Here is a 131,751-nt window from a genome sequence, read left to right on the forward strand (position 1 = left end):
CCCAGAGGTCTCTTAAACCATTTTCATTGCTTTTTATTCTTTTTTCTTTTTGTTGTTCCATTTGAATGATCTCTGCTAACTTGTCTTCTAAGTTGCTGATTCAAATCTCTGCCTTATCTAACCTGCTGGTGATTCCTTTAAGTAAGTTCTTTATTTCAGTTATTGTGTTCTTTAGTTCTAACTGGTCATTCATTATGATTTTCTATCCTTCTTTATGTTGTCACTAAGCTCCTTAAACATTCTTATCATCTGTGTTCTGAACTCAGTCTCTGATAGGTTGGTTACCTCTATTTCATTCTGTTCCAATTTTGGAAGTTTCTTCTGTGCTTTTATTTGGGACATCTTTCTTTGTTTCCCCATTCTGGCTGACTGTCTGTGTTTGCTTTGGTGTATTAGGTAGATCCCCTAGGGCTCCTGGTCTTTGCTGGGTGGTCTTATGTAGTATGCGTCCTTTATATTTCACTTGCACCATTTCCCTATTCTCTTATGTGTGTGCTCCAAACGTGACCCTTGTGTTGTGTATGTTGTCCTGTTAAAAGTTGAAGCTCTAGTTGCTTTTGGCTTGTCATTAGGTGGGATTGACTCCTACGCTGACTAGTTGTGAGACTTGGCTCTGCCCACAGTGGATGATCTGCGGGCATTTGAGTGAGGGTTGACCACTCAATTGAGGCTTCGCCCCTGTGGGCTCTTGTGTCTGTAGAGAATTCCCTCTGGGTGTGTCACTTGTAGGTCATACCCAGTAATACTCTGGTTTGGTCTGGAGTTGGCCTCTGGGTGTGTTGAATCTTGTGCCTCGTGGGCTGGGCCCTGGTGTAGGGCAATTTCAGAACAAAGCAAATCACCAAGCACAACAACGACAACAACAAAGAAAAAAACCAAACACACTCACATATGAAAACAATCAATAACCTACACTCAACACAGGCAAAAATATCCAAAATACAAAAACAAAACAAAACATAAAAAGCAATGCCAGTCTTGGCTTAAGCCCACCAAGTAATCTCCAGGTTGTCCTCTGCTGTACCAAAGAGTCCTCTGCATCTTGGGCAGGCAGAGCCGGCCACCTGATGCCCAGAGTGACCCTGGGACTGCAGTTCTAGATGAGTGGGGCTATGAGGTCTGGATGGTAGTTTTTACAAAGTCAGTTTCTGCTCTTACCTGTACATATGCACACTGAGAGTAACACAGCCAGCCCTGTGTTCAGGTCTCCTGAGTCTTAGGGCACTTCTTCCGTGTTTGTGTGTGTGTGTGTGTATTGTGTGTGTGTGTAGGGTGTGAGACTTCTGAGCTGCTGAAAGCCCAGAGCTGCCTCTGCCACCAGCTGCTGACCCCTGGTGTGTCTCCGCAGTTGTAATTGCCCTGCCCTAGGTGGGCCAGAAAAGGTGGGGGCTGGGGATGGAGGAATCTTCTCTCTCCCAGCCCAGCAGTGTCACACTCTTCCCAGTGTCTTCCCTGGGTCACAGCAGCTGCAAACGCGGTCCTCCCAAATCCTGAGCCCTACCACCCCTCTGTAATCTGACACTACTCCTCAGATCATGGGCCAGCTTGAGTCTCTGGAAGAGCGGGTTCCTTTGTCCAACCTAGGGCCTAGCTGGAGGTCTGAGCTAAGGTTACTGTCTCAAATACTGGATATGCTGCTCTCTCCTCAGGAGAGATCCGCTGTGGGACGTAGGGAAAGAGCCTACCTCCTGGCTCTTGTGGTCTCTGTTCTGTCCTGGATCTCCCTGCATCTCCACAGCCACGGTTGCGGGCTGAGTCTCCACTCCGCTCCCTTCCCTCTTCCCCTGCTTGCCCAGTTTGCCCACCTTCAAGTAATCCTCATACAAGTCTCTCGGCTGTTGTGTGTGGTGAGCAGAGAGTCCTTTCATGGGTTATAGATGTTCAATTTGTGGTAAATTCCAGAGAAGAACTCAAGAAGACCACCTCACTCCTGCTATTCCTATGACGTAACTCCTGTATTAGTAACTTAAACATGGAATCATAATAATCTGAAACATGGACTGAAAATAGTAAATGTGAGGAATACAGTTGAAATTTATGCATAAACATTCAATAAGCAGTTTGTACCTCCTACTATACCCAGGTTTTATTCAGGAGAGCTGTAACGCATGATGAATACTCATCTTGCACAAACTTTTATATTTACAGATGACCTTTTGGGGAAGAGAACAATTTTTCCCACCTTGTATCACTTACATGAGATGACTTTGTGAAGGACTATGGTTCATTGTGTGGTATGTGTGCACGTATGTGTGTTTTTATGTGTGAAAAGTGGGAATAGAAGAGTATATATGATATAGAATGGGAGATTATCGAGAGAGCCAAGAAATATCTTAATCAATATGTTTAATAAATATTGATTCATTATCTCTTATAATAGTATCTCTCGATGTAAGTTTGATTGTAGTTACAACTTGACTGGTGGATAAAAGGATCTTGAATGAAATTTTAGACATCAATACACATTTATGATAAAAACAGAAATCAAGAGCTCTCCTGGGAACACTATGTACCTTGGAAACTTCCTAAAGAGATTTTGCTCATATGCCTACAACCCAAGTAAAAGATGGTCTCTCTTCTCAGTCCCTATGGATTGCTAAGTACATTATTACCATATTTACCTTTTACTATCTTTTCCTTCTCGGTACTGTTTCCTTCCAAAATTCCTAACACTTGATAGTCCTTTAAAGACTTGGAATGTGTAATATAATTTTCTTCATTACTTAAAAAAATCAACCAACATGTTGGTAAAGAAGTAACCCAATATTTGGGTCTCTCATTTCCATACTCTCCTTTATGCTGTTTATCCTTAATCTACTTTTTTGCTTTTGCTTAAATCGAGACGTTATGTTATCCAAATGACTTGTATTTTTAAATAATTATTTTATTTATTTATTTATTTTATTAAAGTTTATTGGGGTACAACGGTTAGTAAAATTACATAGGTTTCAAGTGCACAATTCTGTAATACATTATCCATGTATCATATTGTGTGTTCACCACCCAGACAGTTCTCATTCTATCACCATATATTTTATCCTGTTTACCTTCATCTACCACCTCCCTCCCCCCTTACCCTCTGGTAACCACTAAACTATTATCTATGTCTATCAGTTTTTGTTTCTTTGTTTGTTTGTCTTGTTCTTTGTTGCTTTCAGTTTTACATTCCACATACCAGTGAAATCATATGGTTCTCAACTTTTTCTGTCTTATTTTGCTTGCATAACAATCTCAAGATCTATCCATATTGTTGCAAATGACACTATTTCATCTTTTCTTATGGCAGAATAGTATTCCAGTGTGTGCAATTACTGTTGACATACAATATTATATTAGTTTAAGGTATACAGCATAGTGATTAGAAATTTGTATAACTTACGAAGTGATAACCCCAATAATTCTAGTACCCATCTGACACCGTATGCAGTTATAATATTATTGACTATATTTCAAATGACTTCTAAAAACCTCGACCTAAATATTGCTTTGGCTCCTTGAAGTGAATAAATCCAAAAGAGAATGCAACATATGTGCATTTATCTTTAAAAAGTTGTCCCTCCAATTATTTCCTTTTTCTGTAAAAGCCATCAATATCCAAATAAACACACTAGATAGAAATCCAGAAGTCCACCTTAACTCCTTCTCTTCCCTGAACACTTAACCCCTTTCATTTAACAAACCTTTTAATTGACCTCAAAGTGTCTTGTGCAGTATCTTCTAATTAAATTATAATAAGAAGGAAGGAAGGAAGGAAGGAAGGAAGGAAGGAAGGAAGGAAGGAAGGAAGGAACAAAGGAATGAAGGAAGGTAGGAAAGAATGAAGAAAATAAGAAAAGAAGGGAGGAAAGAGAGGGAGAGAGAAAGAGAAAGGAAAAGGGAGAGAAAGGAAGATGGAATAAGGTAGAGAGGAGAATAGGTAGAGAAAGAATAGTTATATGTTAGTATACTTTCACTACAAGAAAGTCAACAAACAATTTAAGCACATCTCCAAACTACTGATGAATTTAAAGCTCACCCCCCCCCAATTAAATTGAAAATAATAAATTACTCCAACCATATTTGCAATGGATCGCTATTAGTAAATTTCCACTCTAGTCAGGAATGTATCCTGGTTCTCATCTTTTTACAGTCTCTGGTTGATTCCTGTGCTTGAAGGATTTTGAATATTACTCCATCTTATCCTCCTAAGTCTAACTGCATCAGGTCTCCTGGAGGACCACTATTTTCATAGCAAGAATTCTAGTATTTGACACCCAGGACGACCATCCCTTTGGAATGTGAGGGACATGTGTACATGCAACAACTGTTGCATGCTTACTTTACTGCTGCCTTTAATTGATGTTGTTTGAAGTGGAATAGATACTAAGCATTAATTTTAGGATTAAGTCTTTCCAAATAACCATGCTTTTCAACTGAACTAAAGAGAAAAACTCAGAATCCTTTTCTCTTTAGGATTTTAATCAATATTGGTGGTGAAATACACCCCAGGCAAAAAGTGTCCTTTTAGAGTCATCATATTTTAGGGTTCAGAGTTATGTCTGAAGTCATATAGTTCAACGCTTTTAATTTTATAACAAATAAATTTTTCCAGAGGATACTCAGCATGAAATTTCAGTGATTAATGAGAACCCCACTCACAGAGGATATAAAATGTGTTTATATCCTTCATATGCCTTGTTTTATGTGCCTCACATTCCGCCTTCACTACCAAACCCATGGGTGATTTTGAGTTTCAAGACATGTAGGCCACATTTTAATAATGACTGAGAACATATTTTTTACCAAAAATTGTGTATTTAGGAGTGACTCACAATAATAAATTTAGATCATATCGAATAAAAGAGAATGAAAATTTAAAAAATAAGTATTACGTAAGGTGTATTTTAAATGTTACATGTGAGGTATTGTGGATCAAAAGAGTGAATTATAAGTGACTAACAACCATTGCCTTTAGTTACATTATTCACATACAATTGAGTTCTAATTAATACAATGTATTAATCTATAAAACTATTTAATAATCTGTAGTTTATTCATTGAAAGTTACCATGTGTATATTTTTTATATAATGATTATATTTTCTAAGCTCACATAGTAATTCTAATGAGATTGTTTTAATTTCAAAGAATTCTGGAATTAGCCTTGGCACATAGCAAATGCCTTACTATAGGTGAAGCAAAAGGGGAAGGTGCTTCAATGGTTAGCAATTTTCAATATTTCAGATATGAGTTATATTAGGGAGATTGATATCTAGAGACAGCTTTTACTAGGCTGTTTAGGTATGGCCATGTTACTGAGTTCTTGTGTACAATATCTTGATTACATGATCATAACAATAAAATATGTCAATTATCCTCGCAAATGTAACTGGATAAAATTCCCCAGTAAAAAATGTAAAACATATTAGATTATAAATATTCAGTTATGTGTTGGTTAAAAGAGGACATGCCTAAATATTAGTACAGTGTGTAACTTCCAAATAAGTAGATGAAAAAATTGGAAAAGCACAAAACAAAAAACACTCCATCAGTTATAAGGAACAAAAGAAAAATGAGGAAATATAATCAGAAAAACAAAATTCATGAAAAGATACTGAAAATGAAATGCAGTGATTTCCAAATAAACAAAAATAGGTGAAAATTTTGTGATTAGAAATATACAGTTAATTTATAAAAGTCTAATTATAGTCTGACTAAAAAGAATACATAAAACATTGAAACACAACAACATTTAAAGTAAATATATGAAAAATGTCATATATACACTTGACAAAAGAATGTAGATGTTGTTATATTGATATTAGATAATTGATTTTACTTCAAAATACGTTACCAAAAATGAAAGTCAATGAAAAATGATAACAAAATGTTTCATTCATTGGGAAGTTATATAATTTTATATAAATGAAGCCATTACCATCTTATAAAACAAGCATTAAATTATAAAGAGAATGGCCTGCTTTACAGATCTACAGACTCATGAGAAGTGACTAATGGATTAATCGGTTGGTCTAAAACTTGTGAAGATTTAGAGGGAGGACTAAAGGGAAGAAGATCTGGAGTAGAATTATGTGGATAAACTTTTTTGGGATTTGCATAGATTATGAAGGCCTTCATATTCCACTGGAATTTCCTCTAGCAATCAAGTGTTGTAGACAAATGTCTCAATAATAAGGTGTTCTGGATGAGCAGTTCTGTGTATACCACTGTCTTTTTCCAGACCTTCCAGAATTTTATCATAAAACTCATGTACAGAGAAGCAATGGAGAATGGGATGGAAACTATACATGAACGCACAGCATTGAATTCACCTCACCAAGGCTCATCTAGCTACTGCAGCCAGTTATATGCTCAATCTGTTAATAGAAGATATTTCTCCACCTCCTTCTCCATATGACACCACTCCCTAGGGTTCAAGCCATCCAGAAGGTAGAAGATTGCATAGGTCACTTTCCATCTTAGAGGATGCCTCCATTTTCTCCTTAGAAGTAGTTATAATTTCTAAATACAAAATACCCTCTCAACCCCCGATCTCTATAGTATTTTTGCCAATACCACAAAGCATGGGCATGAAGGCTTAGTAAAAACCATGGTATTAATATCATCATTGTGTATATCTAGGAAACATTTGTAGCTAAGGAAATGCGACAAAGTCTAATATCAAAGCAATTTGCTGGTTTTACCAACTTACCTATTCGCTAATGAAAGCTTTTCAGGGGTTTAGCTGAGACAATACCCTATGTATTTTAGGTGCTATCTTAAAAGATGCAGTCTATGCTTGAAATCATGGCCTGCTATGTGATGCTTTATGTATTTAATTTGCATACATACTTTCAGAGTTCAAGGGATTGAAAGTGAGAATGCATCCCCTAACAAGTAGCCTAGCCATTTCCCTTAGACAAGTTTGTTTTTCATTATTACAACTTAGAGTCAGGCAATTTGGAGGTTTACCATGATCAGAACTACAGATGCTACTTGGTTATTCTGAGTTCCTCTGCGTTAGAATTCAGTGAGAGAAAGTGTTACTCTCTTGGCTGTGGTGATCATTCAAAATACCAGATAAACTACCGTGTTTCCCCAAATATAAGACCTAGTCAGACAATGAGCTCTAATATGTCTTTTGGAGCAAAATTTAATATAAGACCTGTTCATATTTTACTGTAATATAAAACTGGGTCTTAATATAATATAATATAATATAATATAATATAATGTAATGTAATGTAATGTAATGTAATGTAATATAATATAATATAATATAATATAATATAATATAATATAATATAATAAATATAATGTAATATAAAATGCTGGGTCTTATATTAATTTTTGCTCCAAAAGACGCATTAGAACTAATTGTCCATCTAGGTCTCATTTTCGGGGAAACAGAGTATGTTGCCGACATGTGATAAGTGTAGGCAAAATTATGTCTAATATCAAGCAGGTTACCGAACCCATCTTAATAGTCTGATGTCCAATAGTAAAGTTCAGTTGAAAGCTGTGAGAAATCATTCAGATAGGATATATTACCGCACTGATTTTGAGTGCATGAAGATTTGGATCATCTTGCCAAGTAAATAACCCTGACAGAGGAAATGCTGACATAGCATAAGGGGCACATGGAAAATATATGAACAAAATAAAGTATAAGGTTTTACCTCCTGAACATCTCTAAGTTCTGAGAATGTAAGACTTGTGCAAAGTATTCTGGTTGATGGAACTTGATTTCTGCTGTGTTAGGGATGAGAATTTCCTGATCTGAACAGTTTTATGAATGACTGGTAGGGAAAGTCCATTATCATACTTTGTTTTTAAATCCAAGTATATGCTGCAGTTATACTAACTAATGCAGTTGGTGTCACCCAGGAATTTTTGCCAGCTATCTTCTGATGATATTCAGGTAAAGGAAGAAATATGCAGATAATCAGAGAGCAGGAGGGGAAAATCAGGTGAGCAGTGGATATTGAGCAGAAGCCTCTCCTGTGCAATGGTGACCAGTATCAGAAATCAAATGGATGCCTGAAATTGGGTAGTGTGCAGTGCTACAGAGGGCCAGCTCACTTCTCATTGGATCATAGCCATTCACTGAATTCTAATTGCAGAAAATAAACTGGGCAGAGCAAATGTAAACAGTTTTTCTCCGAACACAATAACATTGTAAAAGTAAAAAGTACATCAATATGAATCACCCTTTAAAAACAATGTAACAAATACATTTTCAGCCTTCACAAAAAAATTGTAGAATTTATTTGCATTTTCAATAATGGACACAGTCAAGAAGAAATACTTAATATGTTCCATTATACAGCTATTTTTAAACTGGAAGTAATTTTTAATATACAATATTGAAATGAATAAGAATTTCAAAAAATCAGTAAGCCAGTGGATGTCAGTTATTACCTCAGTCAAATATCAAATACTGAAATTAAATCTTTAGACATGTCGTTAAGTTTATACAGGATAAAGAAAATTCAGTCTTTATTAGTTAAATTAATACAAAACTGATTGAAATATGAACATTTGTCTTTAGTTTTATTTATTTATTTGTGTTGATAAATATTTACTATATGTTTTGGTCAAGAAGGTCTACTATTATCTTCTTATATTTTCTTTGCATAAGAATTAATTGATGAATTTAAATTTGTAGAAGATAGAGCCTGAAAAATAATATAATGATCTTACAGCCCAAGTAAATATTTGTTGTTTTGACCAAAAACTAGACCTTTGATTATAAATGGTGATTATAGATTATGATCATTAGTGATTTTTAATATAGTGAATTTACATTTAACTGTAAGGTTATTGATTGTATTGTTAATTAAAATATTCACAAAATTACTAAAAGTTTTTTGTATTGTTATTTCCCCAAAAAATGATCTGTTCACCTTTAATATATTGCTACATTCTCTGTCCTTGATAAAAAATAATGACTCAATTTATCTCTTTTGTTTGAAGGTAGTACCCAGAGCCTTGCATTAAAGGGCACCCAAGAATACTTGTTGATTAAAGGTGGAACTTAACTCATGATTATCTATGTGTTTAATGGAAATTTGTAGACAGTTCCTAGTGTGATGTGCCATCACAATCACTATCAATGCATGCTCTGACCCCAGTAACACTGGGCAAACAGAAGGGCTTATTTTTTTATTAAGAAAGAAATCAATATTCTTCTTAAAACACACTAATCTTCTATGACGTTTCCCTGATCTGTATGTTCTAGGGGAACTTGGAAATTGTATTTTTCCATGTTCCCTACATCCACCAAATTCAGCTCACATTTTGTGTGCTCCACAGGATTTAGCATATTGTCAGTCAGCATATCACTTCAGGTTAAAAATAAAGAAAAAATTGATATTATGCATAGAATATACATAAAACCATTCATGTCCCTGTGTCAGAAAAGTGAGAGGAAGAGGGTAAAGCCACCTGGGAAAAGACAAAGGAAGAATGGAACACGCTCACTAATTAGTTAATGGTGTTGTTGAATTCTAGGCTTTATTTGTAGGCTAAGGTAGAAGAATAGGAATTTTGAAAACAGGATGGAGATGATATGTTTTCATTAAGGTCATTGTGGCTTAACTACACAGGATTGTCTTTACCACACTTAGAAAAAGTTATTCCCTCTTTTTTTTCTTTCCTGTTTTACCAAATTTTCGACAAGAAAATAAACAACATTTTGTGACCAAAAATATAGCAGATGCCACACAGGCCAGCAGGAATCCAATCACATCCAAAGAGTGGTACTGGAACCAGGTGAGGTGGTGAGCAGCTGGCCGCAGGTGTTTGGCTCCTTTGTGGCGCATGACAAACTCGATCCAGAAGACTGCTCTATCCAGGGGCTTTACAGGTTGATCATGGTGAATCCTTGATAACCTCATAGCATTCTCTTTATAACTGGTAGACAAAAGCATAGACAGAAATTAGAGTTTTTGTTTTTATTAAAGGTTAAGTATGTCATACCTTTGTGTAACATATTAGGTTGGTGCAAAAGTAATTGTGTTTTTTTGCAATTTTTAACCTTTTAAACTGCAATGACTTTTGCTCCAACCTAATATTATATGTTATGCTAGCAAAAAGGGCATAGGTGTGTTGAGGAAACATTTCATTCTTGCTGTGATATAAACTTTGCTGGTTGCATAGCTTTTTAAGAGTTGTAAAGGGCATGGTATGTGAAAAATATTTTTTTAATAGAATGTGGTCAAATGTAAACATATAAAAAAGGAATAAGCCTACTTTTTTCAAGAAGGAATTTTAATATTGTATGAAGTATGATCTCAAGTATTGTTCTAAGACCAAGATTGTGGCTAATCCATATTGTGGGAAAATAGCCATTAAAAAGTCTATAAGCATGGACCCTCATGTCTGACTAGTTAATAATGACAGACAGAGGAAATTGGTGGTCAACTTTGATGAGTCATTTTTGCAGTGTCTGAGATTCCTCCATTGCGCACACTGTGTGTTTGTTATACAAAGGACATTGTCTGTATTAGCAATGTCAAAATTAGATGAGGGTACTAGGGTAATTTTAGAAATGATGAGGAGATGGAATTTGAGTTTTGAAGATAAATAGAAATATCTCACTAGAATTTGAGCCCTAACCATTGTGGCATCACAATAGTCAATGCTATAGAGTCAATATCTCAAAGGGCCTCTCAAACAACAATGGGTATAAATTATATATTTGAAAGGCAAGCTATGTCTTCACTTGACACTTCTTGATGGCTGAGACAGAATTAGTATGTTTCTCTGTGTATTTTTTTTAACAGAAATAAAATTTCCAACCTGGAGACATGAAGATGATGGAAAGGAAGTGGTTTTTGATGGTATGTTCTAGTGTGAGCAGGACATTGTTGGGATTGGGAAGGAGAAATATGATATGATTTCATTCACCAGTGAACGTGGTACAGATCCAGCAGTAAGGGGTACTGTGTTCTTTTTTGTGCACAATGAGAAAGAATAATCATATACTCTTTTAATTGGATAAAAATATAGATAGGGTCAAAACAGTAATTTCACATGCTTCTTTCTAATACATTTTAGGCAATGTGATAAAAGTTTATCTCTCCAAATCAAGTCTTTCACCGTTTATAGAGATTTAATATTTGAAAAACACATATACTTGATAGATAAACTTGTATATGTGAATCTAAATAAAAATATTCTTTCTTATAAATGAGATAGGATAAGAAATAACTATGCTCATATTTAAAATGATTTCATAATTTATTCCACACTAATGCTCTATGACTGTTTTCTTAAAATATTATAATTGAAATTACTGTGGTTTATGTATTTAAATATAATATTTTGTGTTCATTAATTCCTTTAAGTAATAAGAAAATAAGATACAAATACATGCATATTTAAATCTATACTAGATTCTTTTGTTCCCAGATAATTTCAGATAATTAGATTTAGAGTTAATGTTAAGATATTTCAAAATAAATAATTTTAGGTATTTTCTTCAAAAATTCTAAGAGTTATTTGTGATTCTATTGTTTACATCAATAGTTTTCAAATCACCAATAAAATTTAATGAGCATTCTATATAATTAAGCAAAGTTTTAAAAAAATTACAGAATTTACTTACTTTGATATTTAGTAAAATGAACCAAATTACCATTAATTAACAACCTGGTCATAGCCTAATGGATTAGACATCATGACCATCATTTACGAGGAAAAAAAGATATACCATATATGTATGGTATCAGTTGGGTAGTAGACTTGCTGGGGTTATCACCTTGTGAGGTTTATAAATGTCTAATCATTATGTTATTCTGTACACCTGACACTTAATAAAAAAAATAAATTAAAAAAAGATTATAGTAAGCTTTACTGAGCCTCATAACACCATACCCAGCTCCTGAACTGATATTTATAATATTCTGAAAATTATGACTTAAACTTGCATATTAATAAAAGTCATTTGATTTGAATGTGAGTGAGAGGGAATAGTGGACAACCAGGGCTTATGTTTTGCAAGGACTTAAGGCAAATATTGAGTACCTCTCTCTTGGAAATTAATACACTGACTCTTTTGTCTAGAAAACCCCGATTCTAGGGATTTGAACAGATAGTTTTATTCAAAATAGTTCCACTAAAAAAAGCTGCTTAAAATTCCATCTGAGTTTACCTTCTCAGCTACTGCATGAATTTCAGTTATGAATAATGGGAATGGAATGTTATAACTAGCCTTCAACTTTTGCCTCTGAATAAAAATAATTGCATCTAAGATAACCTGGAACAAGTTTAAATATAAGGCACCTATACAAATTCAGAACAGATACTGAGAGAGCAAGATGAAAAACATGTCTTGATAAAAACTTACACAATATTGGGCAAAAAACAAAAAAATGGCAGACTTAGAATTCAAAAAAGAAGAGATTTGAATATAAGAAAAATAAGAGATTTTATATCTATATATAAAACAATGATCCAGAAAAAAATCTGAGAAAGTTTATGTAATCATTATATTATTTATGTTGGAAAAACATTGATAGTTATTTGAAGTCTGAGGGTTGTCTTTTTCTGTTTTTTGTTTTTTGTTTTTTTTTTTTTTTTTTTGCAGTTTTAGCAAATCACTTCAGCAATTTGGGAAATGGAATAATACAGTAGTTTTTGTATTGGTCATGGTATGGTTATTTGAAAGCATACCAATTACAAATGCATGAAACATTGGACATTCTCAAATATGATGGGTAACATAGTCAATGGTAAACCTTTCAAAGCAGTAGTACTTACGAAGGATCATCAATGACTGTTCTCAAGGCGCTGAGCAAATCTGCACTCGTCATTGTGTTTATGTTCACCTCCACTGCTGCTCCTTTGGCCTTCATGTGAGCAATGTTATCAGGCTGGTCAGCAAACATGGGAACTCCCACCATAGGGACTCCATGATAAATTGCTTCATAGATGCCATTGGTTCCACCATGAGTAATAAAAGCTTTTGCTTTGGGATGACCTAGTTTGGGGGGGTGGAGTGAGAAGCTGGTAAAGATTTCATTATAATATTTTAACAATTTCAGAAAGAGTTGGAGAAAAGCTAAGGGATAACTCAATGAAGAAGTCTGAATTTTCTACAGAAGCTGATCACAGGGGTTATTGCTATCTCTAGAAAACTGTGATCCCAGGAAAAGGTGAAATTAACTCCTCTGCATTGTCTGGAAAGATTTTACTGAGGAAGTGATGTCTGAACTGAGATTGAATCTTGAAAAGTGATCAAAGTTTTAACTGAAAATGTTCTATTGTGAACTAGAGGAAGCAGAAATCTATTATATAAGCAATGGACAATTTTTAAATTATGTCTACTTTAAAATAGGCAGTAAAATTTTTATATTATTAAATATTTATTAAATTTATTTGCTGTTAAACACTCAACTTGTCCATGATCCAACTATACAACTTTTTTCCTGTAGTCTTACCAAGAAGATCGTTCTGGGGTATCCAGTCATAGAGCCGAGTATTGGTTCCTAATGTGGCTGGTTTCTTTCCTTTGTATCTCCATAAAACCTGTGGAAAAAATGCTTTAATTTTGCATGTAAACACACACCATTAAGGATTTTTTTTCTTTTTCTTTTTTTCACTGAGGCAGGAAACTTTATTCAGTGCAAACAGCTCAATTATGGAATTTCATGGCTGCTGGCTGTGAGGCAGCCCTGGGGTGAGGCCCCTCTCTGGCTACACAGCTGGGCTCCAGCTGGGCTCCAAAGCTGTTTTTGATGTTTCAGCTCTAGCCAGGGGAAATGCAGTCCTCAACCTTCAGTGTAGGAGGGAAGTACACTCGCTGAATCAGAGGGGAGCTGTCATAAATAGAGAAAAGTCCCTGTCTCTGGTCCCTGGTTGCCCTTTCCATCTACAAATGAGGACTCTAAATCCTTGCAGTTTGATTGGTTTAAACAGCACTTTCCTGATTGCTTGTAGAGCTGCTCTGATTGGTCGGAGAAGATGCTAATGAGAATATAGCTGTGCAGCTCCAATTGGACAGGGACAGTCTCGGTCCTATTGGTTGAAATATGATTCCAGGAATTCCTTTAAAAGGGTTGGCTCAAATGGTAGGAACAGTGCAGGCTGGCAGTTCAGTGTGTCAACTCATGGTTGTTGGCACCAATTCAAAGCCAATAGGAATCCCCAATTTGGGGTGAGGTGAAGAAGGAAACTATTCAGTGCAAATAGCTCAACTGTGACATAGCAAGGCTGTGAGAACACCACAGCTATGGAACAGCTCAACAGTGTTACAGCTCAATGATGAAGCTGCAGGGCTGTGAAACAATATGGCTGTGAGGTGGCTCAGGTGTGAATCCTACTCTGGCTAGACAGTCCTGTTCTGCTCTGCTCTGTTGTACCTGTCTGCTCTACTCCGCTCTGCCTTGCTCTGCTCTGCTTTTCTCTGCTCTGGTTCTGCACGATGTCTTCGATGTTTCATCTTTGGTGTTTCAGCTCTAGCTTGGGAAATGCAGTCTTCAGTTTGAAGGGAAAGTGCACTCCATAAAGAATTTTAAGGCTGTAGAGTTATGTAAAAATCACATAGCCCACTCTATGTGATAATTGAGAGAAATGTACAAACGGTGTAGCTCACAAACATTGAGAGATACAGCAGTTTACTGACATCTACCTGTTTTGAAAGAGCTTATACTAATAGTCTATTAAGTATATAGTATTATCACTTAGAAGTGATGTTTATCACTTAAAACTACGTTATGAAAGGTCAACATCCTAACAAGGTACTTCATAAAATAATGGATTGTAAGCAAACTGTCAAAACTAAAAGAAAGAAAGAAGAAAGAAAGAAAGAAAAAGAAAGAAAGGAAGACAGAAAGAAAGAAACAGGAGGCAGGGAGGGAGGGAGGAAGAAAAGACAATCAATCATCCCAAAACCAGGCAATAAAAATCTAAAGCTAATTACATTTTTGGAAAAACGTTACATTTGAAACCTGACAGCTAGGATGGCCTCCTGACAAATAAATTTACACAGTGTTGTTTGTTTTAATGCTTTTTAATTCCTAACTCTAGTTGACTAAACTGTCCTGTTTATTATATTCCAAACAACTGTGTGCAGAGTTAACAGGAAGCAGACATCCTGACTACCCGACTGAGAATTACAGACATCTTTAGAATTAGCACCACCATGTATAGCTCAAGAATAACTTAGCCTGTTTGCACCTGTAGAAATTCCTTTCTTGGCTTATTGATGCCAACAGAAATTTCCTTTTACCTATGTAATTATTCCCCTTTCCTTTCTGATAAATACTTGCTTTCACTACCTAATCAGAACACTATTTGGATTTCTGCCTGAATCAGTTTTTCCTAGAATTGCAATTCTTTTTTGACCTCAAGCAATTGTTGCCTCTCACTTTGGTCTTTTATTTTTTTAGGTTAACAGAGTATGTAAAGAGTAGAAATCTAGAACTATAATACTTTAAAAAAAAAAATTGAAGTTAACTGAGTATCATAAATTAGAAATATATATTGTTTGACAATAATATGAGGATTTTTAATTGTTTTTTAACTGTAGAAAATACAATTTAGAAAGATTAGGCTTTTAGCTCTTAAGCAAATATACTTCGATAGAGTTCTAATAAAACCTAGAGATATGAAGTATATGCTTGAGCCTGATTCCTCTCAATGTATCACCTCTCTCTTTTCCTGGATCTTGGTGCTAACACACTGGAGAACTTTGGGGAGTAGTCAGTGCAGGCCATAAGATTTTAAATAGTAAGAAGTTATTAGGACCGTAACATTTTTATCTCCATTTCCTTGAAAATGAATGACTTCATTAAAAGTTGTATTTTCATAGTAAAGCAAAGGCTCAATAGGCAAATGATCAAATGTGCCCAAATACAACATTTTAATGTTTTAATTAAAGGTGGTGCCAGTTGTGCTCCATGTATAATGCGTTTCAGCTTTCATCTGGAAAGAGCACTACACTATTAGCCACATTCTGTCTCCAGTTGGCAGAGTAGCTGCTTACTAACATTGGAGGTTGTACTGACCTTCTGTGGAATCTGGGCGAGGGCTGAGGCAATGAGATTGGCTTTTTCTTCTGTGAGGTTTTTGACCATTGACCCCAGAGAAAACACCACAATGCCATATTCACCTGAACTTTGGACAAATTCTTCCATTTCCTGCAGTGATAAAATTACTTCTATTACGAAAGTATAGGGTCACAGTGGAAAAAAGTTCAATACACTTTTAAATAGGCAGAGTCAAGAAAAGTATCAGACATATTGTTAGACTGGTTCTGTCTTCTGCCACATAGAATAATTTAGTCTCTTTAAGAGAAAATATGTTTCTGAAAACTGTGGCTTAAATATATAATGAGTGATTACAAATAAAGGCATGGAGTCAAACCGTTGTACCTAAGGAATAGTTGATAAGAGGCAGACTTTCTCCTGGTATATGGAAGTATTATTCCCAAAGCTTAATATATAAACCAAAAGACTTGTTTGCAAACTCATAAAAACGCTCCTTGGAGGGAAACCCAAAAAAGAATTTTGAAATAGGCTTTAAATATTTTTAGCATACCAGTTTACAGCCAATAAATTGATTTAACTTTCTTAGGTATTTAGAATATTTTTTAAAATTTATTAATTCCCTGATTCATAGGGCTAAAAAGGGCTTTTTTATGGGATAGATAGTAATATGTTTAAAAGGTGACAGCACAGTTAAACTCTTGCTACAATCATAACATTTATGAGACAGTGATTCTCTGTCTTCCACAAGAGTGGGACAATAACTACATACCCTTAATTTGAGACTTAGCACAGAAGTAAAATATAAATTTCTCTGCAAAATAAAATTCTCTTGTTCATTGCTTACAGTTATGCAAGTTGAGTACTGTTAAGTCTGGGATTGGAGTCTGACATCATAATCTATGTGAATATAACCCTCTAGAGATGTGACATGCATTCCCTTTGTAACTATTTGTGGTTGCCCTGCAATCACTGATGTTTTTCAATTTAAGGCTAATAAAATTACTAGGGGAAAGATGATGCCATAAATGAAAGTAGACTACTATTTTTAGCTCAGTTCGTGTTAAGAAAATGTCTCTGAAGTCCCAAGAATTGGCTTTATTATTTTGATCTCCCTAAACAGATAAAGATTGAATAAAAAATCATATGCAGTATACACAGACACACATACACACACACACACACACACACACACACACACACGCTAAAATTTACATATCTAGGTGTTTGATTCAGATTCTTGATTTGACTGCCTCTCATTGCTCTTTTATTCTGTGTATTCAGTGACTGGCATAATTCTTTCATCTGAGGTAGAAGCCATGATTGGAATTCATGTTGCCCAAATATCTATATTGGTTATTGGGTTTGAAATGGAATAATTCCCCCTCTTGTAAAACATGTCTGAGTTGTTTTTGTGAAATTGTATATGTATGAAAGTATGGATGGGAGGATAAACATAATAGCGTGGCAAGGTATTATCTAGTGAGCCGTGGAATATGTCATATCGCTTACTGCATGTTATTTAGATATTGGTTCATTATCTCCTGTAATAATATTCTAGAGCTTGCCTGCAGCTATAACTTGGCTGATAAGAAAAGTGTATTCAGATTCCTGAAATGAAATTTTAAACAAATATGCACCTTGCACTAAACAGAAATCAACTCTTCTGGGAACACCATTTAACTTCCAATCTTCTACAGACATTATTTTTGTTTACCTACAACCCAGGCAAATGAATGTCTGTCTCCTCACTCTCTATTGACAAAGATAGTTAAATATAATATTATTACTATTTTTACCTATTATTGTTTTGCTTCTTAATATTGTTTTCTTCCAATACTTCTGGAAGTCTACATTTATACTTTGATAACTTTGGAATGTGTTATACATTTTTCCTTTTTCCTCCAAAAAAACTTGATGTCATGTTTATAAAGAATCAATTCAACATTTGAGTCTCCCAGTTCTATAATTTCTGCTTTATATAAATGACTCCCAATCTATTTCTAGTGCTCTCTTCTGGGATAGAGACCTTGTATTACCCAGATTATTTCTAGAATTCTCCACCTGAAAATCCCTTTGGTTCCTTACAGTAAATTTAAAATTGAACTGGTAATTGTCATCTCAAAAAAGTGTGTCCACTAATTGTTTCTTATTTCAGTAAAGGTAACTGCTATCCAAGAAGCCATATGTGATTCCATGTCTTCTGACATTACTTACTTTTTCTTAATTACCAAGTACTGTGGCATCTACCCAAGAGTTCTCATGAAAGCCTCTTTGTCACTCAATTGTAACAAGTGTTCCTATTCATAACTCCATCATGATAGTTAGGATAACTACAGCAGTCTCCTTAGTGACTTCCAAGCTCTAGTTTCCTGTCTCTTCAATTTAGTTCCCACACTGTAGACACACTAATATTTTCAATATGTTCCTTAAATCACTTCATTCTTCAGTTTAAATATCAAAGTAAAGTCCAGAAAAAAAAAGTAATATCACTCATAAGAGACTCATATGACTTGGAAAATTGATTTGGTGTAGCAAACTGAAAAGATCCAGCAGCATATGTCTGCTATTTAGGCTATAAACTTTAAAGGAAAAATCAGAATTCTTATCACAAGGTACAAAAATCCTTCATTATAAAAACTTACCTTAGGTAATGGTTTGGCAGGTTTACAATGCAATCCTCCTACAAACTCAAAATTAGGTAAGTATGGACGAGGAAATTCAAAATCCCAATATGTCCGCATTAGCCAAATTTCTGCTTTGCCCATAGTCTCACATAACGTAGTGGGTCTTCCTGGAGAACATAAAGAAAGTTGGGTGGAAGTTACTACCATATAAGGAAGGAAGAAGGGAGGGAGGGAAGGAAAAAGGGAAGGGAGGAAAAGAGGAAGGGAGGAATATGAGAAAGAGAGAGGGAGAGGATATTTGGGTAGTGAAAGAACAGTAATGTGTAAAATAAAACTACATTCAATAAAAAAATTGTACAAAATCAAATAAGAATAAATTCACAAAAACAAATTCAATTAAAAAATTTAACCAGAACTCCAAGTACTGATGAATTTAATACTGATTGTTTCCCTCCAATTAGATGGCAGGTGATAGATTAACCCCCTCATATCAGTACCAAATCACCTCTCAATAGTTTTCTAATTTCCAATCAGAAATGTATATCTACCTTCCAGCTTGTTATAGTTTCTGGGTCGCTCACAATGGTGAAGAATCCCACCACTATCAGTTTATCTTATTTTCCTGAGTCAAATCCAATCACTTCAATTAATTTGCCATCCTTTTCTCAGTAGGAATTTCCTGATTAATTTATACCCAGTACAACCCTCTTTGTAAGGTGAAGTACACATTCCACATTACCAATATCATACACTTATTGTTACCTTTAAATGATGTTTTATTGAAAAGGACAGATTCTAACTATTAATTTTAGGAGATTTGTGGAGAAAAACAAATATTTGCAAATGACCAGGTCAACCATTTTCACACCCAGAAATAATGTTTTGCATCTAGGCAAAGAAACGTTTAGATGACAATCTTCCTTTCTTAAGGATTCTAATCAAAATTGGTGATGATATATACGTCGGGTTAGATAGCCTCATTTTAGTCATTATTTTGTACTGTTTGAATATATGTCTGAGATTATACAGCCAAATGCCTTAATTTGGTAATGAAGAAGCATTTCACAAAGACAGTTTGAAATTGCCAGAGATTGGATGAGAACACCACTTCACAGCTTCCACGCCAATGTTTATGTCCTTTAGATGTCTTGTTGCATGTGTGTGATAGCCTACCTTCATTACCAACTCCCTAGGTGAAATCATTGTGCATAAACTGTAGACTACATTTTAAGAAAGACCTAGCTGAAAGTACTCACAAAAATTTTATATTTGAAGTGGTGATGCACAGTATAAAATATAAAACCAATCAAAAGTGAAGAGGACAGTGACGTCATAAAAATGGTGGAGTGAGGTGAGCCTCTGGAAATCTCCTCTGGAATTTACAACAAATTGAACATCTATAACTCCACAAAGGACTCCCTGCACAGCAGACAGGCAAGATGAAGAGTTTCACTACTGAATTCACCTAAAGGTGAGCAAATCAGGCAAGCAGGGGAGGAGGGAAAAGAGACGTGCAGGGACGGAAATGCGTGGGCTCAGGACGCAGACCTAGCTCAGTGCTCCAAGCTCGCTGCATCCCGGAACTACCGCAGCTGTGGGAGAGGGAAGAACTCGGACTGCTAGGGCTCCGCTTATGGCCCACAGGGCTGAGGGGGCAGCATACAACACGGCTGAACCCAATGCTCACGGTAGAGACCTCGGAGCAAAGACTGAGGGAAGAAGGCTGAAAACGGTGGGTTAAGCCCTCACTGCTACAGAGAACGGAAGCCTTACGCACTGAGACTTGTCACCCCCTTCTTATCCTCCCTGAGCTCGCCCCAATAAACTTTAATTAAAAAAAAAAGTGAAGAGAATGAAATTGAGCAAAGGTATGCAAAAATTGGTAAATAATTTTATAAGACATTGTAAATGTCATACTGAGAAATTATGAAACAAAAAATATGCAAGTAAAATTTACCAGCAATCTTTCCCCCATAATTATGTTATTATACAAAGTGAGTTATGAACACAGTGAAGAATGATGTAAATAATATATAATTAATAAATTGGCTATTAAATTTGAGTTACCATGTCAATATAGTTATTGCTTGAATTTATTATATTAATCCTACATAATAAGTCTACTGAGGGCTTTTAATTTTGAAGAATTCTTAGAGGTAGCCTGAATTTATGGCAATATGCCTTAAAATATATGTGAGATGGGAAATTCAGTGGGAGACCGTTACCAGTTCCTCGAAGGTAAGTCGTGTTAGCTGTGTCAATCTAGAGACAACATTTCTCGGCTCCCAAAATTATTCTTTCCAAAGGCCTGAGAGAAAAATTAATACTGGGGATGCCAAGAAAATGAATACAAGTGGATACTTTGGTCAACATTGCTCAAGCAGTAGTTTGCCATAATCAGAAGTGTCTGGACGCTGATGGTAACCACTTGGTGCACCTCTGGAAATTGCAGAAGTCAAACGTGACTTGTATTCATCTTTTGTTACCAGTATATATTGAGTATTACAATTTTAATATAGTTTTCCTTTCTTAAAATGTATACATTGTTTTGGCACCCTCTGTATGTACAATTTCTGAATCACCATTTAAAAATTAATATTTTATATTAGAACAAGGGTGGCAAACTGACCTACGACAAGAATGGTATGTCCCAAAAAACAGTTGCAGGGACCCTGGATGTTTCTTGTAAGAGGTTTTATTCCTTTATCAGAGCCTACCCTAGTTCCACCAATCTGCAATGAACAGCAGTTACCGAGAGTAACTGATTATGTGTCTCTCTTTGAAAATTGACTAATTCTGAGTTCAAGATTCAACTTCAGAGTCCTGTCTACTGACAAATAGAGAATGTAAAAATTGTATTTTCAATTTTTTGGATGGATTAAGCACTTTAGCTTTGTTTACTGAGCGTATGATAAAATACATATATAATACAAAGATATAAAGAATATTATACATATTGTGTCTTTAAACATCATGCTGAATAGTTTTTGAAACAATTCTCACTTTGTGGTATTTGACAATTTAGATGTAGCCCATCAGTAATATGCAGTCAGTTTGTATTTCCTAGTGACTCATAAATATAGTTCTTGGAGGCAGCTGAGTGGTGCTTTGGCTCAGTCCCAACTGAAGCAGGCCACCAGGGGTGCCATTCCCAAGGCCTCCTAGGAGGAACCCCACCACAGGTTAAGTTCAGCCACAGCCTGTGTCCTGCCTGGGGCCACCTGACATGAGCCACAAAGCAAACCACAGATGGCAGCCACCTTTGCTGGGCTTGGAGTTGCCTTGAGAGGCTAAGCTGTGAACTGGGGCTGGCTGCCAGTAGTGCTGGGCTTGTGGCTGCTCAGCAAGAGCTATGCGGGAATGCTGAGGCCAGATGGTGATTGTTTGGGGTTTGTGAACCTTCGAGAGATTTTTGGAAAAGCCATAGCATGGGCTAGGACAGGCCATTTATACATCAAAGCCACTGGAAGCAGGTTGGGTGGGTCCAAAAGTTGTGTTGGGTGGGGTCTCAGGGAATCACCAGGGCAGGGCCAGTGGTGTTATCCAGGTTGATGGAGACTCAAGTATGGCACCCACTTGCTTCTGCACACCAGGAGTGGGAGAGCACAATAAAGGAACAATGGAGTCTGCCAGCATTTCTGTCTGGGAGACAGCTTCCCCTCCTGCCCTCATTCTGCAGCCAGACAACTCAGTTCCTCTGTTTGTCCCTGGCAACTCTTAAGTTGCTGCCTCAGTGCTGGAGCTTAGAGCAGGTGAGTCCATCGGTGATTAAGTCCATGCATGGTCCCTTTAACAAGAATGTCTGGGACTCCAACCATCCTCTGTCTCACTCAACCACGATTTTTGCTGGTTTCCATATCCAGTAGTTATGGGGACTTTTTTCCCTGGGGAATCCCAGACTGGGGAGCCTGGTATGGGGCTGGGACCCCTCACTCCTCCAGCAGGATCTCTGCAGCCGACATAGCTCTCCGAATTTTTGACTGCCACACTAGGGTGTGGGACCAGCTCGTTCTGTGTTTCCACCCCTCCTACCAGTCTCAAGGTGGCTTCTTCTATATGTCGTTCGTTGTAGGACTACTGTTCAGCTCGACTTCAAGCAATTATCAATGATGGTTGTTCTGTAGTTTAGTTATAATTCTGATGTGGTCATGAGAAGAGGCAAGCACAGCATTTACCTGCTTTGCCGTCTCCTAAACCTATTTTTTAATCACAGCAAAACTGAGGGAAGGTTGAGATATTTCCCATATACTCTTGTTTTGGCAATTATGCATAAAGTTGCTCTAACCATCCACATACACATTTTTGTGTGGGCATGTTTTCAACTCCTTTGGGTAAATACCAAGGAGCACAATATATGGTAAGAGTATGTTTACTTTTGTAAGAAACTGTTAAAGTGTCTTCTAAAGTGGCTGTACCATTTTGTATTTCCATTTTCAATAAATGAGAGTTCCTGTTCCACAACTCACCAGCATTTGGTGTTGTCTGTGTTCCACATTTTGGTCATTCTAATAGATGTGTAGTGGTATCTTGTTGTTTAAATTTGCATTTCCCGCATGGCAAATGATATGCAGAATTGTGTTTTATGCTTATATATTTGCCAACTGTATGTCTTCTTTGGTGAGGTGTCTGTTAATGTCTTTGACCTATTTTTAAAATCAGGTTTCATGTTTTCTTATTCTTGAGCTTTAAGAATTTTTTTAAAAAACATTTTTGGTAATGGTTCTTTATCAAACATGGCTTTTGCAAATATTGTTTCCCAGTGTTTGTCTTATCTTTTCATTCTCATGACCTTGTCTTTAACAAAATAGAATTTTTAAATTTTAATAAAGTCCATCTTATCCATTATGTCTTTCATGGATTGTGTCTTGGTTTGGTGTTATATCTAAAAAGTCCTTGGTATTCCTAAGGTCACCTAGGTTTTCTCCTATGTTATTTTTTTAAGGAGTTTTGTAGTTTTCAATTTTACAGTTAGATCAATAATTCATGTTGAGTTAAATTTTGTGAAACTTCAAAAGTCTGTGTCTAAATTTTTTGTTTTTTTTGCATGTGGAAATTCAGTTATTGCAGCATTACTTTTGGAAAGACTATATCTACTGTATTGTCTTTGTTCCTTTGCCAAAGATCAATTTACTATGTGGTGTGGGTCTATTCATGGGTTCTATTCCATAGATCTCTGTTCCATTGATCTATTTACCTGTTCTTTTTCTAATATGACACTATCTTGATTACTGTAGCTTTATAGTATGTCTTAAAGTTGGATAGTGTTCATCCTCCAACTTTGTCCCTCTTAAATATTGTTGATGATCTGGAATATTTTGCCTCTCCATGTAAACTTCAGAATCAATTTGTCAATATCCATGTAATAACTTGCTGGGGTTTTGAATGGGATTTCATTGAATCTTGGATCAAGTTGGAAAGAACTGACATCTTGACAATATTGAATTGTTCTATCCATGCACATGGCATATCTATCTATTTATTTAGTTCTTTGATTTTGTTCATCAGTGTTTTGTAGTTTTCCTCATATAAATCTTGTGTATATTTTGTTAGATTTATATGTAAGTATTAATTTTTGGAGGTGCTAATATAAATGACATTGTGCTTTAATTTCAAATTCCACTCATTCATTACTAGTATATACGAAAGTGATTGAGTTTTCTATATGAATTGTGTATACTGTAACCTTGCTATATTTGCTTATTAGTTCCAGGAAGGTTTTTTGTTGTTGTTGTTGTTGTTGGTGGTGGTTTTTTTATCCTTTCAGATTTTCTACATATTTTGCTTAATGATGGATAAATAATCTTAGAAATGTTTTGTTAGGTGATTTCGTTGTGCAAACATCATAGAGTATACTTACACAAACCTAGATGGTGTAGCCTACTACACACCTAGGCTATACGGTATAGCTTATTGCTTCTAAGCTACAAACCTATTCATCATGTTACTGTAATGAATAGGTAGTTGCAACAATGGTATTTGTGTATCTAAATAAATCTAAGCATAGAAAAGGCACTGTAATAACACAGTATAAAAGGTTTTTTTTATGGTATACCTGTATAGGGTTCTTGCTGTGACTGAAACTTGCAGGACTGGAAGTTGCTCTGGGTGAGTCAGTGAGTGAGTGGTGAGTGAATGTGAAGGCCTGGAACATGACTGTCCACTGCTGTCGACTTTATAAGCACTGTACACTTAGGCTATGTTAAATGTATAAAAATGTTTTTTTTTTTAATAATAAATTGACCTTAGCTTACTGTAACTTTTCTTACTTTATATGTTTTTAAAATATTTTCAGTATTTTCAATTCTTTTCTAATAGCACTTAGCTTAAAACAAGCACATTGTACAGCTGTACAAACATATTTTCTTTATATACTTATTTTATGTTATTTTTTTAATATTTTAAAAATTTTAAACATGTTTTTAAACAGTGAGTGAGCCACCTGGCTGCAAACCTGCCTTCAAAGAGGTCTTTCCTCAGTCTTGGACTGCCCTGAGCTTTCAGTCTTCTACCTAGATCTCAAAGCTCACACAAAGGCACAATTGGTTCTTGATATCTGAAAGGATAATACCCTCTCCCCTTGTAACTCTTCTTCTTGAGTACATTGATTATTCTTAGCTCTTTGCTCTTCTATATTGATTTTGAAATCACATGTAAAATTCTACAAAAAGTGTCAAGTTTTATGACACACATTTATACACAGGTTGTGTTTACTGGCTGTTTAATTATTTGCTGTTAAATCAATGCAGAATAAATTCAATTTACATATACAGCTAAGGGTTTTTTAAGTGGGTTTCTTTGAATGTTAATTCAGAGAAACTTATATCTAATGGGAAATCAGTGTTATGGACTGAACTGTGTTCCTCTACCATTCATATGTTGACATCTGACTGTATTTAGAGATAGGTCTTTTAAAGAAGTAAATAAGGTTAAATGAAGTCAGAAGAGTGGGCCCTAATTCAAGATGACTGGTTTCCTATAAGAAGAGGAAGAGACTCTAGGTATGTGTATATACACAGGAAAGAATATGAGAGGATAAAGCAAGAAGGTCATTGTCTACAAGCCAGGGAGACAGGCTGCAAGAGAAACCAGCCAGACTACACTGTAGTCTTGGACTTCTAGTTTCCAGAACTGCGAGAAAATGAATTTCTGTTTTTGATGCCACCTAATTTATGGTATTTAGTTATGGCAGCCCTAGAACACTAATATAAACAGGGAGTTAAATCAGTTAATATTTCTAATACTCAATATGATCTTTCATTTCTTAGTTCATGTTCCTTAACAATGCTCAAAAATAGTTGGAGTGGAAGCCAGCCTCAGTTGATGGAATCAGATGAGAGTAATATATGTGAAAATTGCAAAGCAAAACCATTCTTTGTTAGGAAGGACAAGCAATGAAAAGTAGACAGAATATATGTAATTCATGAAGTAAAAAAATATGCTATCTTTCGAAATCTCAAGCTATAAACTCTTTTAGAGTTTTCTATTTAATTGTTCAGGCTTCTGTACAATACTCCCTGAAGCAGTATAAGCATTCTAGGAAACTTTTCAGTATAGCCAGCCATCATGATACAGTTCACATAAGACTTACTGAAGTTTCATCGTAAAATTATGAGAGACTAGAATGATAGGTACTCTAGGCCAACAGGAACATGGTATACATTTCGAATAATGCAGTAATCCTTAATTCTCAACATTTGTGGAACAAATCCAGGCAAAGTCAATTGTATTTCAAATTTAACCTCATTGTTAATATAGGTCAGGTTTCAGTTTATTCCTGGAATCAGTCAGGGAGAAGGTCTTACTCTTACAAGGAACATTACACTCTTTGTACCAGTAAGAAGTCAAACCTCCTCCAGTATGAAAACTCAGTGTATATTCTTATTTGTGGTATCCTGCATCTGACAAAAAAATACAACTTCCATTGGCTTGACATTTATTAGTGTTTTTATATTTTGTTTTGTTTTGATAACAATCTACTGAGTATCAAGGTATCTCACAAAATAGGTGACTGAAAAGAAAGAATAATCATGGCAAGGTATTTCTTGCTTCCCCTTCCCAATTAATATTGATAACAGTTTATTGCTATCATTGGTAGAGTTTTATGTGAAAATGAAAGTTTTGAAGTACATTTCTTTAATTTTCCTAGACGTTTCTTAAATCTCCTAGTTTTCTTTTAGTAACTACTTTGGAATGAAAAGCAGAGTCTCTTACCTAATGCTTCACTGTAAAACTGGTCCCAAAGCTGAATGTCGTATTGTTGGAGCCAGAAGTCAAAGAAAATGGAAAGCATTAAGTTTTTTACCCTTTCCAAGAAGGTCATTCTGTCTGTTAGTCCCCCCATGGCAACAGGCACATAGGAAGGCAGAAATGGAAGTTGCCCACAGTATTTCTCCATAGTGCCACCCAAAAAGAACCTTAGTGTGTACACAAAAGGGACTTCCAGCAACTCAGCCACCAGCTCTCCACAGGGCATCACAGGGTCTATAACCATGACATTGTAGTTGGTTTCCTGGAGCTTCTTCATGATTGTCTGGTTGTAGACTACACTCTCACACAGAAGTTTGAGATTTCCAGTTTCTTGAAGAAGAAAATCTTGTAGTTTTCTGGCTGCCTGCCAGCGTGACAATGTTGGCATGACGTTAGTAGCTAGGTCTAAAAAGCCATTTAGTGTATTTGCAGCAGCCTCTCTGTCTTGAGGCTGAGGGATGACTTCAAAGTTCAGTGAGGAAGGTGTGCTGTAGTCAATGACAAAAGAGTTTGGAGAAACCAGCACAGTCACCTCATGACCCCTTTCTGTGAGTTCCTCCAGGATAATCTTTAGATTGAGCCAGTGGCTCATGTCACAGGGCCATACCAGGACCTTCCCACAGAACCCACAGCCAGTGTAGCAGAGCTGCAGCAGCAGAATTGCTGAAATCCATTTCTCAGATACCATGACAGAGTTCTTTCACACGGTGCTCTGCAGTGGTTAAATATTTGCTGAACACAGAAGTGAAGTGGCAGTTTATACACAGATTAGTTAAACATTAATTTCTAGAGTTAGTAAGTGATACTTACATGCAGAGAACTTTGTCATTGTTGTAGATTGGGCACAATACTTGTGCAGGAGGAAATATGAAATATTTAAAGATTTTACAGGAAATGTTTGCAGCATTCTAGGAGTTTGTTTTAAATATGTTCAAATAGAAAATAGTATTTTTAATGGAAAATTTTTAAATATCGTGGAAGAACCCATTTAAGTGGGTCTAGTAAATAATATGGTATAGCTTATGGAACAAGATGATTGATAATTCGGGGAAACATAAAAATGTAGGTCTTCTCATAAGGTTGGTTACATGCTAGTATATGGATAAGACACATACATCACATAATAACAAGAGGAATATCCTAAATATTATACACAGGGATAGTGTTTTAGGACCCCATAAGATGCTGTCACTACAATGTGAGGAAAATTAGACACAGCTTCAGGTTGGTGGGGGCATTTCAGATGAGCCCAGAAGCAAAAGTGACAGAGGGCTCTGGAGGGTTCTGACAATGAATGGAAGAAATAGAGAACAAGAACAATTATATGGAAATCATGGTCATTTAAGTACACTGTTATCAGTGCAGTATGCATAGAGCAGAGGCTAACACATAACAGTGCAGAACAGGAAAATATTAGTTAAAATAAGACATTACAGAGAAACTTCAGTGCTATAGTCTGGGTTCAGTTTTAATCTCCATGAGAAGATGTTTACTCAGATTTTCAAATCAAGTTCAGAATATGATCATATGTATCCTTTAATAAAAAACAATTCTGGCATCTAAATAGGATATGAGTTATAGAGAGAAAAAAAAATGTCCAAGGCATGAGAAAATTGATATAAACAGAGCCATCTCAAAATGGAAATGGAGAGTCATCCCAGAGGAAACGCCTTGCATGTCTTGCTCCTCGAATCCTTTGAAACGTTTGAACTGAGCAAAATAGCCTTTGGATTGAGCCAAACCAACATTGTCTTGTAAACAACTGTTTGTAAAGCTAACAGAAAAGCAGACTTCCTGACCACAAGGACTGATGAATTATGCACATTTTTAATCAGTAACCAGCATGTATATAGCTAAAGAGCAATTTGGCTTATTAACATCAATAGATATTCCTTTCTTTTATTTATGTAATTATTTCTCTCTCCTTTCTCATAAAAACCCCTTTTCTTCATCCCATAATTGGGATGTAGTTTGGGTTTGTGCCTGAATCTATGCCACTGGATTGCATTTTTTTAAATCTCCAATAAATGGCTGTTGCTTCTTACTTTGGCCTTTTATTTTTAGGTTAATGGGTTAAAAATAAATATTAGGAAAGCAAGATTTGATGAGAGTGTCAGAGAGAATATAATATTGGTTTGTGAATGGAAAGTACAGAATGAGAATCTATGACTGATGAGAAGTGAGAGGGGACCAGTAGTTAAAAAACAAAGAAGTGCTCAGTTTATGTAGTTTGAGCAATGAAAATATGATGACTCTAGCAGAATCATGACACACTAAAGAAGAGGTACATCTTTTGACCTGCAGTGTATGAGTTAATGATTAAACAAGTCTGTGGAAATATTGGTTTGGCCGTGAACACTTGAATCTCAAGGCAGGGGTAAAATTTAGAACTACAGAGTTTGTGTCCGATTATCTGTCTATTCAATCCAATCATCCATCTCTAAATCCTTTACTATTTCATACCTTCAATAAGCAATTTTTAGCAGTTAGTATGTGCCAGATTCTATACTATGCACAGGGCATAAAGAGACAAGATAACAATTCCAATTTAAAATGAGTTCACAGATTATTGCAGAAAAGTCAGTTAAACCAATGCTTATTGCACGGTAGGGATCTTAAATGGTAAGGATGAATTGAGGAGGGGCTAAGTCCATGAAGGAGATTGCTTGGTGGAGGAAGGAAATGAAGAAATAATACTTTAACTAAGTCTTTATATTTAGCTGGTTGAAACGTATCGTTTGAAAGTAAAAGAAAATTAATGTATCTGTGTTCTACGTGTGATGTAGTTATATCCAGCATTATATTATTATAAAATTATATTCATTTCAATAATTTGAAACAGACACATTATTGAAATTTTAAATGCTTTGAGAGTGTTTCTGTTTTGCTAAAAAGAAAACTCAGAGTAGATTTGTTTAGAAGATACAAAGATAAATCCAGGGTCAAGGATTGGAGAGTTATACTGTGCTGAGTAATTAGACTTTGCATAAGTTCTGGTGGTAACTGGTAGAAAGCAGGGCCAAACAAGAGTCAGAAACAGGAAGATAGGACAGGGCCATAAATCCACTAGAAGAAAATTGAGGTATATATAATCTTAGAGGATGAAAGTCCTTTTATACAGAATAAATAACCCAGAAGTGATAAGAAAAAAAGACTGATAAATTTATCTCCTCACTATGACAAGGTTCATGATACACTATAAACAATTTAAACAAAGCTAAAGAAAGAACAATGATATATAATGTAGCTCAGATATTGACCTCAAAGTATTTGTTATTAGAGAAATAGCTCCAAGTTATTTTATTATATGAGAAAACTGAAGTAGAACTCAGGTTATGTAGAAGGATTCTTTTGCATAGTACATTTGGAAGTATTGCATAATTTTATTTATGTCAAATTGAAATATTTAAATTCTGGATGAAATATAAAGTTGCCCCCTCCCTTTTTGATTTGTCAAGGTAAATAAAAAGTCAGCAGACTCCTTAAACTAAGTAAAACCAGGAATTTTGATGTACAATTTCCACCAAAACTTGAGATGTTTCCTTGAAGAATACACAGTATGTGGCAGAAGTGGGGGAGTAGGAAAGTCTGAAGTTTTGTCCAAGATGCCCCACCCAACAATACTTTCATGTAATGCCAGACTCCCAAGATCTGTCCTCACTTGTTCAAATGAATTCCTTTATACAGAAGTTTTACAGCAAGAAAAATTGCTGGTTTTCACTTGGCAATATTTCCTTGGAATTCTTAACACAGCCAGCCTTCATATGGATTTTCAGTTCAAACTATAAAAGCTTCTTCATAGAAACTTTGATCCTAGCTTCAAAGGCTTCCCACAGATAAAATACCAAGGTAAATAAGCAGCTCCCTTTTACAAGGAAACAAGGCTTCATCACTGAAAACCCACAAAAGCAAGAGACCAAAAATAATAAGAAAATGACTTGAAACATTATTACGTAATGTAAAATATAAACTTATTTTATACAACATGTTTAAGGGTATGAAAGAGAAACCTGAAAATATGAGGATGAAACAAGAGATTAAAATAATTGTGAAAATTTGCTAAAGATCCAAAGAGAATGTCTAGAAATTAAAAATTCAGTGAACTAATATAAAACTCAATGGATAGATTAATGAGTAGATTAGACACAGCTGTAGTGATAAACAGTGACTGAAACGGAAATCTGAAGATATTGTTTAGAATTAAGTTTTGAATAAAAAAAATATGCAGGAGGAAATACAATAGAATGGTTAAGAGACCTGGATAATAGACTAAGTTGTCTGAACCTAGTTCATTTTGCCTATTTGTTGCCTCTTCTCTCAACTCTTTTTCCACTCTTTAAAGCTTGCTCCTTTTTCACACAACCAGACTGCACAACTAAACCCTACATTTATGTTCTTTTAACCCAATCTTCCAATTACTTTTAATTTTTTTAATGATCATTTTTGACATAAAAATGTTGCAAATGAAGTATAGAGATTTCTGCATATCCTGCAGACATTATTACTGTGGTGATTGCATAAAGTTTTTATTTCATTATTCCTTTTGCAGTTGTTTATTGGAATTTTACTGCAAAGCATTGCAAAAATATGTGCAAAAATATGATTAGTATGATTTTCATAGTCTCATGATACCTCTCTTTAAGATACGTATTAATTACAAAGATACAATAGGGAGATTCCTGGCAGACACCATCTTAACTAAATGATCAAAATAATTGTTATTAGTAATAACCTATCTAATTATGTACCTCCTGATGAGCCACACTGTGAAGGACACAAGATCGCTTCTCTAGTATTCTTACCAAAAATGCATAATCTCATTCTAATCATGAGAAAATACCAGTAAAACCCAAATTGAAGAATGTTCCAAACAATAACTAGTATTCTTCATAAATGAAAGACAAAGGAATATTAGGAACTGTCACAAATTGGAGGAGAGTAATGAGACTGGGCAAATAAATGCAAGGGGAGAAACTGGATTGTATATTGGAAAGAATAGAAGGACATCAGCAGGATATTTGACAATGTTTTAATAAGAATTCCTCGTTTTGATAATTTTGTTATGATTATGTAAAATGTTGATATTAAAAACTAGGTCAATTTAAAAATGTTCATTTTTCTTTTGTATTTATTAATTGGAATTTAAGGAATTGCCTGTTTATTCAATGATTTATTTCCTTATATCAGTATAACTCATATAAATTTATTTTATACATTCTATTAAATTATAATTATTTTATTGTTCAAACGGTCTCAGATTTTGGGAACTTTTTTATGTATTGGTTTCTATGCCTTTTTGATATGGTCGCCTCATTTTTAAGTACTTTTTACTTTTTTGGTTCTACAAGATATTCAAGATCTATTATTTTATTATCTATTATCTATTATTTTCACTGCCCCAACCTTTAAATTAAATATCTCTCCAAAGAATACTGGTTGTTAATGGATGTTAGAGAATGGCATTTAAAAATCAAGATGAGTATGCTAAGTGTGTTCGTTGCCAGGGGGTTTAGTCTTATTCAGTGAAAAAGAAAAAGGTAAATATACTTGCACATACTAATATTTCACATAAATGCATATTTACAGTACTTCTATCTAGCCTTCTCTATTTCTTCTAAGTCCTTTCTTCAACATTGAGAAACACGTCTCCTTATAACACCATACATTTACTTATTTGATGACTCTTAGTAAACACATGAGATAGAATTGCTAGCCCATAGACCTGTAAAAATAAAATTTGCAAACTAGACTACAGTATTTGTCTTATAAATATGTGTCAATAGAATTGAGACAACAGTTAAATACCTTTTAACAACAACAAAAACAACAAATATTGCATGCATATGACTTTATAGGTGTATTTTAGCAAAATTCCAAGTAATCTTTCTTCCTCCCATAGGCTATGAAAAAAAGAATGGAAGAGCGGGAGAGAGATAGGAAGGGAGGGAGGGAGAGAAGGAGAGAGAGAGAGAGACTCACATCATTCACTCCAAAAAGGCACTACAAGCTTATGAGAAAAGGACTGAAGGAGAAACATATTTAAGATCCGTAATCACTCATGAATACAAAGGCAAGTATCTCTTTCAAAATATGAGCAAAATGGATTCAATGATGAACATAAAATACGAGTATTGCATTGAGATTAGTTCAAGGGTAGAAGGAGGGCTTTGTAGAAAACATTTAATGTCATACAATATTAGATTAAAATAAAAGGAGAAAAATTGTTAATATCATTAATGGATTAAAAAGCATTTGACATAATCTTCCATTTGTAACAAAATAATTTTTTACAAATTTGAGAAGAAAACTTCTTAGAACTAATATGAATGGTTATATAATATCATTTTAAATGAAAGAAAAAATTAAAAACATTCCCTTTAAACTCAAACAGAGAAGGATCTAGACTACCCACTTCTATTTAAATTTAAATGGAAAGTCTCAGTAAACACTATATATATGTATATATATACACACACACACACACATATGTGTGTGTGTGTGCGTGCGTGTGTGTGTGTGTGTGTATTAAACACCTAGGAATTAAAAAGAAGAATATAAGATGGCCATAACTTTCAAATAATAAAATTGTCTATATTGAAATGGAAAGAAACCTATAGCCAAATTATAGCTTTATACCGAGGGAGACGACTTTCAATTTTTATATATACACACATATATAAAAAATAAATTATATAATATTATTATATAGAGATATGTTCAATGTATATAATGTATTTCAAATTTGAACATATCTACACATAAATATTGTATATGCATATACATATTGACATATATAATATACATGTCTTATAATACATATACATATTATACATATGTAATGTTTTATAAGTTGAATATAATATATAGTACATATAGTATTATATACCACTTTATATATATAGATGTTCAACTTTAAAAAACATCATCAATGTCAGCATAGACACACACATATATAATATTGATGATTTTGGAATCAGAAGACCTTAAGAATAATAAGTAAACCATAGATAGTGTAGCAAAACAAAGTTCGATTCATAATTGCAATGTAAAATATTTTCCCCATATCCTTAATCTTGAATATGCAAGTATAGTAGATATTCCAAATACAGCATGGAAACTTTCATTTTAATGTCTTTCCCAGATTTAAATGAGACGTCTCATAGATATTGAGGATTATATAAAAATAAATTCATAGCTCAAATCCAGTCTAAAGAGTTGCAACTTTCAGAGGCTATTTTTGGAGACATTTGTCCTTCTTTTTGTTTTAAAGAGGATTTACCAATAGTAATAGCTCCATCTATACTTGGTCATTTTTCCAATATTTTTTCTTCTATATATCTGAGGCAACTTGAGTGGGATCACATGTTTCAAGACTCTTACACAGTTTCCTTCTTCCCAGATGTGCTTTGGATCGTCTTTAGTCCCCATAATTCTCCATCCTCACTCCCTCTGTGTTACAGTTTTATCATGACTATGCCAAAGCTACATTTTCCATTTTCCAAGCATCACAAGCCATGGTTTATTTGCATCCTTACTATATCATCTTCTACTTTTTGAAAACTTCAATAGAGTTCTGCAGGTTTTACGATATTTACAGTTTCTATTCTAGTTCTCTACAAGCCAGTATTGATCCCCCTCACTCCAAGTAAAAAAATGTTATAAACTGGAAATTATGAAATAAGTATCTGAAAAAAGAAAAAGAGAAACGCAAATAAAACAAGATGCGTTTTCAGTAGTTAAACTGGTTAAAATTAAAACCATTGATTATAGCCAAATTGTCAAGGACATATGAAAATTGTAAATCTCAAATATTTTATTATGTTAGTACAAGAGTATTACTGAGGTACTGAGGAAAAAGCCATGGATGCAAAACTATAGCTGGAGAAATCACTGGTGAATTGATTCTGCAGCACATACATACTAATAATTACATTACATATCAGCTGTACATATATATTTATATCTATCTATCTATCTATATATATATATACAAATGTACATGCAAAAATTATTACATTGTTGTGTTTACTAAAGAATGCATGATAGAGTTAACAATATTACCTAAATTCTATTAATAACTGGTATCTGCTCTCTGTATGGGATGCCTCTACATTTTAGATATAGATTAACATTGACATAGTTTCTACTGTTTCCTTTTGAAAGAATATAATGGTACTTTTTATTTTGAAAAATGAAATTGGTGTTACCAGACTCAGTATTAAGTGATATCTTTTGTCTTTTCATTGATTTATTTTTCTAAAAGCAGGGAGCTAAAACTTGAGTTAATCCTAGAACTACAGGGGTCTCTATAAGGTATTTAGTGAAATCAGATGGGTGGTCTTTGGAGATAAATATACTTATGTTCTTATATTGTTCACAAAATGATGTTTGTGATTGGGAGAGTTACTTAATTTTTCTCAGCTTTTATTTCATCATCCATGAAAATAGAGTTAATGATAACATTTTATTAGCATATTGTGAAAAATCATAATAATAATCCTAATATTTAGAAAAATGCTTCAGTGGAGGGTTAAGTCATCATAGATTTTAATACAATACTGAAGATTGTACCATAAGAAGGTAGGTCATCCACAGATTAATTGCTTAGATATCAATATTGAGAAATTGTGTGGTGACATTTCCATATCCCCAAATATAACAGAATCCATAATATTATTTTGAACAATATTATTCATATTATCATAAGATCAACAAAAATTGACAGGCAAGAAAAATATAATGCTTAGTGTGGGATTTTAAATTAAGAATGAAGATTAAAAGTTGACTTTTATTTAGTTGGCTGAGTTTAGAAAGATATGGGGTATCTAGAAGAATACATAAAGAAGTAGATTTTAAAAGGTACAATAAATTTGATTTTTTGAAATGAAAATTCTTCTCCCTATGCCATGAGAGTCAGAATTTGTACTGAGTTAAATGAAACTAGAGAGTCTCTGTGGCACTGTAGAAAGAGAAATGTTTCTTGAATCAGAAAGATATATTTTCAAAGAATATACAGGAAATAAGGAGAAACTTAGTTTTCTATGAATAAGAACCGTGTTTCTTACAGAGTAGTTTAAAAGAAATAAGGTGATTATAACAATATATGTTGAATATATATAATGGCACCAGGCAGTTAGAAGGCATTCAAGATGTGGTGCAAGGAGGATGAGAGAGATTTAGAAAATAACATGTCCATTAGAAAACCATGAATGTGGTAAAAGGCATGACTAAAAGCTTCCTAAGAAATGCAGAGGATTTTATGAAGTAAAGAGCTTTAAACCCAAATGACTCACATTGACGTGTCTTCCAACCCATCAAGCAAGAGGAGGAAAATTGTGAATATAGGCATTGATGGATGCCCACTAATTCTCCCAGCTGGCCATATTGAAGGTATTACATATTGAGGACTTGTACATGAGGATAAGTGTAGCCACTGCCTCAGGAAGTTTCCAGGGGTTTGAAGAGTGTTGACATACTAGTAGGCTCATACTGATGCTGGGATTAAAGTATTGGATGAAATAATAATTGAACTCAAAACAAAGATTGGTGGAATTCAATTCCTAATCCAAGGTAAGGATACCATTTTCATTTTTTTAAGACTATTTTTAAAGCAATTTGAAGTTCATAGCACAATTGAGAAGAAGGTAAAGAGATTTCTCAAACTACCCCTGCCTCCATATGTGCATAGTCTGCCCAATTATCAACAACCTGCACCAGAGTGGTACATTTGTTACAACTGATGAACTTATATCGACACATCATAATCACCCAAAGTCCATGGTTTATCTTAGAGCTCATTTTCAGTGTATACATTCTCTGAGTTTGGACAAATGTATAATGGTATGAATCCTTCATTATATTATCAGACAGAGTATTTTCTCTGGACAAATAATCTTCTATACTCCATCTATGCATGTATCCTCCCACTTGCAACCCTTGGCAACCACTGATCTTTTTACAGTTTCCATAGTTTTGCTTATTCCAGACTGTCATATAATTGAATAATACTGAATGTAACTTTTTCAGATTGGATTTTTTCACTTAGTAATATGCATTTAAAGTTTCTTCATATGTGTTCAGGGTTTGATAGCTCATATTTTTATAGCACTAAATAATATTCCATTATCTGAATCTACCACACTATATGCATCTTGGTTACTTCCAAGTTTTGGCAATTATGCATAAAGCTACCATAAACATACATGTGAAGATTTACTCGTATGTGTAGACATAGTTTTAAATTTCCTTTGCTAAATAGTAAGGAGCCTAATTGTTGGGTCCTATGGTAACAGCATGTTTAGTTTTGTAAGGAACTGCCAGGGGTCTTCCAAAGTGGCTGTACCATTTTGCATTCCTCCTACTAGCCGCGTACGAGAGTTCCCATTGCTCCACATCCTCATCAGGATTTGGTGGTGTCAGTGTTCCAGACTTTGGCCATTCTAGTAGGTATGTAATAGCATCTCATTGTTGTTTTAATTTGCACTTCCCCCATGACAAATGATGTGGAACATCGTTTTACATGCTATTTGTCATTTGTATGTCTTCTATTGTAAGGTGTCTGTTATATTTTTGGCCCATATTTTAATCAGGTTCTATGTTTTCTTACTGTTGAGATTTAATAGTTCTTTTTGTATTTTGGATAACAGTCCTTTATTAGACATGTCTTTTGCAAGTATTATCTCCATTCTGTGGCTTGTCTTCTCATTTTCTTGACATTGTCTTTCACAGGAGTTTTTAAATTTAATGAAGTACAGCTTAAAAATTTCTTTCATGGATTGTATCCAAGAGGGAAAGACAACACAATTTTACAAAGTTAAAAAGAACTGAATTTGTCAGGATAATAAAGCACCTGCATTTAAAAGTGTAGTAATTTTTCTTCCAGAATTGGAGGAAATTCCATTATAATCTACATCATTCTAGTGTTGTGCCATTAAATTAACAATGTCAGTCAAAGTATTTTCAAACTTCTGTTTGGAATATTACCTTCATGAAATATAGAGCATGGTCAGGTATCTAATTCCTATTATCTTTACTCAGGGCTAGAAAAATGTGACACATCAGGGATCTAGTATTTCCTTGGTTTCCTTATGGTCAAATGTTAATAAAAAGCATGCTGGCCTTCATGTTTTCCATTTTTGATGGTGTCCAGATGGTCTGTACTTTCAGGTTTAATGAACATTTACATTGTCAGTGAAATATATAAGCAGTAAAATTCCTGTGACATTCTGGAGAGTTGGCCTGATTCAAAAATCCTAAATTCTAAAAGGAATTACTAATATTTAAATAAAAGAAATTAATACTATTATGTAAGATAAACAATCAGTTGTCATTTTTCTTTTTTTTCTCTTTTATTTCTCTAAGTATCCAGAACATTGGAAATATTTTATTAAAATGTCAAGTCTGTTGCAGTGTTCAATATTAGTCAATTGTTAAAGCAATAGTTCTTTACTGGAGGATTGTTAGATGACGTATTTTTTTCCCCTAGTAAAACATCTTTCCTAGAAGGCACTCTTTTAAAAAGTACTTGGGAAGATGTTGGGAAAATAGAAATATTCTATCCATTTGACTTTTCAGAAATATTTTAAAAAGTAATAGTTTTCCTGAAGAGTGTAAAATGATATATGCTGAAAATGCATATATTGATGATATACGCAGTGGAGATGCCGTATGCTGTAGCTATAAAAGTGAACCACAGAGGAAGATACTTATTCCCCCAAAAGAGAGAAGCTTCTGCTTTGCTAAGCAAATAATTTCTATATGCTTATATTCATTATTTGAAAAAATATCTGGGCCTAATATTTATAGGCCCAGTTAGTCTGCAAAATGTGTTGGAGAGAATAACATTTTTCTGTATAATAAAACTGGTGTTCATGAACTTTGACATGTGAATGAATCAAGGCTGATGTCATAAATGGATCTTCCAGAAGTTATCTGGATCTGGCTATCATAGCTCATGAGAGTTAATTGTTAATATTTAGGAGTTTTTTTTCATGCTAACTGTTATACCACCAATAGCATAAAGTTAGTAAAAGTGGGAAAATTTACACGACAGATATCAGTAAATGCTACAAAAGTACTTGGTTTTTCTTTTTGTTCTTTTATCACAGAAAGCCAGTTGTTAAACCTTTATGGCATGTCACTGGATACTGAAATGTAGGAAAGAGTATGCATATGTAGAATGCAAGATAGAATTCTAGGAAGTAACAAATGGAGTAAGTCAAAGCTACGTCTTTTTATTTTCCATTATTGAGTGACAAACTACCCAAAGTCTTAGTGTCTCAAAACAATAACTTCCTATTTAGCTCATGATTTTGCTCACCATTCTGATCTAGGCTAAGCAGAGCTGTCTGGGCTGATCTAGTTCATGCTCATGTGAATATGGGTCAGCAGGAGAGGAGCTGATCCAAGAGGCCATCACTCGTATATGTTTTGCAATTGTCTGGCTAATACTTTGTGGGTGAATATCTTGGAACTGTGAGTCCCTCACCGTTCAGCCTGCTAGATAAGTTAGATCACAAAACAAACATTCACAAAGCAGTGAGAATATGCTTCAATTTTTAAGAGACCCCTTGTATTACAAGTTACATTGGCCAAAGCAAGATAAATAGCCAAGACTAGAGTCAGTGTGGGAGATGACTGTATATATGAGTAGATATAAGAAAGCAGAAAAATTCATAATAAAAATAACTTTAAAAAATGTAAAAAGAGTAGATACGATGACACTTAAAAAGCTAGTTCACAGAACTCTAAGAAAATACACTTGACAACTTAGATAATGATGGGTAACATAATATCTATCTATCTATCTATCTATCTATCTATCTATCTATCTATCTATCTATCTATCTATGTATCATCTATTCTATCTAACATTAACCAAATTGACATGAGTAGAGAGAGAATGCTTCTACATTTCAGGAAGTATAGAAATTGCCAAAGACTCTCCTGCAATAAATTTCTCAGCCCTAGATATTTTAAGAGAAAGAATACCAAAAAGCCCACAGCTAATATACTCAATGGTGAAAGGTTGAAAGTATTTCCTCTAAGATCAAAATAACACTCTCACCACTCCTATTCCACATAGTACTGGAATTCCTAGCTAGGGAAATCAGGCAATAAAAGGGAGTAAAAAGTAACCTGACTTAGAAAGGAAGAAGTAAAATTATCTGTTTTCAGATGACATGATCTTATCTGTGGAAAATCATAAAGACTCCACCAAAATACTGTTAGAACTAATAAATGAATTTAATAAAGTTGCAGGATACAAAAACAAGCTGTATTTCTACTTGTATACACTAAAAATCAAACAGCTGAAAAATAACTTTTTCCCATTTACAGTTGTACCAAAAACAATAAAACATTTAGGAATAAATTTACCCAAGGGAGTGAAAAATCTGTACATAGGAATCTGTAAAACATTGATGAATGAAATTAAAGAAGACACAAATAAATGGAAAGATATTCTGTGTTCGTGGATTGTAAGAATTAATATTGTTAAAATGTTCATCGTACTCAGAGCAATTTATATGTACAATGAAATCTTTCTAAGATTTGATTGGCATTTTTACAAAAATAGAAAGACCAATTCTAAAATGTGTATGAAACCACAAAAGACCTTGAATAGCCAAAGCAATCCTGAGAAAAAAAGATCAAAGCTCAAGGCATTACACTTTCTAATTTCAAACTATATCACAAAACTATAGTAATCAAAACAGTATGATACTGGCATAAAAACAGACACATAGACCAATGGAATAGAATTGAGAGCCCAGAAATAAACCCATGCATATACCGTCAACTAATATCTGACAAGCAAGCCAAGAATACTGTCTTGGTCAGACAGAGCAAGACAGATGCAATATGATTTCACTTATATGTGGAATCTAAACAATAAATTAAACAAAACAGAAACAAACTCATAGATACAGAGAACTATTTGATGGTTGCCAGATGAGAGAGGGGTTGGAGGACAGGTTGAAAAAGGTGAAGGGATTAAGAAGTACAAATTTCTAGTTACAAAATAGGCAAAGGAATATAAAATAAAGCATAGAGTATATAGTCAATATATGGTAATAACTATGTATAGTGCCAAGTGAGTACTACACTAGTCATGTGGATCACTTCCTAAATTATATAAATGTCTAACCACTATGCTGTATACCTGAAATTAATATAACATAGCATTGAATGTCAACTGTCATTGAAAAATTTTTTAAAGGGGTATGAAGGTGAAGGAGAATAGGAGGTTCAATTAGCAAAGACATTAATTAGCTGCAGAATCACTGAATAGAGAATAGACCAGAGATTCTTGATGGATCACAAACTGGAGTGGGAATGTAATAATCTTACTTGCACAATTAAAATGATGACAAGATGAATTAAAAAGGCCACAAAGGAAAAAATAGAAGTGAATAAGAATGAAGAATGAAAACTAAGTAGTAGTTTTAAAAACTGGAATAACACTACATATAAACAGCATAGTTATAATAAAAAAAAAAGTGCAAAAGAATGGAGAACAACTGGAATTCTAGTAAAGAGTTGATGGGATTATTAATTGTTACAAGTACTTTGGAAACTGGATTTTAGCAATACCTACTAAAACTAAACATAAGCATGTCCTATGACCTAGCAATTTCACTCTTATGTATATACCCAAGTCTATGGTGCATGTATATTTATTAAAAAACATGTAAAATAATATTTATAGCAGTGTTTATCATAAATAACCAAAGCCAAGATAGTCTACATGTTCGTCAATAGTAAACTGGATAAGTAAAATGTGGTATATTAATTCAATAGAATCTATATAACTATGAGAATGAACAAATTATACCTACATGAAACAACTTGGACAAAAATAAAAACCGTAATGTTAAGTAAAAGAAGCAAAATATAAAAGAGTACATAATGTGTGGTTCATTTATATAAAGTTTAAAGTCAGGAAAAATCTATGGTGTTAGAAGTCAAGAAAGTGTTAACCCTTAGATGAGAGTTATAGGGACTACTATGGGTTGTAATAATCTGTTTCTGGATTTGGGTGCTGATTGCATGGGTGAGTTCATGTTGTGAAATTTCAATGAGCTGTAAATCTTTGATTTATGCTTTACTTCAAGAGAAAGATTACACAAAATTGAAGAAAACATCACAGTACTAACCATAGGAAAGCTGCATGTGACAGGAATTAGAAGACACATGTGACAGAAGATTATCAGAGGTCCAAGTATGCTATACACCTGAAACTAATATAATATTGAATGTCAACTGTAATTGAAGAAAACTTTAAAAAAAAAAGGGGGGGGCGGAGAATGGAAGGTTGGGAATGGGGATTAGCATGGGAGTGGGACACAGAAAAACAAACAAAATACTGGGCCCGGAAAGGGAGCCAGAGATCAAATATAAGTAATGTGAGTAATCTAACCCAGGTCTAGGCAAGCGGGATAGAGGGGAAATGTTTAGAGGCTTATTTCTTTTCATGAGCTGGAAAAAGGTAGCCTTAGTTCTAAGAAATCCATCTAATATTTCGCAGCAGGGAAAGAGAGACCAACATGGAACCAACATGGTTCTGACAGGTAAAAGTAGGCTACACTGGCCAAGTGGTGCATCGATTAGTACTGAGCTTTGCACTCTACTGATCTGCAGTGTACTGGGAAAGATGGAGACAGACTGGGAAACCAAAAGACAGGCAAAATGGGGCCATCCAAATGGCCTTACTGGTTTAACTATTTTCACTACAGCATTCAAGCTCTTGCTTTCCTATAGCTGCAGCAAAGGCTAGTCCTAAATCCTACCCATAATGAGAATTATCTACATGTGACACGGCAGATCTCTCAAGAGTTGGGGTAGAGATCAAGCTCAGTGCAGTCTGAAGGTGACCTGCAGAACTCTTGGCTTGGGCAACATTTGTTAATAGATTCATTCCTGGATGTGAATAGCAACGATTGTCGTATTTCCAAAAATGCCTGTTTCATTAGGTGGTAGAAGCATATTTAAAATTGAACTAACGATCCTTTTTATTTGCTTCATCCATAAGATTTAAGTTTTCACCCCTGATAAATAAAACAGGATATTGCAGTTCAATATTTCTTTGTTACTTACATCTATTTCCTTCAATATAGATATTTGGGTTTTTTTCTTTACCACTGTTAAACATGCTATTTTTCTGGTCTACTATTTTCCCACAGAACTGAAGAACAGTCATTGAAATGGAAACTCCACAGAAATTTGGCAGGTTATTAAATCTCTTGTGTTCAAAGATAATATCAAGTATAAGGTACCTGCCCTATTTCAGTATCAGCTTACAGTTACCAGGTGTCCCTAATACTTTAAAAATGTAATTGCAAACAAAAGACAATTTGGATTATACCATTTCTTCCTGACAATATATTTCAATTTGAAATAAAATATCCAAGATAACTATTTGTTGTTCAGATATGTTTAGTAACATGAGGAGCATAAAGAATTTAAGTAAATAATACCCTGAATTTCTCAATATATGGGATTTCTGAAACAGATTATTATCCTGTGAAAAATGAGAAGCTGCAAACATTCTGTTTCATAAAGGCTTTTTCACATATTATATAATTTGTCATGGCTTCCTTTCAGGGAAAAAAAAAAGATTTAGTACATCGCAGAGGCCATTTATTTTCTGTAGATACTTGACTACTTTCTATGCACAGAACTTCATGGTAGTGTAATTAGGGCTTTGTCATTGCAAAGTTCTTGTATAGTTTTGTGTAAATAACACTCAACATAAGTATAATTCTTTATAATTGACATAGCATATCCACATATCTGGTGTCATATGATCCTCCTAAGGAGTACAGTGAAATAATTACCCATTTTCAAAAGCAGGACACACTGTGACTCAGAGTTTTAGTTACTTGCCTGAGATCACACAGGTAGTAGGTGGAAGTTGAACCCAGAATCTTTTGTGTTTTTCAAGACCCTTCACCATCTTACTTTTTGTAATTCCCTTATTTAAGGCATCTAGACTGTTATTTCATGAGTACCTGCAATAGTCAGTATGTGATATGTAAATGGGCAGTGATAATTATTGTTGAACACATTTCAGATGTATTAGAAAATAATCATGTGACTAACATTTAAATTTACAGCAAAAAGTTTTTGAGGCATAGGAAATTTAGAATTCAGAAATGAAAAAAATATAGTTAAGTTGCATTATAAAGAGTATAAAAACACAGAATTTTACTTTCAAAATTCTAATGATCATATCTTCAAAAGTATATGCAAATTTTACTTTGTATATGTTTTATTTTTATGTGTGATATATTTAATATCCTCTCTCTAGACCAATTCTATGAAGAAATTTAAAAGTTAAGTGATTGAAAATTAGATGAAGAATATTCCAAAATCAAGGAAAGAAAAAATATATATGCAATTCCTACTTGTGAAAAGTAAGATTAATGTCAAGTTATACTAAGAATATTCCTGCATCTTCGGCTTGCCACAGGTCTTTGCCTTACTCTTATCTATGCTTGAAATGGTTTTCCTTTAGGGAGACTTCACTGCCCTCAGCTTTCACCCTGACTGCCCTCAGGTTTTTGTTCCAATGTCATCCTTTCATTTGAGACCTTCCCTGGCCATCCTATTTAGAAGTGTAACCCTATTCCCAGAACTATCCAGTCTTCTTACTATACAGCACACATCACGGTCTAACATCCTATATATTTTACATATTTATTTTATTTATTGTCTGTCTCCTCTTACTAGAATGTAAGCTCTATGGGGCTAGAGTAGAGATTTTGATCTGTTTTGCTAACTGTTCTATTCTCAGTAACTAGAAAAGCTGTAGGTACTGGGTTGGTGATCAATACATATTTTTTTTGCACAAAAAAGCAAAATGGAAGGAAGAGAAGGAGGGGGGGATAGAAGGAGGGAAGGAAGAAGGAATGAATGAAAAAATATAACTGAAGGAACAAAGGGAGAAAGGAAGGAAAACAAGTGAAAGGAGAGAGGAGGGACGAACATGAAACCAAAGGGCTTATGACTTTGATTAAATTTAGCTTTAAATCCTAGTTGTAGAAATCATATCCCTCGCTCTCTCTCTGTATACCCCTCAGAGATCTAGCATTTTCCCCAGATAATCAACAACCACCAAGGCAGCAGAAGACAGTTGTCCAAACCTGACTAATGGTCACACCTTCTGAACCTCTGTAGACTAAAGATAACATCTTGACGTAAGTTATATTTCAGATCCTGAGTCCTAAGTTGAATGACCCCCTGGCTGATTTCCCATGAGACTGGACAGAAGGACTCTGACTCTAGTCAGAACTGTCCTCAAGACCTGAAGAAATGATTCATTACCTTTACCTCAGCTCTGACTAATCAGCTCCCAACACAACCTTGAATCCCTAACCCACGGTGTCTTATGAGTTTGCCTTGTATTTTACAATTCGTAACTTACATACCGTCTGAGAGCCAGGTCTTTGAGTGTTAGCTCACCTGTGTCTCTAGGCTTGGTGCCATTTCCTGAAACAGAAATCAAAACCAAACAAAAAAACTCTCTACTTTCTTTGCTACAAGCTCTTATTCCTGTCTCCTTTGGCTTTGATGTATGCAGGAAAAACAAACCCCTTCAGTTCGGGAACAAAAGGTATGTAAAAAACCAATATTTTGAATATTGCTTTTGTAAGAAAGTACCATTGATAGCCTCAATTATTAATTCCCGCTGTTAAGCAATACCCCTGTTACTACTAACAGATCTGGAGGAAAATATGAGGAGAAGAAAAAAAGAAAAATAAAGGAAAGAAGGTTCATGGAGGTCACTAAGTGGGGTAATATAAATAGCCAACCAGAACTGGCCTTGATAGTTTGCATTATTTTGTTTGATTCTCATAAGGAATCTGCAAGGCAGGGAAACTTGAGGCTTGCCAAAGGATATCAAGCAGATAGGAGAATGGTCATTGCCAGGAGCTGGAAGTAGGGGGAAATGGAGAGGTGATGGTCAAAGGTTACAAAGTTTTAATTATACAAGATAAATAAATTCTGGAGATCTACCACACAGCATAGTGCCTGTAACTAACAACACTGAACTTTATACTTAAGTTTGCTAAGAGGGTAGATCTTATGTTAAGCATTCTTAAATATAATAATAAGAGCGACAGGAAGAAACTTTGGGAGATGATGGAGATGATGAATATGTGTATGGCCTGGATGATGGTGATGATTTCATGGATCTATACTTATCGCAAAGTCTCTGAGTTGTAAACATTAGATATATACAGCTTTTTATGTGTCAATCACATTTTAATAAAGTGCTTTGAAAAAGAAAAAGCAAAAGAAAAAAGAAATTGAGTAGGAGACAATGCTAACCCAAACACACAGAAGAGCCTAAGGATGGAGAGATAGTGAAAGGCAGAGGATGGTATAAACTCAGGACTTTTAAAAGTTTTCTCCAGACAAAGAAAAGAATGAAGAACCAAGGAGGGAAAGTAAATCATGTATCACTTCAACATGTTAGCCAAAGTATATTTTGGCAGTGTCATAATTTATCCTAGTAAAGGTACTTCGATTTATATTTGAGCATTGATTTCCATATTGAAAAACTATTACTTAAATAGGCACAAAATTATTTGCATTAATAGCATACATATTAATACTACCATTCCATTTCTAGGAATTTATGCAATGATAATGATCAAGGACTTGTATGAAGATATAATTTACTTCAGCTTGGCATATGCAGTGGGGTGGGAACATTTTGCTGTATTAACAATAAGAATAAATAAGGTAAAAATATATATATATATATTATATATATCCTTATATACATAAAATATATATATTATATATATAATAAATAAGGTATCTGGAGTCATTAATAAGAGAATATTTTAGACTTACCTAGAATTTTGCTGTAGTACAAATTCCATTCTCCCCAGTAGGATTGAAATATATAGTCTTGCAGTGCATAAGATATGGTATTTTTCACCCTTTCACCAAAGGTCATCTGGTCAGTGAGCTCTGACAAGGCTGCAGGTACATAAGAGGCTGGTGCTGGGATTTTCCCACAGTGTCTCTCTACTGTTGAGGCTGGAGAGAACTTCAATGTGTACATAAATGGAATTCCTAATTTCAGAGCAACCAGGTCCCCACAAATTGTAACTGGGTCAGCTACCAACACATCAAAACCACCTTTCTGAAGTCTTGACATTACCTTGGGGTTGTTTAATGTTCCATCACAGATTTGTATATTAATTCGAAAAAAAGTATCTAGAAGTTTTCCTAGTTCTTTGTAGAAAGTCCAGAGTGTGAGAGGAGTTGGTCTGTGGTCTATCCACAGCATTATCATATGTTCAATTAAGGAATCTATATTGCTCTTTTTGAAGGAAACAGGTATCACTTCAAAATTCACAGGAGAATCAGGACTGGAGTTGATGAATAGAGTTGATGATGCAGCCAGTATGGTCACATTGTGATTTCTTTGAATCAACTCATCCAGAATGATCTTGATATTTAACCAATGACTACCATCCGTTGGCCAAATTAGCACGTTCCCACTTAGAACAATTTCAGTCAGAGTCAAATTAAAAACCAGCAAATGGACAAACTTCTTAGGCGTGGTGATATCCATTACGGAAACCATTCTACTGTAGCTCTTTTCAGATGAAAAGAAACTTTTAATGTATATTTAGTAGGTTTTTTTTCAAATAAAATAATATTTAATGTAATGGCTACACTCATTCATAGGTCAATTGATCTATAGATTAAAAGGAAAACAATATAATTAAAATTCTTACGTGCATTAATATGATTATTTCAACAACAAAAATGGAATATGATCGGTCCTATTTTAAAGAAAAAGAAGCAAGCAGGTCATTAACCTGACATCTGTGTACGCTATGATAATAACTATGATTTACAAAATATGTCTTCAATTTGATATATCTTTCCAAAATTAGATTAAACGAAAAATAATGGTTCTTACTGCTAAAGCCGCTTTGTCAAAACTCATAATACCTTCAAGTTGTATGTCTTTATTACAAGGCATTTTTAATGTATTGCCTGATTATTTTCACAATCTTATGTGGCAGAAGTTATATACTCCATTTGATGGATAATGAAACTAACATTGAGTTGCACACTCAAAAACATATGACAAGATAGTGGAATTCGGATTATAATCATAACATCATTTGACTTGTTGCCGGATTTCTACAATGTTACCCCTCAACTTTATACATTTTAGGAATTTTGGCAATGCACAATGACCAGCATGATTATCATTTCCGCAGGGTGCATATTTAGAAAAAAATTTAAAACAAGCTTCACTTAGAGGACATTTGCTCAAACACATTAAGATGGTTTTAGATTAATTGAATTATAGAGTAAATTACTACATATTTGATAGAGGATAACTTTCTTCTCTGGTAAAGCCAATTGATCATTGTTTTCCTGAGGTAGGGAATTTTTCATTTTATTCCATATGACATCTTCATACACAAACTAAGGAGATATGGCATGGATACCAAGGAACCATATGCTTTTTCACTCAGAACTGTGTAGTAAGTAGATTAAATTATGTGTACTAGAGTTCAATAACCCCAGATTCAAAACACTCCTTTTATAAGCTTTGTGACCCTAAACACTCTCATCTTTGGTTTTGTCATGTGTAGATGAGAGATACTCATACTAATTTGTTATATGACCTTGTGGATTAACAAGAATGTCTGCAAAGCATCTTTGCAAAGTGCTTGGTTCACAGCAAGAGTTTAGTAACATTAGCCAGTTTAATAAATTTGCCTCAAGATTGGTGAGTAAATCCGTGGGCTAGCTACAGATTGTCTGCATACACATGGATATAATATCTATCATTTGAGATTCTTAGTGAATGACAAATTGAATAATGGCAACTATATAATAATGTTATTTTAAAAGTTGAAATCATTAGAGGCTACCATTAAAAAGAGAAAATAAGAAAAAAGAGAAAATAAGAAAATGATTAGAGGGATAGAAATCAGGAATTGAGAATGGAAATAAAGTAGTAGGTTTTTCTTCAGTCAATTGGCTTTGAATTGTGTAATTTCAAGCCCTTGAGTAACAAAAAGACCAGGAAGGCAGAGAAAGAGAAGAGGGGATAGAGAAACAATGCTTTTAGAATTATTGTATTTGTGTTCTTTCAAGAGTTAGCCTTAATTTGGATGCAGAGGCAATTTTAAATTTAATTAGATTTTAAATTTAAATTAGATTTTGCCTTTAAATTTAATTAGATTTTGAAACAAAAGAGCTAAAGAAGAGTATGAAAAATCTTTATGGTCATTAAAATAGGCTAGTGAAAATAATTTGAAATATCTTCATAAAGAAATTGGTTGCTGTCATGGACCTTCCAATAATAAGGATACAAAACACAACAAAGCATAACTAAAAGTTTATCTATAAAATACTTAGCTTTGTCTGATTATTGAGTAAAATATAATAATTAATTAGGGATTGCTAACTAGCAATAGCTATGATATCCCTTAAAAGCTTATTGAAATATATCCCAGAATCAAATACATGTCAGCAACCCTAAATTACCCTGAATAAAAAAATAAAATAAAACAAAATAAAAATTAAAAATTGAAGAGTTCAAGGAATCAATTTGCCACTAAGTGGTCTCTTCAGGACAATAATACAATTATCTAAATTAGTGAAGAACAATAGAGATAACATAATTATATTAACTGAAATACATATTTTTTGTTTTCAAACTATACTTGGATATTAAAGTGTTTAATCACATTGGTGTCTGTTACATTTATTCACTGGTTTCTTGTATACCTGAAATATTTCATTATTGCAAATTCAAAAACTATAAAAAGATGGAAAATAAATTATGTTTGGGGATTTATGTAGATAAACCTTAGATTTAAATTTCCATGGAAATTTTAATTTTTTTCCAATGGAAAAAAATAATAACTCTTACCAAATATACTTAATTTCATGACAAAAATGAAGTTCAGTAATTTAAAATTCTAATGTATGTGTTTGTTTTATGAGTTCACTAATAGATATTCTAAATAAGGGTTGAATAAACAGCATAATGGGATTGTCATTCTGCAGACATCCTGGGTCCAGCTTGTGCAACTCCACCATTTCACATGTAAGATAATAGATCAAGAGAGGTTTGAATAAACTCAAAGTCACAATGCTAGTGCCAGGGACCCAAGACAGGCCATCCCAAATATCCCACAATGGCATACTGATTACTTTGATTTAAAATTACTTGACAAGCAGCCAGTGTCAGAAGTGTATCTTGATCCTCCTTTGTCTTTTTAAATGCAGGATGCAAATTCCCCCATGTGAAAGGTGTCCTTTCTACACCTGGAAAGCATGTCTTGTTGCTAGATGTAAACAACTCAGAGTTGAAAAGTCAGTTCTTTCTTCTATATTCTACTTTTTAAATCCAATAGTTAAGATACATTTTATAATACTAAAAATGAGAAAACATTATATTTCATAATTGTGAATAATTTTGTTTGAATATGTGAATATTTAATAACTGACATCTTAAACATAACTAAAGAGCCTAGAAAATAATTTTAAAAACATGGGCCTTTGAAACATCAATATATGAGTACCATGAGTTAAAAATAGATTAGTCATGGAAAATTTGCTCTAATTAGAATACTGTCCTTGTACTTTGAATCAAGTTCTCATTTTCATTTCAATCTGTTGACTTCAAAAGGGAGGACTGCAAAGAGTAACAAAACAGATATAAAGTTCTCAGAATCATATTTAATAAGATTTTGTATGTAGCAATTGCTGAAGAATGTTTAGTTCATCTGTATAAAGTTAAATTAGAATAAAGTTTCTTAAAATATGTGTAATGCTATTAACTTGAATTTGTAACCCTTAAAACAACATTTGTGCACGGAAGTTCTTCCTTACATTTTTTTTCTCCCCAAAGACATGCCCTGGCTTGAAGGTCTCTTTTTCCTCTGTGCTCCCTGAACATTGCACTGGATGGGTAGGATATAATTGTGCTGATTCATTTCTCATTGTCTCTCAGATTGGAAGCAGTGCCAGATGCCACAAAAGCCTAGAAACCAGCCTTCACACTGTCTGAGGAACATGAGTAATCAAATCCTGAGTAACTTCCATTTTAGCCTTGCATAGGTGCTTCAATTTTGAGTTTCTGGATGGCATTTAGTTAATTCTTTTGAAAGCTTAAATTTAGATAATTTATTTCCTTTTTGTTTTGTTGTATATGAACTGAGTATCTTTCTAGAGCTTTCTTTTTAGCCCTGGAGTGGCATCAAATGATTCATCACTTTCTTGATTATAACCTCAGGCAAGTTACTCAGCCTCCTCATTACAAAATAAGGAAGAATGAGGGTGCCTATTTCCTATAGCTGTGAGGACTGAATGAAACAATATATGTTAATTATTTAGAATAGCATCTGTACTCAATAAATGTTAGCAATATATGATATTGTAGGGAGAAAATCTTACTTTAAAAATGACCAGTTTAACCAGATTGCATCACCTCCTCTCTTTTACTCCTCAGACAATGGCCCATTGTGGGGAAGCAGAGTTTACCACTGTAAAATATGCCTTTTGGGATATTGATTATTTTAAGCTGGCTATTTTCAAGAAATGGAAACTCAGGAAAAAACTTTGATCTCACCTCTAACTGCGTAAAAGAATTAAAATAGATGACCTGCTTCAAGAAGGGAGCTATCATCATCACAGAAAAGTATAGTTTAATATGAACTAATGTGTGGTCGACAGGGAGGTCGACAGGGAGGCACCTGGCAAAGCCCATTTGATCTCAGTGCTCTCTGTGTCTCATTGTTAAAGATGGCCCTGCAAACGTTAATTTACCAGACACTTTTCTGTCTTCACGTGACTTACCTTCTTGCCCTTTGAAGTCCCAAACCACACTACCCGCTTCTTCTTAGCTCAAGATGGCGTATAAGCCAGATCTGTCCTGGCTCTCCTATTGTATGGAACCCATGAATGTACATACATAATAAATTTGGTTGTTTTCTCCTGTTAATCTGCCTCATGCTAATATGATTATTAGTTCAACCAGAAGAACTTAGAAGGATAGGAGGAAAATTTATTTTTCTGCACCCACAGTGCAGATGGTCCCAAACACTGCATTTCCTCTTCAAGCACCCGTCATGCTCAGTCTCCAGTCATGTCACAAATGATCTATTTCTAACAATGTATTCAGTACTAACGTTCACAAATGACATATTTTAATAAATACACAAATATTGTAAAAAATATATATATATATCTCTATATCATCTATATCTAGGTATGTATATAAACAGAGCCACTTTAAAGTAGAGTCAGAGCTGCCATCCCAAAGGAACTGTCTTGCACAATCCATGCTTCAGACCTTTGGGATGTTAAAACAGGGCAAAATAACCTTTGGACTGGGCCTAAGAAACATTGTGTTCCAAAGAACTGTTTGCAAGAAAGCACTGAACTGAAAATTAAAAACATTGCTTAGAAGATCATCCCTATATTAGCTTATCTGCACCAATAGAAATGTCTTCCTTCTAAAATAAAACAAAAAACAAAAAAAAAATAATAAAAAAATAATAAAAAACAAAAATTAAACAAAAGAAAGTAAACAAACAAACAAAGAACACCAAAAAAAATGCCTTCCTTCTACTAATGTAATTGTTCCTGTTCCCTTTCTCATAAATACCCCTTGCTTTTGTCTTCTAATTGGAACACTACTTGGCTTGGGTTTCTGTCTGAATCAGTGCTTGCCAAATAGCTATTCATTTGGCTCACAAATAATGGTAAATGCTTGTTGCCTCTCACTCTGGTCTTTTATTTTTAGGTTAATAATATAAAACTCAAGATTATACTCATAAAAATTATAACCTCCATTCTCTTTCATTGAATGGGAGCAAAAAAGTGTGATAGCTTTCTCTGGGAACTGTGCATGTCCCACAACAAATTCCATCTTGGATGACATGCCTATGGCTGTCACATGGCTTATGTGTCATTGTGGAAAGGAAATGCTACCAGCAGTGATTTGAAAGGTTCTAACAAACAAATATTAAATTAAATTTAAAAGTGAAAGGAAGAAAAGAAGGATGGAATGAAGGAAGAAAGGAAAGAGGGAAGCAAAGGAAAGACTAGGAAGAAAGGAAGAAAAAAACAGATCCAAGCCAAAATATATTACTCTTCAGGGAAAAGACTCCAATACATATTTTCCTCCTTTAAAATGTCTACTGTAAATCAAGCACTATGGAGATATACACACTCAAATTTGTTTCATTTCTATCATTTTATTTTACATTAATTACCTGTGCTCTGTGAGTACCTAGTTCATGCAAAGATCTAAATATTATGGTCATAATCTTTCCTTTTTTGAAGACCTGTTGTTTTTTACTATTTAATTTAATATGTTTGCAAGATAGTCTATTGTTATTATAGATGACATTATTTCTTAGAGATTATTCACCTAATTATTTATAATAATACATTATATTTATATACATCTAATACATAAAGATTACTCACAAAAAAGAACTTGTTTGTTTTCAGTGGCCAAAGAGTAAAACTTGGTAGCAATAGGTAATGTTTATGGATTACAAAAATTTTTAGTGGCATTAAAATGCTACATTATTCTTTCCTTAAATGTTTCCCCAATTTGGGTGGCTTTTTTTGTTTCTAATATGCACATAAAAATAAAATTTACCAGTTTCAACATTAAACAAATATATTTGAAATCTGCACAAGACTTTTCTTTCTTTTAGTTAAAGAGAGCTCTCTGAGGACCAGAAAACTATCCTCAGGCAAATCACCTCAGGCAACAGAGTCACTATGAGACTTGTGCCTATAGGAATAGCAAATTCCTTAGTTATAACATAGCCCAGTTAAACACCATTCAGCAAACTGAAATAGGTGAGAAATAGAACAGCAGGTTTCAAAAGCTGAATACATTGAAAGGAAGAAGAAAGTACCCAAGAAAGTTTAAACCTAAAATATTCTAAATAATTTTTGGATTTGCACCTGAAATTTTAAAAGGAGAAACAAATTTTCTAGAAGCTTTGGTGTCAGAAAGACTTTAGTTAGAAAACCATTTTCTCAAACTAGTAGCTATATGATTTTATTTTAACATGCTTGATATTTCTAAGCTTCAGTATTCTCATCTGTGATAGTAGCTTTTTCTTTACAAATTTATTGCAAGAATTAAGAGATAATACATGAGAAGCACTTTTCACAGTGTCTAGTCATAGGAGATCAGCTAATGTTAACTGCTATTACTATAATGATATCCATGAGTTTGAACAAAATACCCATGGCCTGAAATTAAAAAAAAAAAGAAAAAGAAAAAAGATTTTGACAATATAATATCCAATTTCTAGCAATTAACAAAGATTAAGGACTCACTCTGAGGTTCTTATTGCATTGCACTGTAGAAAAGTAATCTTACAGAAAGCTGTCCTATTTATTTACTCAGGTGTGACAATTTGAGACCTGAGTGTATATGGATTTATTGCAATGACTTTGATTAAAGCATTCAAGCTAAAGTAAAAGATAAATTCAAATTACAAAATGGAAATAAGTAATATTTACAAGTCAGTTCCATTTGTCATTCTCATTTATCACATGTACAAAGACTTAAACAAAAAATAAATTACTCTGTCATGTCACTACTTTTACTTCTTACCTGGTCTTCTGAATGTGAGTGTACACGTCCCTGGACATCAGTAAGAATATCATGTTTTAGTAAAGCAAACTTAAATAGTCATTCTAAGTTAGAAGAGTATAATTCGATTAGAAACATGATATTATCAAAATCAGACGGTAAGAGCATTTTTAGAAATCTTCATTACATTCCCATGAACAAATTGTTAAGAAATATTAGTCCTATGTATTAAGACTGAAAGAAGAGTGTGGTTTTATTACAAGCATTAATTTACAAGCAAAATACAATGGACATGTGATTTGAGACTGCCAGCATAGGGAAGTTTTATCTGGGGGTAATCTCACCAATGTGAATAAGGAGAATTGTAATCATAATAATTATTATTCCAAGGTTGAGAAGATGTAGTTGATAAAAACATAAATGACGAGAGACATATATTGTGAGCAAGGAATCCTCCATGTTCATTCCTCTATTTCATGAACTAGGATGCTGCACATATTCAGATGTCACTGTTAGTTTACTGTAAGCATGAGGAGAGGAGACAGTTTTTGCAGATATTAATAGCTTTATTGCCAAATAAAATGGCCATCACTTCATCTTCTATTTTTCATTTCTAAGATCCACTTTTAGCCCCACGATGTTGACTATTTACTTCTATCATTATAGGATAGTTTATATTCGTCATAGTAGCTGTGCTTATTCTATCCAGATGACAGAATAAATAGGTCTTTGTTTACATGCCAAGAGATCAACATGTATTTTTTAAAAAATTGGAGACTATTTAACATACTTAGAGAAGATGATGTGGAAATTGTAACTAACACCTTTCTTAAAACTCCTCAACAATAAACCCACCCATATATGGTCAATTAATTTATGAAAAAACAGCCAAGAATATACAATGTGAAAAAGAAGTCTCTTCAATAAATGATGTTGGGAAAACTGGCCAACCACACGCAAAAGAACAAAACTTGAATACTATCTTACACCGTACAAAAAATTAAAATGGATTGAACACTTGATCATAAGATTTGAAACCATAAAATTCCTCAAAGAAAACATAAAGCAATAAGCTCCTTGACATGGACCTTAGTGATGATTTTTTGGATTTGAACCCAAAGCAAAGACCACAAAAGCAAATATAAACAGTGGGACTACATCAAAGGAAAAAAGCATCTGTACAACAAAGGAAATAATGAACAAATGGGAAGGCAACCTACCAAAGAGGGAATATATTTACCAATCATATGTGTGACAAGGTGTTAATATGCAAAACATAAAAATTCACACAACTCAATAGCAAAAAAATATCTGATTAAAAAATGGGCATAGGATCTGAACCGATACTTCTCCAAAGAAGACGTACAAATGGCCAACAGGTGCATAAAAGATATTCGACATCATTAATCATCAAGGAAATGCAAATCAAAACCACAATGAGATATCACTTTGCTCCTGTTAGAATGGAAATTATCAAAAAGATAATAGACAACAAGGATGTGGGAATGTAAATTGGCACAGCTACTTTGGAAAACGGTATAGTCATGTACTACTTAACAATGGGGACATGTTCTGAGAAATGCATTGTTAGGTAATCTCATCATTGTGTGAATATGAGAATGCACTTACACAAACCTAGATGGTAGAGCCTACTAACACCTAACTATATGCTACTGCCTATTGCTCCTAGGCTACAAGCCTGTACACAAGTTACTGTACTGAGTACTATGGACAATTATTAACAAAATGGTAAGTGTGTGTGTGTAAACATGTAAACATAGCAAATGTACAGGAAAAACAGTCTAAAAAATTAAAAATGGTACCTGGTATTGGGCACTTACCATGAATGCAGCTTGCAGAACTGGAAGTTGCTCTGAGTGAGTTAGTGAGTGAGGGATTAGTGAGTGTGAAGGCCTAGGTCATTACAGTACACTATTGTAGATTTTTAAACATTGCACTTCAGCTATTCTAAGTTTATAAAACAACATGTGATTAAATCAATTACAAGAGAAAATGATGCAATCCAGAGACGCAGTAAACATGAGACATCTGAGGCTATTGCTGGTGTTTTACAGCAAACTTTTTAAGTAAGTAGAGTACACTCTAAAATAATGATTAAAAATATAGTATAGTAAATACATAAACCAGTAACATAGTTGATTATCATCAAGTATCATGTACTGTACATAATTGTATGTACTATACTTTTATATATCTGGCAGCACAGTAGGTTTGTGTTTATCAGCATCACCACAAACAGGCCAGTAATGCATTGTGATACAATGTTACATCTGTTGACATTAGGTGATAGGAATTTTTCAGCTCCATAATAGTTTTATGGGACCACCCTCATTTAGTGGTCCATTGTTGACTGAAACGTCATTATGCATTGCAAGATTTTATAGAGATTACTGAAAAAATTAAAAATAAACTATTAGGTTGGTGCAAAAGTAATTGTGGTTTAGAAGGTTAAAAAATTGCAAAAACCACAATAACTTTTGCACCAACTTAATATCCTATGATCCATCAATTCCAATTCTGGAAAAAAGAAAATCACTATTTCAAAGAAATATCTGGACCACCATGTTCATAGCAGTATTATTTACACTAGCCAAGATATAGAAATAACCTGTCCATAGATGGAGGAATAGATAATGAAAATGTGACATATATATAATAACACATATCGATATAGTATGTATATATAATTATAATGGAATATCATTCAGCCATAAAAAGAAGGAAACCTTCCAATATATAATTATAATGGAATATCATTCAGCCATAAAAAGAAGGAAACCCAGTTCCAAACCCTGGATGGAACTTAAGGGCGCTGTGCTAAGTGAAATAAGTCAGACAGAGAAAGACAAATACCATGTGATCTTACTTATATGTGGAATCTTAAAAAAAAACCACAAAAACTATAAAAACAAAAATCTCAAACTCATAGATACAGAGAACAGATTGGTATTTGACAGGTGGGAGTGGGGAATAGGCAAAATGGGTAAAGGGGGTCAAAAGGTACAAACTTCCAGTTATAAAATAAGTCATGTAAAGTACAGCATGGTGACTATAGTTAATAACACTATTGTATATTTGAAAGTCGCTAAGAGAGTAGATTTTAAAAGTTCTCATCACAAGAAAAAAATAACTAGACTTATTGTAGTGATCATTTTGCATATATCAAATCATTATCTTATACACCTGAAACTAATGTTATAGGTCAATCATATATCAATTAAAAAAGAAATAATTTAATTTCTTTCTCACTCCTTATAACACTCACCAATTAGTCATCAGCTTTTATTTTACCTGATAAACAACTAACACTAATTGAACAGTTTCTATCTTCCAGAAACTATTCTAAGACCGTTTTATATGTTAATTAATTTAGTCCTTTCAATATCCTTGTTAGAGATGAGATTAATAAGTATAGGTCCAAAGAAACTTGATTACTTCTTCATGGTCACACATGTAAGCATAAATTGTCTATCAAGAGCCTACTCTCCTGATTGTGTTACAATGTATTCTCATCTGCTTTATGTTTTTAGTTCATAAGATACTTCACTAGTACATGCTTTTACCACATCTTTCCTGGAATGATGCGGTAGCCTACATCCTGACATTTCTCCACTCTAGGTCCACATTTGTTCGTGTGTTTTATATAAGATACAATCTAGTCACAATACATTCCTTTAAACTGTTCCCAGTTGTTTATTAGATACAAGCCAAGATGCTTAACATGACATACAGGATGTTTTAAAAATATTTATTGAATTAATTCATTCTTGCAATCCTGACATCTCCAGCATTCTTTGCCATGCCTCCCCACTTTACACTTTGACCTTCATATGTGCTGAATTATCAGCAATACCCAACACCATGTGTTATTTGTAGACTCCACAACATTGGGCATACTGTTTCTTTCTCCACACCAGTTTGCAAGAAAATTCACACTTATTTTTAAAAATTTCATTGTGCATCACTTCGATTCTGAAGTTTATCAGGATACCTTTCTCTCCTATCACATACTGCCTACCTTCTTTATACTATCTCTGTTCCTTGTACATATTTTTATTACCCACATCATTCATATTGTAAATATTCCCTTTCATGTCTAACTTCTCTGTTTGACTGTGAAATCCTTGAAGCCAGGAACTTCATCTCAGTCTTTGTTGTACCCACTCTATCCAAGGAAGTGCCTAGTAAACAACAGGAAATCTATGAGCAGTGATCAGAGATGATCCATATACATGTTTTTAACATGTTTTTAAACACACACACACATTTGTCAGTATTAATAATGGGCTTGTAGAAAGCTTAGTCTCTTTCAGCTTTCTACACACACACCTGAAGTTTCTATTCAATTTGTATTTTCAATGCAATATGTATATGAGAATCCAGTCCTAATTTTTAATTAAGGTATTTGTAACTATATCTTATGTGTAATAAACTTGGTTGGCATCCTCAAATCCATAAAATTAGAAAAACAACACACTATAGTTTCAAAGCATATTGTCTTTTATGTTCTTTCCTGCTATCAAATGATAGCAATAGATAGTAATCTATATGTAGAATTGAAAAAGAATAGGCATAGGGAAATAAAGAAGAGGTGATATAAATCTCTGTTCAAATTCAAATAATACAAAAAATATATATTACATACCCAAAGCTTTACTATAGTAGGAATCCCATGATTTCCAAAGAGTATTAAAGATGTAGTCCTGTAGGTGGTAGGAGATGAAATTTCTTATTCTATCAGTAAAAGACATATGATCGGTGAGTTCTGATAAAATAGCAGGAACATAGGAAGGAGGGTATGGTACCTTCCCACAGTGTTTTTCCACTGTTGATGCTGGAGAAAACCTCAAGGAGTATATAAATGGAATTCCCAGTTTTAAAGCTACTATATCACCACACGGAAATACTGGATCTGATACCAGAACCTCAAATTTGCTTTTGTTCAGCTTCTCCATCAGATTTTGGCTTTTGAGGACACCATCACAGATTTCTCTAGATACCATGTGGAAGTCCTTGATGACTTTGGTGATTTCCTGATAGAATCTCCAAATGGTTGAAGGAGATGGTCTATTTTCCATCCATGTCAAAACAAAGTTCTTGATTACTCCTTCTATTCTTTCTTTGCCAAAGGGCACCTTGTATATTTCAAATGTCAGAGATGAGTTATAGGTGGGCGTGATGAAAAGTGCCCCAGAAGCAACTAGGACAGTCACATTATGCTCATTTTTAATCAACTCATCTATAATTATCTTAATATTTAGCCAATGACTACCTTCCATTGGCCAAATCAGAATGTTCCCGCCAAGAGTGTTTCCTAGGAGACTTATCTGAAGAGACAACAGCAGAATGTACTTTATTAACATGACGTAGCTTGATGTAGAAGATTTGAGGAGATGAGACAGATGAATATCTCTGCTTTTGAAGCAAAAAAGAAAGATAAATTATGTTTTAGTTTGGATTCAAACCAACAATACCCTTAAGAGCCTTCTCTTTATGACATGATATTTGACATAGTAACTCCATATTTTATGGTAATTACAGGTTTAGGAGTAACATATGTTGTACTTCTCAACCTGTTGCTTTAGCTTTGGTTATGATTCTTTTTCTTAAACTTAATCCTTCAATCATATCTCTGCATCTCATAATTCTTAAATTCTTACTATTAGATTACTTGAAATCACTGTATTTCTGAACTCTACACTCAGTCCTGGGTACAGAAAATTCAGATAGGACCAGAGATATAGAGATCTAACTCTGTAGGTTTTCCAGTACTAAATACATTTTATATATACATCATTAGCAACAATTAAACAGTATAGTAGTTACTAGTTTCTAATAGATACGATTATTACAAAGAGAATACTTAAAATGTGAAGTACAAACATAGTAAGTATAACATTTACTACTACTTTAATAATATGTTTGGGAAAATATTTTATCTTAATGAATCGATGAGAAAAAAATTACAAGTAAATAAACTATGTACAAATATCTATGGAAGAGATGATGAGTAATTTTACTAGTGAATGGGGGCTCTTTGAAGAAAATTGCTAGGTCAAGCATGCGTCTATGGAAGTGCTGCTCAAAAAGCTAGCTAGCCTGCTCTTTGTCTCCTGCTGGCTCCTGACCAGGATGGAGGACTGCCTTTCCCATGGCTCGGTTGCACCCCCTCACTTCTGGGATCTTTAAGTAATAAATCTTATGACTCTGTTTCCATTGTGTGGTTGTACTGAAACTGCACCTGAATCAAAAACTGAATCAAAACAGACCCAGTGTATTTCACATTCCCAAAGTGGGAGCTCAGATGCTGAGGGAGCTACCTGCTAATTCTGAGTGAGTGGGCTGTGCCTCCTCATTCAGCTGGTCATAATCTGCGTATTCTCAATTCAATACACCAGTTCCAGCTTCACAACACACTAATATGACTGGTATTGAGAGATTTCTCAAACTATTTAGACTAAATTTTGGATTTGTTTGTGTTCCTAAATTTAATATAAAACTAAATGAGATTATATTGACCATAAAGGTTTAAAGAGGTTGTAAAAAATTTTTTTCCAAAATGAGGGTCTATACTTGTGATTTTAATTATTCTGATTTTAAGATCATGGAAAAGCTAGTCTATTTCCAGAATTTTTTGGAGAGATTATACTAAAAATATGATTAAAATATTAGTGAAATCAGGCGTGTTCAAACAAAATTTAATATTTAAAAAGAAGTTAGTATATGCATATATTTTTATCATAGATGAGAATAAAAGATGTGCTTTAATTAATTGCACAAAAAGGAAGCAAGCATAATATTTATATTATGACAGTTGGTTATTGCTTTTACAACAGGATTTTCTTGAGAAATTTTAAATTTCTTCTTTTTTAATAAATAAATTTGATTTTGCATAAAACTTATTTGCTATATATATATATATATATGTATATATGATATAAATTTACAATACATAAATAAATAATCCATTATAAAATACTAAGAAAATAAAATACCTACCAAAGGATCACATTTTGATCCTTGTACACTTGCTGCTTTGAAGACCATTGTGGTCACTTATAAGAACCATTTTTGCCTTCACCATACATTTGTATAAATTTTACGTGTTACTTTATGTGTGCCTAATGGAGGAACAAATGAACTCTCCACTGGTACGAACTAGGGGCAATAGAGGAACTTTTAAAGAGGACAACAAACTCACACTTAGATACAACTCTCAATTTATTGCTCTATAATGCATTTCTTTCAATATCTATATAATTATTCTAAAGTGTAACACCTGGGGTGGGTGGGGAAACCTTCAAATTATTTCAAAACAGAACTGAAAACTTCTTCAAAGGGAAGTAAAAAAAGAAAACAAAAGTTAATCCACAAGCTTGCAATGGTTGATATTGTTTCTAGAGGAAAATATAAAAGTCCACATGTAAAACATAAAATAAAGTCCACACTATTTACTGGTTTTATATAGCTTATATATTGCCTTAAATATCTTACCTGAAGTTTCCAGCTGGAACTTTAATAGCAATAACTTGCTATTAGGAAGCTGAACTTAAATAACGCGTAGTTGGGTAAGTGTGATATGAAGAGAAATATGATCTTAAGTGGAAAAAAGATTACACAGATTTGTTTACTCTTAGCATTCCTCATACATTACATTATTAAGCAGATTAACCTTTGTTAAAGATATATCCTTTTATTGGTTCCCTGGCAACTATTTGCTTTGAATATTGCCTTTGTTAACATGTTTTCCACCACTTCTGCCAACCAAGTATATTCACATGTATCTGAAACAATGACAGGTAATGATTCATAATCTTGGGTTATTATTAAGAAGTATGTAAAATTAATATCTTTTAAATTCATGCAATATAAATTTATTAATTATAAAATAATTTTTTTTAAAAAATTGAAATGTCTTTTTTTTTTCTGAGTCCTACAATGATGAGAGTTGGTTACGTTAATTCAAATGTATGAACTACAGCAGAGATGAATTGTTCTGTATAATGAAGATATATCTGAAAAATCCTAGTGGTTTATTGATCTTTACATTTAAATATAAAAAAAGAAGGTACTAATTTAGATTATTAAATGTTTTAAAGCTTCACACTTTCATTATGCAACACCTTTGGGAATACTAATTACCATTATGTTTCTCTGTGCAACTATCTTGAAAGAGAAAAAAGTTAATTGAGTATGTCTTTTGTCATAGAGTTCCAAATATGTCATATTTACTAATAACTAATTATTGGAATAGAACATGACCATTTATTGTTTTAATTGGTAAACAAATGTAGCAATAATTTCATGCAGATTTTAAGTAGGGATTAGTCCCTTAAGGATGCACTTTGTTTGATGGTAATAGAGAGGAAACAAAAGAAATCTTTGGAAGCACCACACAGCTCTTCAAGTTCAAGTCCATTTACACTGCATACACCTGACTACAAATATTCTTGATCATTTTGTGGAGTTCAGAGTCAATCTAGATTAAAAAAAAAATCAGCACATATTTTATACAGTAATTTCTCCATCTTTGAATTGCTAATATAATTTACCTATCAGCTAAATAAAATGAGTCTTCAAGCCAATTTGTATGCGGTAGTTAGTGTGTATGTTAAGTTTGATTTTCATTAATCTATAAATTATTTGTCATAATGTAGCTAGGTAATAAACTCATTCAATATATGAAACACATTTTTGGAGAATTAGACAATAAATTAGACAAGGGAAGATAACCAGTTGTAAAGGAAGAGGTAATCTATCTTTATGTTCATATAAACTGCTGTTTGAAAAACTATTACAATGTACAAGAGAGTGTAGGAAATAGCAAGATATGAAACATAAATGTAAGTTTAACCTTATGTATACAAACAATAGCCAGTAGAACAAACAATGAAATGTTTAACGAACATTTGAAATGAATGAACAATGAAATGAAAAAGCCATTTATAATACTAACAAAAACAGATAAAATTACTAGGCATAAATTTACCAAGAAATATACAAAACCTGCATGAGGAGCAATTTTAAACACTCCAGAAATACACAAAAATAGTCATATTTCATTAAATTAAATTAGTACTTTTCCTTCCTATCATCTTCAAATTATTTTTTCCTAATTTTCACCATTTTTTAAAAAACAGCTTTATTGAAGTAAAAGTGATATATAAAGAACTGCAGATATGTAATGTGTCCAATCGAAGAAAGAGTTCAATGTGGGCAGGGCTGGCTGCTCCTTGAGAAAGTGCTTCCACTGGTGCATGAGCCAGGTGGGGCAGGATTTCAGCTGAGTGAGTTGGGCGGAGCAGCAGAGCTCACTATGCCAATCAGATTTAGATTTGGCCTGTGGGAGGCGGGTTTAACATAGGCAAGATGGCACCCACCTGCCCTGCCTGCTGCACAGAAGGAGGACCTCTAACTAGGAAAATGCTGATTGTCCTCCAGTCCTTCCACCAAAGCCACACACTTCAGTGTGCCCCCTCCCGTATGTCTCCGAGGTACACCGAGTCATGATCCCTCCGCCAGAGACCAAGGTGAGTGCCTGCGAGTGAGTGAGTCCATGTTTGGGCCATTTAAGAAGATATTTGAGTTTCCCGCAGCTTTCTATCCCACCTGAATGGTTGAAATCCTCACTGTTTTTTACAGCCAGATGTTTTAGGGGCTTCTCTTCCTGGCACCAGTACTCCAAGCTGGGAAGCCTGGTATTGGGGGCTGGGGTCCCTTACTCCTCCAGGGGTAGCCTCCACAGCTGAGATATCCGTTCTGATTTTCATACGCCACCTGGAGTTTTGAGGCCGTTTTTGTGTCTGTACCTCTCCTACCAGTCTCGACTTGGCTCCTTCTTTATATATTTAGTAATAGGACTTCTGTTCAGCCAGACTCCAGATGGTTCTCCAGGTTGATTGTTCTATAATTTAGTTGTAATTTTAATGTGATCATGGAAGAATGCAGGCACAGTAATTATCTACTTCACCATCTTGACAGGGTCTCCAATTTGTCTTTCTACAATTTTAAAAATAAAGGCTAAGTAAAGACATTTTTCATAGCTATGACAACAAAGAGAATTAAATTTTTCTAGACCACCACTTTAAGAAATGTTAAAGGCAGAGGGAACATTATCTCCAATGGAAATTTAGTTCTGTACAAATGAATGAAGAGTATTGAAAATGGTAAATATGTGAGTGAAGATGAAAGACTGTTTTTATTGTATTTAGTATCTCTAAAGGCTAAATGACTGTTAAAAACCAAAAGAATAGCAATGAATTGTGACCTTTATAATACATAGAAATAATATGTTTGAGAAAATAGCAAAAACTCTGGGAAGCAGTACAGGAAGTAACTATAATGTTATGCTAAAGATGAAGCATAAAATGTAACTTTAGAGTAACCACTAAAAAAAAAAAAAGAGAAATATCTAAAAAGCCAATAAAAATGACAAAACAGAATCACAAAAAAATACTCTGTTAGTCAAAATTAAAGAGGAGGAAGAAAACAGAGAAGGAGTAAAGAGAAAACAAATAGCAAGATGGTAAATTTGAACTCAAACATATCAAACATATGGATAATCACATTAAATGTAGATGGTTTAATGACTATAATTAAAAGGTAGATATTGTCAAATGGGATTTTTTTTAAAAAGCAAGACTAAATTGTGCTCTCTACAAAAAACCCACTTTATCTACAGAGAAAAGAAGTTACAAGTGAAATGAGAATACATATACCACGCTAATACTAATGTATTCATATAGTAAAGTGGCTATCTTAATATCAAATAAAGTAGATTTTCAGAGTAAAGAATATTACTGGGGATAAAGTGGGTCATTTTGTAGTTAAAGGTGTTAATTCATCAGGAAAATATAACAGCCTTGGATGTGTATGTACCTAGTGTGTATGTGTATGTACCTTCAAAATATATGACGCAAATTCATGGAAATGAAAGGAGAAATAGACAGATCTGCGATTATACTTGGTGATTCTGATAACCTTTTCTCAGTAATTAATAGAAAAAGCAAAAAGAAAGTAAGTTAAGAAATAAAGGAGTTTATATTCTTCATGGCAAAAATATTTGTGAAAATTAGGCTTTCTTACATATTTTACCTTAAACAACATGCCTCTTCAAAGTTCTTTAGGCTTTTTTTGCCTGCATTAATTTTGTAAAAACCTTTCTCTTTCTTGTTTTTTTATTTTCTGATAGGTTTAGTCCAGGTCTTTATTTTGCTTAATTTTTTTCAGATGAGATTATTATGAAAAGCATTAAGCTGGATCTTTAATTTCAGAAGTGCAACTTAATTTAAAACATAGTATAAATAATTTCACATATAAAGTGAGATAAAACAAATACTAATCTATCCAATAGCCAGCTAGAGAAAGTAAACATTATAATGCAATTCTTTATACCTTGCCTGCTAATTTGCCCTCATAACTGTGAATTCAATCTTTGCATTCTCTTGCATGCTCTGAATTTCTTTGTGGTATTATTTATTTATGTACTTATCATTAAATAACATGATATTATTTTTTGTACTTTCAATCTTTAGATATTGTTAATTTTATTATGTATGCATATATGCATACATATTTTTATATAGAGAACAAAAAATGGTTAATACGTGGTTAAATCTTACCACTAATTGAACACAGCATAAAAAAACGACACTCGTGACATTGAAAAACATAAAAGAAAAAGGAATAAAATTTTGATAATAATAACATGTAAATCATGAGGGGTAAATGGAGTTAAAGTGTCCTAGGATTGTGCAGGAGAAAAGTAAAAATATTGATTAATTTTATGCATTGATAAGTAAAATAAATAAATTACATAAAAAATGGACAAATAAGTTAAATCTATTTGTCGCTACAATCATATAAGAAATTGAGTCAGTGGTCAATTCTTACAAGAACACTCCAGTTCCAGACCAGATGGGGTCCTGGTCAAGTTTTGCCAAATTTTCAAAGAATAGGTAATTTTAAATTTTCTCCTGTGGACGTTGGTAACCATGATACCAAAACATGATTTAAGAAGTACAAGAAAGAGAAATAACAGAAAAATCACAATGATAAATATAAGGCAAATAATAAAACAAGTATTAGCACAACCTTTTCAGTTAAGTATAATAAGCTTCAAGTATGTCAGGATTATTCTAGAAATTCAAGTTTAACATTGAAAATCAATTAATATAATCCACAATATTAACAGATTAAAGAAGGAAAAACAACGTAACTTTAATAAATGTAGAAAAAGCCATTAGTAAAATTCAACAGCTATTCATGATATTTAGAAACAATAGAATACTAGGATTAAAAGGATATCTTTAATTAATCTGATAAAAATCTACTGAGGAATAGCTCCTTAAAGATGTAAAAACAAGCTAAATTAAACCACTTTATCTAGTGATGAACACATATCTGGTAAAACTATGACAAGGAAACAAAAGGGTTCATTATCAAAAAGTGAGGATAATGGTTAAATCTGAAATAAAAGGAGGAGGAAGTGACTGGTAATGATGGGTTCTTCTAAATTATTGGAAGTGTTCTAGATAAAGAACACTTTAGTTCTAGTTACACTTTAGTTCTAGTAACAAAGGATGGTTACATAGATGTACACTTTAAAATTATTATTTAAAATATTGGTGAATTTATCTTTTTCAGTTTGTTCTCATGTGACAATGCCCGTTGCCGCCCTTTACAGTGGAATCTCCCACTAGACTGATTAATTTGATTTTGTGAAGTTTCTGAATCTATTTGCTTTCATGCCTCCAACATATTTTCAAGAGAACTATAATCATTTCCATCAAATTGAATGTATGCCCCCCAACACACACACACACACACACACACACACACACACAATTCCCTGCAGGCTCATTTCTCCATCTGTATAGCTGTCCAATATTAAGAGAGAATCTTGCCTTTACCTCTAGCTGTACTACAGTGCAATGGAAAGAATATGTTATAGTCCGTTGATAAATGTTCAAATTTTAGCTTTACTACACAAACACACACGCACACACACACACACCCCTGGGACAAGGTCTTAACATGAGAATTTTAGTTTTAGTTTTCTTACATGTGAAATAATATTTTTCTTATAGAATTGCAAAGATTATAGAAGATATTTATTAAATTTACATGCAAAGCATCTAATCCAGTTTTTCTGCAATTTGAATTTTAGAAGATATTTATTAAATTTACATGCAAAACATCTAATCCAGTTTTTCTGCAATTTGAATTTATTTAGACTCCTAATTGAATAGTTTTGAAACAAGGCATAGAAATTTCTCTCTTACTAAATTTCAAATGTGAATAATTTCCAAAAAACATTAAAACACTACAATGTTAAAATACTGACACCTTGCTTATCATTATTGTTTTTGTTATTATTGCTCTTTGTTTTGGTAATTTCTCATGGAAGTAAAAGTGAAATTTTGTTGGAAAGACAAAACTATTTTCCAGCTGTGTTTAAAAACTGTTATGTTTTATATCAATAGTCTTGAAAAATATATCAGACAATCTTAGATTTAAATTAAATTTTAATGATAGTATTTTTAGAAATGTTAATAGCTAGTAATAAATAATAATTTATATCATTCATATCATTGTTTTTTCAAATTATTTTAAACAACATGTCATGAGTCCTATATGTTGCTAATGCAATTGGCTTTAACTTTTAATATACTTACATTATTATTATTTTAATTTATACTCAGCAGTGGCTATAACCAGAAAAGCCATTTCTTGCTAGATATCAAGGCGACTAGTGATTGGAAAATAGCCATGAAATTCTCTATTAAGTATGCTGTGTGTGTTCATGTTGGTTTCATGTAACTATGTATACATGTAAAAAGGCATAATTTCTTTTATATCGTATATTTGTTTTATATTAGATATGTCCACATATTTACATTACATATTTATACAAATACAACAAAATATTTAATGTACACAAATACATCTAGGTGAACTTTATTTTTACTCCATCAACAAATTTATGAAAATCCTAATAATTTGGATTTATGATAGTACCTGGTTTGCATTATCTGCTACTATCCACGTGGGGGCAGCACAGCCTAAAGCCGGATAAACTATCACACTTGAAGGAAAAGAATCATCAGTGAGATCTATCGTGTTTCCCCGAATATAAGACCGGGTCTTATATTAATTTTTGCTCCAAAAGACGCAGCAGGGCCTATGTTCAGGGAATGTCATCCTGAAAAATCATGCTAAGGCTTATTTTCTCGTTAAGGCTTATTTTCTCGTTAGGTCTTATTTTCGGGGAAACACAGTATATTTAACCTAAGGCTTAATATGCAACAGCTGTCAAATGATACAAATTTGAATATTATAGTTTTGAAAGGGCATTTACAAACAATTTCTTATTGAATACTCACAAATTTCTTATATCTTTATTTTGATGAGAAATCAAGGTCGGAGAAATTGAGAATTTTCTGACAGTTGGAAGCTTTGGAATTATATCTCTGTAGCATGAATTATGTATTTTTCATTCCACTATATTTTGGCTGCAAAATGATAGTGACAAAATCATGAGCAGAAAATTCTTCAGATTTTTTTCTACTTCATTGTCATTAATTAGAGATGCCACCTATACAGAAAGCAGTTTCCAGGGGAAAATTAAATTTAGAAAGTTCTATTTAAAAAAAAAAAATCCTTGTCATAGAAATCCCAAGGTGTCACTAACATTTGATTTCTGTTTTTGTTTTTTTCCCCAAGTCTGCCTTTCAGAAAACAGTTTGTTTGTTTGTTTGTTTTAAATTTATTTATTGGGGTGACAATGGTTAGTATAATTACATAGGTTTCAAATGTATATTTCTATAATGTATCATATGTGTGCTCACCACGCAGTCAGTTCTCCTTCCGTCATCATGTATTTGACCCCCTTTTCTCTTTTCTACCATCCTCTCTCCACTGTTGCCCACTGGTAACCACTAAACTGTTGTCTGTGTCTATGAGTTCTTGTTTCTTTGTTTGTCTTGTTCCGTTGTTGCTTTCAGTTTTATATTTCATAAGAGTGAAGTTTATATGCTTCTCAACTTTTTCTGACTTATTTTGCTTGGCGTATGAGATCTGACAATTAAGTTCGCAAACTTGTTGCAACGATGTTGCTAACTTTTTTTGCTATCAGAGGGATTATTCATTATGAATTTGTACCAAATGGACAAACAGTTAACCGAGTTTACTATTTGGAAGTGCTGAAAAGGCTGCGTGAAAAAGTTAGACGACCTGAACTTTTCACCAACAATTCATGGCTCTTGCATCACAACAATGCACCAGCTCACACAGCACTGTCTGTGAGGGAGTTTTTAGCCAGTAAGCAAATAACTGTATTGGAACACCCTCCTTACTCACCTGATCTGGCCCCCAATGACTTCTTTCTTTACTCGAAGATAAAGGAAATATTGAAAGGAAGACATTTTGATGACATTCAGGATATCAAGGGTAATACGACCACAGCTCTGATGGTCATTCCAGAAAAAGAGTTCCAAAAATGCTTTGAAGGCACTAGCATCAGTGCGTAGCTTTCCAAGGGGAGTACTTCGAAGGTGACCATAGTGATATTCAGCAATGAGGTATGTAGTACTTTTTCTAGGATGAGTTCGCGAACTTAATTATCCGACCTCATAATAATCTCAGATCCACCCATGTTGTCCCAAATGGAAGCATTTCATCTTTTCTTACTGCAGAGTAACATTCCATTGTGTGTATATACCACATCTTTTTTATCCAATCATCTATTGAAGGACACTTTTGTTGTTTCCATGTTTTGACCACCGTAGGTAATGCTGCAGTAAACATCAGAGTACATATAGCTTTACAGGTGTTTTCAGATTTTGGGGGTATATACCCAGGAGAGGGATTGCTGGATCATATGGTAATTCTATTCTTAATTTTTTAAGGAACCTCAATACGGTTGATTTCTGTTTTAACTGGCATCCACAATTTCAGCCTAATGGAGGAACTCGTAGTTTGCATTTTCCATTCCTTATATAAACTGTTTCATGTCCCAGTTAGAAAATAAAAAGATACGTTTCCTGACTTCATTTCTGTCCTAAATTTATTCACATAGAAGCACCAATGGTTTTTCAAGAAATGTTAAACTGGAAGTACCAAACTCTCGAGTCCCTTCTGCTCCTGAGATTTTTTTACCATCTTTTGGCTAAAATATCACAGGTAAAATAGTCCAACTACTCAGGCCTTAATTTGTAGATGCATTACGTATGTTGAGGTCAAAATCAAGATAATGATTAGTGCCATCACTTCTAATTAAAAGAAGCCTTAAATGTTCTAATTAATTGTTCTATGTAGAAGTCATCCGTATAGGAATAGTTTCCTTAGGGAACTCAGGGTTTGGAAAGCAATCTAGAGATCATTTAAGAGAAAATAAGAAACTTCTTTTCAGTATTAATATACATACTAGATCTTATTTCCTATGAAATAAATCTTATTTCATTTTTCCTATGCATATCATCATAGCTACAGTACTTACCAACTCATGAACCCATTTCCTTATGTGATCCAGAAAATATTCCATCTGAGCATGAAATTAGGGAATATTTGTGAAAAAAAAATAACATTTTAAAGTTAGCATTTTGAGATTGGCATATCTTAAAAATAGATTTTGGGAGAGTAATTTCTTTGTTAAATTTCAAGGTGACAGTGATTTTTGTTTTCACTTTTAATAATAAATTTCTAGTATTGCACTTGATCAGAAAAAATATAGTCTACACCCTTTCTTAATTTGGAATATGTTTTTTTTTTGTATTGTATTTTTATTGTATTTTGGGGTTATTGGATGATCAATTTGGTAAATGCTTTATGAATGAATGAAAGAACTGTGCATTCTCTGTAAGAAAGTTTTATGTCAATCATGTCATGCATATTAATGATAATATTAAGATCCTCAATATCTTTGATTTAAATCTTTGTTTATTTCACACTGTAATTTTTAGATTCAAAGTTTCCAGTTCATTATTTCTTCTATATGATGTCATTTAGACATGCCATTCTGTCTTCTGTCATTAAAAATGCTAATTTTGTCTGTTTTTCATAGTCTTTCTCTTCCTTCCTTCCTTTCTTTCTTGTCTCTGCTGTTTTCATTCTTTCTGCCTGGTATATATATATATATATATATACACCGACACACACACACACATGTATACATATACACATACATATATGTATATATACGTATACATATACATATGCATATACATATATATGTATATATATACATACATATATACATATATTTTTATATATATACATATATACATATACATATATATACATATATATGTATATTTTTATGATTGCTCAAGATTTTTAACATTTTATTTTATTTTATTTTAATTACTACTTATTGATTTAATTCATTTTGTTTCCCCATGTCATTTGCAAATTCTAATAGTTTTTCTATTTTTACTTATATATTTCTATAAAGCAAATGTTTTCCAAATTTATCAAAGATATATAATTCTGCACATCAAATAAAATATTATGTTCTACAAGTGGAAATCTTTAGTGGAATTTTGCCTCTTCATTCATAGCTTTCTCTTTCACATAGCATATACAGTGAGAATATTAATATGTTTTTTTCCTTTCCGCTTTCTCCCTTTTACAATTTCTGGGTTTTATTGGAAAACTTGGGAATCCTAGTACTAGGGTATAATTAAACTGTTCCTGAGGCCTTTAAATTGTTCTGTTTTGGTCTTCAAATTTTATTACTTTCCCATTCTGATTTACAGCTATTACACATGCACAATCATGGCAACCAGCAAAGGAGTTCTAAGTTGTTTAATAAAAATTTTGATAATTTTTCTTTCTCCTCTCAGGGATTTCTTACTTCCTCTGTCTCCCTGGTTAATGTTAACATTCGTTGTGTGTTATTCCCACCTAGTTCCACACTCCTACACATATATACCCACATGCACTCTAATATGTATGGTCTTTTGGTGAACTTGGCAAAAACAGTCTGATGAAATGGTGGAGATTAAAATCTCACAGGAGTTGATTCAAGGAAGAGAGAATCTGGAGATTGTGAGTATAGTCAACACTTTCTAAGAGTTTGTTGTAAAGGAGCAGGGTAATGAAGTGATTGCTGGAGGCCTATAAAGGGCAAAGAAATTTTTGTATTTTGTTTTTAACATGGAAGAAATAGCATTCATGAGATGAGAGAATGATTGGGCAAGAAAGAAGCAAATATTGGTGGAGTCAAGAGAGAAGTGCGAAGGGGAGACAGTACATCTACAGAAAAAAAGTGGGAAGAGCATAAAGGATCAGATGTGAATAGGCTGGTGGAGAGGAGTTTGTGGTAATTCTCTTCTTATTGCCTTTGCCATGAAATGAGAGGTGGTTTTAGAAGAATGAGAACAGCAGAGAAAGTAGGAAATAGCCTTCTAGAAGAGTGGAAAAGTGAATGAAACCGGAATGCTATGGTGGTGTCAACTATATAATCATGATTATGAATATAATGGTACTATTCAGCACGATTATGTGGATTTCTCCAGCCACCTTTAACTGCCACGATTGGGGTTTTGCCAGACCAATATGAGGATGGGGTAGAGGAGCTAATGATGTATGATTGATACAACGGTGATTAATGTGCCGTAAATTCTCTGCTGTGTGAAGAAGCGAATCAGAATGTGAGAGGAAATGAGGGACACTGACAAGTGGAAAAATGAATGGATTGTTTTTTCCAGTATATTGAAAGATTGCTGGAACTGTAATACTAGAAAGAGTGAGTTTCAGGAACATTTGGATATCTCCTTGTAAAACATTTTCTACTCCTCATTTTCACACATTTTAAAAATGATTGTTTGTTTTGTCAACTTTTATTTTTTGAGTAATAGTATCTTATCACTTATAAGTGTTACAAATATTTTTATTAATGCATTATATTTACCTGTGCTTTTTAAACATTCCTTTTCAAGCAGCTTCCAAACACATTAGTATTGTGCATTTTTAACTACTCATTTTATTAGTTTCTGCTCATTACTGTTTGAGATTTATTTCATCTTATTTTGAAATCTTTATACTGGTTATTTTTGGCATAAATATTTCTAATGATTTTCTCAAAATGTAAATGAATGGAATACTGTTTGAACCATTAAATGTTCTCAAAATATTTTACTTTGGTCTCACTACATGAGTAATATTTTGACAGGTGATTCTTAGGGCACATTTATTTTTCTAAAAAGCTGTAGACATTATATTTTACAGCATTGCAGATGAGGAATCCAATAGTGGTCTGATTTTTCTCCCTTTGAAATAAAACACACCAATTTATCCTGACAGAACATAAGCTGTTTTCTCTTTAAATTCTGAGATCTTTCTAGTGTGAGCCTTTTTTTCTTAAATCCTGCCTTGAATTTGTTGGGTACATTTTATCTGAAAATTTAATTAATTCTTCATAAAATTAAAACAATTTTAAAAATCGTTTTTCGATTATTGATTTTGTTTTCCAATTTTCCTGTCTTTCTGAATCCCTTATTGTTCTTTACAGAATGCTGTTGATTGTTCCACCATTTCTCTAATACCTAATCTTGTCACTTATACTTTTTTTTATTTTGGATGTTTATTTATAGGATAGTTTTTTTTATTTAACTTTTAAGAAAACTGTTTTCATGAATATCTATTTCTGTTCCACTATTGAATTTTTTAATTTGGAAAGTATGATTTTTTAAATGTTCTTTGTCACATTTCTAAATCTGCTTTTTTCATTAAGTCTTGTTTAAATAGGATCTTCCTGTTTTGTGGGTTCTTTCAGTATTACTTAAATAAGGTCTTCCTTTTGGTGTATTTTTATGTAGCCTTTCTGCTTGAAGAGATTCAAATTTCCAAAAGTGTTCTTTCATGGCAATTTACTTATGTTGGTCAGGCTGCCCATTTTCTTCTACCTCTCTCAATAGTCACTGGTTAACCGATTCAAAAAATATTTTGCTCTGATTTAGTTTCGCGCTCTGAGTACTGCCGTATTTCCTATTTTCTACAGAAAGATCTGTCTTTCCAACCCCAAACTATTGTACTTATTTATTTAAAAATTTTACACAGTCTTGATTTCATCCTAGTTTTAATTTTTATAGGTTTTTATGAACATATTATACTTAATAGCTAAGTAAATGAGCTATCTGATTTAGAATATTTAATTGCTCTGGATCTCCATTTATAAATGGAGTGAATAAGGGAATTTTTAAGATTAAATGAAATGATACAAGGTCAGCCCAGTGCTTGACTCATAGAAAGTAACACATGCTAGCTATTATTGTTACATTTATGGTTTTTAATAATGATATCTTAGAGACTTTATTCAATAAACATTTCATGGTAACTCATTCTAATCATCCCTTTCTACTCACTAGACATTGTTGCCTCTGTCTCTCCTCATCTTACCTGTTTTGGAAAATCCCAACCTTGAAAATTAAGCATTCCACCTACTTTGTGCCCAAACAAAGCTAGAGATAAACACTACTATAATAACTGGTCTCACTTTAAATTCAAGTACATGATCATGCCCCTAGGTGTCTTTTTATATTTCCCTGTCACTTTCCTACTCTTCTAGAAAACCCTCTCACCTTTTCTTTGTGGTTTTCCTTTGCTCTATTTTCCATTTTATTTTTTTGGGTCCCACTCCTCATCTTTGTTTTTGTTAAAAATGTTTTAACGGATGCTATTCTGAGTATGTGGGGGAGGTGTACTAAATGATATATTTAATCAACTCAGACAGTGGCAAATATATATACATGGCTTTTATGGCAAGACTACCCGGGTACAATTTTTGAAGGCTTCATGGTAAAGTAAAATGACTGTACACATTGAAGCTGTTTGTCAGCAACTTGAGTAAGACTTCTTATCCATCAAGAGACAAAGGATAAACAACAACCTTTTAACACACCAGACATGTACATTATGACTAAGGTACTCACTCCTCATGGTAGCGACTAAAGATGTCCAATTTTATCCAGCATTCTCAGTGGGCTATTGAAAGTAACCTCTTATTGCAGCCCTCAGATATTAACACCCATTTCCTTGAAAAATCTCCAGCAGAGGGAATTAGTTAAAATCATTATAAGAGTGTTGTTATGCTTTATAACAACAGAGGAGGTGTATACTTCTCGTTGTTTTTAACATATATAAAAAGAAAGGACTTTCTTTTTCAAGTCAACATTGTCCTAAAAAGTAACTATCCCAACAGGTCAACAAACTTCCAAAATAAAAATATGCCATCCTTTTTTCTTCATCTTTTTATTGAGGGGGTACTGTATTTTATCAATAAACTTTTATTTCTCAAACTTAGCTCTAGCATTTTCCAGCAAGTATATGATTTAATATGACACAAAGGTAAGACTTGCAACAATTTCAGGAAAACAAGAAACAAACAGTGACAAGCCTCACAAGCTCCTCTTTTATCTCCATGCAAATCATCTGCTTAAACATCTGCAGTATCTCCTTCATCTGGAGACATTTTGGCTTTTTCTCCTATAAGTACACTTACTTATAGGAGAATCATGTCTGATAATTTTTAATACTCATGTCAATGAGAGAGGTGATTCGGTGATTGTGAAGAGTCACACTCACACAAGTGATTATTCCTATTGGAAGGAAGAAGAAACCAGGCACAGCAAAGTACAGTGAGTTTTCAATGATCGCATAACTCTTTAGGCAGAATTAGAAATTAGGTTCCAGTTGTGAATGCCTCTGCTCAATCCATGCTGCTCATTCTTGTCATTAGATTTTCTAACTCGACTGTGCACTCAGGAATATTGTTTTTCAATTCTACAAAACAGAAATCAATAGTAGTATTTTATCTCAAGCTATTACATTCTTGTTAAATTCCAAAAGTTAGCTCAATAAAAGGCATTTTTAAAAATTGAATAAACATTTTTTAAGGATGGAAACTGATTATCCAATTTATTGCTTGTAAGATTTTCATGCACTTATTCTAAATTAAAAATGATCTGTAAATGTGGTCAAGTTTTTGGGATTATTTTTAACATGTGTAGTGAAATTGAAGGGATAAGCGTACATTAATGTGGTGGGAAAAAGGAAATTTGAGAGGGAAAGAAAAAGAAACTTTGTTTTCATTTTAGAATTTTTACAAAAATCCCTTATTGAGCTGTATGATGGACTTTGTAAATCATTTGCATGGTCTGAATATAAAGACAAAATGCGAAAATATGTATGAATTCACTTTGAAAATCATTCATACCTCTTTAGTGACATTGTATTTAGCAAGGTTATTTTACTTTAGAAAAAGAATAACCGACTTCTCTTTTTTGACCTTCAGGATCCAAGAGGTCTCTAATAAACAAGCCATGAAACATAAAATTAGACTGTTGTTTATTTCTTTGGGCTTTAAGCTTTACAGGATCCACGTAGGAGTGTTAAAACTGGCTTGTGTAACATTGTTTTGGGGCAAGTGCATTACGTAGTATGTAATTATTACTCTTGCCTGAATGTTCTCACTATCTGGGAAATTTCACTGGATAAATACTTTGGACTAAACATACCTGTGATAGCTGAATGGGGCAGGATCAACATAGCTACAAAACAAGGTTTTGCCTAAGGCAGCTCATAATTGCCTCCCAGTTCTAGGCGTGCCTGTGTTTGTCGTCCCCTTTTCTTTCTTCCTTCCTTTCTTCCTTCTTTCCTTTCTTCCTTCCTTCCTTCCTTCCTTCCTTCCTTCCTTCCTTCCTTCCTTCCTTCCTTCCTTCCTTCCTTCCTTCCTTCCTTCCTTCCTTTCTTTCGAGTGTGTTTTTAAGTGTAACTTTACATAAGATTAACCATATTAAATTTCACATTCCATGGTATACAATGACAGATGGATTTGATAGAACAATTTTGAGGCAATATTTCTCTGTATGTTTCTCCCACTACATTCATTTTTTCTTCGTTTTTCAAAATGAATAATCTAGACGTAGTTTTCCGTGAATGATTTTGGAATTCTCACTTATAAGTTAAACTAAAAACTTGGAAATATAGTTCTTTCCATTCAAATTCAGTAAGAATTTGTTGATGCCAGATACTATACCAAGACTTCAATAATATATCATTTTCAAATGTGCTTCCTCCTTCACAGTACAGAGTAGTAGTTTGGAGATTGATATTCCTAGTCTTTTCTCTCCATGAGAGTCTATTTGGTGTGTGTGTGTGTGTGTGTGTGTGTGTGTGTGTATGGGTGTGTGTGTTTCCCCCATTCTACCATGCTTATTTATTAGACATGCTTTCTCATGTTTGCTTTTAGACAAAATTATGTTGTTTCCAGTTAAATGTGTTTTCGCAAGGCCAGTGTCTAGAGGTAACAGCATATTCATTCTCTGGAATGAAATTTCCTCTGAGAATGAATTTAATAAGAAGAGTATCTAACATTTATTGAGACCTACTATGTGTGAGTAACAGTTCCAAGAGCTTGACGTATGCTTAAATATTACCCTCATTGCAATCCTGTGGTCAAGAACTATAGTATAGTTATGCTCATTTTTACAGAGGAGGAAATTGAGGCAGAGAGATTAAGTTACCTGACCAATATCACCTGGACAGTAAGTAGCATAGCCATGATTTGAACACAAGCACTCTAACTCCAAATATTACGATCTTATCTCTAATACACTACTTCATTGACTAATTTTAATACTGCTGATATTAGCAATTACTGTTTCTTACATTCTTTTACTGTAAAAAAATGTACATGAGATTTTATGTATCATTTATGAGATTTTGCATGTGTCGTATTTTTTAACATTTTATTTTATTCTCAAAATAATGCTATGAAATACTTGTTAGTAATGGCTAAACAGAATCAGATATGCTAGCTAACTGGCCAAGGCCATATAGCTAGTAACTGGGAGCATCCAGATACTAAAGGGAGTTTTTTTGTATCTAATAACTAAACTCATTTTACTTTTGTAAACTCATTTACTTTTTGTAAACTCATTTTACCTTGCTGTTTTGAAATTTTTTATTCATTTTGTTTTATGTACATGTGCACATGCACATGCTCATGTGTGTGTGTGTGATGATAATAGGAATATTCTCTAGACAATTTAACCAAATAATAGATTTCAATTTCAAATAACACATTACATCTAATATCAAAATGTGCAAACAGAAAATATTGCTGTGAGTGAAACTATGTATCTTAGGGAAGAACTAGATGAGATCTTCCCAGACAAGCAAAAAAACAAAATGTTTTTTGGAGTCAGGCAAGTCACATAAATTCGTAAATCAACAAGAGGCAATAGTAGGGGCTTATGTTCAGATGCAGACTATATGTGCTAGCTAAAGATTATTCAAATTCTTAAAAAAGTAAAGATAAAACAAACAAAAGCACAGCACCAATAACAGCACTAAAAATTCTGCTGGCCAAACAAAATAGTTCAAAAGCCAAATCCAGCCATGAAATTCATTTGCCACTTTATTGCAGACAAATATCAACATCTCTTTTTCAACAGTGAATTACTGTATCAGGGATTACAAAACAAGTAGACATATGACTTTATACATTTTCTGCATAAAGTCCTCAGTGGAGGGAGAGGAACATCAATTTATTTAAAATAACTTTGCATTTCCTATGAACTAGGGAAGGTCTGTCTCTTTGCATAGAGTTCAAAACTGGTAGCCTTTTTTATTCAAATGAAAAGTAATACAATGAAATTTATAGATTACGTCCATTAAGCCACAATAACAGAGTCATACACACATCATGAAACCACTATTTTTTCTGTTTTTACTTCACCTGCTCTGCAGGAACATCAGTTGCCCTTAAATTCCTCCAGATTTTTTTTCTGAAAATCATCAGGGGATGTCATGTCTAGTCCCAGGATGTTTCAGGTCTAGTCTCTGATTTTCTGTCTGCAACCCCAGCTCACGGATGCATATGTCCTCTGCTGCCGGTGTCCACATAGTAATCATATGATATATCCATCTAGAAGTTATGACTCCTTAAATTATCAGTACTTTGCAGTCTCCATGTTCAATATACTGATGGGTGAAAACAAGGAGTTTTCTCAGTTTTATCTGCCCTTATGTGTGAAACTCTGAGTGATAGGGACAGAGAGAAATCTGAGTGACAGTTCCTACGGAGCACTTAAGACTGCTACTTTTCTTTATATTTCCTTCTATCAATCCAGAAATGTGTGTGCATGTGCAAAATATGTTTCATAAAAAAGATAAGTTGTGAAATCAGTGGGGGAAAGATGATCTGATTAATAATAAGATGGTCTTGAGAGAACCAGTTACCTAGTTTCATTGCTCTGATGCAAATTTTGTATGTTAGAAATGTGGTCATAAATTCTATGCAGGGAAATAAGGCAGTAGAGGATGGGAGATTGTAGTTTAATAGTACCTTGTGCAATTTGGAAATAAAATATACTTATGGAAGCCATAATATACTTATTAAGTTTTCTGAATAGCCTCAATAAAGATATCCCACTTTTCTACCCCTGTTCTGAGAAAGGACATAAAAGGTAAAGATATAATAAAAGCCAAAATAACTTTATTATTAATTGAAACCAAGTCAGTGGGTTAATTTTATGTTTGTTAGCCAGATAGGCTTGTTAATACTGACCTCAAAATTAGTCAGACTTAGATGCAATTAATTCTGAACAGGTGCCCATGTAGACCACATGGGTGAAATACCCCTGGAAGAGCAAAGCAGAATATTTTAGTGGCCAGAATAGCTGTCAAGGGGTAGAAAAGTTATAGCTGAACAGAGCTTACTCAGTTATTTTCCCAAAATTTACCAATCAGAGACATGACTTAACCTCACCAGAATTAGAGTCCGGAAAGTAGAGGAAAAAGTCCTGGAGTAACTGACAGAGTTCCTTTCAAGGAAAAGAAACACAAGGCAGGTGGAAGAAACATTCCCCACTAAAACTCTTTCAGTATGTGTTCTCTTTATTCTTTGGGCTTAACCATTAAAATAAGTTTAACCAGGGTTATTCCCCTTGAGAGGAATGAGGTTAGCAGTTTAAATCAGGACTCTCATGGTACCACTTTGCAAGTTCTCTCCTCTCATACCAACCTATCCGTCTGGGACTGCTGCCAGGTAGTTACATTTTGCCCAGAGAAACCTATGAAATTACTCAAAATAGCACATTAATTAAGTCAACTTAAGGTCATTCTATAATTTACTCCCTATTCATTTCTCAATCAAATTATGTCCAGCCCTGCTGATCAAAATAAATGACCAGAGATTCTCCAATGAAATTAAGTGATATAGTTGAGATGAAATGCAAAAAAATCCAATCATTAAATGCTAACAGCATAAAGATATCCCAAATTTAACTTCCTTTATCAAATTCCTAAGGGAAGTTAAAAATTAAACATGAAATCTCATTGCAACTCCAAGTCCAAAGAAACCAAAAAACAAAATAAAATTTTCGTGCCTTTGTGAAATACAAGTTCATAAACCAGAGTATTTTTCTCAATTTCTAATTCTCACTAGTCACAGCCAAATGGCTTTTTAGTAATTTAGTTGTCAGGCGTTCCTTTTAGCAGTTCCAGCCTAAAGTTTTAGTCATTAGAAAGGATCTAGTTCCTTCAGGATCTCAGAAAATCTAAGGAAAGTTTCTGACATGGATTACATTAAAAATTTCAAAGATTAGTAAAACATACAAAAAATGGACAACTCTGCTACTGCCTCCACTACATTTAGAAAATAAAAGGCTATTCCATAAAGCAATTGTTTCAGGAAAGCCTGCTGCTTCTGAAACCCAGTACTCCCAGCAATCCCTCTCCTGGATATCTACCCAAAAAATCTGAAAACATTTATACATAAAGACATATGTGCTCCAATGTTCATTGCAGATTTATTTACGATGGCCAAGACATGGAAACAACCAAAATGTCCTTCAATAGATGAATGGATAAAGAAGTTGTGGTATATATACACAATGGAATACTGTTTGGTGGTAAGAAAAGGTGAAATAGGACCATTTGTGAACATGGATGGATCTTGAGATTATAACGCTAAGCGAAACCATATGATTTCACTGATATGTGATGTATAAACCAAAAACAACAAAAGAACAAGACAAACAGATGAGAAAAAAAACCTCATAGACACAGACAATAGTGGTTACCAGAGGGTAAGGGGGGAGGAGGGTGGTAGATGAGGGTAAAGGGGATCAAGTATATGGTGATGGAAGGAGAGCTGACTCGGGGTGGTGAACACACAATGAGATTTATAGATGATGTATTACAGAATTGTACACCTGAAATCTATGGAACTTTACTAACAATTGTCACCCCAATAAACTTTAATAAAAAAATAAACCCAGTACTTAGTATTCATTAAGACTATAGCAGAAATCAATGGTATTTTTTTTCTCAAAGTGATAATTCCCCTCCCCCAATCCATTGCCCCTTTGACATTGTATATAGCTATTACAATTCCATTCCCTATGCTATACTCCATATCCCGTGACCATATATATTAAATTATAGTTGACATACAATATTATTCAACTTCAGCTTCAGGTGTACAGTGCAGTGGTCAAGCATCTACACCATCCATGAAGTAGTCTCCCTAATAAGACATGTTCCCATTTGACACCCTACAAAATTTTTACAACACTATTGTTTATATTCCCTAAACTGTTTTTCTTTCATATCCCGGTGGCAATATTGTAGTTACCAATTTATGTTGTCTAATCCCTTCCCCCTCTTCCTCATCCCCACCCACTTCCATCTAGTAACAATCAGTTTTTCCTCTATATCTCTGAAACTATTTCTGTTTACTTTGCTCATTTATGTCATTTGGGGAAAGGAAAACTTATTCCTAGATTTAACTTTTCCAGGGTGCCTATTAGTTTATGCCAGTTGTCCAGATACCACATGAACTTTAGGATTCTCCAGAGAAACAAAACTAACATGACGTGTGTGTGTGTGTGTGTGTGTGTGTGTACAGTACTCACTTAATATCATCAATAAGTTCTGTGATTTTAAGCTAAACGATGTATACCAAAATGAACAGACAAATTTACCATAGGCTAATTGATATAAACAAGAGTTAAGTTCCTATGGCATCTTATCAACACTATTAAGAAAAAACATTGAACAAAGCGTTCTTCAAGGACCTGCTCTGTGTGTATGTGTATGTAATATATATTTTATATGTGTATATATGTGACATATATTTTACATGTATATGTATTATTTATGTAAATACATGCATTTGTACACACATACTCACATATATGTGGAAAGGGGTACAGGTGAGTTCAGGTGTCTGGGTGTATTTAAACAGATTTATTTAAGCAAATTTACTTACATGATTTTGGGGGCTGGCAAGCTGGATATAAGGCAAGAGGTGATGTTGCAGTCCTGAGTTTGAAATCTATATGGAGGCAGGCTGGAAATTCAGGCAAGGTTTTTATTTACAGTCTCTACACAGAATTTCTTTTCAACGAAACCTATTTTTGTTGTTGTTGTTGTTGTTCTTAGTGCTTTTAACTGATCGGATAAGGCCCATCCACATTATGAAGGTAATCTCCTTTAGTGAAAGTGAACTAATTAGAAATGTTAATCACATTTACACAATACATTCACAGCATAATCTAGACTAGTCTTTGATCAAAGAACTGGGCACCATAGTCTAATTATGTTGACACATAAAATTAACCATCACATCATGATCTGTAAACTTAAATTCAGCTGTGAAGAAATTACTAGAAAGATGTTAGTTTTGACTCAAGACTTGCTGTATTGGAGAGAGGTGAGCATATGGAGGAATCCAACTAAGCTTCCTCTGATTAAATAAATTTAGTGCTCCCAGTCATGGGAGGAGGTTATCCCTTGAGTTTGTGCTCAGCACCAGATGAGTCTGAAGTTATCCTTTCATAGCTCATTCCATGGCCCTGAGAATAGAGTAAGATTTGGGTTAATGATTCTATGGCTGTCTAGATCCTGCTAAAACCTGGTATCTGTAATATACAGGGAACTCAAGTGCTTTGCAGTTTAGAAGCAGTCAATACTGTTGTGCCTGCCAATGATTAAAAGGCATTAAGGACTCTTTTCCCCATAAGGAAATTTTGCCTTAGTTACTCCAGTTGAGGAAAAAGCAGGTCTTGCTTAAAGACCTCAAGGCCATACTTTGCTGAGGCCCTATCTTTGGTGGTCTCATGTATTTACACCTATAGTCAAGTCCTTGACTCTACGAAGGCAAAGCAGAAAATTCTGTTGGTCAAATAGTAACAAGTGTTGGAGAGGCTGTGGAGAAAAAGGAACCTTCATGCACTCTTGTTGGGAATGCAGATTGGTGCAGACGCTATGGAAGGCAGTGTGGAGGTTACTCAAAAAATTACGAATAGAATTACCATATGACCTAGCAATCCCTGTCCTGGGTATCTATCTAAAAAATCTGAAAAAATTTATCCATAAAGACATATGTACTCCAATGTTCATTGCAGATTTATTTATGGTGGCCAAGACATGGAAACAACAAAAATGCCCTTCGATAGATGAATGGATAAAGAAGTTGTGGTATATATACACAATAGAATACTATTCTGTCATAAGAAAAGATGAAATAGTACCATTTGTGACATGGATGGATTTTGATTATAATGCTAAGCGAAATAAGTCAGACAGTGAAAGTAGAGAACCATACGATTTCACTGATATGTGGTATATAAAACTGAAAACAACAAAAGAACAAGACAAACAAATGAAAAAACAAAAACTCATAGACATAGTTTAGTGGTTACCAGAGGGTAAGGGGGTATGGTGGTTGTAGAAGAGGGTAAAGGGGGTCAAATATATGGTGATGAAAGGAGAACTGACTCTGGGTGGTGAACACACAATATGAGATATAGATGATGTATTACAGAATTATGCACCTGAAATCTATGTAACTACTAATAATTATCACCTCAATAAACTTTAATTAAGAAAAAAAGAAAAGAAAATTCTGTTGGTATCTGCAAACCCTGTCTTGCAGAACCCATGCATTCCCTGAGGCCATTCATTTAGTTGCCTTTTGATTGGGTCCTCTCCTGGCTCTTGCCAAAGCCATTCTTTTGGACTGCATAACCTTTGCTATGACCCTATTTAAAAAGAACTACTTGTACAAGGTTAAATCATACATAAGCTGTAGTACCTCCAAGGCCATTGCACCTATGATTGAGATAAAGCCTTTCATCACAGCTGCAGGGGTCAAGATTGGCGCAACATAGTCCTTATTAAAGCACCAAGGTCAAGCATCTCTCCCTGTATACTAAAGTTTAAGGAACAGAACCAAACAGCTTTCGATGTTTCAGGTATGTTTTAAACACTTTATCTAAAAATGTTTATTTCAATTTTCTTTTTTTATGTTTTTTTTTTTTTTTTACTCTTTTTAAAAAATTTATTGGGGTGACAATGGTTAGCAAAGTTACATAGGTTTCAGGTGTACAATTCTGTAATACGTCATCTATATATCACATTGTGTGTTCACCACCCAGAGTCAGTTCTCCTTCCATCATCACATATTTGACCACCTTTACCCTCTTCTACCACCCCCCTCTCCAATTTTCAATATTCACACCATGACCACAAATGGGTCCTTTAGCGACCCACTGACGTTACTCTTCCTGGCCTAGCTTGTCTATAATATTAAGAAAGAAAACAAATGATTAAAGATGGAGCCAAATTATTACCATTATTATTGACAGAGGCTAAGCTGGAAAATATGACTGCAAGTCTCAGCCAAAGAGAGTTACTAAAACCCAGAGATAGGCAGAATTTATCCCTTAAGAAAGAGCACTGACTCACTCCCAGGAGAAGAAAGAGAATAGCGATGGGCAGAACATGTCAGCCGTTCTCTCAGATTTACTAGTTAGCTAAGACACTTCATCTCTCCAAGGACAGACTGGGTAAAGGAGAAAATAGTAATTCAGAATTAAAACAACCAAGCTACCTTTACTTTGAGGAAATCCCAGGAGAAGCATCTCCACTACCACTGGGCAATGCTCATCTGTTTACTTCCCTTCCACCCCCCAGAAATCAATTTTCATCATTTGAGATTTTTGGCTAGAGATGGCAAAGCCCATCCTGAGATGTTTTCTCATGCTTAGCTGGTATTGCTCTTTTTCTGTTGTACTGGGAATCATGCAATAGGGAGAAATTCTGCAGATACAGCTTTTATTATGGGTCTAGTTCAGTTTTCCTTTAATGGTATCGCACAGCTAGTTCTTAGTCTTGGGAACTTATTCTTACTCTAAGGAAATTAATTTTTCACATTCTATGTATTGTTTTCTGCTGGGTTTCTTAAGGTCATGCCACAGTGAGATTTACTTCTTTCAAAGGTTGAATGATTGGTTATAAAGAAAATGTCAATAAGCATCAAAGGAATAAAACCAGACAGAATATGGTCTTTAATCATAGTGGAATTAAATTAGAAATCTAATAAAACAATGCTAGATAATATGATATGCATAGGTTTAAGACATACCACCAAAGAGTTTTCCAAAAGGTATAATGCCCATCAAGAAAAGTGAATATTGGCATATTCCACAATGGAAAACTAAACAGTAATGAAAATGTAAACTACAGTTACATGCAATATGGATAAATCTCCCAATTATAATGTCGAGTGAAAAAAGTCAGAAAGTCAGAGTCTATCTGTATCATTCTATTAATATAAATTTCAAAAAAGTTAAACCTAATCTTTGGTATTAGAAATCAGAATTGCGGGTTTCATTATGGGAAATATTGACTGGAAGGGAGTACATGGGTGGGAGGGGAAGATTGTTATGCTGGTATTGCTCTTTTTCTTGAGATATGGATCTGGTTACCTAGATACGTTCACTTGGGAAGCTTTATCTGGATACTTGATATATGTATACTTGTCTGTGTGTATGTTATACTTCAAAACAAGGAAAACTGCACTGATGATGGAAAATTCAAGTATTGGGATAGAAGTTTTATATGACTCAAATACTATGCCTTCACTCTTAGGCAGCTGTGAAAAGATTTTACTTTATATATAATTAGTTTTTATTATATATTCTTGCCTTTTTCTGGCTTAGTCTCTTTGTGTTTTGGCTTTGTGGCAGAGTCCCAGCGTGCTTCAAAACCAAAATATGTCAATAAGAACAATTCAGTTTTCTCACATACTAATCCAGTTAGAAATTTAGCTTTTATCCAGTGGAAGGTATAATTACCCAGGAAATAAGCAAAAATATTCTCAATGAAGCTGAATCTCCACCAATTTTTTTAAGCTAACAAATAGTTCCCACACTGAACAAACTGTACTGAAATAGCTACCCATTTCTTTTATTTTGAAACACAGTGCCTATTTGGCTAAAAGGCTTGGGTTGAGCTGTATAATTCATTGGATTTTCTGGATTTCCTCTTTCTTTTTAAATTATAAGTTTATGTTTTATTTGCTTATTTTTTTTCAATCTTCAAATATGAATTAAATCAGTACAAAAGGAGTGTCTTTATAGCTGTTATTACATATCTTTATTATCTATCTATCTATCTATCTATCTATCTATCTATCTATCTATCTATCTATCTATCATCTATCTATTACTTGGAAAACAAGAATAATCTTTATCACTTGGAAATAGCAATAGATAATATAGTTATTAAATCACCTTTGGTGTTTATATAAAATTCATAATCTGCACACCTCCCTTCCAGGCTATATCATCAGAATCTTCAAGGAGAACCACAAGAATCTTCTTTTCTTTACAAATGCTTCCAATAAGTTCAGGAATTTGGGTACTGCTGCTAATAGGACTAGAGGGAGGGAGGAGATAGAGAAGATACAAGCTGTGAAGAAATATTTTGTTCCTTTCCTCCTTTTGCTCCCATATTCAAAGCTGCATGTGAAGTTTCTCCATAAAATTTATGACAGCTTGTTCTTTTCCTCCCTGAATAAGAGAGAACAGGACAGAGTACAGTCAGTCCTCATCTTATGAATAGGCTGCATTACCAAAACTATCTTATTAGTCATTTATTTGGACTCTATGAGTTTTAACGGAGACATTTCTTTTTAGTTTTCAAATCAACACTTAAAACTAACCTTAATCTAGACGAGCTTGGACTATGGTATTGTCATCTTTGTTTAAATGAAAACAAGAGTCAATTAGGACATAGCTCTGAGAAAAAAGCATTCACAGACCTAGTTTTCATAGGTTTGTAGGTAGTGTCTCTGCAACAATAAGGCTCTGAGAGTGGAGAGAGCTTGGAAACTTTACATTGTCGGCTTGGGCACCATTACTTAATTCTGTTTATGATAATGTTTTGAGAGGTAACCTAATATCTAATATCTGAAGCACATTATTTATGTATAATTCTGTATAGTGTCATAGAGTGGTTTAAAAAGACATTTTAGAGTCAAACAGACTTAGATTTAAATCCTAGTGCAAAATTTGATTTTCCTCAGTTTAAAAGAGGTATACTAATACTTCTACAAAATTGCCTCACAGCTAATAAATAATCAATGCAAATATTAACAAGTTATAAAATATAATAATCATAATAATTGTTATTATTATTGAATTTTACATTATTCCACATATCTCATGTTATTTAATTTTGCATTATACATTATACCTATATGTTAATGAAGTCAGAAACCTTTTTGACTCTCAGTAATTTGCAAAATATATGTACATTTTGAAGCCAGCTAACAATGTGGAACAGGAAATTAAAGAGTTCCCAATGGACAACACTGGAAATTTTGAGCAAGAAAATTAAGTGTTACTGACTTATAACCAAAAGTATAAAATAAATATCCATAAGTCCTTATTGATATAAGTAAATGATTAAATAAATAAATGAATGGTAGAGAATTTAAAATATCTCCCAAACAGAATAATTCTAAATAATTTCTGTAGATACTCCACCTTTCGGGAGGTGAACCATTACTCCCCACTTTTTAAGTGTAACTGTAGATTGTTTTTCTTCTATGGAAAGGAAGAAAAAAACAAAGAGTAACTTTGTAGTGGAGAAACTTGGTAAACACTACTTCAATTGGGTAATCAAGGTCAACATCAACGATGATAAGTCATACAGTTAGTATATACCCTTGATGTGATGTGATAAGAATGGTACTTTATGCCATTTTTCCTTAAAATATGTTACCTCAGTATAACCATGAGAAAAATGTCACATAAATCCCGACTGAGAAACGTTCTTCAAAATAGCTAAACAGTACTCCTCAAAAATATCAAGGACAAGGAAAGTCTGAGAAACTTTCACACCTAAAAGGAACATAAGAAGATATGATGATTAAATATAATGTGGTGCCCTGAGTGGGATCCTGGAACAGAAAATGTCAGTATAGAATAACGGAGAAAATCTAATGTCTGGACTTTAGTTAGTAGTAATATATCAATATTTGTGCATTAATTGTGACAAATGTACCATATTAATGTAAGCTATTGAAAATAGGGGAGACTGGGTGTGGGTACCCAGAAACCCTTGAAACTGTCTTTAGAATAATTCTATAAATCTAAAACTTTTCTAAATGAGAAGTTTATAATCCAATTAAAAAATTGGCCGAGGACCTGAACAGACACTTCTCCCTGGAAGACATACAAATGGCTAACAGATGTATGAAAAGATGCTCTACTTCACTAGCTATTAGGGAAATGCAAATCAAAACCACAATGAGATATTACCTCACACCTGTTAGAATGGCTATCATCAACAAGATAAGTAATAACAAGTGTTGGAGAGGTTGTGGAGAAAATGAACATTGCTGTGGGAATGTATTATAAAGTGGTACATCTACTATGAAAAACAGAATGGAAGGTCCTTAAAAAATTAAGATTAAATGCACCATATGACTCAGGAATCCCTTTTCTGGGTATCTACTCAAAAAGTCTGAAAACATTTATTTGTAAAGATGTATATACCTCTATGTTCATTGCAGCGTTATTCATGGTGGCCAAGACATGGAAACAACCGAAATGTCCTTTGATAGATGATTGGATAAAGAAGATGTGGTACATATATGCAATGGAATAGTACACAACCTTTAGAAAAAAAGTTGCCATTTGCAACAACATGAATGAATCTTGAAATTATGCTAAGTGAAATAAGTCAGACAGAAAAAGTCAAGAAACATACGATTTCAGTCATATGTGGGATATAAAACTGAAAATAACAAACAAACATGACAAACAAATAGACAAAAACTCATAGACACAGATAACAGTTTAGTGGTTACCAGAGGGTAAGGGGGAACAGGGGTGATAGAAGAGGATAAACAGGGTCAAATATATGAGATGGAGAACTGACTCTGGGTGCTGAATACATGATGCAATATATAGATGATATATTATAGAATTGTACCCTTGAAACCTATGTAATATTAATAACCAGTGTCACCCCAATAAATTTAATTTTAAAAAAAAGCAAAAATGCACAACTGCTGTACTTGAAACCAGAGAGGGGAGGTCAAATGCCCATCATCCCTATTGCTATGTCCCCAGTCACTTGGCAGCCTTTGGAGAAACTTTTACAGACCCCAGGAATTTCTTGCAGTATGATTTATAAACCTCTGGACTTAACTGTCAATAAGACTGGAAGATGGAAATAGAAGTGTTACTGAGGCCTAGTAAATGAAAAGCCCATTTCTCTTTTGCTTCAAGGCCTGTCCCTCTATTATGTAACATATAAAATTGATTTGATATAATCTTTTTTTTCTTTATAGGGTCAAATTTAGTGAGGACCAATATACTGCAAAGCATTTTGATACTTTCTTCAATGTATCTAAAACGTGTATATAATAAGGTGATTGGTTTATAATTATGCAAGTTCTGGAAAGAAGAAGCTATGATTTTGAGGATGGATTATGAATATTGTAGAATCCTACCTCTTATCTGAATTTGCTAGAATGTTCTTTATTGTCCTTGAAATAATAAAATGCTAATAAAAATAAATCTGATCTAACTCATGTGATAATATGGGCTGACATGACCAATAAGTATAAATGGCAGATTGAATATCCTATTCTAAATCCTAAAATTATAAAGAAAATTTATTTAAAGCACATAATAAAAAATATTTTATCAGAAGTATTGAATTGAAAATGGTATATATTAATGAATAATACTTTAATTTTCCCAACTTTTGACATGTTCATCAGGTTAAATAATTTGCCTTTAAGTTAAAATGTAGCATCAGTAATTAAAGATTATATGATAAGTCTTAGTAAAGTCATTTTGCCATTCTTCCTCCAAACTGAGACAAAACATGATTCTAATTACTGAGTAGAAAATCCTTTCGAACATCAGGTGGCTTTCAATTTTTTGCATTCAACAAATAACAAGAAAGGAGAATCGAATAGAGCTGCCATCCAATAGATCATTATAATTTTTGGTGATTCTGATGATTTTTGATATGTGAATTTTTTTTTGTCAGAAGTAATTCACATAATTGAGTGACATTGTAAAACAAAATTCTATCTTATTTAAATAAATACATTTTTGACACTTATAGCAATAAAAAAATTAAATGGGTAGAACAGATGCTGAATTCTACATAATTGTATGAAAATGTAATCATTATCTGGACTGAAGAACGAATTGAAAAAGAATATTCAACTATCTTATTAAATGAGACATTTCCTATGAAAGTTTACCTTAAAGACTTATCATTTACTTAAAGACTTATGATCACAAGACATTTTAAAATTAAAATTTAAATATATATTCATGATTTTATTGCAGAGAAATATAATAGGGTTATAAATAAAACAGCTTCAGTATAAAATATGAAAACAGTTTTGTGATAAAATTCGATAAAAAATGATATTGAAATTTTATTTAAAATAGAAAAGTAATCATGATTTTCCAAATCACTTTGTAAAGTGACATTTTCCTGCATTTTATATGACTAATGGTGAATATCAAATCGCTAAAGTATTTGAATTTCATTGGAAACATTTTTGAAAGTGTTACAAAAGTTTTATTTTAAAATGTCAACATTTTCTGGACAGTGTAAATTATCTTTCACTACTATTTAAGCTCATAATTGGAAAAAAGTTAGGTGTCAACTTGGCTAGTCTATGTTACCCAGCTATTCAATCAAACATGAATTTAAAATGTATGAGATGGTGGTACATAATTTTTTCAAGATTAGTTTGGAGACACTACAAGCTAAACCTTTAAGATCACTAGACAATTAGAATAATGCCCTAGGATTACGATTCTGAACTGGTCAACTAATTACCACTACTAAGAACAATTTTCCATCTCACTCAGGAGCATCTTTCATGAAAGCTATTATGGAGTTCCTGATAGGGCAGAGAACAAGGATATATTGCTATATTTTTGTCTCCTTGCTAATAGCTTTTGGCATATAAGGTAGAATGCTTTGTGCTACTGTTTCACACTACCTGTTGGAAGAGTTATGAGGGAGGAATCATAAAGCTTTAAATACTTCTAACCTATTGGAAGCTCACAACACATGCAATAACTGAATAATCAAAAGACTTGGTCCAAAAGCTTTCATGAAAGCATAAAATAACAATAAAGTTCAGCATATGTACTATATTCATCAGAGAAACATAACCAATGGGATATGTATACATATGTATATGTATATATGTATTTGCATACATATCTGTGTATATGCTTGCACATGTGGAAACAGTTTAAATACAGTTTTTAGGAAAGAGGAAGCAAATAGAGCCATAGAATTTTGGAATGTGGAAGAAACACAAACCAATTACCTAATTTTACAGATGTGAAACTAAAATCTTATTTACATGTTTTCTAAAGTTTAAGCATCTCACTAAAGGACAATCCAAGATACCGTTCCCTTGGGAGTCTTTTGGCTCTTTCCCTTTGACCAATAATAACAAAGTTTCACAGTAGGTAGCTATTCTAAACAAGTGCTAGTACTTGCTTTGAATGCAATAATGAAAATATTTTTTAAGCCATACTTTGGCTTTTTGGAAAACACTCATTGATTGATTAGTGAGGTGATATGGCTGAGGGAGTAGTCATGTCATTGACACATATTTGTTCACTGTCCTTACATCACATGCTTTGGTTAGAGAAAAATAGAATGAGACTATTCTAAGTGGCTTTGTTTGATAATTATATTAATGATTGTTGGAGAAATAATGATAAATTAATTGTTTTAGGAAAATTAATTTGGTGGCAGTTTTCTGAATGATTTCACAGGATATCAAGTACCTTTGCAGCTGGAATTCTAGCAGGAGTACTATTATATGGTGTGATGTGAGCATGAGCTGATGAGACAGTGAACCAGGGTGTTGACATTTGAATCAGAGAATAATATTAAATGTCAACTATAATTAAATATGTATATGTATATAGTCACAGGATATAAAGTACAGCATAGGGAATATAGTCAATGGTATTGTAACAGCTTTATATAATGTCAGAGCCGTAGTAGATTGGGGGAAGGAGTTATCACTTTGTGAGGGGTGTAAACATCTATTACGTTGCTTTGTACACCTGAAACTAATTTTAGAAAATGGATAAGAGGCAACAACCTATAAGGAATGTAAAGGAAAATCTAAATTCTATTTTTTTCCACTCTATCTCCAGTGCCCCTAAAATGCCTAGGGCATAATTAAAGCTCACTCAAATTTTTTTTTAATAAAGTCCAGTTACAGAGACTTATTTCCACACAGGAAAACTAAGAAAAGTGGAATTATTTTATCCTGGTAGTGAAGGGAGTTAGTGCAGCCAATCTACTAGACAGATTAAAGACTTGTTCAGAGACATTTAATTGTTTTCAAAAATAGATTATAGTATCAGAAATCATACCACATTAACTTATTAATAGAGATAATAAAACAAATGGATACATGATTGGCTTTACTTCCTTGTTGGCAAGAGTATTCTAGAAAGCTGGAGCTGGTTTACAATACCCCTAAGCATTCAAGGTTAACTACTAAACATGTTCTGAGGAATGTACACATAAGTTTCATTTCCTGAATAATTTATAACACGTGTGATAATAAATGTATCAGAACAACTATCTCCAGAATCATAGATATGGCACTCTTAGGAGGTTTGCAGTTGGCATTAGATCAATCCCCTAGAATTGGGAAAGAAAGAAGTTATAAGCTTGAGGACCTATTCCAGCTGCAGAGGCTGACAGCAGAGATGCACCTGTGAAGGCCAACTATTGCAACCCAAGTTGTCACCTTAACTCAGTTATGGCTCAGGAGGCCTGTAATGTGTCAGAACTCCTCTCCAGAATGAATAAGGGCCCAGGGCATTCAAACCGAGCTTGAGTTTGGGAACCTGGGCTTGGCTTTGAATTTGGCACATGCAGCTATGACTTGCTGGCAAAAGATCTTGCTGTACAAGGTGACAGAAATAACTATTTCTAAGGCAAAGCTGGAATTGAACAACAAATGTTCTAAGGAGACATGTATCAAAGAATCCACGTTGAGAGGCATAGTGTAAGATAGTAGGTAGAAGGGACGTGGGTCTGGAGGGCATAGTGGAAATTCAGCCTAGAGAATCTCCCTTAGGGACGAGATTGGGAAATTTTAGCAGCAGTTATGATCTTAATCTGGGGGTACTGGTGGTGCTATTAAGGTATCCAAACCTATTCAGACACAAGGTGAAATTGGGGACCAAGCATGGCAATAGGTGATTCTCAGAAGTTCAAAAGAGGCCATAAAGGTCTGGAAAGGACTCTACAGAGGAAGCAGATTCCAGCCCTCAGTCCAGGCTCTCAGAGTAGAGCTCTAGTTCCCGAGAAAGAGCTCAAGGGGGACTAGTGTAGATCTTTCACCTTTGAAAACTCAGAAGTTAGATACTCAGCAATCAGAGATTTGGAAAATCAGATTAGGAATAGAAACATTTCCAAAATCTGAATCACATGATTTGGCACATGAACTGTGTTATCAAAATAGAGACACTGCACTAAGATGAGCTATGACTCAGGGAACAACTTGAAACCCAGAAGGCAGCAGTGGAACAGAGTGTCCTGGGTCAAGTTTTCAGCGAAGGGAAATTAGGGCAGAGCTAGGAAATGTGGTGTCAGTGTGCATACAGCATTTCTTGGGCTATGTGAGTAAGTGGGGGAACTTAATTCTAAGCCAACATATATGGAAATTAGGTCGGATCAATACTTTCTTGTCAGTACTAGTATAGGAAAAGGCAGGAGCAGCCTATGTAAAGATAGCCTTTGGCCTTAACTTTAGGGAATTTGGAAGCTCAGAGTCAGAAGCAAAACTGGAAACTGATTAATGACACTGAAAAATCAAATGTTTAAAAACACATTTTCTCCTTTGTAAATCCAAGTCAAGTCAGAACTGCCCATTTGAACAAATCACAGGTCACTTCTTTCAGATTTGCTGCGTAGGCTCTTATATCTCTGTGCGGAACTGAAGTTCGCTTCCAGACATTTCCTTGTTATATATGGCATCAAATTTCTCATTTTGGGCCACTGTGAAGTAATTCTTCCAGTCGCCTGTAATCCCTAAAAATAACAAATATGAAAATATATGAAGGAGTAAAATATTTCCGTTATGGAAAAAAAGCTAACGCATATCAAAAGAAAAACTTAGAAAAATTAAAGAAAGACTTTCCTTGTATTTGAATATTTTAAAATGTCATTTCTCTTTTACTGGTAATACCATCTAGAAAGGTGGCTTATAACTAAACAGAGGCTGATATTTAAAGACATGTTCTGATAAGGGTTAATTTCCTTGCCTAAATTTATGGGCTATAGAATAGTTTCCTGAAAGAGATTCTTTTACTGTTTCTAATTATCCTGGGTCATGGGGTTACCACTGAACATTGGAAATGGTCAGGGCATATTTTATTTCATGAGTAACTTTTGGAAACTCTACAAAGGACTGGTCATCAGCACAATCAAACCTCGGAATAAAAAGCTGATAAGTATCACTTCTCAGAATGTGTAAATAAGGATGGTATAATACTTGTAGGATACTTGTTATTTCTGAGTTCACTAGACTTATACTGTATTTGCATTTTAGATGTGAAAAATAGCATTAAACATATAACATCTCTGAACCCTTTCCTCAAAAGTAAAACATATGTGATATAAATTTATTTAATCTGTTATACTTAGATGTTTATAAATATTTATTAAAAAATAAATACATTTTCAATGCACTGCCAATGTGCTCGGGGGAAAACATTTACTTTTGCTATAATGTGTTATTAAATATACCTTGTTTCCCCGAAAATAAGACCTAGCCAGACAATCAGCTCCAATGCATCTTTTGGAGCAAAAATTAATATAAGACTCGGTTTTAATTTACTATAAGACCGGATCTTATATAATATAAGACCTGGTCTTATTTTGCTATACTATAAGACCAGGTCTTACAAAATATAATCAATATGAGACCCGGTTTTATATGAATTTTTGCTCCAAAAGACACATTAGAGCTGATTGTCTGTCTAGGTCTTATTTTTGGGGAAACACGGTATTGAATTGCAAGCTATATTAACTTTGATGGTTTGATGAAGATTTCAAATCCTTTTAATGAAAAACATCCCCTTAGACAAGGTTGTTTCCCTGGTTGTTATACTTTGTTCTATGTTTACCAGATGGAAAGAGCTCTTTGGGATGTATGTGAGGGAAGTGTATTTTCAGGACAGTACCTCTGTAAAGATGTCATTAAAAACAGAGCACAGATTTAAACAATAAAGAGTCATATATAAAGTATTCCAATAATCTGAGTATAAATTTTATAACACACAAACACATTTGCTTCACAAGAGTAAGGAACGTATAAAAAATTTTATTTTGATGAAATAAATTCTGGTCAAAGCCCAGATCTTCCGGTTTTATTGCAATTTGGGACATAGATATAAACACTGGACATCACCTATCCTTTCCCTACTATCTTTACTATTGTGTGACTAAATTATGACATTGATTTATCCAGCATGGCATCCTTCAAGACTATGTGTGCCTGGCCTTTCAGTCATATTGAGCCCTTTTCACCATCTATTTACATGCATGGCTCTTGCATTACATTATGAATGTCTTGAGACAGATGCACGCGTCATTCAACCAAATGTGTGTCCTAGAGAATACATGCTGCAGATAGGTGTTCACGGAGAGTTTTTCCTATATGTAAATTAATGGATGAATTATTGAATGTATGAATGAGTAAAGGAGAGATGAATCTTAAACTATTTGAGCTAGTAAGACTTGCTATTTTTGTATGTATTATTTATGATCAGAAAAATATTCTAAATGCTTACATATTACTTACCATCATCCTCCCTATAAACTTGAGCCGTAGATGTTAGTACTTTCTCCATATTGTCAGTGATGTAACGAGAGTTTTGGCAGATTAATTAATGTATTCAAAGTCATAGATTCAGGGAGTGGCAGATCCCATATTGATCTGAGCACAAAGGACATATTATTTATTACTTTTGGAAGGCATGTAAAGACATCTCTCTTATTAGACCAGTATGCATTCTTTTAGGTTAAAATTGGAGAAATCATAGAACTCACATACTGAGCTTATCTCCTTACCTCTATATCTTAATGAAATATCATGAGGGTGGCATCAATTTTCATATGAGTAGGGATAAAATTCTCCTGGAAGTTATATTCAGTGATCTGGCATAATGAAAATTTGCACTGTTTAAGAAATATATTTTTTTCTGAGTCTTACACTAAAAAAGTGTGTGTGTGTGTGTGTGTGTGTGTGTGTTAGTCTTCTTTGTTCAAACTTATAATGCACCATTTACAATGAAAAATTTGCTTTGCCCTCCTAGACTAGCAGTTACTTTTGAAAAGTTAAATATAATTCCATACAAATCTGATGATATTTTGTTCTATTTCTTTAAAAAAATGCCATTTGAATGAGATTGCATTAAGTCTGTACATTACTTTGGTTGACATGACCATTTAACTATGTTGATTCTTCCTATCCATGAACAACTTTTATTTCTTTGTATCTTCTTCAGTTTCTTTTAATACTGTCTTATCATTTTCAGTGTATAGGTATTTCACAAAATATATTTTGTTAAGTATATTCCTAGGTATTTTATTCTTTTTGTTGCAATTGCAAATGGAATTTTTTTTTCCATTTCTTTTTCTGATATTTCATTGCTGGTATATAGTAATGCAATAAATTTTTATATGTTGATTTTGTAGCCAGCAACTTTACTGTTTCTGTTTATTGTTTCTAATAGCTTTTCAGTGGTATCGTTGGGGTTTTCTATATAAAGAATCATGTCATCTGCAAAAAGTGACAATTTGACTTCCTCATTCCCAATTTGGATGCCTTTTATTTCTCTCTCTTGCCTGATCTCTCTGGCTAGGACTTCTAATACTATGTTGAATAACAGTGGTGAGAGGAGGCATCCCTGCTTTGTTCCTAATCGTAAAGAAAAAGCTTTCAGATTTTCACCATTGAGTATGATATTAGCTGTCGTAGATGGCCTTTATTATGTTGAGGCACTTTCCTTCTATACTAATTTTATTAAGTGTTTTAATCATAAATGGATATTGTGTCTTGTCAAATGCTTTTTCTGCAGCTATTGATATGATCATATGATTTTAATCTTCTATTTTGTTTATGTGGTTTATCACATTGATCTATTTGCATATGCAGAACCACCCTTGCACCCCTGGAATGAACCTCTCTTGATCATGTTGTATTATCTTTTGAATGTGTTGTATTCGATTTGCTTGTATTTTGTTTAGGATTTTTTTAAAAGAATTTTCATAAGAGTTTATTTGACCGAAACTGATGACATATGATGGGGAGCAAGATATCAAATGCTCTCTTGTTTAGGATTTTTGAATCTGTATTAATCAGCGATATTGGTGTGTAGTTTCTGTTTTTTTTTTTTTCTTCTTTTCGTTATCCTTACCAGGTTTTGGTATCAGAGTAGTGTTGTATGGATCACAAAAGACCCTGAATAGCCAAAGCATTCCTAAGAGAAAAGAACACGGCTGGAGGTGTCATACTCCCAGACTTCTAATTATACTACAAAGAGACAATAATCAAGACAGCATGGTATTAGCAGGAAAAACAGACACAGAGACCATCAGAATAGAAATGAGAACCCAAAAATAAGCTAACATATATATGGGCAGATAATTTTTGACAAAGGAGTCAAAAGCATATAATGGAGATAAGAAAGCTTTTTCAATAAATGGTGCTGGGAAACTTGGAAAGCTACATTTAAAGCAATGAAACTAGACTGCTGTCACCATGTACTAAAATTAACTTAAAATGGAATAAAAGGCCTAAATATAAGAACCTGAAACAATAGATTGCAAAGAAGAAAAAATAGATACTAAATTGATAGACTTTGGGTTCAGAAAGGATTTGATGAATTTGACCTCAAAGGCAAGAGAAGAAAAAGTAAAAATTAATGAATGGGATTATATCGAACTAAAAATGTTCTGCATAGCAAAAGAAACCATCAACAAAACAAAAAGGCAACCAACAAAATGGGAGAAGATATTTGCAAACAACACCTCTGAAAAGGGGCTAATATCCAAAATATATAAAGAACTCATACAACTAAACAATAACAACAACAACAAAAACAATCCAATTAAAAAATGGGCAGAGGACTTGAACAAACACTTCTCCGAAGAAGACATACAAACAGCCAACAAATATATAAAAAGATGCTCAACTTTACTAGCTATTAGGGAAATGTAAATCAAAACAACAATGAGATACCACCTCACACCTAGAATGGCTATGATCAACAAGACAAGTAATAAAAAGTGTTGGAGAGGTTGTGGAGAAAAAGGAACCCTCCTATACTGGTGGTGGGAATGTAAATTGGTACAGCCTCTATGGACAACAGTATGAAGTTTCCTCAAAAAATTAGAAATAGAATTATCATATGGAATAGCATTATCATACCAGATATCCCACTTCTGGATATCTACTCAAAAATCTGAAAACATTTATTTGAAAGATATATGCACCCCTATGTTCATTGCAGCACTATTCATGGTGGCCAAAATATGGAAACAATCGAAGTGTCCTTTAATAAATGGTTGGATAAAGAAGATGTGGTACATATATACAATAGAATATTACTTGGCCATTTGTCGAGTAATGAAGAAAAGATGAAGTACTGCCATTTGCGACAGAACGGGTGCATCTTGAGACTATCATCCTAAGTGAAATAAGTCAAATTGAGAAAGTTGAGAACCATATGATTTCACTCATATATGGGATATAAAACTGAAAGCAACAAACAAGACAAACAAATAAGCAAAAAGTCTTAGACACAGACAAGAGTTTAGTGACTACCATAGGCTAACGAGGGAGGGGAGAGGTAGAAGAGAATAAAGGGGGTCAAATATATGGTAATAGAAGAAGAATTAACTTTGGGTGGTGAACACATACTGCAATATACAAATGATGTATTATAGAATATGTAGATGTATTGTACATTTGAAACCTATATAATATTATTAACCAATATCACCCCAATAAATTTAATAACTTTGTTTAAAAGAATATACACAAAGGTAAATCTGGAGAAAAAGAAAATTTAAGTGTAGTGTTTTTGAAAATTGAAAAAAAATTAAAACACTGGGACTATTTGCCATTTTAATAAGTTATGGAGAAAAATGTTTTAGACAAAAAATTAACCATATAACTCCTTCAAAATTAAGGGTTTTCATCCACATGTTCTTTTGCACAATACATTCTTAGGGTTATTTTTACTTCCCAGTGCACCAAGTGAAATTCTCCTTTCTGTCCAATTCAATGAAGAATATTGAAAACAGAGGGTAGCATTATTAGGTAGATAAGTTCTCAAATTTGTTTAAATTGATAATCTGTTATCATTATTAAAACATTTGGCACAAGTCACATACAACGAGCCACAATATATAGGACTTGCTTCAATAGAAGTAAAGATGTATTTCCACAATGAATGCAATATTTCTCTATTGTCATCTACCTAGGTTATATTTAGATTCCATGTATCCTATAATTCAGTCAGTATTTGGGGGGAGCAAAAACTTCCCATAAGGTAAAAAAAAAAAAAAAAGAAAGCCCTTTCTCTTGGTGAATCCTTTTTAATAATGTGACCACTGCTTTCTAAATAATATGGGGTCTTTAAAGAAAATGGTACTGTATTGAGTTTATCAATGAGAAGGAGAAGGAGGCTTATGCCAATTCAGACAAAGATTGAAGATTTCAAAATAAATCTGGAATGACATCAGATTTGACAAGACCACTCCCACTTAACAGATTATTAAATAAGAAGAGAAATATGTATCAAATACTCAAGGGTAAGTAATTTGGTAGGATCACAAAGTTAATCCTCATTTCAGAATAACTCAAAAGAAAGTGAAAAGGGAAACTAAATGCACAAAGAGGGATATTAAACTCACCTTTGCGCATAAAAGAGGATTTGCTGTGATCCATCACTGTCTTTGGTAGATGTGTATAATTCACCAGAGGGTTGTCCTTCATCATTCCAAATGAGGTGTGATGGATTATTTTATCCAAGATCTCATCATTCAGGTTCTTCTCTAGAAATCTAGTAATTTTCTTGATTTCCTGTTTTGGATTCTATTAGTGGGTAAAGAAACATATCCAAAAAAATGATAAACAAATCATTAACGATGTAAAAACTATAATTTTTATAATCTTTTTTCTTAAATGTTGATTCTGAATATTTAATTCATATTTGGTTAGGTCTAGTAATAATTTTTTAAAATTAATCATAAAAATGAAAAAACAATAATTTGTGGTTAGCAAAAATAAATAGAAATATTTTGTTTGTACTAAGCCTTATATTTTTAGTTCAAAGTACAATAAGAAAAAATCTTGGGCTAAATATTAAAAATATTTAGAAAAAACAGTCTTAAAAGTTGTTTTAAGCTCAATTTGTAATCAGATTTGAACTGTGCATGTTTTAGGGACCCCGTATCTTTTTTATTCTTCTTACTTCTTTTTTTCTATTTTTAATAAAAATTTCTTTGTTGTTTTTAATAACAATATTTATGAACAAAAATAATAAATTTATGGACAACTTCAAGTATGTTTCCCTTAAAGTGCAAATACTGATTAGAACTTGTTTGGACATAATTTATTAAAAATAAATTCTAACGAAGGGGCAAAACTACCAAGACCCAAATTATTCATTAGCCATTGAGAATAAAAAGAACAAAATCTAAGAAATGGATCATTTTCCAGATGCTAATGACATAAATTTAATATTTGTAACTTTTTAGGAAGCTAAACTAAAAGCTGCATGGATTAGGTCTAGAAACATTTTGAGGAGGTGACATCTAAGCCAAGAAAGAGATGAATCAAAATTGACCAAGATGCATGTTTTTTTGAGATGTTAGAGGGTGAATTTCCAATAGAGAAAATAACTAAAACTCTTGGAGGTGTTAGTGTCTCATTGTGTTAAAGGGACAAAAAAAGCAAAATGGTTGGAGTTAGGTTTGAGTTGTGCTCAGGAGTGAGAGAGGCTATAAAACTGGAAAGATAAGTTAGAATAAAATTGAGAACATCCTTGGATATCCTACTGAAAGATTTGGACTGTATCTATAATGCCATAAGGAAGCAATAGCATTTAATAGTGTGTCTTATTAACTCTCTCTCTGTGTGTGTGTGTGTGTGTGTCTGTGTGTGTGTGTGTGTGTGTGTGTGTACGTATGTACAAGTGTATGTTTTGGCAGGGAGTTCCCCAGAAGGAAAGTTACGGCAATATTTTATATATCAGACCTTGAAGAGAGAAGAATGAGATGACTAATTTAAGGGGTGTCAGTGCTTAGAATGAGTAAAAGGTCAGAAATAATGATAGTGGAGAAAAGGCCAAAAGAAAAGTTCGTAGTGGTACTAGGAAATAGATGGACAGGCAAAAAGAGAGCAATTTCTGTTAGGGATTCAAAGTATTTGGAGAATAATCTGTCCACTGCCAAAGTATCACTGATGGTGTAGTTTATAAACCAGTAGAAGTTAAAGTACAGAGTGCTGGCTTCTATTGAATCTTCCTCTGCTGTGTTTCTCTTTCACCTCATTCATCGAGAATTTATGCAGACATTCATAAACCTGATGTAAATTATTAGATTTCCCTCTGAATTTTATTCTTGATATGTACTTATAATTTTGTTATATTATTGTTATATTAAACCTCATATAATTTTGTCTAAAATGACGCATGACAGAAGAAAAACATTGTCTTTTAAGTATGATGTATATAGAAGATTTGAGTGGGATTCAAAACATCTGGATATGCTTATAAAGCTGATTAGGCCAGACTGTAAATCAATATAATGAGTTGATTTGAATAAGGCATTTTAGCTGAATAAGAGAAATGGTTAACATGAGAGTGTCATGTAGGGGACAGTATTATATATGACTCAGAATTTGGATACCAGCCCAACCCAGCAAATGTATTTCTCAATTCTGTGGAAAAAAGGGAATATATTCAGAAGCTAAAATTGCTCTTTCATAAAGTTAATAAATCCTGCTCGTGCATCCAGAAAGTAGAGAGAGATACTTGGTACAGAAGGACAATTTTCTCTCTTCTGAAGAATTTGTAACTTAACTTTGATTAACCAAAATCATATTTGTTTTGCATCTGTATATGTATACTGGCAAATTTACATTAATTGCCTCAAAAACTAGTAAGGTTAGATTACAGATTCTCTGTGGGCTGCAAACAAGTGTGATGGAGGGTGGGGCCTGTGCAGAACAAAAAAACTCAGAGGACTCTTTTTGATAAGGTGTGAGAAATAATCTGGGGGTTTCCCAGAAATACTTGGGAGTGAAGGAGATTTTTACCTGGGGCATGATTTCTGTTATGCAAAGTAGGATTGATGTCACTAAAATGATTGTTATTACTAATTTATTTATTCATTCATTCATTCAAGCAATCAATTATTCCTACAAGTGACTATTGAGCCCCCATGTATGTGGTAGGTGCTAAATGAAGTACTGCAGATGCAGTAGGAAGAATGGTACCTTCTGTCATGAATCTGAAAGTCTAAAGAGTATCTTCATTTGTATGCCCAGACTTTAAAGAAACTTGGTTTCTACACATTTTCCAGGTGTGTGTATGTGTGTGTGTGTGTGTGTGTGTGTGTGTATACAATTTAAGTAAAATAGCCCAGAATAGGCCTGGAACTTTGCAGAACATTTGAACTAATACTAGTTCATACACAAGACTCATGTAGGCTTATGAGTTGATAGACGTAAACATGAATGCTTATGAGTCTCTGAATAAGAGGAAGATAGTAAAAAAGTAAAGGAATGGGGTACATATTGAAAGATATAATAGGTAGGGCATATGAACCAATGGGATGTACAGGATATAGTGGATATACTATATCCACTATATGGATGCAAATGAGGATACTTTACTTTCAAGCTTTGAAAACTGAATGGACAAATAACATTAAAAAGAGAGAATAAAAAGAAGCCAAGGATTATATGGTGAAGAGAGAAGCAAGACGAGTTTAGTTTATAACATGTCAAATTTGAGGGTCATTTAAATAAAAACATGGGTCTGAATTCAGTGTTGAAGTTAAAATGGAGTTTGGGGGGTCATTAGGACATAAATAGTTTTGGCAACAATGGACATGGACATGAGCACCAAAATATAACAAACAGCTTAAAAAGAAAAATGACTAAATGATAGATAGAGATCCACAGGAAATCCATGAAAGTGTGATAACCTGTCATTCATGATAACCTGTCATTCATATCATGAGCCATGATAACCAATCATGGCTCAAGGATGATTCAAAATACTCAAATTAATCAATGTGATACATCACTTAAACAAAATAAAGGATAAAAATCATATGATCAATCAATAGATGCAGAAAAAGCATTAGACAAGATACATCCATTTATGATTAAAAAACGTAATAAAATGGGTATAGAAGGAAAAACCTTAACATAATAAAGGCCATAGATGACATACTTAATTGTGAAAAACTGAAAGATATTCCTCTACAATCAGGAACAAGATAGGGGTGCCCTCTCTCACCACTGTTATTCAGCGTAGTATTGGAAGTCCTAGCCAGAGCAATCAAGCAAGAGAGAGAAATAAAAGGCATCCAAATTGGGAATGAAGAAGTCAAATTGTCACTTTCTGCAGATTACATGATTATTTATATAGAAAACCCTAAAGACTCCACCAAAAAAAACTATTAAAAACAATAAACAAATATAGTAAAGTTGCATAATATAAAATCAGTGTACAAAACCCATTGCGTTCCTATACATTTATAATGAAATTTCAGAAAAAGAAATGAAAAAAAATTCCTTTTACAATTGCAACAAAAAGAATAAAACAAATAGAAATATTATGTGAAGGACCTATACATTATAAACTACAAGACTTTATTAAAAGAAATTGAGTCAGACAGAAAAAGCAGAGAACCATATGATTTCACTGATATGTGGTATATAAACCCAAAACAACAAAAGAACAAGACAAACAAATGAGAAACAAAAACTCATAGACACAGACAATAGTTTAGTGGTTACCAGAGGGTAAGAGGGGCGGGGGGTGGTAGATGAGGGTAAAGGGGATCAAGTATATGGTGATGGAAGGAGAACTGACTCTGGGTGGTGAACACACAATGGGATTTATAGATGATGTAATACAGAATTGTACACCTCAAATCTATGTAACATTACTAACAATTGTCACTCCAATAAACTTTAATTAAAAAAAAAAGAAATTGAAGAAGACACAAAGAAATGGAAAACTATTCTGTGTTAGTGGATTGGAAGAATCAACATAGTTAAAATGGCCATATCATCCAAAGTAATATAAAGATTTAATGCAATCCCCATCAAAATCTCAATGACATTTTTTAAAGAAATAGAACAAAAAATCATCAGATTTGCATGGAATTACAAAAGACTCCAAATAGCCGAAGCAATCCTGAGAAAAAAGAACAAGGCCAGAGGTACAAAACTCCCAGACTTAAAATTATACTATAAAGTGGCAATAATCAAAAAAGCATGGTATTGGAAGAAAAACACATACACAGACCAAAAGAATAAAATTGAGAACCCATAAATAAACCCACATATATATGGGCATATAATTTTTGACAAAGGAGCCAAAAACAAACAATGGAGTAAAAAAAAACTTCTTCAATAAATTGTGCTGAGAAAATTGGAAAGCCACATGCAAAAGAATGAAATTAGACTGCTATCTGTTACCATGTACTAAAATTAACTCAGAATGGATCAAAGACTGAAATATAAAACCTGAAACAGTAAATTGCAAAGAAGAAAGAGTAGGTACTAAACTGATAGACCTTGGGTTCAGAGAGGATTTTATGAATTTGACCTCAAAGGCAAGAGAAGTAAAAGTAAAAATTAATGAATGCGACTATATCAAACTAAAAATCTTCTACACAGCAAAAGAAACTGTCAACAAAACAAAGAGTCAACCAATTGAACGGGAGACAATAATTTCAAACAATTTGCAAACACCTCCAATAAAGGGCTCATATCCAAAAATATATAAAGAACTTGTACAACTCAGCAACAAAGAAACAAATGATCCAATTAAAAAATGGGCAGAGGACCTAAACAGACACTTCTCCCAAGAAGTCGTACTAATAGCCAACAGATATATGAAAAGATGTTCAACTTCACTACCTATTAGGGAAATGCAAATCAAATTAGATACCACCTCACACTTGTTAGAATGGCTATCACAAGACAAGTAATAACAAGTATTGGAGAGACGGTGGGAAAAAAGGAACCCTCATAGTCTTGGTGGGGACGGCAACTGGTACAGCCACTATGGAAAATAGTATGGAGTTTCCTCAAAATATTGAAAATAAAATTACCATATGACCACGCAATCCCATTTCTGGGACTCTACCCACAAAATCTGAAAATGTTTATTTGTGAAAATATATGTACTCCATGTTCATTGTAGCACTATTCACGGTGGCCAAGACATGGAAACAACAGAAGTGCCCATCAATAGATGACTGGATAAAGAAGATGTGGTACATATATACAATGGAATACTACTCAGCCATTTAAAAAGATGAAATACTGCCATTTGCGACAACACGGATGCATTTTGAGATTATCATGCTAAGTGAAATAAGTCAGACAGAAAAAATGACTTCACTCATATGTGGAATATAAAACTGAAAGCAACAAACAGACAAAAACTCATAGACACAGAAGATAGGTTAGTGGTTACCAGAGGATAAGGGTGGGGGGTGGTGATAGAAGAGGGTAAAGGGGATCAAACACATGGTGAAGTAAGGTGAATTTACTTTGGGTGGTGATCACACAATGCAATGAATATATAGATGATGTATTATAGAATTTTATACTGGAAACCTATATAATTTCACTAACCAATGTCACTCCAATAAATTTAATAAAAAAATCATGAAAAAAGAAAAGGTGCTCAGTAAAACACAACGGTTAAAAAGTATAAGAGGAATAAAAACATAACTGATTTTACAATTAGAAAGTCATTAATGATCTTAGCAAGATTTGGGTAAGCAGGCATGGTGAATAGGCAAAGCAATCATATCATTTTGGACTCTACAGATTATGTTGAAAACTATATATTTATCCTTTTACCCCATGATTTAGTGGGGGGATTATCCAGGATGAATTTCTACCATTTTTACCTCTTTCATATCTTCATAGTACAAAAAGAGTATTGGGTGTTCTTCTTTTTTCTTCCACCAGCTTTTAACGTGATCAAACCAGGAACCATAGGCAACTAAAACCAGAGAAACAGTCTGTTTCCATAAGCATTCATGAAATTAAAGCTTTGTTTCTGAACAAGTCAAATTGTCTAAGCATTCTGTGGAATTTTGTAATCAAGGGAACTGAGAAATAAAGCTAATTTAAAAATATATATAATCAGCCAAATATGAATTTACAAATAAGATTTTTAAAAAATTAAGTACAAAGGAAGCATTTCAACTGAAAATACATTGACCTCCAATAGGTTATACTTAGCTTCACATGGAAAGAACTATTCTTTTATGAAGTACTCATATCAACTATTTATCTAAGTACTATATTTATATGTATGATAGATTTTACTAATGGTTTCGGCAAGGTAAACAATTTCTATTGTGAACAGGAACTGAGACTGGATTTCTAGCAACTGAAAAGAGATTAAAGAATATTTTCATTAAGCCAGTGTTTAATACCAGGTTTATATATTTCATATCATAGTAAAATATTAGAAATACAAGATCAGACAATTAAATTAGTGAACTTGTTGCAATGATTTGCTAACATTGTTTGATATCAGAGGGATTACTCGTTATGAATTTGTACCAACTGGACAGTTAACGAAGTTTAGTATTTGGAAGTGCTGAAAAAGCTGCATGAAAAAGTTAGACTATCTGAACTTTTCGCCAACAATTCATGGCTCTTGCATCACCACAATGCACCAGCTCACACAGCACAGCCTATGAGGGAGTTTTCAGCCAGTAAACAAATAACTGTATTGGAAGACCCTCCCTTCTCACCTGATCTGGCCCCCAATGATTTCTTTCTGTACCCGAAGATAAAGGAAATATTGAAAGGAAGACGTTTTGATGATATACAGAACATCAAGGGTGATACAACAACGGCTCTGATGGCCATTCCAGAAAAAGAGTTCCAAAATTGCTTTGATGGGTGGACTAGGCGCTGGTGTCGGTGCATAGCTTCCCAAGGGGAGCACTTCGAAGGTGATCATAGTGATATTCAGCAATGACGTATGTAGCACTTTTTCTCGGATGAGTTCGCGAACTTAATTGTCTCACCTCGTATTTCATTTAATTTTTAAATAATATTTGAGTGTACTTGTTACTGACTTGGAAAAATAAGTGTTTTGAAAGGAAAAGTTATACTAGCAATAGCTAATAATATTTTAAAAAAAACTTATTAATATTAGGCTAAGTCCTACCTACCACGTCCAGTCATGAATCTTTCCAGATATTCTTCCCATGTGCCAGGAAAGGGTTCCAGATTATTCATTAAGTCAAAATGGTAATATGAGACTGCAACATCCTTGGCATTTCGAGCCAGATAAATCATCTACAGGATGAGGAGAAAGAAAATTAATTGAATGGTATTTTATTTAAGACAAAAAAATTAATGTACAGTCAAGGAAAGCAACAGATTTGAAATCCATGAAATTAAAAACAGGAAAACATTAGAAAATTAATCAAATATAAAGTTGGCTCTTTAAGAAAAATCAATAAAGTTGAAAAACAACTAACGAGACTGACAAAATCAGAGAAGATACAAATAAGGGTATGAAAAGATGCTCCACATCGTATGTCATGAAGTACATGCCAATTAAAACAACAATGAGATACCACTCTACAATTATAAGAATGACCAAAATCCAGAACACTGACAACATTAAATGCTGCTGTGGATGTGGAGCAATAGGCACTCTCATTGCTGGTGGGAATGCAAACTGGTACCGTTGTTTTGGATGATATTTTGGCAATTTCTTATAAAATTAAAAATAGTCATACCATATGATTTAGTGATCAAACTACTTGGTATTTCCCCAAAGGAGCTGACAAATAAGGTCTACACAAAAACCTGCACATGGATGTTTATAGCAGTTTATTCATAATTGGTGAAACTTGCAGGCAACCAAGATGTCCTTCAGCAGGTAAATGAATAAATAAATTTAGTACATCCAGACAATGGAATATGATTTGGCACTAAAAAGAAATGAGCTGTCAAGCCATGAAAAGGCACAGAGGGAACTTAAATGCTTATTACTAAGTGAAAAAAGAATCCAATTTGTAATGGCTACATACTATATGATTCCAACTATCTGATATTCTGGAAAAGACAAAACTATGGAGACAGATCAGTGGTTGCCAGGATTGGGGGGATGAAGGATGAACAGATGGAGTACATAAGATTTTAGTTCAGTGAAACTACTCTGTATGGTACTACAATGGTGAATATACAGAGGATGCCAAAATAAATTTACACACATTTTAAGAAAGAAAAAAACTGTATTAAGACTGTAATACTCAACATATACTGATAAAAAAGATGAACACAAGTCATGTGTATACATTTTTTGGCACCTGCAGTATATATTATCATACATTTGTCCAAACCCATTGGATGTGCAACACCGAGTGAATGTAAATTATGGACTTTGGCTGATTATGATGTATCAGTGTAGGTTCATCAACTTAACAAATGCACCACTCTGGTGGAGCTGTTGATAATGGGGGGTCCAACCATGTGTGGGGGCCGGGGTGTACACGTGTGGGAAATCTCTGCTTTTCTCACAATTTTGCTGCGAACCTAAAATTGCTCTAAAATAAATAAAATTGTTATAAATCTAACGTCTGTTAAAAGAAAGACTAAGAAGAGAATATTAAGAATAACTTCTCTTTAAAAAATTTAACAACTTAGAGTCAGCCAAGTTGAAATAGATAATCTGAATAGACCCACAATTATTGAAAAAAACTACATTTCAAATTTAAAAGTTCCCCAAAAGCAAATATCCAGGCACAGATCTTTCACGGGAGAATTTTACCAAACAAGCAAATAAAAACTGACGTCCTTGTGTTGGGTTTTCAGAGAAGGCCACAACATCTGAGACAGCAGGAGATATTGTGCTGAGATGAGAATCCTGTTACTATATAACTTTGGAAAACTTGAATATGTAGATTCAGACTGAAATAATTGAAACCCTACCTTATGTAGCTCAGTTCTCAAGGTAACAAGTAAATGAAACATTTGAGCAATTATTTACTATGTGAGTAAGTAAAGGGATAGGGTCACATTAAGAAACTGACTTGCAGTCTATAGTGTACCTTGCAGTTGTTCTTCCAGAAAGACTTAGGAAGGAGATCAATTGGTAGGTGTGTCTTCACAAGCCGAGGTGATGGATTCTTCTCTAATTGCTCTGCACCTTGGAAAATGTAGTTTGGCATATAGAGATATTAGAGTCTCCAAGAAGCCCGCATTTCTGGGTTTCCTCAACTAACCTTTTAAAATATTTCTGAACAGTGTATAATGCTGCTAAATTTTGAACCAATCAGAGGCATTATTTACCTAACAGGCAATACTTTAACAATGGTTAAAGGCATAGGTTCTGAGGTTAGCCTCCTTCGATTCAAATCCTCTCTATCACTTTCTCACTGTGAGACTTTTGAAAGTATCCCAGTATCTATGCTTCACTTTCTCCTCTCCAAAACGAGGAGTAATGATATTATACCAACCTTAGCACTTTGGAGTTTTATCATGCCTGTGTATATTATAAATAATTATAAAATTATTTTCTGTATGTCAAAGAGATATTGATAACTAGTAATTCTCACATCAGTTATTGTTTTGCATCAGCTATTTTAGTATAGATATCATTTTCATTATTTCCTTTATGTGTCATATATATTTAAAATGAAAATGTTGTGTAATTTTTAGGTATTAGCTGAACTCTCCAAAGTGATAACTAATATGTGGTACAATTGGTACAATTTGGTTTCATATTAAATCTTTGGATAAGGGATATATGAACTTCTTTGAGACAGAAAGTATCCATTTATTTCTATATTTCAAGCCAGGAAGAACTCAGGGGACTGGATCTCACTACATAGTGATTTGGCCAGTCTGAAGGCACTTTGGGGGTAACGACATACTCAGAGAATTTCTGACAGAGACGGACAAGATCTGGCTAATCATTTTCACTTACTATTCTTTTAGTGGACTGAGTGGCCTTTGTTATACCCCATGTATATCTATTAAAGATGCTATGTCCTCTAGAGTTGCCAGACCCTAAGATCTCAATTATTGTTGTCTCTTCCTTCAGGTTTTCCATCCAATAGTTCTTAAAGTTCTTTGCATATTTTTCACATTATTACTTATATCCAGTCTAACCTCTAGATTACCTGTTAATCCTACATTATCTTCCCACCTTTTGCATACGAAGGCACACCTACCCATAATTGTATGAGTCATTCTTTCAAAGCAATTTTATGCTTCAACTGCTTACACAAATTTATCACATATGCTAAAAAGCCACCCAGTGTGTCTCTATTAAAATAGCCTTTTAAATGTTATATATAGCACTTATTTTTGTTTCATAATTTATTTACTTATTTATTTGTTTATTGTCAGTTCCCATGCATGTTCCCTATCCCCACCCCCAAACACAAACACTAGAATGAAGAGTCCATGAGATCAGGGATGTTGCTTGTTTTGTTCACCAACAAATGTTCCATAGAGAATAGTGCATAACCCATGGTTGTATTCAGAAGAACCTCTTAATACCAATGCAGATAGAGTTGGCAGACTTGGGAAATAAAGATGCAAAAATCCCAGTTAAATTTGAATTGCAGATTAACAACAGATACCTTTACGTATAAGCATTTCTTATTGTAATATTTGGGATATGCTATTACTAAGTAAAATAGCTATCTGAATTTCAAATTTAATTGGGTAACCTGAATTTTATCTGGAAAAATTAATTATACACCTATAAAATTCCACCAGGTATTTCATTATGACCTGGCAGTTACACTTTGCTCAGCATACAGGAATGAGAAATCATAATCTTCCACAGCTCATTATTCCTCAATGTCATGACATGAACTTTTATGTCCGTTTCTTTTATGAAGTTTTCCCATATTGTTGTTCCTCTTCTCTCCCTCAACTTTATTGAAAGATTTATCAACCTCTTTTGTCTTGTAATCGTTTTGCCATGTGAGGCCCTTTAAATGAACCCTTTACATGCACAACTATGAATGTTGGGAATATGTGATGACATCATAAGCATTCACATTCAGGCTCCAGAGTAAACCTGAATGCCAGTTTATCCTTCTTTACCTGGTGAAACTCACCTATTCACTCTCTAGCAGCACTACAAGCCTCACTCCCCACCCTCAACCCCCATCTCCCACCAACAATCCCTGACTTCCTGATCCCTGGTTACTTTGATTCTATCACTTTTTCATTTTATACTTTCTATGACTCTGGAGTCTTAACTCACTCTTGCATTCATTTTGGTTGCTTATCCCAGAATAATCCTTTAGTTCCAAGCTACAGCATTTGCTCTCTGACTTCAGGCAGCCATACAGAAGGAGTGACACCCTTCCAGCTGGTCCTTCTCTGCCTAGCTCCAGCAAGGGAGAGAATTTGGATTCTGTTCTTTCTATTGATATACAATTTCACCACTGTAGGTTTCCAGCAGCATTGGAGAGCCAGGCCTCACTTCTTAAACCCTTCTCACTTGCCTACAGGACATCATATGTTTCTGATCCTCTCTTAGCTCACTGAGTATATCTTAAGAACCACAAGCCTTACACGATCTGTTCCTGCCTAGTCGTTGTCAATTGTTTTGCATCTCACTTTCCCTTCTTTCATTATTGTTATTATTGGTTGTTGTAGTTGTTACTGCTTTTTAGGTCCAGAACTATACCAGTGTGTTTCCTGCTTCTAGGCCTTTAAAACAAATAATTTATCTTCCTGAAATATGCTTTCTCTATGTGCATGGCTTTAGATCTCAATTCAGAGTGGTTATCCCTAATTATCCAATATAAAGTAAACTCTCCTATTGTTCTCGTTCATAGAGCCCTAGTCTTTGGATATGTAAGATTCACATATTGTTATTTTATTTACTTATTTAATGTTACAATATTACTGTAAGCTCCTTGGGGATAAGACATCTAATTTACTAATCATTTTGTATCTAGCCCATAGCACACTACATCATTCTTTAGAAGCACTCAAAAAATATTTGTGGAACGAGAAAATGAATTGGAGTAATAATAACTTTTATGTTTTAAGAGGCATTGGTACTTCTTTACTTATTTATTTAACTATAGCAATGTCCTAAATTAGGAATTTATTGCTTTAGTCTGCCAAATTCTATACAACAAAAGTCAATAAAAAAATAAGGAACATTTTTAGAGTCATTGACCAATTTGTTTGTTGTTTTCTACAACAAAATTCTTTCATTTTTCATTATCAAAGCTGGATATGTAATGGACTAAAACTATTTTCTCTATATGCCTTAGTTATTGTACTACTTTCTAACTTGCACTTTATATTACCAAATCTACTCCATTTTCTTTGAGTGGAAATCACAAATATAATAATTAATATGCAATGTAAATAATATTACAAAATTATAATTCCCAGATGGTTTAAAATTACCTGAAATTCTTAGTCCGGGGAGAGCCATTTCCAACATTGGAACTTTAGCAGTTATAAAATCTCGCTTACATTTTTCAGTATCTCCATCATTTAGAATCATGTCCACAATTTCACTTACCCAAGTGGTACCTGTTGTAAAAGGCAACATTTTTTATAACCATCACCTGAATCTGACGGAAAAATACATGTTGGAAGCCTGCCATCTTAATACTTTCTATGACAAACTTAATGCTGCAGTTTCCCTTTATATGCCCTCAAACCCATTTTAATATATTTGAAGTAGATGGCTAGACTGACTCATAGGAATATTAATTTTATTTAGGATGATAGTAATTTTAAAGAGAAGTTGATTTTCAGGAAACAAAGGTTGAAGTCAGACCTGCATTTGTCAGGCCACAACACTCACCTGATTTGGGGTAAGTGGCTATCACAATGTCATCTTGCCTGCTGTGGAACTGTTCAACCTTTTCCCAGTTGTCCGCAAAAACACAGATCATGGGGTAACCATGGACCATCTTCAAATTTTTTCTCAGGAAGTCTTTTGGAGAAATCATTTTTGTACTAGATTGTGCAAATACTTAATAGAATATTCACTGACAATCAAATCATGGAGAAAGGAAGAGGGTAAAAATTGAAACTGAGTAGCAAATCTTATTCTTGAGATCCTACAACTTGTCACAAAGTAAAATTGGCCTTTAACACACAGAGTAAACAGAGATCTAAATACAAAGGGCATTTCTGTTTGTATAAAGCTGTATGTAGATTGCAAGAGCAGCAACTGGCTCAGTGACAAGAAGAACAAAGGTCTTTTAGTGGAAACGTTGGGAAGAAATGGAATTGCATAGCTTACTTTGAGTTAAAAATTACATTTCATAGAAATATTCTAAAAAGTATCTGGACTTTAGGCAAAATAAATCTATCACTCATCATTACGATTCAGTTTACTTCACTTTTTCTTATAAGAAATCTGTTGTCTTTCTTCTGTTGTCCTTGTATACATAATGCACCCTTTTTCTCTGTGTGCTTATAAGATTATTTTTTCTTCATCACTTATTTTGAGCAATTGAATTATGATGTGCCTTGGTGTGGTTACTTTCGTGTGTGTGTGTGTGTGTGTGTGTGCGCGTGCCTGTGTGTGAGTGTGCGCGCTCGTGCTTCAGGTTTATCAAGCTTCTTAGAAATGTGGGTTTAAGGTTATTATTTCTTCAAATACTTTTTCTGTCTCTCCCTCTTCCTTCTGAGACTCCAGGACCCATGTAGTTGTCCACAGCTCACTGATACCCTATTCATTTAAAAAAATCTTTTTATCTCTTTCTGTTTCATTTTGATAGCATCTATTACTATGCCTTCGTGTTCACTAAACTTTTATTCTACAATGTGTAATCTGATGTTAATCCCAGCCAATGCATTTTTATCAGACTTTGCAGTTTTCATTTCTAGAAGATCATTTTGGGAATGATTATATTTTTCCTGTCTCAACTTTTCGAACATAGTGAATACAGTTATAATGATTGTCTGCGAGTCGGCTTAAAAACACAAAACAAGTGAGTGGCAATCCAGAAACAGACTTCAGTTTTCCCAGGTCTGCTCACTTGCTCATAATGCAAATTTACCATGCATGGGCTTGACCAGAGTCAAAAAATGTCCCTAATTTATCTTAGTCAAATGAAGGTGTTCACACTTTGTAAGGAAATCTTTCTTTGACAAAACAAACTTCCTTCTGACAAAAAGCTCAAGCTCTTCACACTGCAGAAATGTAACCATTGTCACCCCAATAAACTTTAATTAAAAAAAAATATTAGAAAAGAATGGATATGAGTAAAAAGATGAAAACAAGGCAGCTGATTCTGAATACATACTAGTCACATCTGAGAAGTGGGTGTAACCAATTCAGGAACCTAGGAGGATTAGTCCTGAATTAGCACTGCTTCATTGTGACCACTGGACGATGACGGGTTCAAAATTATATGGCGAGATGCATGCAGGGGGAAGGTGCAGAAGACATAAGATAACTAATTTCATTGAACCAGATACCTTGGAAGATGGTTTATGAATATTTATTTTCAATTATAAAATTAGTTCATAAAAATCTTTTAAATCCTACCAGAAAGTAACAATTTTATGTGGTTACATATTATAGCTTACATGACACAGCAAGTCTTTCTATTTAAGTTAAGCTATAAGCTGAAAATTAAAATGTCTAAAATTTGGTTTTAAAGAAGATCAATGGAAAAAAGAGAGAAAAATGAAAAGCAATGCACCTCTTAGGAGAAACTGAGTTATCTGACATTAAAATTGAATGGTTCTTTTAATGAGAAAGCAATAATTCTCCCATTTGTCCCACTCTGTACAATGTCCAGTTCTATTTTGTCCACATTGAACCTCAGCTACTGAAATAAATATAATAAACAATATATTCTATATTCTGGAAAGTGCCTTAAAGTAGTGTGTGTGTGTGTGTGTGTGTGTGTGTGTGTGTGTGTGTGTGTGTGTAGAGGTGCAGGGAATATGGGAGCAAAGAAGTGAGGACTTGAAGTGGATTCCTGTTTCCCTTAGGAGGCTTAATGTTTCATGAGAAGACAATTCTGGCATGTTCAGAAAAATAAAAGTGATCATTGAAAGCCCTAAGAGATTCTGCACAATATAAACAATAACTGAGTTTCCTATTGGAAAACTGAAAGTAAGCAAAAACATTCAAATTACAAATGTGTTCAAATGGAAATCATTCAAAGACCACAATCCTGTGTGGATGAAGGACAAAAACCTCAAAAGAGATTTAAAAAGCAAATTTTACCTTACAATTCAATCACGTTTTTCAGTTTTAATTTTTAGTCAGTGGTGCTGCTGCTTGTTGAAAGGAACCCGGAAGCTGGCAATAGACCTGGAAGGGCTAGGCTAGGGAGCCTGGGGAGGGGAAAAACTATGTTCAAGGATATGATCTGAATGTAGTAGTCAGTGACATAAAACGTTTGAGCTAAACACACATACATACAGAGGCAAGCCCTGCTCAGAGCCAGGAAGCCCTAAGCAGGAAATGGAGCAGGGTGGAGGCCACAGTGAATAAAGTCAGAGATTGCCTAGATTTGAATGTTCCCTCAAGCCTTTCAAAGGGTCTGAGAGAAATGCATAGGGAGAGAATCTGAGGGGTCAGTGGATGTAAGATATGTTGCTTCTCTATGACATATAAGATTGTCTTCTAATAATTTTGGTCATGATGAAAAATTGTGCGCGCGCGTGCGCACGTGTGTGTGTGGGTGTGTTGCCTGTATGCATATATGTGTATGTGCGTTTTCATCTGGAAGAACATGTTCTCAATATCATGGAAAGAGCAAACATACTAAAGATGAAATAACAATTTTGGCAGCAGAAAGAGAGAGGATAGAATGAATGCTTTCAGAATGTACTTGCTTTTTGTCTTTTGTCACTCCAATCATTTCTACAAGTTCTACAGCTTTGTGTGTGTGTGTGTGTGTGTGTGTGTGTGTGTGTGTGTGTGTGTGTATTTATGTGCTGAGTCACAGATACACAGAGAGAGTCAACAAGAAGTTTGTGTGTGGAGGGTAAGAAATATGCTCCTATCTTCCACCCCCACTACCTCAACCACACATAAGATTCTTTTATGGTCTCCTTTCTGGTATCAATCCTTTTGTTCAGGGCATTTGTCTCTAACTTAGATACAGCTGCAACCACGAAGCTCTTGCTCTGCCTTGCTCTGGCAATTACACCTATAATCGGGGGAAGTCAAAAAGCACAGAAAGAAACTCACCCATTCTTTTAGATCCTGCATTTCACTTACAGATTTTTAAGGAAATTTAAAAGACATATTTGTGTTTCTAAAAGACCTTGCCATGGTCAAGTTCTTTTCTCTCTTTCTTTCTTTTTTCTTTTCATTTTTTTTTTTTTTTTTTTTTTTTTGCCAGCCAGTGTTGTTTAATGTTTAGTTTGTGTGGAGGGTAGAAGTGTGTGTGACAGAGATCACAAAGTAAAAGTATTTATGTGCACCTGGTATAGTTGTATTTTGTTGCAGTTATGGGGAACCATAATCCTTTTCAGTGCATCTGGTACCTGAATTTGGAGAGCATTGAGACACAACACAGTAATATCAAACTCGTTTTCTTTAAGGATCTGGAACATCTGATATTTTCTGAGCTATTTTCTAAGTTCATTTTTTGGTATGATTTTGTATGATTTTTGTGACTCTGTAGACTAAGGTAATTTTTGTTGCCTTTTGATGACACGTAAAGACATTGGCTATCACAAATCACCTCCCTTTTTAGCTAGCCACACAACGACATGATATATTCCAAAGACACAGGGTCAATACAATTCTATACAGCAAGAAGGTGGGCTCTAGAACCAGACTTCCTGGGCTTTTAATCCCAAACTCAGTAATTTATCTGTTTAGCAAATTTTATAAAATAGTTGTCTTTCAAGATCTGGGTTGTGACACTGGGTTGTGTGGTACAATATGAATGCTACCTCCTAGAATGCTACCTCCTGGTCTACCACCTGCAGCAGTGGACCATCAAAAACAAACAAACAAACAAACAAATAAACACCATTTGGGAAATTGTATAATTATGTCTTTAATTGGGTATATAGATTTGTGAAAATTTAACTTTTTCAGTGTGTTATTTTTTTAAAGATTTTTATTAAAAATAGCTAGCATACAATATTATATTAGTTTCAGGGGTACACCATAGTTATTCAACATTTATATACCTAAAGAAGTGATCACCATAAGTCCAGCAAACATCTGACACTGTACTATGCTATCACAATATTATTGACTATATTCCCCATGCTCACATGGGGATGTACATTACATCCCCATGCCTTATTTGTTTTATACCTGGAAATTTAGACCTCTTATTCCCTTTTGCCCTTTCCTCCCTTTTAAAATATGTCAATTACAGTTGACATTCAATATTATATTAATTTCGGGTGAGTCAGCAGGAAGGAGCAGCACAACTCACCAGCCATATCAGATTCAGACTTGGCCAGAGGTGGTGGGTTCAACAGAGGAAGGATGGTGACTGCCTGCCAGCTGCACAGAAGGCAGACACCTCAGCAGGAAAGTGCTGACTGTCCTCCAATCCTTCCCCCTGCAGCCACACACCTCAATCTGTTCACCCCCATATGTCTCTGAGGCACCCTGAGTCACCATCCCTTCGCTGGAGCCCAAGGACAGTGTCTGCGAGCGAGGCAGTCTGTGTGCAGGCCATTTAAGAGGACACCTGGGTTTCCGGTAGTCTTCCGTCCCACCCAAACAGTTGCAATTCCCACTATTTTTCACAGCCACATGTTGTAGGGGCTCCTCTTCTCTTACCAGTACTCCAGACTTGGAATCTGTTGTGGGGGGCTGAGGTCATTCGCTCCTCTGGGGTGAACTAAGGCTGCCAAGATATTCCTCCTGATTCTTAACCACCACAGGGAGGTTTGGGGCCTGTTCTGCGTCTCCACCCCTCCTACCAGTGTTGGTGTGGCTTCTTTATAATTTCAGTTATAGGACTTTGTTTGGCTAGCCTTCAGATGGTTCTCCAGGTTGATTGTTCTGTAATTTAGTTGTAATTTTAATGTGTTGGTGGAAGGAGCAGGCACAGTATTTATCTACTCCGCTATCTTGGATCTCTCCTCTGAAACTCAGCTTTTTTAGTGTTGGTTAAAAACCAATTGAAATAGGCAAGATAATAATGGACATCTAGACCACCTGAAATCAGGCAGTTTGGAGACTTGTGGAATTCTACCTCAGGTTCTCTTATGTAAACTTATCAGTGCAATAGACAATTGTGCCATCCTAGCCATAAGTAGAAAGCTGTGTGAAATAGCAGCAGGCACACTGAAAGCAGTGGGAGGGGCCTAGTAAGCAAGAAGGTGGCTTCTAGAATGAGACTTCTTGGGTTTTTAATCCCAAACTCAACAATTTATCAGTTTAGCAAATTTTATAAAGTAGTTATCTTTCAAGGTCTGGGTTGTGACACTGGGTTGTGTGGTACAATATGAATGCTACCTCCTGCAATTGTAGCATGCACAACATGCACAGTTGTACTTGCTGATGCTATAGACTAGCAATACTTCTGACCCTTAGACTGCACTTGGTAAATGTTTTGATGAATGAAAGTCTTTAGATTTATGTTAATAACCATAGAGTTATAAGATATATTAAGAAGAAGATTTAGTCTTAGATATAGGAAATTGATTAATTTTATTTAGTCAATTGTGCTTGGTAAATATCAGGGTGCACTTAATCTCATATTGTTTTATCTCCAATTATTAATTTAACCCAAAGTTCAAGTAATCAGCTTTCAATGAGAACATAGTCAAGTGATGATATTATGAATTCTGTACCTGGAAGATAAACTTGAGTTCAAACCTAGGTTCTCCCACTTGTTCCTTGTTGGGTAAACGGCTATCGAGATCAAAATGAGCACAAAAGTAATACAACTGCCTCTAACCAAATATAGTCCCTTTTTTCTCAAGAAAGGAAGGTTGTTTGGTTAGGCAGAACTATGAGTATGTGTATGTATTCTTTTTTCTTTTTTACTTGTTAATAAAAGTGAATTTACACAGCAATAGTCAGCGACTGTCTCAACACCAAATTTGTAATCTTGGGTGCTATAGGAGTCCTTATTTTCATAGCTGTCAAAGACCAAAGCCCTGTTTGACAGCTGTGGTTTTGTATATACAGGTATCCTCATTTTTTGAAAGTTTACTTTAGGCCACTTCGCTTTTACAAAATACCTGCATTTGTACCTGCTTCTGCTAAGCTAACCAAAAGAAATCTGAAGAGGGTTTTTGCTTTTGTGGAAAACGGTGAAAAGCGTAAAGAACATTAGCATTTGTTTTGAACCTTTGCAGAGTCAGCAGGGACACTGAGCAGTGAGAATGGTCCCTTTAGAGGGGCTCCTTCCCTGGACACTGCACTCAGCATCTCAACATCAAGCCACTAGAGCTTTGAGATGTGTCTGTAAGCATCTGTGTTTTATCTCAATTTATTTTGTGCATCCATCAGCAAATTGCTTCTTTATAAAATTTCAGCATACGAAAAGTTTCATAGAAAGGCTCTACTTTTGGATAGTGGGGGAAATCTCTACTGCTGACCTTATCTTGCCCTTGAAGAAAGAAGTAATAACAAAGTCAGCAACTTGATGTCCAGTTTCCTTTCCATTTATACTCGCGCCACCCAACCTCTCCCACAACACACACACACACACACACACACACACACACACACACACACACACACAAATTCTAGAAAGAAAAAAAGAGCACAAGAGAGTTAGAGAGTTGCTTTTCTGGGAACCAGACCAACGCTCACACTCTGACTCACAAAAATACTGGGAGGGTTACCAACCTCTTGTTCACTGTAGAGTTAAAGGACTGGAGTTTTCGAAGGTGAGGGAAGAAGTAAGTAGAACACAAGTAGGCTCTTTCTTTCCTTTAGTAGCCTTAGGTAAAGGTGAGAAGCTGCCTCTACTGCCCATACTTCTGCCTGGGGTTTCCATTTCCTGAAAACAAACAAAACCCCACCTCTCTTAAAGAAGGTGTCTGGCCTGAGAACTCACAAGCTGCCTCAGCAAAACATATTTTCTATTACCATGTAATTTGCACTTAAATATCCCAACCTTTTCCCTATTATTCCTCCCTCCCTGACATCTACAGCTTAGCAGATACCTGTTCCCTACCTGAACCTCACCCACTCTGATGAAGTGTATGGTTGCGCAAATGTCCCTGTGGAATACATTGCTTGCTATAAGTTTTAAAAAATGAATATTTACTGATTTGTGTTTCCAACTGAGTAGTATCCCTTTGTGTACACATCAACAGCTGAGTCAAAATGTTAGATAACCAATTGAAAACGTGTATCTTTGAAATTGTGATTTCATAGCTGAATTAGTCCTTAGAAGAGTTTTCTGCTGTCTTTTAACCATCTACCTTCTAGATTTTTACCCAAATTGCCTTTTCAGATAATTGCCATCATGTACTGATTTAGAAGTTATGTTCTTAATGCTTCTGAGAAATTTGATTTCCAGAGCTGAATGAGGTGAACACATATCAAAGAGTAACTAGTGTAAATAGCTGTCTTATGACTATTTGAAATACAAATAATTGTTTTGATTTTACTTGCATAAAATAAAATGGATCTCTTTTTTCTTTTAAAAGGAATAATAATATTTTCATTTTGTTTTTAGTAAAATTAAGGTGGTATTATACATTACAGCTATTGAACTTTCCAAACTTCATGTTAACTTGAGATCTGTGAGACCATTTATGGTTTTGTATACTTTGTATATTGTAGAGTTTAGGTTTTAATTTCATGTCACCTGGCTTTAATTGACATACTTTAATTGACATAGTTGGGTGAATACACAACATCTGTATATCTCAACATACTGAAAAATAATAAAGACCTTTAACCAGGAAATAAATACAGAATGGTGATTCAGACTTTTATAAATATAGGTAGCTTATGCATTTGCTATTCTGGGTATCATTTTTAACTTTTCCTGAAGAACTCTAAGTTTCTGAGACAGACTGAGTACATTGAAAATCCATAAGGGGTAAAACTATAGAAAGCACAGAATGACATATTAAAACATACCCTTATCCCATACCCAGTATTGTATATATTTTGCCCAGGATGTAGTTAACTCTGTTTTATGTTGTCATGACTTCATTTTTAAATCCCTTTACTTTCTGGTCTGCATAATTTTCAGCTGATTATATTAGAGATTTAGGGTTGAAGGTCGGAACTGAAGATACTTTCTAACCTGGTCTTTGCCACTTTGCTATCAGTACATATTGGGAAATATTCTTTAATTACTTCAGTGTTAATTTTCTAATTTATAAAGCACTGGCATTGGTCAGAATGAGATAGTATTTTATAGCAAAGCAGAATTACCCAGATTCAAATCCCAGTTTGGTTGGACATTGGGGAACTCGTATACTATAAGGTATGATCACAAAATACGCTGAATGTTTAAATTAATAAAAAAATTATTACAGTAAAAGACATATTGCCATTAATCCCCCTCAAAATACTCCCCCTCACTTCCAACGCACTTTTATCTCATCGTTCTTGCCACTTTCTGAAGCAGTTCTGTAAGTCCTCTTTCGTGAGTATCTTTAGTTGCATTGTTGTGGTTGCCTCGATGTCCTGAATCATTTTGACTTTGGGGAAGAGCCAGAAGTTGCACAGTGTCAGATCCGGTGAATAAAGTGGATGAGGACATACCATAATGTTTACATTTGACAAAAATGTCATACCAGAAGTGATGTGTGACATGGAGTCTTTTCATTGTGGTCACAAAATACAGTGAATGCTGCTAAGTGCCATCTCACGGAAAGGAAGGGATCTTGAATAGGGGAAGTGGCACGTCTAATCTTAGTAACAGTGTGTGACAAGTTTCAATTTGTTCAGTACAGTCAGTTGGGTGTGACTTATGGTTGAGAGAAGGTGTGTTTTAAAGTGTGTCATAAATCATCTTCTATCATGACAATGCTCCATGTCACGCATCATTACTAGTATATGGCAATTTCTGTCAAATAAAAACATCACAGTGTGTCCTCATCCACCTTATTCACCATATCTAGCACCATGTGACTTCTGGCTCTTCACCAAAGTCAAAATGATTCAGGACATCGAGGCAGCCAGGACAGTGCACCTAAAGAAACTCACGAATGAGGACTTCCAGAACTGCTTCAGAAAGTGGCAAGAATGATGGGATAAGTGTGTTCGAAGCAAGGGTGAATATTTTGAGGAGGATTAATGGCAATGAATCTTTTACTGTAATGTTTTTTGTATTTAAACATTTACCATATTGTTTGATCACACCTCGTATATCTGTACTTCCATTTTACACTATGTAAAATGGGGATAATACTGTACCAAATTCATAACGATAGTATGCACATTTACCATGGTGTCTGTGAAGCACCCAGTCTAATGCTCCACTGGTAGTCAGCACTATTTAAGTGTCAGCTTTTATCATTATTGTTCCTTTCATTCACTTTCTAACTTAATAGCAGGATAGGCTACAAAAATAGATATGGCTTATGAGCAGTAACTAGGCAGAAATGAGATGTTTAGCTAAATTCTTAATGAGCCTCATGCAGTCATGCTTCCAAAGAGTTTTGTCCACAACAGTAGTGACTTTATCCACAGGAACTTCCATTGAGACCTGGCTTCCCCCTCCACTATACTAAATCTACTTTTCTTTAGAGGGAATTCCTAGAAATTACATTTGAGTTTTCCTTTCCATTGTCTCAGAAAGCTCATTATATTGCTGTTCCTGTATACCTATATGTGCATGTAAAACTTTAATGCATGTCGGCATTCCTCTCCTTCTGTAGTTGTCTTACTACCTTCTTTTCTCATAACACCCCAGCACCTAAAACTCACACATCATAAGCATCCACAGGCTCCACTGCTCACTACACTGCTTACATTTGCTTTTATGAAATTTGTTCTCAGGAATTTGAAAGCCATTCCAGTGCCCTGGTCATAGAAGCTCTTACTACAGACACAGGTGAAGAAATTGTGACTTCTGTTTTACTGAGAATTTATTTGCTTTCCGAAGAAAAGTGTACCGTGGATTGCTGAGTTAAGCTATGGTTTTGATTTATTAAGCCTCATGGGATAATCTTTAGTAGATATCTAACAAAGGGATGTAAGTAGGATATACATGTCATTGCAAATTATTTGACTGTCAGAAACCATATAGGCACAGATGTTATTCTTTCCTGACACAGTCTTTAATGAGAATTGTTGGTGATCTGAGAATGAAGCAGAACATATGGCTTCTTAATTATTAGAACTTGATTAATATAAAACTAGGTCTTTTCTTTTCCCAATTTTGTACTAGCTGAATACTAATTGAGTCCGGTTCCATGGGCACATTTGGAGAGTGTTGCTAGCAATAAAAACCACCATAATCCAACAGTAAGCTCCACAATGCTGAAGCCAGTGCTGTTTCATTTTATTTCTAAAATTTTGTGTGGTCCCTGCTTTTCAACTTTTTGGTAAAATATACATAAAATCTTTTATTTTGTGCCATTATGTAGTAACTTCCAGTCACCAGCAGTTCCTAGAAATGAGAAAGAAAAAGTGAAAACATAAAACAGGATTTTTAAGTGTGTCAAGCAAAATGTTTAACACGTCCTTCCATAATAAAATAGAATTTGTTACAACACATATTGCAGAGCTAATGAAATCAAGGAAACCCCAGAATGAAAGCTGACTCCATCTAATAAAACTCTGAGTTGATAATATTAGTAATGATATTGCATTCATAACCATTAGCCTGCCACATGTGGGTCTGTGATTAAATGTGTACTATCTACATAGGCCTGCAAATTGGAGACCAGATATTAAAGCTGTAATAAAATTATTCCAGGTCAATATGGCCACTTATGCCTGAGAGATACAAACACAAATGTTCTCTTAAAAAAGCATTTAAATATGGATCTCTAAAAATTTCAACATATAAAGTTCACACAATTATTACCTCACAATAAAATTACATAGTACATGAAGAAAAAGTCCCCTATTAAATAGAGATTGTAGAAACAAAAATAATAGATATAAATCTTCTAATATATCAGGTGTTGTATGTATCAGGGAATTTAAATTATTCATGTATAAAGTATTTTCAGAAATAAAAATATCAATAAAAATTAAACTATCAAAATGATGATGTAGCTGTAAGAAAACACTAAAATGAAATTTAAAAATAAAATCATTGAAATAAAAAATTTAATAAATGGGCAAACAGCAAAACAGTAAAAGTGAACACACTAAGACACTGAAAGGTCCTGAAAATTAAAAAAGACTCTAGCAAGAGAGAATATAGAAGAAAAGTAAGCGATCTAGAAAATAAGATAAAATGAGAAATTCTAAGATATGTGTAATTGAAGTTCTGGAAGGAGAGAATAGAAAGAATAGGGGAGATTAATTATTTAAAGAAATTATGGATGAGAATTTTCCAGAAATGATAAAGTGCCTTCCCAGGCTCAAGCTGTACAATATGTTGCAAACAAATATATCTATATTTGCAAACAAATATATATATATATATATATATATATATATATAAATTTTTAAATCCCACATGCAGACACAGACCTGCGAAGCTGCAAACAACAATGAGGAAAATATTTTAAAAGTAAGAAAGAGATAACCTGTAAAGAAATAACAATTGGTCTCTCAGCAGATTTCACAGGCAGCAATGAAAGCCACATAATTTAAATTTTACAAATATTTTCTCACAGCACTTTGCCTGTTATTCTATGGCTTTTGGTATTTGAAACACACTATAAAGAGAATGAAAAGACAAGTCACAGACTGGTACAAAAGACATATCTAATAAAGAACTGTCCTCCAAAATATGCGAAGAACTCTTAAAGCCTAACAACAAGTAAACAAATAATCCAGTTCAAAAATGGGCCAAAGACCTTAACAGACACCTCACCAAAGAAGATATGGCAAATAAGCATATGAAAAGATGTTTCACACCATGTATCACCAGGGAAATGCAAATTAAAATATCAATGTGATACCACTACACACATATTTGAATGACCAAAATCCGAAACACTGACATCAAATGCTGTCAAAATGTGGACCAACAGATACTTTCCTTCATTGCTGATGGGAACGCAAAATGGTGCAGCCACTTTGGAAAGCAGTTTGGCGGTTTCCTACAAAAGTAAACACATGTTTACCATATAATCTAGCAATTGCACTCCTTGGTGCTTATCCAAATGAGTTGAAAATCATGTCCACACAAAAATGTGCATGAGTATGGTTATATCAGCTTTATTCATAATTTCCTTCAATAGGTGGATGGATAAATAAACTCCAGATAATGGAAGATTATTCAGCTCTAAAAAAAAAAATGAGCTACCAAGACTTGAAAAGACATGGAGGAAATTTAAATGCTTAATACTAAATGAAAGCAGAAAAATCTAGAAAGGCTATATACTATATGATTCCAACTATGTGACATTTTAAAAAAGGCAAAACTTTGGAGCCAGTAAAATAATCAGTGGTTGCCAGAGTTTAGGGGAAGAAGGGATGAATAGGCAAAACACGCAGAATTTTTAGGGCAGTGAAAGTAATCTCTATGATATTATAATGGTGGATACATTACATATACATATACATATATAATAATGGATACTGATATATACATAATATACATATACGTATATTGTATACATGTTTTATATATATATATATATACACACAGAGGATATATATATATATGTATATGTGTGTGTGTGTATATATATATATATATATATATACACATATATATATGTGTGTGTGTGTGTGTGTGTGTGTGTGTGTATATACACAAAGGATACCAAAAAATGTATACACATTTTAAGAAAGGAAAATAAAATTATAATACTCAATATATACCAATAACAAAAGATGGATACAAGTCACGTTTGACTTCTGCAATTACAGGAGATGCTCAAAGGGTTACCATCAGTGTCCAGACACTTCTGATTATGGCAAACTACTGCTTTAGCAACGTTGACCAAAGTGTCCACTTGTATACATTTTTTTGCATCTCCGGTATATATACATGTCATTATACCATGTTTATATGTAAAGTACAATCCATTGTTTCTTAAATTACCTTAAAAAATAAATTTGGCCGTGTCTATACTGCTTAAAAATTTTCAGGGATACTCCATAACTTTTGATCGAAGTTGTAAACCTTTATATTTACATGAATAGGGTTTTTCTTAAAGTCTTAGGTTGAGATTAAAAATGTAAAATATTTTTCCATTTTTTTTCAGCATAGTTTTTTTCCACTTTGAAAGATAGAAATACAGACCATACTAATTAACAGGATTCATAAAGTTTATTTTTGGTTTAAACTGTTCAAGGAATCACATAAGATTCTATACTTGTTAAAAAGATTTTGATTTTGAAAAATATATAAATTTAAAAAAAAAAGATTTTGATTTCTAGTATTGATAAATTTTATCTCTGTAAAGAAGATAAAGAACAGGAAGAACTGGAAGATAAGTTTCATCTTCACACCTCTCATGTAGTAGTCTTAGACCACTTGTATAAAGTGGAATTCTCTCTCTCTCTTTTTCTCTCTTATCTTTGTCTTCCTCTGCCCTCTTTTTCGTCCTCTCTTCTATCTCTTACTAACTCTTTAAAATTATTTTTAAAATATTTCTTCCATTTTTGCTATTTAGCATTTAACATAGAAATTCTGATCTATATCTAGTTGTTTTGATTCTAGTAATTTGCTTCACATCTTCTCGGTTCCTATCTTTTCCCATATAGACCAGTAGGGGTTTACTAAGCAATATGTACTCTGTCTCTAACAGCTGAAATAAATGTAAGAATTCCGTAAGTATTTAGTATCTGAAGAAGACAATTTAACACATAATATGCAATCCCACATTTATCTTTGATTTATTCATTTGTAAGCTCCCCAAAGACAGACAGGAGCCATGTGCTCTGTTTTTTGTTGTTGTTGTTGTTTTTTTTTAATTTGTTTCTAACTTTGGCTAGTATAGTGATAAAAACATAGATCCACATGTTCATTAATTGGTTGATGGAAATAAGCGAATAAACTGTAGAAAAATATGGTTTAGAGAAACAGTCTCTTTTAATGATTCTTTGAGTTCTATTTACTTCTATGGCTTTAATTTTTCTAAATGTTGTCATTATAAATAGAATATGTATGAATTTAAATCACATGTATTTTTAATTACATTCTTTTCCCCTAGAAACAGCTCCAATTTTTGTCCTTCTATCTTTGGATTCTGTATAAGTAATAAGTATGCCAAGATGTATCACCTAGAGTTGGTATATTTGTGTGTGTGTGTGTGTGTGTGTGTGTGTGTGTGTGTATACAAATATATATGTGTGTATATATATATATACACACATATATATATATTTAAAATATTGTATTGTTACTGAATTTATGAAACATTATACACACTTTATAAAGTTATTTAATCATTAGAAATGGGCCATTTAACATTATGTATAAGTAGGTTATTGGTTTGCAAAATTAATATCACAAGAAAAGTGACTACACATCACTCACTGTAACATAATAAGACAGTTGCTTTGAGCAACCACCTGCAGTTTTAATCCTAAATATCTTTTCTTTGTATATTCATTTTAGTTTTAAAAGTATAATGTAGCTATGTTTAGAATGGTGTCTGACAACTGTCTTATAATTTGTTTTAGGTGAATGTTAGACACTCAAAGTAGAACTATCACATTTCCTAATAGAAATCAGGAACATGACAAGTTCAATTATTCAATGGCTAATTTCAATAAATTGAGATTTCCTATCCTCAATTCAGAGCTCATGACAGTTATTATAAAATTAGACTTGCTGAGAGTTGAAAAGGACCTGATTGTCAAAATCACATGAGATTATAGTATTTATCAACACTCTTCACATTATTTGTGCATCAACTGTACATTTTAGATAAGTCCATTTGAACTCTTCCATTGAAACTGAATGCTGTAAATAGACAATAGTTAATATTTTTAAAGCCCAAGTTGTTATTTTTATACTGATTAAGTCAAGAATTACATGTGCAGTACCAGCGTTTTCTGAATCAAAATACTGGGAACATGATCTGAAAATTATTTGCATATATATAAGAAAAAGGAGGCAAACTATCTCAAATGAGAACTGTTATGGAAAATCCAGAGAGTGTGGTTACTTTGTTCATGTCATTGTTTTCCTTATCAGAACATGCTGTGTTTATAGTTGCAGCATTAATATTGAATGGGAGTTATGTTTTGTCCATAGCTGCATGTTGGTTATATTTTACATAAATTTGAAATGTGTTTGATTCTCCACTATTGTTGTATGAAAGCAAAACAAAACAAAGAAGCCCAAAAACTAGCATATTTTAAGCCAAAAATAATATCTTGATATATTCAAAATACAATTTAAAATCTCAATTGAATAAAAGAAAGGACAGGGCATAGAGGATACTGATAGAAAATTTGAGATGTCCACTGGTTCATTTCAATGTCTCACACTTGGAAAACAGGTATCAGTTATTTGTATTATAGAACAAATCTGATTGCTTTCTAGACATTTGATTTTTAAAAAAATTATTTTAATTTCTTTGTGATTCATTTTCTTTATGTAAAACACTCATAATTGTTAAGAATACCTGTAGCATAAAGAAAAGTGAGGGATACTTCAAGATCTAACGTAAGTCAAAAAAGAAAATAAATATGGACTAAAATAGTTTGAAGACTTGGTTTATAGCATTTAATATTGATTCCATTCTTATTAAATCTCTATTATGTATATCTATTATCGACAAGAAAAACAAAAACAATATCCAAGAAGTTATTTATTTTGACTTGAACATTTTAAAACAAGTAATTTTTTTCCGTACTGTTTTAAAATTCGTGTGTTCCACAAGAAATCCATTTTCTTAGTAACAAAACTGCAATATAAATGATAATCCTTCTCACCTGTCAGCTGGAGCAAATATAGGGTTTAGGGCTGGCTCATTACAAAATGTGTCTTAAGAACAAAAGCATAAGTTATAGATCAAAATCAAATAAAATTCTTTCAGCTAAACATTATACTGACATTTTCACATATTCAAATGTGGATTTTCATTTAATCATTAAGGAAATCTTAGATTTTATTAAATACTTGTACAATAAAGCATATTAAGTTTACTCAGTAATTTGTTGTGAAATTTCCTTATGGCCAAAAAACACAAGGATAGCTTTCTCATTTCAAAATGTTTTTTCTGTCATGGAATAAAGTTCTTATTTGCATATTTCATTCGAGTAAGTGAACACAGTTGAACAAATCAAAGACAATGCAAAAAATACAATGGATATAATTATATTAAGGTAGATAGAGAACTATTCTAAATTACTTCTGTAATTTCATACTTCAAATATGGCATTCTAAAATTTTAGAGTTTGATGCACTAGCCAAGGGCCAAGAGCGGGATGTGAAGAAGCTAAATGGAGGAGATCTTAAGGAGTGAAAAAAAAAATCCAGTCACAAGATGGGGAACCTTCTGTTGCTGGGAAATCTGCTCTAATGCCACTCTAAAAGAGCATATAAAAAGCTCCATTAAACATGACTGCTCAGATAAACACTGTTTTGTTAGATCTAAAAATGCCATATTGTTGTTGTTTTAGTGAAAAATATCAGTTTTATTACTTTATAATAATACTCATATTCAATCATAAAAATTCCTATTCAATCTACTTCTGGAAGCTTCCAGCTGAGATGTAAAGACTTGATTTTCTAGAGTTAGGAGCAAACTCCAGGACTCAGTTCCTTGGAGTCTGGCCACCATTCAAGAAAATGCCTTGAGTTTGGGGACTCGGTGAAGCAACTTACCTCATGTGAGATAAAGGGTGAGGGGACTAGGGTGTGCTGGGGATAAAAAAGAAAGCCTCAAGAAAATCTAGTCCACAAAAAGCTTCACTTACACATTTTAAAAGCAGGCTAGATTGAATAACATCAGGGACAAGTGAAGTTACTAATACCGAGATAGGCCAATAACAAATGAGACATTATTTGCACTGTCAAACACAGAATCAATGAGCGCATACTTGCCACAAAGAATATACAATACAAGAAAGGGCAACAAGAGCACTTCAGATCAAATTTTCATCAGGTAGTCCTAAGTATCCCTCCAAAAGTTCTCCAAGATGCTGGGGGAGCACCCTAAAGAAAGTGCTTCCTCACTGTCCACCATCATCGAAACTTCAAGTGTAGGTTGTAAAAGGTATTGTCCTTCAGATCTTTACCTGTTCCCATACCAGGAGACCAGCAGGCAGGCCGCCAGTGGCCTGGGAAGTGTCCAAGTCCTAAGTCAGGGTTTTAGGCTGGCTCAGCCGTAATCAGCACCAACCACTCGTCCCGCTGCTCCCCACTTCTCACAGTCCTTCCTCTGGTTATCATAACTGGATATCTGAGCACAACCTCCACACAAATCCTCTGATAGCAAATCTGTATCCAGTTCATCTTAACACACTTTATAGTGCTTAACAAAGAGCTTTCTTTACCATGTATGCTCAATAAAAGATTAAAAAAAATAAAACAAGTGAAACTGATCTGATGAAATGAGGAAGTAACTGAATAAGGAGTATTATGACACTACCGTGGCATGTTCATGGCCA

General features: G+C 33.8%; 2 protein-coding genes across 4 annotated transcripts; both read right to left on the bottom strand.

Moving 5' to 3' along the window:
- Positions 1-8,280: 8,280 nt before the first annotated feature.
- UGT2A2 (UDP glucuronosyltransferase family 2 member A2) lies at positions 8,281-62,100 on the bottom strand. 3 transcript variants are annotated; one of them, XM_033106187.1, is made up of 7 exons: positions 61,985-62,100; positions 59,136-59,905; positions 18,616-18,764; positions 15,992-16,123; positions 13,424-13,511; positions 12,744-12,963; positions 8,284-9,893 (listed from the first exon to the last, which is right to left on the bottom strand). In XM_033106187.1, the coding sequence occupies exons 2-7, from the start codon at positions 59,851-59,853 to the stop codon at positions 9,614-9,616; spliced, it is 1,587 nt and encodes a 528-aa protein (XP_032962078.1). In that variant the 5' UTR covers positions 59,854-59,905; positions 61,985-62,100; the 3' UTR covers positions 8,284-9,613. The 3 variants fall into 3 exon arrangements, with proteins under 3 accessions (XP_032962076.1, XP_032962078.1, XP_032962077.1); XM_033106185.1 differs by lacking the exons at positions 59,136-59,905; positions 61,985-62,100 and adding an exon at positions 46,708-47,464 and having other exon boundaries at positions 8,281-9,893; XM_033106186.1 differs by lacking the exons at positions 59,136-59,905; positions 61,985-62,100 and adding an exon at positions 26,809-27,559 and having other exon boundaries at positions 8,301-9,893.
- A 31,957-nt stretch (positions 62,101-94,057) lies between these two features.
- Positions 94,058-114,294, bottom strand: SULT1B1 (sulfotransferase family 1B member 1). The gene is made up of 7 exons (XM_033105349.1): positions 113,983-114,294; positions 113,577-113,705; positions 110,237-110,334; positions 108,347-108,473; positions 107,063-107,157; positions 100,808-100,988; positions 94,058-94,912 (listed from the first exon to the last, which is right to left on the bottom strand). Exons 1-7 carry the CDS (start codon positions 114,128-114,130, stop codon positions 94,800-94,802), a joined length of 891 nt encoding a protein of 296 aa, XP_032961240.1. The 5' UTR covers positions 114,131-114,294; the 3' UTR covers positions 94,058-94,799.
- Between the last annotated feature and the right edge of the window lie 17,457 nt (positions 114,295-131,751).

The sequence above is a fragment of the Rhinolophus ferrumequinum genome, chromosome 5, assembly GCF_004115265.2.
Source record: "Rhinolophus ferrumequinum isolate MPI-CBG mRhiFer1 chromosome 5, mRhiFer1_v1.p, whole genome shotgun sequence".
NCBI classification, from domain to species: domain Eukaryota; kingdom Metazoa; phylum Chordata; class Mammalia; order Chiroptera; family Rhinolophidae; genus Rhinolophus; species Rhinolophus ferrumequinum.

Coding starts and splice junctions, on each gene's coding strand:
- SULT1B1 (XM_033105349.1), bottom strand. CDS start 114,130: ATGATTTCTCCAAAAGACTTCCTGAGAAAAAATTTGAAGATGGTCCAT. Junction 108,474..110,236: donor TCTGGAAGAACAACTGCAAG/GTACACTATAGA, acceptor CTCATCCTGTAG/ATGATTTATCTGGCTCGAAA. Junction 94,913..100,807: donor ATCCTCTTTTATGCGCAAAG/GTGAGTTTAATA, acceptor TGTTATTTTTAG/GGATTACAGGCGACTGGAAG.
- UGT2A2 (XM_033106185.1), bottom strand. CDS start 47,449: ATGGTTTCCGTAATGGATATCACCACGCCTAAGAAGTTTGTCCATTTG. Junction 13,512..15,991: donor TCGCCCAGATTCCACAGAAG/GTCAGTACAACC, acceptor TTTTTTCCACAG/GTTTTATGGAGATACAAAGG. Junction 12,964..13,423: donor ACCCCAGAACGATCTTCTTG/GTAAGACTACAG, acceptor CCCCCAAACTAG/GTCATCCCAAAGCAAAAGCT.